This window comes from Mastacembelus armatus, chromosome 4, assembly GCF_900324485.2.
Source record: "Mastacembelus armatus chromosome 4, fMasArm1.2, whole genome shotgun sequence".
Classification (NCBI taxonomy): Eukaryota; Metazoa; Chordata; class Actinopteri; order Synbranchiformes; family Mastacembelidae; genus Mastacembelus; species Mastacembelus armatus.
Genome location: NC_046636.1, coordinates 23,025,847 through 23,152,676, shown reverse-complemented (window position 1 = coordinate 23,152,676; position 126,830 = coordinate 23,025,847). Strand labels below are relative to the sequence as shown.

The 126,830-nt window shown below is 39.0% G+C and overlaps 5 protein-coding genes across 7 annotated transcripts; 1 reads left to right on the top strand and 4 right to left on the bottom strand.

Annotated features, from left to right (window-relative positions):
• Positions 1–1,009: 1,009 nt before the first annotated feature.
• polrmt (polymerase (RNA) mitochondrial (DNA directed)) lies at positions 1,010–38,938 on the top strand. Its single transcript, XM_026305125.1, has 21 exons — positions 1,010–1,190; positions 1,430–1,528; positions 1,676–2,511; positions 3,647–3,780; positions 8,959–9,145; positions 11,693–11,842; positions 13,004–13,171; positions 13,631–13,801; positions 15,237–15,476; positions 16,936–17,721; positions 17,930–18,052; positions 19,979–20,101; positions 20,906–21,085; positions 22,173–22,259; positions 23,983–24,096; positions 29,552–29,604; positions 32,388–32,486; positions 32,693–32,765; positions 33,993–34,084; positions 35,759–35,832; positions 38,497–38,938. The coding sequence occupies exons 1-21, from the start codon at positions 1,049–1,051 to the stop codon at positions 38,544–38,546; spliced, it is 3,981 nt and encodes a 1,326-aa protein (XP_026160910.1). The 5' UTR covers positions 1,010–1,048; the 3' UTR covers positions 38,547–38,938.
• An 8,823-nt stretch (positions 38,939–47,761) lies between these two features.
• Positions 47,762–83,720, bottom strand: hcn2b (hyperpolarization activated cyclic nucleotide-gated potassium channel 2b). Its single transcript, XM_026305094.1, has 8 exons — positions 82,852–83,720; positions 80,932–81,355; positions 76,691–76,852; positions 67,350–67,568; positions 57,682–57,828; positions 56,555–56,795; positions 53,430–53,594; positions 47,762–49,113 (listed from the first exon to the last, which is right to left on the bottom strand). The coding sequence occupies exons 1-8, from the start codon at positions 83,718–83,720 to the stop codon at positions 48,140–48,142; spliced, it is 3,201 nt and encodes a 1,066-aa protein (XP_026160879.1). The 3' UTR covers positions 47,762–48,139.
• A 1,764-nt stretch (positions 83,721–85,484) lies between these two features.
• Positions 85,485–96,987, bottom strand: bsg (basigin). Of its 2 annotated transcripts, XM_026304937.2 has the most exons (9): positions 96,748–96,987; positions 92,521–92,871; positions 90,991–91,159; positions 90,220–90,308; positions 89,994–90,130; positions 89,523–89,799; positions 86,937–86,961; positions 86,766–86,838; positions 85,485–86,623 (listed from the first exon to the last, which is right to left on the bottom strand). In XM_026304937.2, exons 1-8 carry the CDS (start codon positions 96,809–96,811, stop codon positions 86,778–86,780), a joined length of 1,173 nt encoding a protein of 390 aa, XP_026160722.1. In that variant the 5' UTR covers positions 96,812–96,987; the 3' UTR covers positions 85,485–86,623; positions 86,766–86,777. The 2 variants fall into 2 exon arrangements, with proteins under 2 accessions (XP_026160722.1, XP_026160721.1); XM_026304936.2 differs by lacking the exon at positions 92,521–92,871 and having other exon boundaries at positions 85,522–86,623; positions 96,748–96,980.
• An 824-nt stretch (positions 96,988–97,811) lies between these two features.
• Positions 97,812–104,363, bottom strand: LOC113129491 (E3 ubiquitin-protein ligase RNF126). 2 transcript variants are annotated; one of them, XR_003295610.1, is made up of 10 exons: positions 104,257–104,363; positions 102,665–102,723; positions 102,166–102,226; positions 101,431–101,666; positions 101,194–101,262; positions 101,026–101,095; positions 100,770–100,863; positions 100,024–100,139; positions 99,396–99,889; positions 97,812–98,351 (listed from the first exon to the last, which is right to left on the bottom strand). XR_003295610.1 is itself a non-coding variant. In XM_026305514.1 (9 exons), the coding sequence occupies exons 1-9, from the start codon at positions 104,329–104,331 to the stop codon at positions 99,710–99,712; spliced, it is 960 nt and encodes a 319-aa protein (XP_026161299.1). In that variant the 5' UTR covers positions 104,332–104,363; the 3' UTR covers positions 98,759–99,709. The 2 variants fall into 2 exon arrangements, 1 of the variants encoding a protein (XP_026161299.1); XM_026305514.1 differs by lacking the exon at positions 97,812–98,351 and having other exon boundaries at positions 98,759–99,889.
• Positions 104,364–110,698: 6,335 nt separating this feature from the next.
• On the bottom strand, positions 110,699–115,260 carry fstl3 (follistatin-like 3 (secreted glycoprotein)). Its single transcript, XM_026305500.1, has 5 exons — positions 115,038–115,260; positions 114,472–114,657; positions 112,536–112,751; positions 112,191–112,418; positions 110,699–112,080 (listed from the first exon to the last, which is right to left on the bottom strand). The coding sequence occupies exons 1-5, from the start codon at positions 115,105–115,107 to the stop codon at positions 112,028–112,030; spliced, it is 753 nt and encodes a 250-aa protein (XP_026161285.1). The 5' UTR covers positions 115,108–115,260; the 3' UTR covers positions 110,699–112,027.
• Between the last annotated feature and the right edge of the window lie 11,570 nt (positions 115,261–126,830).

The window sequence follows — 126,830 nt, the reverse complement described above, 5'->3', positions numbered from 1 at the left end:
AATTTAGATCAAACAATAATTGCCAGAATTACTGCTGATTAAGTCCTGAGTCCTGACACAACATAGACACTATGTTGATATCTAGAATTTTGATCTATAGATTTTTAAGTTGTAGTTTCCATGCTCACAAAGAAGCTTGGAAAACTGCAATTTTCAATTTAAATTAATTTTATCATTTATGGTGAAGGTTTTGTCCAAAATTATTCCCAACCTCAGCTGCTGCATGTTCTTCATTTATGACTTTTCTTACCAAAACTATATAAAAGTGGTTTGTGAATGATATATTTATATAGATTTATATAGGTTGTAAACTAATATACATGTGTACATAATGCAAAAAATATGATGCCTAATGTAAGACAATCATTTTCAGTCTGGTCTTTTGGTCGACCTCTGGTTCTACTTTATTTGGATGTGTTAAGACTGCCATCTGTAGGCCAAACATAATAAACATACACTATCCGGATCAAACTCCTATATGAACATTTCACTTTAGTCACGAAAAAACAATCAAAACAAAACATTAACAAGTGAAGTTCTGCTTTTAAAATACTAAAAAGTAAAATAATGCATTGATGAATTGTAAAAGTAATTTGAGTTTTATCTAAAAATGTTCTATATAAATATTATAATATTTGTTGAATTGCTGGCATTTAAAATACTGGTACTTGCATTATGTCCTAAATCCAAATCAGAAAGTATCCTGCTGGGAGGATATGGGATTAAAATAAATAAAATGTCAATATAAATACAAATAATACAAATAACAAAGTCTGTAAGGTTATCATTGGTTATTCAAAAATAATAAGATATAATTCCTTGAGCTTTTAGTGATTGTTCACACTCCTGTTCAATTGGTGGCGGTAGTGCACCATTAGTTAGGCTGCAAGCTGCCGATTAAAAAATAAAAAGTCTCCATCGAGTTATCTGCGATCTCCTCATCACGCCTGACGCGATGATGGTATGTACTCGAAGCTCTGTCGATTAGCTCAGTCTGTTTTAAGATGGCAGCCTCGTGTTGAGAATAACGCGGTTGTTGCATGTCAACATGTCCCTTCTTAGAGTCTGCGCCTTTGCCAAGTGCGTGAATCGCCGCAGTTTGGTTGAAAAGTGTGTTGTCGGTGTGTCTTTTGCGGACTGTTGTCAGCTGTGCGCGTCGATGAGAAGCGGCGCGGTGAGGCGGATATCAGGTGAGCCGGTCTCAGATTGATATCACTGCTCCTGTGACGGACACTTGAGGGAAATATCAACGTGCTGATGTGTGTAAAATGTTTTTGTTACAGCCCGTTTAAGATTCAGTCTGCACTAGGCTGGGAGTCAGGATATTACTATTATTATTATTAAATTATTGTTGTTACTATTGTTATTATTATTGTGCAACATTTACTCTACGCTGTGAAGTTAAATCAGGTTGTTTTTGTTTTAACAGAGACACGTTTGCAGCTTCAACAGAGAAACGTTTCATTTATAGTCCCAAAGACAGAAGATGCAAAGAAACGCGTGCTGGAACAGTCTCAGCTGCTAGACGGTATGTTTGTCATGCTGCCACATTTCTAACCAGTGTTAAGTAGCAGATCATACATTTTTGCTATGTCCTGTGTGTTTGTACTGCCAGTCTGTAAGAAAACAGTTTTGTGTACTCACTTTAGATGCCTTTTTTGTTTCTCCCTCTCAGTACTTGAGGCCAGGATCCAGCAACTCCAGTCTGACATCTTTCTAGATGTCCAGCATGCAAAGGTGCAATTTGTTGAAGCTCCTTCGTCTGGAAGAGGGATTTCATCCAGTAGGGGTGCGAAAAGCACACCTCAGCAGAAAACAGACATTCTGAAATCAGGACAGATTCTTGCTAAAGGAGCTTCTAAATCCCAGCCTAGCCGCTGGATAGAGAAGTTAACTCAGGAGAAGAAAAACAAACAGCAGAAACAGCAGCACCTCCAGCAGACAATACAGAAGAATGTCAAGGAGAAATCGGTCGTCAAATCTAAAGGTAGCAAAGGCAGCACGATGCACCCAGGTACATCATATAAAACTATATTGACCACAACTGCAAAGACTGCATCATCACTCACAAAGAGCAGAGGGCGCATGAAATTATCTGATAAAATTCGTGCTGCAGTTTCTTCAGCATCTACTTCTGCAGCTGCCACAGCAGATAATGTCTCTAGAGGAACATTGAAGGACTTTAGACTTCAGCTTCTCAGAGAAGACGTCCAGATGGTTACTGATGCCGACGACAAGGTGGAGCAGCTGGAGAGGAGGTATAGTCAACATGTGAGCCACTGGACGTCTTCAAGCTCAGGGGTAAGCCCAGTAGATCTACAGGACAATGGTGAAGGAACTACGTGTAGGGACATCCAGCTCAGCATCCGCTCTTACCTGGAGGCATGTGTGTTTGCGAGAGACATTAACCGGGCACACCATTTCCTGCTTAGCCAGCACCGAGTTATGAGTCGCCGTAAACATTTGAAGACGGGCACCTACAACATCATGATGAGGGTTTGGGCTAAGAAAGTGAGTTCAACAATTAATATGCAATGTTTTTAAAACTGTGTTTGACTCATGTAATTGGGCGATCTAGGAGAATATTCTGCATTTGAGTGATTTTTTTTTTTTTTTTTCTTTTTTTTTAATTGGATGAAATTAGCACTTGTGTAACTCCAGCTTTTTTTAAGCAAGGTGTTTACAAAGTTTGTGTGATGTTTACACAATCAAAACATTTTAATATATCAAGAGTAAATATTATTACATCACATATTCTGAATTACAAACACATGAACATTCCCCTGGTTCGCAAGTTGTTGATAGTCTGTCTAGAATTGTTCTGAACAAGGTTTTTAATATTGAGTATCTGCTGATACCAAGTCCCAGTCTGATAGTTGTTTTCCTAGAGTCATCATGGCGACTACTTGCAACATTAGTTTCATTTGCATTTTAGCAAAAGACCCAAGTAAATTCAAATATGTCTTAAATAGCATAATTTCAATTAGTGCAGCATTGGAATAGTAAAACTAGACCACTCAAAATGAGCAATTGTGGAAATTTTGACAAACTTCAATATTCTAAGGAGAATCTGTAATGAACTGAGACGCAAATGTGTTTTAGGTATTTATTGTCTTTGCAAAGTGGTCACTGTCATGACAGAGGGATAAATCAGTCTGCCAGAGAGCGACAGAGAAACAGAGGGCACAATGAGTTTTATACAATATTATTAGGATGGATACAGAAGCTGCTAGAGCCAGGCTCTCTGGCAGGGAACACACAGGTTAAGTGAGTTGGGACGTTCTAGACAGAAATGCAGTGTTTATTTTTTAGGTGAATGTAGCTCTGTTCCTACCGCTTCATGAAATGCTCGCATTGCAGGCATTTTAGCTTCATTATGTTGTACGACAACATTGTGTTTATGACACCTGCATGACAGTAGGTGTCAAACAAAGGATCAGGCTTAGGTTTAGCTCAGTAAAGCTGATATTGATCAGGTAAAAAAACAAAACAAACCGACTTGTTTGGCCCTGATACCGAGCTAACCCTGAGCTAACTGAGCAATTGTCATTTGTTTTGTCGGAGAAAAAAAACATTTCTGGACTAAACATTGTTGAAGTTTACCTCAAGGCAAAGTTCAATGGCACTCCTGTGTCTGTGTTTATAGGGCACATTAAATCAGATTGGACGTATATTTATTCTGCTAGAAGAGGCTGGTCTGAAGCCAAATCTGGAGTCCTACTGTGCTGCTCTGGAGTCCATGGGCCGCAATCATAACTGCTCACCAAGAGTCATCGCAAGGTATGTGCGCACATACAAACTACTTGTGAAGAAGGATTATGAAGAGCTGCTTTAAGAATTCCTTATTAAATAACCTTAACTTAAACTTAACCTTAAAGTCAGCACCTTACAGTTCAGCGATTTTCATGGTGGGGACTAGGAAGGTACACACACATATTCAAATATACATTAAAGACGTGTATAATTTAGGTCATGGGATAGAAGCTTCAGTTTTTTAAAAAGTGGCAATGCAGCAATACTCAGCTTTACCAGCAGGTGTCAAGCTATTCTCAGGGCCTTTTTTGTAACCACTTTTGCAACATGCTGTTAGTTTTGGCTTACACTTTTCTAATAACTCCAGCTATTACTACCAATAATTTTATATACTTTTTAATCTTAAGAAAGTGTCAGTAAAGTATCAATCTTTCTTTAAGATAAGGCTATGGCTCTGCTAATTCCTAGTTAGCATGTTCAGCATCAACAGTATTTCTTTCGTCTTGTCATATACAGATATCAAGCTGCTATTTTGTGCTTTGTGTGTTCGTCATATATTTCTTTATTACTATTAAAAGCATTAGATTGAGTGTGATTGAATTTCTTCGACTATCATAATTACACTTGTCATTTGATTTCTTGAATTTAGTTGTGAAAATATTTTTTTGGTATGTCTGTTATTGTTCTGTTTACAGTGATCAGTGCCTATTTTTTATTAAACCTGTAGCTACTGTACCAGTTCTGATATTGTTTCCATGGCAACTCAGTGTGACATGATTATTTGCAAATTTTTTGTTGATTGTGGAAACCTACATTTTAATTCTTCTTGCTTTTACAAGTCCACTTAAAACAGTTTTGGCTGTGGTAGCAAGCTTACACTGTGAATCTGACTCTTTAAGTTGTTACAGTGCATCAGAACTGTACTGACATGAATTGTGATGCATTTAATCATTATTATTATTATTTTGCTCATACACCATAGCAGTTCCTTTGCATTTTTTCCATCAGTGACAGCCAGCTGGTAACCTAGTTGTGTGTCAGCAGCAATCAGGTCATCCAGACAAATCACTGTGTTATTAATTCCTTGTTATGTGTCAGGCTCACACTTAGATTTATTACATGTTTAGCACACAAAACACCACTGTGCACAGCTCACAGCCACAGCTGAAGACTACATGTGTCACAGTGTATGCGCCTGTTCGATGGCAGCCAGTACAGTCAGCTGGTCTGTTGCCCAGGCAGTGGCAGGGCTCATATTGAATTTTCTTTTTTTTTTTGAGTTTTAATTTTAGTCAGGACTTACAGCAGAAAAAAAAAACACCTGAACAGTGGTTGTTGGGTCCATTTGCACTTATACATATTGCTATAGATACAGTGCTGAACATGCACTTGATTAGGATGCGTGATCTCTTTGAAATAGCCTGTCCACACTCATCAGTATATATAAGCTGCGACAGATACATGGAAACTAAACATGTATTTCCTTAGCTAGCTTAGTTTCTGTATCTGAAAGGTAAATTGCAATACAAAAGTGACTTTGATATTTGTTTTGAGGTAATTTAGAAATAATGTCACCATTACATGTTTTGGTCATCAGTGATCACTGATCTATTGTACAATGTATTTCAGAATGTAATGTTTTTCTGTGAAACAACAAACTTCTAAGTGACCTCAAATGGACAGTCTCTCTACAAAAAAAGCCTTGTTTGGAATTTTTTTACCCTTTTCAAAGATGTACAAACATTTAGAAAGAATCTCAACAGATAGATTTTAATTTAATTGCCTGAAAAAATGCTGCTAATCGGGGAAAAAAATCACAACTCATGTCTTTTAAACATGATGGCATTAGTTACTATAAAAGTAATTGGTGGTTACCACTTCATTGATCATTTTAAAACCTGCTCTTGGTTGACTTTGTGCGAAATGCCTGAATTCACAGTTAGTTGTGGTCTGTCTAGAGGCGGCACAGGTTTTTCTCAAAACCTTTAGTCTTCAAGGTTTGACCTGTGAGTTTGGATGCAGCTAGTTTCTAATTACACCTATGGGCAAACTAGCCCATTTCTACAACACGATCTTGCTGTAAGAAGATATAGCAATGACCGTCATGACACTGCTGGCTTGATTATTTGTTTAAGAGCTTCATCAGACTCCATCACACTGATTACTGTACACAAAGAAGCCCACATACTTTCCTTCCAGACCTTGGGGACATCACCTTATTCTGTGTGGTCCAATAGCAAGACAGATGGCAGGGCAGTAGGGTTGCTGTTGGGTATCTGGTTGGTCCATCGATCACTGTAAGCTGATGCTTATATGACATTGTTGTTTTGCAGTGGTGCACCCCTGCTCAGTGTCTGGCCAAGCAGCCGTTCTTTTTTGTTACCTTCCTCACATCATTTTCTCTGTCCCTCAATTTATTTTTCGCTTTTCGCAGTTGTTTTCTTCCTCCTTATATTATGGCCTGACTGCTGTGCTCTTCTAATATCACTCTCACCTCTGAAGTGTCCCCTGCAGCATCTTTGCCCTCAGTGTACCAATCTGTTCCCCTCTCTCTGTCTCTTTCTCTCTCTCACACACATACACATACACACACACACTCATATCAACTCACTGACTTACACACACACTTATCCCTTAAAGTTTTCCCTTTGTAAGTGCCATGTCCTCTAGAGCTCTTTGCTCCCTAGGGTGCAGCAGAGCAGTCACCAGGCTCATTATGTGCTATCTTTCAACCTCTGTGCCTGCTTTGTTCCTCTGGACCACACTGCCAGCACCCAGACTAATCCTTTCTTTGTTCAGCCCTCTCTCATTTACTCAGACCAAAATTACACATTGCATCACAAGAGACTCCAAGGCATGAGTAAAAATATTCTCAATTTTGACCTCTTTGTCTTATTTTAGAAATATTTCCAAAGATACAGCTATGTCTTCTATTCCAGTAACTGTTTTCATGTATTTATTAATTCAGATGTACAACCCTGCTCATTTGTGAGTGGATTAAATCACACTGGAAGTTGCACAGTCAGGGTTTCCTTCAGGTGGTAATTGGTGTATGTTTTAATTGTGTTAAAGAAGAGCAGAGGTGTCTCATCATGTTTTCTCATCTTTCTCACTTCTGTTTTTTGGTTAAGCTATGCAGTTCTGCTGTTTACCACTAGGCGGCAGTACAGCCAAACAAAGTCTTCAGACTACTCAGAGGGTTGGACTACTAAGTGTGCATGATACTAACAAGGTTCCCTCTGTAGAATTACAGTATTTATAATTATGCACATAAAAAATGCATCGTGCACACTGTGGGTCATACTAAATAGAAAACAGTATTTGGGTGACCTTCAGTTGCCCACTTAAGCCAATTAACATGCATTGAAGCACTGTATGAAATACATCACTAATTGTATAGTTTCTACATAATTGTTTAATTTATAGTATGTGACCTTTCCATTTGTGATTTTCCTTAAAGTTCATGAAAATACATTAATTTACACAAACAAAATATTTCTAACTTTAGCTCTTGTGACCCACTAATACCAGAAGAAAAGATGAAATAAACATCCACCAGGCTGAAAATATTAATTCACTGCCCTTCTTATGTATAAATCTAATGAAGTTATGAAATAGTCATGGTATTACACCTCTCATTTGTATTCTATAGACCAGTTGCACATTGACATTATCTGCATTCTGCAGTCCTGTCATGGTGAGTGAGATTCTGTTTAAATAAACATTTCACTGTCATCAGTGCCCATCTGCCTCTAGATCAAACTCATACCTCGAGTCTGAAAGGCCTGTCAATGCAATGGACTACTGTAACTCACTCCTCACTGGCCTACCTCTCAAATCACTTCATAAACTACAACTTGTCCAGAACTCTGCTGCCCGAATCATCACCAGAACTCCATTCTCACATCATATTACCCCTGTCCTTAAACAACTTCACTGGCTCCCTGTGTCCTTCCGTATAAACTATAAAATCCTCCTCCTCACCTACAAAGCCCTCCACTCTATTGCCCCACCATACATCACTGATCTACTTCATATCTATTCTCCGCCTCGTACTCTCCGCTCCTCCAGTTCCACTCTCCTCTGCACCCCTACAGTGAAAGGCGCCATGAAATAAAATTTATTATTATTATTATTATTATTAAATACTTAAATAGATTTTTTTTAAAGTGTCGATCAGGGTAGATTAGACAAAGACAGGAGAGTTCCAAAATAAAATAATTAATCAAGGATCTAGCAAGCTGTATTATTATCTTAGTCCTGTTCCCACATCAACAGGCAGGTCAGAAGGTTGTGAACTTTGAACATGTGGTCAGATGGTACCGTGGTTTGTCTTTAGTTAGACACCAAAAAAATAGGCAAATGTGATAGCACACTAACACTTCTAATTTCATTTATTCAAATCACCTAAATATGGTGACTCTAAATTGCCCATAGGAGTGAGTGTAAGTGTGTGTGGTTGTTTGAGTCTGTGTGGCCCTGTGATGGACTGGTGACCTGTCCAGGGTGTACCCCTGCCTTTCACCCAAAGAGAGCTGGGATAGGCTCCAGCATATCCCTGTGATCCTAAATAGGAAAAAGCTGGTATAGATAATGGATGGAAACCATCTAAATATTCCTCTAGATCAGAGGTGAGCACTGAGGGCCACAGCCCTGCTTGTTTTCCAACTATCCCTACCTTAACAATGCTGATTACCTGGGTCAGGTGTGTTCTGCCTGACGCTGGAAGGTACCAATTCATTTTGTCTCCCCCCACTTCCACCTTCATCTGAGATGGTATGAACACACCTGATCCAGGTAATCAGCATTGGGTAGGGGATAGTTGGTAAACAAGCAGGGCAGTGGCCCTCAAGGAACATGGATTACCCACCTCTGCTCTAGATGTTTGTTAAAAACTGCCCATGAAAATAAATGTCATCCAACAATAGAGCTTTTCCCACTGAACACTGTGGGCAGGGCTTTAGTCAAAATGTGAATGAAGCAGCTGCAAAATTACTCACTACTCTGCAGAGTGACAGTGTGTCACAATATCTGTAACCATGGTAACTACATCCAACAAAAATGGTTGCATTTTTTTCATACTAAATAAACTTTAGTGGCATTTAAGAGGCAAATAACTGTTGAGTCATTAGATCTGTTGAGTAAACCTTGATTAAGGTCCAGCAAAGACTTGATGAACTGTACTATATGTCCCTGTATATCCAGGTGCCTGAGGCAAATGGAGGAGGACAACCTGTCTGTAGATGATCTGTTCAGCCAGTGTGTGTTTCGACAAGATGAGCGAGACATGGTGCTGAAGGCCGTGCGCATTGTCCAGCCAGAGTACCAGCCCAAAGTCACCCTGACTGCAAGCCAGTGCTCCACATCACTGATTCAGGACTTCTATACCCAGGTATAACAGGCTTTGGTGTAAGAAGACATACAGTGCTGTGCAATGACTTTCTTTTAAAAATAAATAAATAGTTATACACACATCACTTCTATAGGTGCTAGGCTATCCAAATGATCCATTCTGGATCTTTGTCAAGTCACAGTCGTACAAAATATTATAAAATCAAATGCCACATTAATATATTACTTACAGCCATATGGGCTGTGACACTTCAAAAAAAGAAATGACTTTCTTTTCAGATGTTTGCTGATTAAATTGTATTCACTGATATGTAAAATTAGACAAAACTCAATTTAAAATTATTTAAAAATGTTAAAACACCCCAGAAAGTATTCAGATGTCACCATGTTTTTGGACACTTTATCGTGTTGTAGGTTTGATTATAAATAAATATAACAGCTTTTTATGTCCATTAGTCTGCACTTTGTACCTAAAATTACAATGTGAAAAACATGGTTTTAGAATTTATTGCAAATTTATTAAGAATCAAAAACTGAACCCCCCCATTTACAAAAAGCATTCAGTATTTGTATAAGCTTTGTTGGCAGCAAACACAGCTTTATGTCTTCTTGGATATCGCTCAAAGTCTTCACACACCTGGATTTGGGCAGTTTGTCCCATTCTTCATGGTAGAGGCCCTTAAGCTCTGTCATATTGGATGGGAAACATCTGAACTGCCATGTTCAGGTATCTTCTCAGGTGTTCTGTGGATCTTAAGTCTGAACTTTGTCTACCCCACCTTTGGGCAGTCAGAGACTTGTACTGAAGCGACTCCACCAGCGTATGCTTTGGGTCACTGCTATGCTGGAAGGTGCCCAGCCTATAGACCTTGTGTTTGACAGCATTCATTGTTCCCTTAGTTCTGACCAGAGTTCATGTAGAACTATTTTCAGAGTGCTACAGCAGATGGTCTGACCCTCACAGAGTCCTGATTTTGGCAGTGTGGACTTAGTCTGGGAATACATGAACAGACTGGGTCACCCTGAATTTAAGAAGAACTGCAGCAGCTTCTCCAAGGTGCTTCAAAGTACCAGGAGAAACTGTGTGCAGGTCAAACTATAGAGAACTGCTGCTGGTTTAAGGGCAAAGGGCAGTGCTGCAAATACCGATTACATTTCAAGTTCCCTTCACTACACTTTGTATGAAGTTAATTGGTAAATGAAAAACTGTTTATGAAGCTTATATTAAAAGTTTCCTATGTATTTTTGGAGCCTAAAACTTTTGCACAGTACTGTATAACTCTAAATAAAGGTAAGAGTTATTTTAAGGCTGACACTACGTTATGCCTGTTGAAGAAGCAGAAACCCAGGGAAGCTGTCAGAAAACTCCAACGTGACTACAAAAGATTTAATTGTCACCCCTTCACAGCCAGACAGGCACCGACCTATTTATAGTGATCCAACCATGCTGTCTAATAGGTCCTCTGCTTTCCACGCCTCTACTCCTCTCACCTCTACTCCCTTTCCCATGTCCCTTCTACTCCTGATTCTCATATGATTCACTAACAGCTTTTTTTTTTTCACAATTGCAGTATTTGTAGCCTCAATATCGACAGCATATTCCTCTTATCTGTGTTTTGACTGATATATTTTGGGTTCTCTTAATTTTAATTTGTGATGGTAACAATCAGCAGGTCATGTATTTTTATCTTGTATGTGAAACTGTGCTGGTCAGTGGTTTGGGACACAGGTCAAATGTGACTGTTCCATTACAGTGTCCTCTGATTGCATTTATAAGGTTGACTAACTGGTTGCTTGGTTATCTGAGTATGACAGTGATGTTTTGGCAGGCTGCCTTAATGACTGAAAGGCTGTCCAAATAACTGGCCCACTAGATAAGAGAGTAGCAGACTCAGTTGCCTCTGGAGGATTTTGAATTGGTTTTAGCAGCAGACATGCCATCTAATTAGAATATTGTTTACTGGCAGCAGACAGAATTTTGATTAAGCTGTAGACTGCAAAATGCAGTTTGATCTAGTTTCAACTTCTCACCAGAGATTGCCTGGTATTCTCTCATTTGATTATTATTATTATTTCCACTGTTTCCCCATTTTATCAATATGCATTTATTATTGCTCACCGTACTAAATACAGGTTATTTCAGGGAGAGTGGAACTATTTAAATAAGTCCAACACAATAATTGAAATTGACTCTTTGGTGTCTTTGATTGCTGGATTTATTAGCCGTTTTGTTTTTAATATCTCAGGGCTTGATAATTTTTTCGTCTCTTCTCACTTGAGAATAATGAAATGTTTATTTGCTTTCTTGTAATCCTGAGACGGAAGCACAGATAAACACTCTCATGGCAGCTGACTCAGGTGGTTTTATGACCTGGCCTTTGCTGGGTGGCGTTGAAAGGCTTTCTTTACTTCTTGCCCTGAATTGATTCTGCCAGGCAAGCCTTATTCCCATGGCATGTCCCATAAATAAAGTGGTTACATAAAGTCTCTGTCTTGTGGTCCTAATATCTTGTGGTTGGGTTAAAAAAGTGCTTTGATATCATAGTTATTCCTCTGTGTGTGTGTGTTTCTCGTGTTTGTGTTTTAGAGGGCAGACCACCACTACCCTAAACTGGATTTTACTCAGGAGGAGCTCCAGGAGCGTTTCAAACGTCAGCTCAGCATGGAGCAGGCCTGCACTGTCACCATCGACTCTGTAGAGGCTGCCAAAACTGTCACTGAAAACATGGCCAAAATGGTAAACAGACCCAGCTGCTTTATAGTCTTCTGTCATCGTCAGTGCAGACTGCTAGAATTGTAGAATTGTAGATTAACAGGTCTGTGATAATGAAACTAATCAAATAACTCACACTAAAGTGTTGTATGTAATGGAGGTTTGTTAATAATAGATGTTGGGGTTTAGGCTTAAAATCTTTACCCATCCTTTTTGGTGAAGTATTTGTAACCATTAATATATTATTGTGATTTATATATACTTGTATTTATAATAGCATTCTTTCTGATGCAGTAGTTTGAAGAAAAAATAGAACAAATCGGATGTCTCCTATTAGAAAGAAAGATTACATTTCCAAGCATACATTATATCAAGACTGTATGTTAACAAATTGTTATTTACAAAGTGATGATTTCTTGACATTAAAATGATTTTTACATCTACGGGAATACATTCTCATATAAGCAGAGGTTCTCTTGTTTAAATGAAGTAATATGCATTTCAGTCTGATAGGCTAGAGGAAGAGTCCTCGTATTCCTGTGGTGTGCCTTCTTTCCAACTCTGCCATTTAGAGTCCAGCCTAGCTCATCTTTCTCTGCAGATGGGCAAAGTGGGAAACAAGCAGGCAGAGAGTCCCTGGTGGTCAGGAAGCATTTACAGACAGGCAGGGCAGAATAATAATGTATTGTAATGGAAGCCTCGAGAGACAACACAGTCACCTCTTTATCCACAATCCAAACTGCTTCTCGATCTTTGTCTGACAGAGTAAAAGTTTAAAAAAATGAACATTTACACACAATCCCAGGTTTGAATAGCACATACTTTTATCTTCTCTACAGTACGTCTGTATGTACACATGAGCCAACCCACTTAACTTCAAACTGGGGATGCACATTTTCCTGAAATCTGTTTTTATGTTAATGAAAACAAATAAACCCTTTAATAAATTTATGTATGTGCACTTGCAGGTAATGCATTTTCAAGCCAATACTACAGAAAGTATTCAGACCCCTTCACTTGTTGCATTTTATTTGGTCATAGATGTAATTTTAAATTGGTTCAAGTTTTTTAATCTTATCAATCAATACTGATTAACTGATGATGACAAAGAAAGAAGTGTTTCAAAATTGTTTGAAATGAAAATCTTCAAGGCATGGGTGACTTCCATTTGTGCTGTCGTTTCAGAGGGAGCTGCTCACAGAGCAACGTGCTCGCTGGCAGAAGATCCTCCTCCAGGCCCTGAGAGAGAGCAAGATGATCCTGGCTAAAACTAACACCAAGGACTACAGACTTAACCTTTATCCCTACCTCTGTCTGCTGGAGGATAGGGAGTATGTTGACATCATGCTACAGGTATAATGCTACCTTCCTATTCCAGCCTACAATTCAATGAAATGCCAGAAATGTGAGATTTAGACATTTGATTGACGTTAGCTTTATTTTAGTGCAACAAAAAAATGATGTGTTGTTATGTCACTGATATCTTTTTGTTTTCTTGAAGTTGCTATTGTGTGCCACCCAACCAATCTGGGAAACCATAGAAAACAAATCAAGTAGCTGACAGTAACAACAGCTGGAAAAGGCTTTATCTTTGGCAGCAAAGGAGAGCATGTGTTTGATCAGACACCTTTTGTAGACCAATTGCCAGGGTGTATTGTGATTTCTGAAAAGACAGTTTTCACTTTGATTATCACTCTAACTGAAAGATTGCTTTTTCATTGAACTAAGCCAGACCTAACAAAAGCCTCAGGCATCCTTTTGCTACTGTTTTCATCAGCTTAACCTGTCGGACTGTGTCTTGCTCTTATCCAGAGTGTTGCCAACCTGCCTCCCAGTGGAGAGTCACTGAAGATTTTAGCCAGAGATCTGGGCAACAGGGTCTACACCAAGTACTCTGTGCGACAGAAGTACCGTAATCAGATGGTGGAGAAGTTGACCAATATTTACAACACATATACAGAGCTGCTGGCCAACGATACCAAGGTACATGAAATGAAATCATATTTCATAATTCATTACACATTTTGTTTAAAATCAGCTGAGCAGTGCTGTTATTGTTGAGCTGAACTGATACCTTCTGTTTTTGTCAACAAATGTGGCTGTTTCTGTACAAGTGCTGCTTTTCTTTCTCGTCCTAGAAACCACAACGAATGACTCATTTGTGTTTACTCTGTCTTAGTCTCAGATATTGCCATGTTATGAAACCAAAAGTGGTGAATTTTAAATTTAAATAATTTGTTTTGTTTTTAAGATACTTAGATTCAGATTTTTATTTGGTCAGCAAATGTCACTGCAATTAAGAAGAGAGCTGACTCTATCGCTGCTGTGCGGAATAAACCACCTCTGCATATTAGACAGGAGCCTACACTCTTCATTTCTACATCTCTACTTAAAACTCATTTTTATTCCATGGGCTTTAACTTAGCATGAGACACTGATCTTGTTTGTTTTTATTCTATGATAGTTGGTCTCACTTCTGCTGCTACTGTAATTTTTGTTCTTTTTTTAGTGCCTTGTCTTATTCTTTTGTTACCTGTTATATGTCCTATGGCTTTTTATTATTTATTTATTTTAGTTATTTTTGGTGTAAAGCACTTTGTGTCAGCTGTGGCTGTTTTTAAAGGGCTTTATAAATAAAGTTGTATTGTAAGAGAGACCTAATAACAAATTGTATATTTACAAATTACACAGTGGATACTTTTCAGATGTGTTTATAATGTCTGTTTATACATTCTGTTGTAAGAGATGAACTGATGGTGCAGAGAATCACATGTAAAAAACGGTCGCTCAGTGTATGTTTTAGCAACCATTAATAACAATGTGATTGTGAATTACCGAATGGTGGCAGGGATCTTAGTTTCCTCAGTGGAATTTTACAGCCATAATCACTGACTCGGTCTTCCACCAGTGTTTTAATGGTCCTGGTGCACTGGGGAAATCACTAATGTCATCAAGACTATAATGAGAAAGAGCTCATTATACTACCGTAGCTTAGTTAGGATAGAAGTTAGTTAAGGTGTTTACTATATGTTAATTATTTCACATATAGCCTTTGTAGTTAAATTTATGCTTGTTATGGTGTTTTTTTTTTTTTTTGTTGATACCAAACATTGGTCTGAGTTCCCATTTTACATTTTCATGCCTCAATTTTAAAAGCTACACACCACACCACCACACAGTGTTGAGGTCATTCATCCCAATGGCAGTCAGACCATAATACATTAGCTACTCCATATATGTGTGTGTGTGTGTGTGTGTGTGTGTGTGTGTGTGTGTGTGTGTGTGTGTGTGTGTGTGTGTATATATATATATATATATATATATATGCGCATGTGTGTGTGTATGACTTGCTAAACCATAGTGAAATGTGATTTTACTGAGTGTTTGTTGAAGCCATCTTTTATTCTTCCCCCTCTAGCTGTGTGACCTACTTCCCAGAGAACAGTGGTGTAAGCTGGAGATGGAGCAGAGTTCAGGACCCACGCTTCAGGGTGGTGAAACAAGCTGGCCATACATAGTAACCCTGGAGTTGGGCACTTACTTGGTGGACATCATGGTGAAGAACCTTAAAATAAATAGTGACATCCTGAACCCAGCTTATGACAGGAAGCTCATCCCTGTCCTCTACCACATGTACACATTCCGTAGCACCCGACAGGTATGTTAAATGTGCAATTATCTTTTCCCCAGGATATCAAAGTTGTTGAGTTGTTGACTGCTGAGGAAATGGCTGCGATGCTACAGTGCTTTTGCCAAATAGACAGGGACATAGACATGATCCTTTCTGCTGTGTGACTGTTGTGCATAGAGTGTTTAAGGATTATAGTGAAAAAGGGTCTACTGGAAACTAACATTAAAAAAGTATTCAGAATAATTTAAAATAAGAAATGAAAATGTTCATTGTTGTTCCTAAAGCAGTCATGAAATTATTTGCATCTTGACTTTTAAAAAATTTCAAACAATTAATTTGATCAAAAGATGGATTAGATGGATCAATTAAAGTTTAGGTAGTGGTGGGTTTTATCAGTAAGGAAAGAACCATTGCGAAACAGAAACAAATAGAAAACACACACACACACAGAAGCCTTCATTTCAGAAGCACACGATTTCTGTCACTTTAATGCTGGCTACCTTGAACACTTGAGCACCCTCCTATCCAGCGTGAAGCTCCAAAAACTGTGAATTATAAAACCTTTTCCAGTTGAGTAAGATGAATGGGTTCCAGGCTAATCCCTTTTTTAGTGTTCTCTTAATTGGTTTGCTGATTTACTGCCATGGGACCCTGCAGGAGGGTGAAGCAGCCATGTCAGCAGAGAGAAGCAGAAAAGGGGGAGAGAGAGGATTGTGGATCTCTTGACCTAAATGCACTCTGACAAAGTGATATACCACGGAACAATTTTATTATTGTGCATTTCATATTCCTCCATTTCTCCCCTGTTTATCTAGTATTCTCCTTTTTTTCTGTCTTAGAGGTTAGCCCATCAGGGGAGCATCCTAATGATTTTACAGCACAGCGTGACAGTCTGACTCATGCAATCGATGTTGAGGTGTTTTTAATTTTTTGTCAGGCTACTGTATTTCTTCCTAATGACGGTCTTTTGTCCAGGCCTACATGCTGTAGGTGTGGTGAATTACAACTAGGACACAATAAGCAAAAGTTTATTTCAAGCAGTTAACCAACTGCTCCTCTGCCACAAACAAGTATTCTCCATAATTAAAAAAAAAAATTGAAAAAGATCTACCAGATGATAAGCTGTAGTGTGTAAATGACTTTCTGGTGAACACTTTCAATAAAATGAAGATGAGAAATATGGTTTACCCTGGTTGTTTTGGATATATACTGTGCAGCAGTTGTTCATTGTTCTTAGCAGCAGTGATTTAAACTGCTGTTAAACAGATGTCTGTATTTATAACTCATCTTCTGTTATGTATTTTATCAGAATTACACTCAAACTAAATTCTACTGTCATGATTAACACTGACCTGATTTGTTGCAGAACAGATCACTGTTATTTGATATTGTTTATATTATGTATTAACAGAATCAAAAGTTTGACAGAAGTCATCTGCCCATTTGTGGTTTCTAATTGGATTTTTCATGAAATTGTACCCATCAGGTCGGCTTTATCAAACCACACCCCATCCTGACTCAGATGCAGCAGGAAGCCATGGAGACCAAGCTGACCTTTGACTCCTATGTGATGCCAATGCTGTGCCCTCCTGTGCCATGGATTTCTGTAAAGTTTGGTACCTACTTGCTCACACCGACTAAGATGATGCGCACAGTGGATGGGGCCACGCAACATGACATCTTGTTGGAGAAATGCCAAAACCTCCAAGCAGTCATGGACTCTCTCAACCAGCTGGGCAACTGCGCCTGGAGAATTAACAAACCCTTGTTGGATATTATCATCTCAATTTTCAATGATCGGGGTAGTGATAAGCTAGACATCCCGCCTCCGTTGTCAGAGGCTCCCAAAATACCCCACTTCAACCCCCAAGATCCCACGTACACTGCTACTGAAAAGGCCCACATGAAAAGAGAGGTGATTAATGCAAAAAAGAAATGCAGTGAGATGCATAGTCTGCGTATGGATGCACTCTATAAACTCTCTATTGCCAACTACATGCGGGATGAGATTTTCTGGTTCCCTCACAACATGGACTTCCGTGGCCGTACTTATCCCTGTCCTCCATACTTTAATCACCTTGGAAGTGATGTTACTCGGGCTATCCTTGTGTTTGCAGAGGGGAAGCCCCTCGGTCCCAAAGGCCTGGACTGGCTAAAGATCCACTTAGTCAATCTGACAGGGTTAAAGAAGAGGAGCTCTCTACAAGGACGGTTGGAGTACGCCAACACAATAATGGAGGACATATTGGACTCTGCCGACAGCCCTCTAAACGTGAGTCTGTCTTTATTGAATTTTTTAGATCATTGATGGCTCAGTCCAAAAATACAAGCATTTCTTGTTTAGTCAGTGATAATATCTACACATCGTTATTTAGTATAAATACATATGAATAACAGTTAAAAAACAAAGTCAAAATTATTTTATGGCAGTGTTTAGATGTGCAGGATAATGTGCCATGTGCTTGTATTTGTTTTGTCAGGGGAAGAAGTGGTGGATGAACGCAGATGAACCTTGGCAGGCTCTGGCCTGCTGCATGGAGATAGCCAACGCTATCAGATCTCCAGATCCAACACAGTGCATCTCTCATTTTCCTGTTCATCAGGTACTATTAAGCACTTTCAGAATTATTTACTGTTTACAGAGTTGCACACATGTATTTCACACATCAATTCAATATTCAATATTTCAATCTCCTACTAGTGTGTTAAGACATTTTATTAAAAATGTAAAAAAATGTAAATAAATTTTTCACTCAGGTAAAACAGATGAAAATATAACTGATTACAGAATATTATTTGCCAACACTTCAGGTCAATTTCAGGAACAGTCCATAGCCTCCTAAAAATAGCATGCCACTCAGGTCAGGTTTTCTAGTGCTGGTGTAGAGGGCACATCAAAGTTAACAAGCCAGTACCTTCTGAGACAGCTTAGGCCTGTTTCATCCGTCATAAACTGGTCACGCTGATCTAACAGACCAGACCACAGCTTAAGCTGTCCTGTATTGAAATCTAGTCTTTAGACCACAGCTTTTACTAACACAAACCAAAACAAAGACATAGTGTCAGTGTTGCATGTATTTCTGCTCCATTAATAATCAGCCCATAAATTGTGCAGCCTTCTGTCAGGAATTCATTGATTTCTGCTTTTAAACACAATCTGTGGCTTTTATAATGTAATGCAGCATAGTCAGAACTGCAAACCCTTGTTAAAAGCCTTGATATAGCATAACTTTTATTTTGCACTTGAGACTTGAATTTCTCAGTGTTATTTTTACTAATACACATTTTGTATTCTGTAACTTTTTTGAATGATTAATGCTAATTAGATTAAAGTTATTAAAATTGTCAGGGCAAGTTCCATTAAGGAGCACCAATAAAATGATTGGATGTAATTTTCCTGACCCCAGGCATCAGGCACTTTCAAAAGAATAAAACAAAAGGATGGCTGCACAATGGTTTAGTGGTTAGGACTAGTGCCTCTCAGCAACACGTTTCAGGGCTGGAATCCAGTTCGGCCCTGGGGTCTTTCTGTGTGGAGCTTGCATGTTCCTCCCCGTGCCAGTGTGGTTTTCTCCAGATACTCCGGCTTCCTCCCACAGTCCAAAGACATGCAAGCTGGGGTCGAATTGACTCTATATGTCCGCAGGTTTGAGAGATTGTCTGTCTCTGTGTGTCAGCCCTGTTATAGACTGGTGATCTGTCCACAATGTACCTCACCTCTCTCCCAGTGTTAGCTGGGATTGGGTGTAGCCCCCACCGCTACCCTAAATTGGACTAAGCAGAAGAGGAAATGGATGAATAGATTAAGACCAAAATATCCTGTGGGGGCACAGAACAGTATTAGACGACTGTTAGATTTAGACAGAAATAAGTGTAATCGTTCTGGCTCAAATAAATTAGCACCAGCTGTTTTTAAAAGAATATTGCTGCAAGGGTTTCAGTCAGTGCCACATTGAACTGCAGGAACTTAAGATGAAAATTGTCCTCTAGGCTAAATCTGACACTGTTGCATCAAATTGATGTTCATTAATGTCAATTGTCTGGATATACAGATAAATACATATTATAAACTAAAGGGTCTGCTCAGTAGGAGCGAATTTGTATGGCCTTTAGTTGCAGCTCCAGCACTTAACTGTCACATAATCTCACCAGAGGACTAGAGAGAAAAATGATCGGGGCCATGGAAAAGCATTTAGAGCAAAATTCACTGTGTCGCTTTGGAATAATAGATATGGCTATATTTTATGAACAGCCATTGTCATATCTTTTTTTCTCATTAAGAAAAGAGAACTACTGCTTGTGTATTTAATCTTTTACCTTTCTTTTTGCTTTCTCGTTTTTTTGCACCACTTTCTTTGTTGTTCTCAGTCAGTTCAGGTGTCTTTAGATAATCTGATGCGGTCTCATCGATCCTTAACCCTTATTTTGCTGCCATCTTCCAATCTTATTTCTGTAATTCTTACGCTGTCGCAGTTCTGTCCTCCTCCACATCAGTGCTGTAATTTTACTTTTTTCTACCTGTCCTCCAGGATGGTTCCTGTAATGGTCTCCAGCACTACGCTGCTCTAGGCCGAGATGTTATCGGTGCGACATCAGTCAACCTTGTGCCCTGTGACATGCCCCAGGATGTGTACAGTGGAGTGGCACAGCAGGTATGGATTACTCAACTTTTGGTTGCAAATCACATTGCACCTGTGCACCTGTTAATATTCAGATTACTTACCGTATCCCATAGTGAGTGACAGACTTTAGCCTTCAGACTGTATTGTGAAGTTTCTCATTGTAGCTGTCATGTTTTATAGTACTTACTGTCACATGCCATACATCAAAGAGCAGTGAGGATAGACTGCCTGCTATATCCAAAGGCTCAGATTTTGTGTGGATGTACAGTAAAGCTATTGAAGGCCCTTGCTGTGAACCTGCATGTTTCTGGGGAGACAGTTTGGAGTTAATTGTAATGTACTGACTCTTCTCTACATGAAAAAAGTTGAAACCTTTCTAGAGAGGTGAGTGTAACTGCAAAGTTCATTATGTAATTGTCAAGGAGTAGGGTGCGGACTCACTAGTATTTCTACCTCTGAGGACTGCAGTTAATTTGAGATGATACTGTAGACAATATCATGCTTGTGAACTAGCAGGGTACCTGGCTAATTGAATCTTGTTTACTCACAGGCATAACCTGTACAATAAAGTGCACAACATCTGAGGCAGAGATTCTTCAATGTTTTAAGATATTTTAGGGACCAAATCTAAAAGAAAAATCAGAGGAAGAAAAGAAAATATTGAGCAGATTAATCAAGAGTTCTTATTAGTTACTGCGCAAGGGAACACACTTCTGCATGAGTTACAGTTTATATACAGTATGTGTGTTTGTGGATAAGCATTAAAATGTCTTCCAAAAAGCACATTTCAAACAGCAGTCGTATGCCTACTTGTCACATGTCCATGTGTTTTAGGTGGAGGAGTTTAGAGCTCGGGATGCAGAGAGTGGTCTCAAGATTGCCCAGGTCCTTGAAGGCTTTATCAGCAGAAAGGTGGTCAAACAGACTGTGATGACTGTGGTGTATGGGGTCACGCGCTATGGGGGACGCCTTCAGATAGAGAAGAGACTGAAGGAGATTGATGAATTCCCCAAGGTACGGTGGAGCAGGGTATTGGTAGTGGGGTTCCCTCACACAGTGTACTGCTTTATTTTTAGTGTGACATGACAGAGTGACCTCTTAGCACAGGATGTCCTCTATATAGAGCTCAAATAGACTCATAATGAAATTCAAGTCTTCTCTACTGTCAGTAGAGAAGACTTGAATAACATGAAATTTCTTCCACTTTCTGCACTTTCATGCATGTACATGAATGCCTTTATCACAGAACTGAACTTGACAGTGGCAGCATACAATATCAGCACATGTGAGCTGCATGGAACAAAAACAAGTTTACTGTAGTGAAGTTAATTTATTTAATATTGCAGTGAAATACAGTATTGCATGATTGTATCAGTGAGATCAAGACAGGAACATAATAATAGCCTATATTTGATATCCGGTACACAGCCACTCCCAATCTATTTTTAGTTAAGAACGACTGCACTTTGTTTGAGCTGGACATAAATGGTCCATTGATGAGCACACCCATTCTGATAAATAACATCAAGGCAGGAGAATGGATGCTTTTAATCTTCTTACATTACTGTATTGCTTATTATCTCCTAAAAGGTATATAGTTCTGTAGAATAGTTAGATTTAGAATTATATATTTATATATATAATATTATATATATATTTGCTGTTTCTTATTTTGATTTTTGCCGATGTACTTGTAACTTGTCTTTTATTTCTTTAAAGCACTTTGAATTACTCTGTGTATGAATTGTGGTGTATAAATAATCTTGCCTTGCCTATTATTGCCTGTGTAGATGGCATCTGTATGATCCTGCTGTATGTATGTCTGCCATCTGACAACCACAGCATTTAGCACAATGCTGTGGTTTTTCTTACACTATTACATAATGAACCTAATTTTTGAATGTGGAATTGGGGGGGTAGGTATAATTGCAACTGATTACAAAGGGATGGGTGGAGGAAGTGAGGAAGAGATTGTATTACTGCATATATGAGAAATTTACCTTTCATAGTGTGACAACCTTTAGCACTAACATTTGCTTTACATATTTGATCCATACAGATGAACTAAAATAAAAGGAAAAACTGTTTGTTGATTTTCCAGGAGCATGTATGGGATGCATCCCATTACCTAGTACGACTGGTTTTCAAAGGCTTAAAAGAGATGTTTACAGGGACGAGAGAGATCCAGGTGAGTTCATTACACCAGCATGAAATCTAACACAAATCTTATTCAACATATAACCGATATATGGTGTGTGTGTGTGTGTGTGAGGGTGTGTGTGTGTGTGTGTGTGTGTGTGTGTGTGTGTGTGTGTGTGTGTGTGTGTGTGTGTGTGTGTGTGCGTGTGTGTGTGTGTGTGTGTGTATATATATTGCACATTTATTTACTCCTTTTCTCTGTGTTCCCAGTGATACAGTATATCTTTACACACATTTGAAAAGCAGACATAATCATACATTATTTTAATTAAACAATTCCAATTCCAATTCATTGCAAGTATATCCTAGGATTTTTAGGATGTGACATTTGTCTTCAGGAAAACATACAATTCAACATATGTGAAGAATAAAGATTCCAATAATTAATAGTAGTTCTAACAAACTGCATATAATTTCATTGCACCTAAATAAACCTTCTATAAAAACTGAAACTGTTTCTTGTAAATAATAATATATTGTTCTTTCTGGGAAACCTTCTAGGTAATTAGTATGAAATAACTGACCTGTGGGGGAAAAAAACTTTGCCCCCATTTCTGACTACTGACCAAACTCCACATATAAGATGTGATTTATTTTTCTTGATGACTAGTTTACCACACTGTTACCCTGGCAACAGCACTCATTCATCACATAGATTTCATTTATAGATTTAGGATGTGCACCTGATAGGGGATTGTATATTATCTCCATGGGCAGAGAGTAGTCTGAGCAGCTAACAGAACCACAACACACTGTTGGTGTTTGTGTCCTTCTGGGGAATGTGCGGGGAGCCCAGTCTGAGATGAATGATTCCCCTCCCCACTATACCCTGGTGCTGACCTGATGCTCTTCGTGTGTGTGTGGTTATGTGTGCATCTGTTGCTTTTATATAGGTCACAGCCTCCTGCATTTGCAGTGATAAGTTGAATTATGAGAAAGAGGCAGTTGATCAATCCTCAGTGCTGTCATCCCAATCTCTCCTACATTCTTTGTACATTTCCCCTTTATTCTGTCATTCCCATCAAACCAATCTCCATTCACTCTTCATCATCCCTCTCTGTCTGCCACTTGTTAGTGAATCTCTCTCTTTGCTGACTTGCTATTCTTATTTCATTGTGCCTGTCCTTATATAGAGAAGTGGTGATGATGAATGGAGCAGTTTTAGGTCAGACTGCTACCTCGAACCACTAGGACACATTTATCTTGCCTAGAGCTCAGTATGCATGTGTCTGTGTGAGGAGGCACCTGTGGGACTTTAACAGGGCTTCCATTCTTGGAGACAAACTGTGCCAGACACTTATGCAAACAGAGCTGTTGCAAAAGCAATTTTTAGGGTAAGCAACAACTTCTCACCTGTTCCTCAGCAAGTTTTCAACAATTGTTTACAGCTCCATGAAGAGCAACTGACACAAATGTGTTGATCCTTTGGGAGGAAATTCCTATTTTTCAGTTTATTGTTCAAATATTGTTACTTTGTACTTATGTTTATATACTGCATAAAGCCTGATTTACTAAATTGTGACCCAGTCTGATCAGACTCACTGATATGAACATGATTACACTGCTCTCAATATAAGCATGCCCAAAACACAACAAATACGCAGATATTCACACTCTTGACTGGCTTCAATTTTTTTTTTTTTTTTTTTAATGAGTAGGTCCCTTAAACCAGTGTGTGCCCTCACTTTACCTCCGCTGGCCATTTGTTGCAGGATTGGCTGACAGAGAGCGCAAGGCTCATCTCCAAGTCTGGCCACACTGTGGAATGGGTGACACCCCTGGGTTTACCGATCATTCAGCCTTACCATCGTACACGCACCCAAGTGGTAAGTGTAAGCATGTGCAGAAGAGCATGGGGGATGCCTTAAAGTCGGTCATATTTGTTTTAATCTGTCAGTGTGTAGGATTGTGTGCTCACAGTTTCACTTGTCATGGTTTGACCAATTGGCAACCTTAGTATTTGAGCTACTTCTGTATTTTAAACTAGTGCAGCTGGCAAAAGAATAAATGTCAGTAGTGTTTACCTGTTATTTTGATGCTAAGTACCACATAAATACATTCTGGATATATACACTATAGTTACATACATTGTGTGATAGACAGCTTAGCCAATTGCACTCCTGTCTACAGACCTCTTTATTTTTATAAATTCACTAGTTGACCTTTCTGATATTTTCTTGTAGTTTTACCTATTTGTCTTCCTCTTCTCTTTGTCTCAAATTTCACAATATTATCAATATGATAAATACTGACCTTTTTATAGCACACACCTTGTCTAGTTTCTGACTCAGAAATCATTTTAATGAGACATTATATTGCTTTGAATCATCGCTTTCACTATAATCATCATTTCAGTGTAGTTGAATGTTATTTCCACTCATATTTCATTGGACTTTGATGGAATTTCTGATGAATCTGTAAATAAATTGGAGAGGCAGGTTCACCGTGGGCATACAGTAGGCCAGACCTCATGTGTACTGAATATTTACACATAAATTTAAGAGGACTAAGAACAGCCACTCTACTAATAGCTGTCAGCTTATAAAACGCTATAAATCTTTGTCATTCATTGCCTTTTTTTTTTTCACTGAGAGCAAGCTGTTGTCGTACCCCAACCAGCTCACAAATGTTGCTCCACTCATTGTGGTCTGGCAAGGCACAATTAGCATTTGCTTGAATAAGGTGTACTGCCAGTGTGCTTAGTCCAAATGACTGTGAATGCAATTTGATCTGTCTTTTTGTAGCTGATAGTGGCAACTGCTCTTCTTGACTTGAAAACGAACATGACTGGTTGCAGTTGCCATTCTGTGGTCAGTTCAGGGTTTGAATGCAGCTGTAGGATCTCTAACTGGGAAAAATAATGTAAGACTTTTCTAGGCATAGCCTAGACTGGCAGAATGCCTGACTGGCAACCTTTTCTCCAGACTAGTATCAAAGTAAAAATGAGCTTGTGAGTTCAGTTTGTTTACAATCTCATGCAACTTTTTTCAAATGAACTCCCAATTATTCACTTCTTATATTTGTGAATGCTCTTTAAGTTCACTCATATTTTTTTTTGTTACTTTCGCTACAGGTCCACAGGAAGCCCAGCCCCCTAAAATAATTATTGTCTAAACATCTGTGGGCGTTCTCATTCATCCAGGGCATTATATATATATATATGTACATCTTTCAGTTCTTCAGAACTGAAGAGTCTTCTGGATGAGCAAGTTCAGTTGTCTACTTTAGCGCTTTGGATATTTATTGTCTCAGCATTCTCATATACAGGACCCCCATGTTTAGAAGTGCATCAATGAAGGTGTATTGTGATTACTGTGAGTGGCCCAACTTTCAGTTCAGCCAGTTGTCTGTCACTATACAGATCCTGACAGGTAATATTATGTTCTATATTCTATCTGTGCATAGAGAGAAAAGGCTTGTATGTGTTTAATTATATAAAACCGTGACCTCTATTTTTCTTAAGCTCATTAACTAAGTGAAAGGAGGAGACACATATATAGGTATGCCAAGCACAGGCTGACAGCTAGCTCATGGGCTGGCCCAGCAGGCTACCTGGTCTTTTAGTATGTCATCAAGAAGAAGGTTGGCTTAGGAGGAGAGTGACACCTCATAAGCAGGTGCAAGAGAGCAAGGGTGACAGATGGTGTGTGCCCCGATGGTGCATCTCTCTCTCTGTAGTGTAGTGGGGTTCGTTCCCTTGATTGATCTGTTTTTTTAACATCCTGCGGGGACAAGGTGGCTGATTAGTCTGTGCCTTTTTCAAGGCCTGAAGTTGAATAAATGAATAAATGAAAAGATGGTTTCGTAGATGAATGAGGTTTTAGCTTCAGGTTCATAGCTTTTATTCATTCCCTGGAATAATTCTCTAATCCAGTTGCATCATTGATGTAACAAAAATGAAACTAGCTTGCAGAAAGGTCACCTTTTCTCTGCTTAGCTGGATTAAATTCAATCTTCCTCTCTGCCTCTTAAATCCAAGGCCATGGTGTGTCTGAGGATTGTTAGTAATTAGACTCTAGCTAAAATGGGAAGATGGAACATGATGCACATGTAATAAGTGGGGAGAAAATATCTACAGTAGAGTGATATCAGACTGGACTGTGTGTAGATTTGTGTGCAGCTTTGGTTTTTTGCTTGTAGATGTGCATATCCCAACCTGTGCAGTTGAGTATTTTGCATGGCTGATAGCAGGTGAGGAAATCAGACTGGGCAGGAGTATGTGAATGGAATATAAAAAAAAGGATGATGCTGAACCAGATTTGGAAATACAAACTGTATCAGAGGTCACTCTGGCTCTGATTCCTTGTTTATTTTTCATTCCCCCTACCAGTCACGGTTACAATGAAATCTCCATCTCAGTGGGTGGTGACACAAGAGAATTGTCAGCTGGATTTGACTGGATTTGTGATTTCAGAGCGTGACTAAAAGCTTGTGATTTAGTGTCCTCTATGTGGAAAGAGTCAGTAAGGGTACTTCAGGTTTTGGTGGTAATTAGTGATTTCCCAGGACAGTTGAAGCTTATGTCATTTCTGATTAGTCCAGAACAAAAGACTAAAGTACAGTAATTGCTAGTGGCGATGCAAAAACAGTGCACAGTCAACATTAATAAATAGTTTAACCTGCTTGTTTTGCACCTCTCCATGGTAATATTGTATCCCTTGCTAGCATTTAGCATGTCTTCTTGGTGGTCCTGTCTGGTTGTCTCGATGGGTGTTTTATTTCTCCTTGGAATCATTCAGCATTTCTTTCATTTCATTTTGAATCTCTTGAAAGCCAGGTTGTGTTTCTGTCTAGTGTCTGTGGTTGTTTTGCTTCTCTACTTAGATAATTCTGCTACAGTTTTTGATCATCATGCTCATCTGACAGTTTTGCTCCTGTCTGGTTGTTTTGTCTCTCCTAACCTCCTGGGTAATTGGTTCTGTACTTTCAAATTTAGATCAGTAATCCATCCATGTTACTAATAACAAACCCATGTCCAAAGTTTGAAGACTTCTGTTTCTATTTTACATTTTGATGGGACTACATTTTTTAACAGATACCATGCCCTATCCGCCTTACTGTTCCTTTGTAAAGGAAAAGTTGAAGAACATCTGGGGCCTGTACAGTCAGAACAAGCCTGCTTTTCATTCTAATTCTGAGGAACTACATATCTCTAAATGTCGATGTGATGCCCTCCATGCCTCCTTTTCACTTGGAACTGAAGCAAGCTGTTCCCAGGAGTAGCATGATGTTTCGTTGATCTTGCAGAATCTTGTGGCATTTTGGGGTGAAATAATGAATGCAGTTTGAGTTTCATTGAGGCCCCTGAGTAAAGTAAAAAAAAAAATTGAAGGTCTGGTCAGAAGGAGATCTGGAAAAGGTCAATGAAAGTGTGGCAAGACTATGGGCTTTGTGGAATGTCTTAGTCTGTCTTTAGGGGAGAAGACATGGTCGAAGAGCAGGTGACTAAGAACAGCACAGAAAAGTGGTGTGTAAAATGTAATGTAAAGTTGTTTTTGCTTGAACAGACGAGATATGTGTTTTAAGCAGTATGTGTTGAATTGGGATTTGGAGTCAGGTCGTGTACAGACATCATACAAGTACAGTATGTGTTACAATAAACAGGAGTGCAGCGTATGTTGGTGACCTCGTTTATACCGTGGCAGTTCATTACTCACATCAAAGGTAAGCTTAGTGTCTCTCTCTCTCCCTCCAAGCCCCTTTTTCTTTTCTTTTTTTTTTATATCTACAGCTCATCAGGTAAGGTAGAGGGGGCACCCACCTTGACGCTCAGATGAATGAGACCTTGGGCAAAATGGATCAATTTAAATTAAGTTAAATGCCTAACACAAGTGTGAAAAATGTATAAGGGTCTTGATACTTTCTAAAGCCGCTGTAGTTTAGTTGAAATTGCAAAACATGGATCAAAGCTCCTACACATCAGCGAAAAAACAAAAAGAAAATGTGTTTAGGCAGAGTAAGAGATGTGGAGCCACTTAGACACAGTAATGTAGGCTGAATGCAAGTGAAATTATGCACTTGTGCACACTTATGCAATGTACTCACTTTAGGACAAGTCATAAGCCAGTCATATCTCTTTCCTGATAGCAGCTCATTGTTACGCCTGGGTGGTAACACTGGGAAAGGGTTCTTTCCCTGAACCCTGGGAGAAGAATGTCCTTCCACAGACGCCTTTGGTCTGGATAACTATATGAAACTCTTTGAGTTATGGGAGATTACATTAAGAACATTTTCCATTAAGTCCCACTGTCAGTGAAGGCTTGGAGGTGGGTCTTAGAGTGGCACCTAATTTTAATGAGCTGAAATTTTATGACATGCTCTTTGTATGGTTTTTTTTTTTAATGTGTCACTATGAACTAAATCTGTTTTGATACACAACAGTGAGAACATAAAGAAAAAACATAGAAACTGATAATACAATTATAAACAGTGGCATATAATAGGAAGAACATGGGTAAAAACAAGTGCAATGACCTACTACTGCACACTGAATTGAGTTTGTAAGAGGAGAGTGGAATGAAGCTAAGCTTAAAGATCATCTGCAGCACAAAACTGAAAAGAGGAGCGACCAAAGGAGGTACGGGCTTTAGGTGTGAAGAGATGGATGAAGCTACTAGAACACAGACTGTAATTTGTGATGTGAATATTAGGAATTGCCTGTAGATATGACACATTTTTCCCCAATGAGAGCTTTGTAAATGAACAGAATCCAATGAGTGTGTATTGTGAGAATGGAGTGAAAGCTAATTCAATGAAGAATACAGGTTGCAGTGGTGAGTGTTAAATGAACCATTAAAGAGTAACTGGTTTCCAGGCAACAGTGAAATAAAGTCCCCATTTTGTGTAATTGTAGAATATAGAAACCAGTAAAGTGATCAGAATGTGCTGGGCATCATGAGGTGTGCACTGTGGAGTGCTCACTCACCCAGAAGTTTAACCTACACAACAAAATGTTAACCCAAGAATAATTACCATGTGTGATGAACTCTTACAGTACTGTACCTCATTTTGGCCGTACACATCAGCTCTATATCCTGGTTTGGGTTGCATGCCATGTTTTATATGGACATAATTTAATTTTTGCTATTTTGATAACCTTTGCGATGTTGACTAGAATCTGAGACTAGTGGGATAGTGGTGGTAAGTGATATGAGCTGTTTTAATCTTTTTATTTTGATAGGATTGATTTATGTCTGCAGTTATGTCTGGTCCTCAAGTTACTACCATCATCATCCTGATGCAAGTGAAATCAACAACTTTTTTGTTGTTTTATCTCTCTAGCTGAAGAGTACCATGCAACATATCAACCTCCAAATCAGCCATGACACCAAAGAGTAAGTCCTTCTGCAGCTGACTTATTTTTCTTTCACTCTCGTGTTAACTGACCCACAGCAGACATAATGTTACCACTTAATTCTCGACACTCATTGACATTTCATGCTGAAATGCCACAAGTTAGTCTGATATGACTGATTTCAAAAAAGGACAAGGGATAGCCGGTGAGATAAATTGTGCTTACAGCAGATCTTACATTTTGTTTGAGTTTGAGCAGGCACAAGTTTTAAAATGTAGCTTCAGACGCCTCGCCAACTTTCTATTCAGCTTTTAAAGGTGGATGAAAGTACAAAGTAGAGCTCTCGAGGCAATTAGCTTACATTTTCATGTACTGTCTCCAAAAGCGCTGTCTCCAGTGGTTATTTTGACTAATTGTCTACTCAGACTCAGACGTAGCTCTGCATTTGTCAGAAAGTAGGAAATGCCATCAGAAGTTTGTGGAGACTGAAAGCACAGTTTTAACCTACCAATTTTATTGTAATAAGTTTAACTGAGCCCTTTCTAATTAAAATATTTCAAAAATGTAATTAGTGCTGCTTTGTCAGGAGCCATCATGTAGGAATGCATTAAAAAATGAAGAAATGGGATCATGTTCAGAAATGTCTGAGGATCATGACAACAAATGCAGCAATAAATGTGAAAAATAGTGAACAATGAATTCCATTTTTAGAAGTACTTATATTGTAATTCAGCTTAATTCAGATCAATAGTGAAAACACTACTTAACATAATCATCTAAAGTAGGATTTCCACCTTGTATAAATGACTTATAGACCTCAATATGCAATATGCATTTACTCATAGAGAAGTTATAGCCTGTAGTGCCAATAGTCTGTCAGAGTAGGTGGAGATTCAAGGTGAATGAAGGCAAAACATTTCATCTATCATTGTTGTATTGCACCTCCCTTTGCACCCATGTTTGGCAGAAAAGGAATTTGTCTGCCCTTTTAGGGTAAATGAAGGCCATGCTTTGCAGCTGAATTAGAACATTTTTCAGTGTGTCAAAAAAGAAAAATATTTAGATGGTTCAAGAAAAGCAGACAGAAGAAACATGCTGGCAAAAACAGAAGAAAGTGGAGTGAGAATGTTGCATACAGTGATGTCAAAGACTGACAGCCATCCTCATCAGTCTGATATCAGCAGTATGTCATAGACCTACCATGAATATTGATACATCAGCCAAACCTGAGGGATGGATGGAGGAATGTAAAGAGGGCAAGGTGGCCCTTAGAAAGGCTGACTTCTCCAAAACTTGAAATTTGCTGTCAAAGAAAGCACTATCAGGCATTCTGAGCAAAACTTGACACAATTGCTACAACTTTTCCTTCCACAGAGCCACACATGCCCTGAAATAAGATCACCCACAATTGCACTTAGTGTAATTAAAGATCCTAAAATACTTATCCAACATTAAAGTATGTAAATAACGGCACAGATGGCACAGGAACTGCCTTCAATTTCCTTGCTTTTTTCTCTGTCCATGTCACACTGATTAGCCAAGCCATTAAAAACTGCAGAAGAAAAAATAAATGCAAAGGTCTTTGCTAACTTTTAGTGTCACTTGTGATATGAAGGGAACCCCCTATAAGGAGAGCAGTCATGCTGTAGCTTGCAGTGGTTGCTAACCCTTAGAGTCCTGACTGTGCACCCTTCCAGCCTGTCAGGCCTGGTGGACTCAAAGGTGACATTTTTATTTTGTGTGTGCATGTAGGTGTGAGACAAAGGAAGAGGAAAAAGAAAAACACCTTGTTGTTCTAAACGCTGCTAGCCGAGTATGCAAAACATTTTCCAGGAATCTTGTTTTTGTTCAGCTCAAGTCCTGATAAAAGTCTAACATTTCCAGGCCAAAAATAAAACAGACAGAAGGAAAACAAGAATGACAGGCGTGGTGTAAGTGTGTGTGTGTGTTTGTGTTTGTGTGTTAGCTTTGGGTTCAGCCCAGGCTCTCTCCACTCTGCCTGCATTTCCATTAGAAGAGCGTTCTGGTCTGTGGCAGAGGATTTGAATGGCACAGGCTCAGGGGTAATGGGAACATGGGGATGCAGATTGGCAGGATTTTTTTTTTTTCTTCACTGCCAGGTCCATCATCATTAGTGGCAACATTGCTTTTATATTACCTTGTGCCATTTCTTTTACATGAGTTCTATATTTGTACACTCGCATTTTAAACATTGTTTGTATGGCGCGGACCCCGGGAGTCCCCTGAGGTTATATAGAGAATAAAACCAGTGAAATCCATGACACAGGCCTTCAAAGCAGACATTTTGACTTGTCGAAGCAGGAAAAACACAGGCGTTATATTAATGATGCAGCCTTTAGTTATATTTTAATGGCACTGAGGCTTTCCCTTTGCATGTAATATTTTGGTGGCTATATTTTTGGCAAATGCCCATGCATGTTGATGCTTAGTAAGAGTTTTGCTGTAGTGTAAAATACAGTTTGAGCAAATTGCAGTTTGTTGCAATTATTTCTCAAATTATATATTGTTACATGCAACAACACAGTTGCATTGTGTGTAGTGTATTTACTGCATGTTACCAGGCTGAAAAACATGAGATAACTAAACTCCTTTCCAAGTAGTGCACAGACACAAAAGAAATCAAAGCATAAAACAGCTGATGGTTTCCCTGGGAATTATCAGCACGGTTCATAATGAGGCCACTTCAGACTTGTGAGACAGCTTGGCTGAAACATCTTGTTGTGTTAGAGAACACCCAGGTACAGCAAAGATAAGAACGTACAGGACTACTTTTATGCATCTGTACTTTCTGTCTCTTTTCAGGAGGCCAGACACGGTTAAACAGAAGAATGCCTTCCCACCGAATTTCATCCACTCTCTGGACTCCACACACATGATGCTGACTGCTCTCCACTGCTACAGGTACAGAAAGTTTATTGAGCAAGTAACCTTTCATCCGAATCCAGTTGTCACCTCTGATAGGCATTATACGATATGCTTTATAAGCCAATTTCACAGAATTGGCATCTTGACAGGTGTGACAGCAAGAATCACCTCTGAAATACATTTCTTTTATCTTTTTCCTCTGGTTTTAATTCCTGCACATGGACTCGCTCCTCTCCTTTCAGTGCTGGTCTGACATTCGTCTCGGTTCACGACTGTTTCTGGACTCATGCCCTCACTGTGGACACTATGAACAAGGTATTACATTACAGCAGTCTTTTTTACTGCCTCCTGTCCAGATTCTTCCAACATTTCTTGTCCTTGTCATCCTTTCACAGCTGTTTCCATCCTGTCTGATCAGATATCATTGGGGTTTTGTATTCTACTCTTTTTGCTGATTAATTGAAGCTAAGGGTGGAATTGCACGGAGGGGCTGGCTCATATGACCCGTGCATCAGTTTATTTCAGAACAGAAGAATGATAGTATGTTTTTGAGAGGGCTAAGCTTCTACTTGTACATTGGACGCTGCCAACAAAAACAGTTTGTGTAGGATTGCTCCTGCAGCTGTTAATGTAGAAGCATCAGCTTTGCAATGCCTGTGAAACAAACATTATACCTTTGCTGCTTCATACATTGTTAATCTGCTGGGGGCAGGCAGCACCGTCTGACACAGCCTGTTGTGCTAATAACTGTCTGTCCCTGTCTGCTGAAACCAACTTGTCAAGCTCAGACTGAGACAGTGTAGAATAAAATGGACCATATTACCATAAAGCCCCAGTTTTCTGTAGATATAGCTTCAGAGTGCAGCCAGTTTTGTGTTCACCCAATCTCAGAGGAACCAATGAAGCAATTCCCTCTCAGTCCATTTATTCTCTCTCATATTCTCTTGATGTGTCAGTGTATGCCTTCCTCATTATATAGGTAACTGAACAGACAGCAGGGAGGAGATATTCAATATCTTAGGCACATGAAGTAGGGTCTTATTTCAATGGTAATAGATTCTGTCTTCATTTTTCATCCACCCATTTTCTGAACTACCCATCGTTTGGTTTTACTTTCTGTTTCTAAATCTCCATAATGGCCATACAAGCTATCCTTCCATTATAGCAGTGTGTTTTCCAAGCCCTTGCTTATTGCGTAGCTTTGAATATTTGTGAATCTGAAACCCATCTGTGTCATAGGGATGATCCTGATAACTGATAACACTAGACACTAAAATTCAGTTTTTCCCATCAGATTTGACACAAACTATTTTTGAAGCAGGATATGCAGACAAGGCACTGTTGTTAAACTGCAGGGTCCATTTGCTGCATTGGGGATGGACTAGTGCTGCTTCTTTCTCTTCTCTTTCTGTCCTCTTCAATTCTTCTCCATCATGTCTCCATCCATCTTTTAGCTGGTCAACAAGCAGTGCAGTCTGGGTAACTTGTCAGTCAAGTGTAACTCAGAGAACACTTCTCTCTGCCTCTTCTTTCCCCTTCCAGATCTGTCGGGAACAGTTTGTCGCCCTGCACAGCCAACCAATCCTTAAAGAGCTGTCCAACTTCCTGCAACACAAATACTGCACCGGGCTCAAGTGAGTTTACAGACCTGCATGCAGGAAGACATTATGGCACAGACATACACAGGTCTCAGGAGCAGCTCTGGTTGTTCATCAAGCAGCAATAAGTATCGCCTCCATGCTTTAATGGCATGTTTCATTTAGGGCCAAATACTTAATGTCATACACTGTTTACATTTGAGACCCACATTCCAATCGGCAAGAGCGGGGTGGTCGGGACCTGGGTCGGGAATTGCGGAAGTGAAACGGGAATAGGACGGAAGTTAAGCGGCAACAGGTCGAGAGTGAGTCAGGAGAGAAAATGTCACTGCCGCTTTCTCTCGATCATTGTTTGACTCACGATCTATTCCCGTTTACGTCAGTACAACGTGCCCCGTGAGGTGGTCGCCGGCAGCGCATCTTGTATGATGCCAACGTGACTACAGCGTCAGTGATCGGCTAAAAACGGGGCCTAGACGTGAATTGAACGGCAACTGACTCGGGGTTTAACCGTGTATGTTTTGTAAGTTAAGCATTTTGGTCGTAGGTGGAACGTGATTGAAGCGTAAGTAATGCGTAAATGGTTTATCCATGAAATGTCTCCCGACTGCGTCCGACCTGAGTCTGGAGAGAACCGCGAGGAGCGTGAACAGGTCCTGAGTCTGCGGGTCGTATCGAGATATTTTGCGACAGTGATATATTCATTCATTCTTTTACACTTTGTTTGCGACAGTGATATATTCATTCATTCTTTTGCACTTTGTTAGCGCCATCAACAATCTGTCTGTCTGTTAGTACGATTGGTTTTTGTCTGGTTGACGTTATGGTACAGCCAAACACTAATATACACTAAACATGTCACGTTACATACAGTGTGAAACAGTCCAAACACAAAGAGCACACACACACACACATATATATATATAGGACGTCATAACACTGTGCAAGTTTTATTAGTGTGCTGAAGTTTTTACTTGTATGTGGCATCAGCTCTAAATTGAAAATTTTTTTCTGCCTCTCTCTCTCGGTGTATCTGTTTTCCTGTCCTCCGGCTGAGTTATGCTCATCATCTAACTGTGTTTTTCTGTTTTTTGGATAATTGGACACCTTTACAGCCTTTACTCCACAGCAGCCCTCACCTTCTTTGTATTTCTTTCACATTTCTATTCCCTAAAACTCACAAATACATAATTCAGTCTAGCAAACACCAGAGAGAAGGACATGAGGGACCCCAAAGACACGTTGGGCTGCTTCACTTGTCGCAATATATAACTGAATAGATTTTTCCTTTGGTGGCATTTTTCCAAAAGTCCCTTCTTGAGTGAAAAATGTGTTTTACTTATTGTTCTTCACTTGGACATTTAACCTTCACTGTGTTGAATGATGGAAGTGCAACACTTGAAGGCTGTTTCTGTCTCACTTTAGGATGTGCACTGACTAGCAGAGTTTTGTGACATCACAACTAGTTTGCAAAGCAGTTGTGGGCCTTACACAAGCATGATGTCACTGACTTGTTTTTAGTATAAACTTGGAAAATAAAACAAATGCATGATCAAAGATTAGATTTTGGAATGAGGCAGAAACATTTGTGCTTTTGGGGCTAAAATTCTTTGAAAGTCTAGTTCCCTTTGACTTTGACTGCTCTAGACACACATGGTCTTATGCAACTTACTGAAGTTTTAACTGTTTATTCTTCCCATTCTGTGGCAGACCTGAGGCCAAGAACAAGAAGTACCAGGAGTACAGGAGGCTGATGCTGCTGCTGGCCAAAGTGCCCCAGACAGGTCAGTTTGGATGCAGCTCACTGGCTTCCAAGCACTTGGCTTTTCTGAGGCTATCGTTTGTGTGCGTGTGTGTGTGTGTGTGTGTGTACATGTCTTTCTATGGTTGTGTGGACACGTCCTACTCTACCACCTTTGTGAGGACATTTGACTCGTCCTCACAACTTCAAATGGTTCTTTGAAGGTTAAGACATTGTTTTAGGGTTAGGGATAGAATTAGGTATAGGTTGGGGTTAGGGTTTAAAGTATACGAGTGTCTAACTAATTACAGTGAGACATGACTGTGTGTGTGTGTCTGTGCCGACATGCATGGTGCTGTTTTTCTTAATTGGGTAGTAGAAGACTAGTATGTCCTGAAGCAACTGGCCACTGATAGGAATGTTCTTAAATTGGGTTCTTGCACAATCATGCACTTTGTATCCTGTTTTCTAAATGACTAATGTGTTTTGTGATTCTGGCACAGGAGACAGTAGCACAACCACAGACATGGTTTGGAAATTGTTGTCCTTTGTTTTTTGTACATTTATCCTTTTATCTTGTTGTTTAGGGGCCTGTGTTACCAGACATTGTATTCTGCTTGCTGATTCTGAGACGAAAAGCCATTGAGTTTGGCCAAAATCCAATGTTCAGCTTATGTCATGAGTGGTGTATTCATGTCTGCCTGCATGGCCACTAGCACACCCAGAATCCCCTGCTTCCCTTTGACACCACTGCAAGTGTCTGTCTATTGTTGTCCACTCTGGAGGTGTCATACAGAGGAGCATCTCTGTCAGTCAGGTGGATGGAGACTTTGCTGTTATGTAAGGTCTCACTCCATCTCCATCTGTACACTTACTGTCTGCTTGGCACAGACAGCTGGGTTGCATAAATTGATTACTGTTAATTGCGTCCCTCCTCTACATAATCAGCTTATGTGCCTGAGACTAGTCAGGTGCACTCCTGAACGGTGTGCATGTAGGTACATGTGTGTTCCTGAATGTCCACTGTGTATTCATTGTTCAATATGATACACCTACAATCCATTATAATCATTATAATCTTCACTATGACTGTGTGTAATCCAGCAAGAGTTGGAATGAATAAAGTGCATTTATGACCACAGACCTGATGGAAAAAGGCTGGAAAGAACACAGAATAACATAGATGTTGTAGTTTGACTTTGCACTAGCTATTTGTGAGGGACAGTAAATTGTGTAAGTTATTTGCTGTACTTGTGACCTTCTTCCATTCAGGTTTAAATAGAGATGTTTTATTTTCATTTGGTACTACAGAGGCTGCACAGTTGGTAGGGCTCAAAGCAGTCATCAATGTGGTCAAGAAACATGTCTTTTCTTTAGTACATTATCTGCCATCAGTGTTCAGGACATCATGTCACGGTACCACCTGTCTGTTGTGATTACATATTATTCTTTCACAAAAAACTTATGGAAAATACATAGTAGTAAACTACAATAACAGAATTTGTGGAGTAGATTGAAGCTTGAAGCTGCTTGCACTGAGGATTAGCATTTTAATGAGCCACAACTGTTTTATGGCAGATTTTCATATAATATCACTCACAAACACAAAAACATACATGATAGTTAGTTTAGTTAGTTAATTTATCAGTTTAAGCACTGATGGCAACATTTAACTACAACTTTTTGCATTTTTTGCTTTTTATATCTGTGCCTCAATAATTCATAGCAGCTCCTGCTGGTGTTCGCAGCTGTCTGAGAGGGAAGTCACACAAGCCAAAGCACAGAGGACAGGACAGGACCTCATCCAGAGCTAAAATTAGTATTGAAGTAGTATAATAAAGTTCATAGAAAATGTACTAGTTGTATCTGATTTAAAAAATTTAAGTTCATGAGGTTGACCTACTTAAAAAGAGAGAAAAAAAAAACCTTTTTCTTCAACTCTGTCCATGAAGTGAACTCACTTAGAACAAACTGTGTCCTACCTGACCTGAAAATTCTGAGCAATGTCCTTAATTGATCATGCACTGCATTATGGAAAAATTATTTTATTTTTATTGTGCAATAATTGTTCAATTGTTCAGGAAAAATAAATCCTTTGAGATTTACCATCTAATTTTCAAGGAGTCCCATAATTTATAAGCTTGAGTATACATTGCTAGGTAGTGCAAAACCAAAAAAACGCTATTATATCGTTTATTACATATTACCTATACAGTGAGTCTGCATATATAGACACTTTAACCAGCAAATATTTGTCATTTTTGGCTTTTCCTCTAGGGCCACCAGCACTTAAAGCACCCTTCCTAAGTACAGCTCCATAGAGCTGCTAGCGTGATGTATTCTTGACCATACTGTGATTCCATTAAGTCATTACACTGATTTATTATTGAACATCTGACATCACAATCTACTTTAAAAATACTTCCAAGTCTAGTTTGTGTAGTGTGAGTTTAAAGGTAAGGCATGTAAGGAAATGTTTCCTCACATTTATTTATATTATAGAAGAGTCTCAGTCCCTTCTGTTTTTACAGTCCTTTTGTTAATGCTTTGCCAGCTGGTTTTTGCAGCTGGCAAAGCATTAACAAAATCTATCTTGCACTTGTACATATTAATTTGAAGTTCTGTTTATAAGATGCACTGTATGTGATTTATTTTGTGTAACTACTGTCTGAAGACCTAAACTTTCCCTGACACTTTGCCTCTCCAGGTGATTTTGATCTCCAGCAGGTGAAAGAATCCACTTATTTCTTCAGCTGAGAGGCTCGTCAGGCTGAGCCAGTGGAGGAAGATGAATGGATTTGACAGAGAGCAGCAGGGAGGCTGCAGCCCCCAGCGTCTCGTCCGGCTTTGTCCCCCTCAGACATCAGCGTATTGATTCAGCCGCGCCCTGCCTGCCTCCTGATCTACAGGCTGGCTGGATTTGCCGGAGCTGCCGAAGGCTTCATGCGTAGTGAACCTGCCTGATTGACTGGCTAGTCGGCTGATGAAAGGGGGGGGGATCAGCACCGGATAGGAATGTCAAGACTTCAATCAGTGTAAAATACTTCTTATAATGGATGCAGTGAGTGAGTGAGTGAGTGAGTGAGTGAGTGAGTGAGTGAGTGAGTGAGTGAGTGAGTGAGTGAGTGAGTGAGGAGTGAGTGAGTGAGTGAGTGAGTGAGTGAGTGAGTGAGTGAGTGAGTGAGTGAGTGAGTGAGTGAGTGAGTGAGTGAGGGAGGGAGGGAGGGAGGGAGGGAGGGGGAGGGAGGGAGGGAGGGAGGGACCAATGAAGCGAGTGAATAAGCGAGTGTATGTTCATGAGCCTCACAGACTGAATGGTGAATTATGCCAATATCTTCACCACTCAGCAACACTTCTGATGCTCGATAAGACTAAGGAAGACAATACTTACAAACAGTGATTGGTGGTGTGATTGGTTGTGTGTGTGTGTGTGTGTGTGTGTTGTGTGTGTGTACTTCTTCATGCTGTGAAGACCTCCACAGAGCACGGACCCTCTGGTACTGTTCTACCTAATCATCCATCCCATCACCTACTGGATGGAAGGATGTCGTCTGATCTGATGTTCTGACACTTCAACTTTTTCTGAAGACATTTGAAAAAGAAACAACAGATGTACTTTAATAAAAGAGAGATTCAGGACTGTCACAGAAATCTACATTGTACTCTTTTCATTCTTACCTTCTTGGAGTGACTAAGCACTTGACAGTTGTTCTAAAATAAATGTGTTTCTTAAAATGTCTGTTTATTCATGAAATTGTTCAAAGGAACAGCTGGTGTTCTTACTATGCTTAAACGGGATGAATGAGATAGCCTGATATTTACTTATAGCTCCATAGTTCAATCACATTGTGTATCATGAGATGAAGGCCTCCTTTTACATTCACAACAAAGCGTTTGCAGGCTTAAGTAATCAACTCGGATCTTATTTTTCTGGGCCAGTGCTGCATCTAGAAGTAAAAATAGCAGAAGTGTTATCTGATCATTGCTGGAGATGTTACAGCAATTTCAGACAAAAAGTGCCGTTGATGTTCAAAGGCAGATGTAGACTCAGCCAAACAAAGCTGGTTGACTGGCAATACAATGAAATGAGGGGCATAAATAGTGCCGTGATTAGACAGTAGGTTTTCTGATGATTTACATGGCAACATACACATTGAGATGTTTTTTCATATTTAATGACATGCTTGAGACATTTAGCAAAGGTGATCAGTTGTCCTATTAATTAAAATTAGCAATCACCTAATGACATGATTTAAAGTGAAATCTCATATATATATATAGATATGTATATACATATACATACATGTGGTATGTCAGCCATTTCCTGGTGGTGTGAGTAGACTTGCTGTGAGTAGACTAGTTCACTCACACTGGTATGTTTTCCATGACATTTATTATCCCACTTGGGTGGTATCTGACTTATTGTGCTGATCCAATTGGACAGCTAGGCACAATATTTTGTCCCAGTCCAGTCCTGAGAGTGACTATAGTCACATGTGTTTTATGGAATTTAACAATAGTTTGCCATTAAAGGAACATATTTAGTTGCTGTATCTTGTCAACACACACTCCGGATTCAGTGAGCAGGGCCTTTGAAGGACAGTAAGGTCTGCAGCAGGTCCCCTCCCCACAGTGTTACCCAGTCTGCATACAGTGCAGCAGACCTTCACTGCGATTGGTTAGGTCTGAGTTACAAAAGCAGAAGTCTCCTAACAGACTTTGGCCCAGCATGTCTCTGACCTCTCCTTTTATTTCTGTGAAGCCAGTGGTCAAGAACAGAGGTCACTCCTGTGAAGTGCTATCAGGATCACACATACTTAACACTTATCACAGTTTTCACATAAGGCTGCCTGAAAAACATGTGCTCTACATGACCTGAACTCAACACCACAGAGTGGACTTTTGTGGATCAGTGGAAAAATTGTTGGATGCTCAGGATATAAGTGACCCAATCAATACCTGTGTTTCATTCCAGAGAGGGAGTTGGGAGGTTATTGGTGGTGTTGCAGGACTAAAAATGACAAAAAAAGTAGCTGGGTTAGTGTATAGAGGCAGGGCAATACGCACATACACTTAACATCCATTTAGTTGGGATGAAAACTCCTGTAAACTACAGCTGACAATGACTAAGAGAATAAACAGGATATTGAAGATGTCCTTGCAGCAAATTGCAGTTGCTGTGAAGCTTGATGGGCCTGTCTCAATTTCTCTGGGGTGATTCCAGCGATGTCTGTTTGTAGATCACAGTGCTGCACCAGTCAGGCCTGCAGTAATGGAACACAGCTTGTAGCAGGAAGTAGTCAGATAGCTTCCATTATAGGTCCTCTCCAGGGATTAACCCATCTTGTTGTTGATGGTTTGGTATTAGGAAAACAGACAGTGCAAAGGTTAGGATGGGGATGGTGTAGAGGAAAACTTGCATTTGGCAACCCATCACTTTTGTACATCTCTTGAGAGAAAGAAAAGCTATTTTTTTCCACTTAAAGTCCACACAGCCATAAGCAGATCAGTCTACCTCAAAAACCAAGCAAGTGTCCTTCATTTACAGTTATTTTAAAATGCATGACATATCTCACACCTTAAGTCCTTACATCCTTTGCAATGCAATTTAAAGTCTCTGGGAAGTAATGTCAGTTCTGCCTTTCATAATGTTTAAGGCAGTCAGGCTCAAACAGGGCATTTATTTATTATTTTTCGATATATTGTAATGCTACTATTGCTGATTATGTTCTTAGGTTATCTGTCTGAAGACATTTAATGTTTTAAATTTTCAATGACTTTTGGGCTGTGATCAAAACATCAACTAAAGTCACCCCACAGCTCAGTGGACGAGAATTCAAAGCAGCCATGAAAAGCCTGTTCAGGTTTCTAAGCTTCAGTAAACATCTGACATCAGTGTAGAGAGCTCAACATAGAGGATAATGGAGGACTTTCAGCACTGTGCTGGTTAACACATTGAAAGAGGTGATGGCCTACATGCTGTTAAACTTACTTAATTAATGATATATTTTTCTTTAGTGCTGCTCTGTCCTGGGTAATATCTAACCATTTTGATATTACGTGACTAGACATGCATTAAGTGTGAATGTGATGGTCTATTTGTGGTACAGTGAAGGCCTGCTGGGGATGTATTCTTTTTTCACACCTCAAGAATGCAGGGATAAACACCAGCCCACTCTAACCAGAAACAGAAATAAAGATAAAAATAATGAAATTTTTTTTCCATTGGAAACACTATAGAAGACCTTGAATTAGATGTTTGCTGTTATGATAATATGTGAACATACTCTGTCACTGAATGACACCACACCTGCACAACTTGGTGTATCACATTTAGCACAAGCAGTAGTGTGGGACTTTTACTGAGCTTTTTCTTCCAGCCACAAGTTCATCAGAAAGTGGACGCTGAAGAGGTGTTGGTTGCTATGTGCCAGGCATGCCAGAGCTGGAAACCACTCTTTGATAGCTGGACCACTCGATCCCACTGAGTGCCCTTTGATTTCCATGCCAGGATCCTGGGCTCTCCCAGCCTATCTCCTGTCCAGTGGCGCCGTGAGTGGGCCGGCACTCAGCAGCACTAGCAGGGGACTGGAGTGTACAGACAGACGTGCAGGAAGATAATGGGGCCTAAGTTCCTTGTCAGCAGGGAGGAGTAAGCGGGTGGTTGCACAGCGAGGAGGGAGCAGTGATATTTGGGAGACAGAGACGGGTGGTGCTGTCTTGGCAGGTGTGTCTTCGCATTAGGTATGTCAGCGTGAGTTTCCTTGGTCAGACCTTTACTTTGACTGACATACACATCTGTTGCTTGATGCAGTAACGTTTCACATTGAACCTGCTTAGAAGTTGTCAGTGAGAAACTATCTCTTTCAAATATGCATTAAAAACAAAATCTGCAAACCAGTTTCTTAACAACAAAGTGGTATTCTCTAAAAAACCCTTATCAGGAGCCATTAGCAAGGTTTCTGAAGCCTACTTTTCAAATTTGTTCCCATGTATCACCGGACTACTTCTGAGTGTTTCCCATAATCATAACATGTAAAAGTTGAAAACTCTTAGTACAAAATTACATTTTGATCATTTTTAGTGTTAATGTTAGCATGGTGCCTGAGAGTACACCATTAGCCAAGAAGAAGGCAAGCAGCTCATGAGTTACAAAATGCCCAAAGTTAATAAGGATGGAGGTACTGGAACCAGACTCTGACTGTTGGCTCATTTTTAAGTCAACAGTTATTACAGATTAACATATAAAATAAATATTTTTTTATTTCTGAATGAAATTCATATAAATTGCAGTAAACTCAAAAATCAAATCAGCATTTGATATGACAACTGTTTGACTTTAAAAAGTTACCACATATCCTCAGTACATTTGTAAACAGTTTTTCACTTCATTTGACAGGTGAGTTGTTCCACTTATCTTGAAGAATTTGCCACAGTTGTGTGGATTTAAACTGTGTCAGTCTTGTGTCACTTAATTTGGTCTCAGACCGATGCCATGATGTTGATATTAGGGCACTGTGGGGGCTAGACCATCTGTTGCTGGACTCCTTCTTCCTGTCTGTGAAGTAGGGCTGCACAATTTTGAGAAAAACATTTGTAAATTTAGAAATTATGTTTTTTTTTTCTTTCTGACAGATCAATGAACTTTTCTATTTATTACTAATTCAAATATGGCAGAGTTTTTATGTGAGAATAAGATTGCAAAGGGGTCTGAATCAATACCAGTATCAAAAAATTATTAATTATGCAGCCCTACTCTGAATCCTTATGACTTATGACTCTGGCTGGGTGTTGGAGGTTGTTGTCATGCTACAGAATAAATCAGAGAGAGATCCAAAGGTATTCTGTGGTGGATAAGACATCTAAATGACATATATGTGTGTTTTAAAAGATAGATGAACTTATTAGTGAAGGTTGTGACCCCCACCCGGCAAACTGGCCTCATGTCGCTGAATATGTCCTGGAAAATAAGAACACATTTCTTTAGGAATCCAGGTTCTTGTAAGGTCATGGTAAACTAAAAAAGTGATCGCTAAACTTGAAATTACTGTATATAAGAGACAACCAGTTGCATTTCGGTATTAGTAGTAGTATTAGTAGTAGTATTTTGCATTAATAGTTATTATTTGTGGCCATACAGTAAGTAAGCTGTCACATTTTAAATTGAAAGCATACAGATATTTAATATATCAAAGCAGTGTCCTTTAAATGAAGTGATATTTTACCAAGTTTAAAAAGAATATTTTCTTATGATAGCAAGGTTGACATGAAATGATATTCAGTTAGTAATAATGTAAACAGTCTGTTACAGAGATTCAGATGCCACTGACAAATGAAAGACAACATGACTAACAGAAGGCAGAGGCAGTCACCATTAGTACATGCCTTTATTGCATTAAGTTCTGCTTCTATGAACATTAATGAACCTTTTTGTGCTTTTTCAGCATGCTTACCCCAAATTATTATGCAAACATGAAGCAGTAGAATCGCACTGTAATCAAATACAATTTATTATTTTCATTTGTACATGTATTGCATTATAACTGACAATGATGTTTGCAGTGCAAGGAGCTAGCTTTTTTTTTATAGCCACACACACATACACACATACAAAGAATATAGCCTAGTACATGTATGTGGAGAGTACAATATATACTAGGCACTAGGTATGCACAGTACATGTACATGTATGTGACAAGTAGCCTATAGAGTGTCCCAAGAAAAGAAAATGAGGTCCCTGACAGGAACATTAGTACTGTACTGTTAGTGTCTGATGCCACAGACAGTGAGTGCCTGAGATCGTCTGTTTGCTTAACGGGAGTTCATGGTTATTAGTGAAGATCTCAGTGCACACATGCTAGCCTATATTTATCTGTAGTGTATTAAGGTATTAATTTGTACTGACCTTGTAATTAGTTACTTATTATTAATGAATGCTATAACTCACACTAACAGATCTAGGATTGGGAATGAGAGCAAAAAGAATTAAACCAATAAAAATCAGGCATTTCAAAGGAAAAAAAAAATAGAGTCACTGAGTGCTGGGTATATTATATAGGCTATTTCTCAGTGTTGCTGTCATTGTTATTGGTCAGTAAGATGAAAAAAAAATCATTAGTATAAATGTACATTTGTGGCAAAGTTAAGAGACACAAAGTAATATCCTTGCTTAATTCAAATGAACAGCCCTTGTAGGTAAACATTTTATACAGTCTGAATCTCCATGCTTTACTGCCACTAATAAATGCAAAGACACATTTTAATAAAAAATGGAGAATAGTTTTAGCTCTGGAGAAACTGTAGTATTACAGATACAAAAAATTAAGAAAAAAAAGCTTTTGAGAACACCGTTTTGAAAGCACATAATTTGGCAAATACAGATGCTTCTGTTGCTGCTGCTGTGTGTGTGTGTAGGAGGTGAGGGTTTAGCACTGATGCCATCTTTACCAAAGCCTGGAGGGTGAAATGAAAGTGATGACAGCTGAGTTGTTGCAACATTTACATAAAACTAAACATGTCCAAAAGGATGAGAAAGTGCATTTCCAGTCTTCTGCGTAGCATGCTAACTAAATAGTAGAGGCAATGCCAAAGAAAGGGGGAAAATGTAAAAGCAGCACTGGTCAGAGTTTCTGTGTTGTGAGACTATACAAATTAATAAACAAATAAAACATACTCGAGATAAACCATGCAGGCCTCACAGCAACTGGCACAGGATTATATACAAACTGTGGGTGGTACTGTGAGGGACTGTAGAAAAAGAAGTGATACATCTTTTGTGATGCAAATTGTTTTGTTCTGCTTTAACTATTATGTTCCATTAATATCTGTTTATATCCAGATGATAATATGCATTTGGTCATAGATTAAAAAGATATTCTATATCCAGATATTTTCATCTTTAATATATCTACAGTTACAGTAAACTAGGCTAAATAAATAAGTGATCTGGTTTACATGATGCATCCTATGTTTACACATTTAAATAACAACCACGTCAACTTAATTTTAAAATCTGAATATCAGTTCAAGTTCTTTCAATAACAGACATTAAACAAATTCTCAGTAAAGTCTAGGAAATGAATCTAAAATATGACATATTGCATCTCCATTAAGATCTCAAGGATCCAGCAGAACATCATCTGCAAAAAAGTGACCTTCCACACTTTTTCAGTCAGTTATTGCTTTGCATGCCATACTTCACTTTCCTTGGCTCCTTGGCACAGTGCCTCCAGAACATGATGTGAAGTTCAGGAAAACACTACCCTCATAACAAGCCTTTACATTAATTATTTTTGAGCCTCTAAATAGGTTCCACAGGGCATAATTTACACATGAAACAAAAACATAACCACAATGTAAAATTACTTAAATCCTTCAACTTTGTCCCATTCATCTGCTGAAGATGATTAACAGTGCAGAAATTGAAACTAAACAAAATGAAAATGCTAAATGGTTATAGGAGAGGAACTCATCATTGGCACTGTATAATGAAACCCAATCGAAGGAGAATAACAACAATCCCATACCAACCTGAGGGATTCCAATTTCCACTCTCATTACCCAGTAATGGTTCAGGCATTAGTGAAATGAGGTGAATAGAATGTAGGGTCCAGGAGAAGAGGTTCCCTTCCAAATGCTTTTGGACACAAATCATTGGCATCTGATGAATTCTTATTGAGGCGTTACTGACAGAGGCACCCTGCAATATACATCCTGCAAAGAATGTGCACTGTCCTTGGCTGTTGATCAGAACTGTAGTGTTATAGTAAAGTTGAGCTTTGCAGGAGTCTGATTATCTGTATGAATTGACTTTGGTATAGTGACATTGCTCAAACTGCTACTGCAAGAAATGTGAGATTTAAGGTTAAAAAAGAATGAATTTACATTTTCATTATGTGAGTCTGAATTTACATTTTGACTTGTATAAAATTCCTTGTAATTAACTGGCAGTGATTTATAATTCATAAAATACAATTGAATACTTTCACAGTGTGAGATATGACTACTCACATGACAGTCCCTAAACCAATTACTTGATAAAAACAAATATGCTGATAGTAGGGAAGATTTTTAGTCAGATATATTTTTATTATATTTATTATATTTATTATATTTAAAGTTGCATTAATCAATTTTTTACCACTTTGGGGCAGAACTACCAAACAACAAACGTAATCATTTTTATAGTTATCATGGTTGCTATGCTATGGTTAGCAACCAGCAGACTTTCTTCCCCTGCTAACTTCTAACTTTGCTGTTGTTGATGTGAAGTTCATGCATATTTTGTCTTTATTGAAAAAAAAAAGCATTTTCAGAATAAAGTATTGATCTGAGCTGTACTATATAAATCTGTATGTATCTGTATAAACTCCATAGAGATGCAGAATTGGGAGATCAGCTGCACTCTCAATGTTAAAATAAATAACTGATTAATACAGCTTTAAGTTAAATATGTAGACATTTTCTGTAGAACAGGATGGTTTGTCTGGAACAAGACAGTTTGGCCCACGGGTCTAAACTCAGAATGAAAAATATTCATTCTCAAAAGATCCTTGGGCCTCACATATCTATCTGTGGGGAACATCACACACATGGAGCTCTTACAAGAGAGACAATCTCAGTTTGATTTTTAATAATACTTATTCACCCTCTCATATAAATAGTATGTGCAAATCTCATTACATATTGGAATAATAGCTAGTACTAAAATGAAAGTGCTTATGTTTCTCGTTGAATATTATCTCATTGAATATGATCAAATTTCATGTTCATTTTAACAATGATACTCCACTTAAAAAACAAGAAAAACTCACTATTTCTTGTTCAAACTTTTCATGACATTCACTACAATTATTATGTCTTTCTAAGGAAATTGTCTTTTGTCTTTTACAACCAGCCTAATGACAAAATGTGGCAGATACTGTCGGATAACTCTATCAAAGTGCCAACATTTGATATCTGAAGCAGGTCCCTGATTTTCTATTAGTCTTATCAAACTTTGCATTAAATGAGCTGAACGAAAGGGGAAGAAAAGCATATATGGCCATACATTATAAAACACAGAAAATAAAGGAGGCAGAGATGGGAAGATGCTATTTTACCACTGCTGTTCTGTGCATCTGTGAGTAGAAACATCTCAATGCTGAGGATTTAGAAGTTGCCATACAGACTTTTACATTGCAAGTCTCCTCTTGGATGTCCCCTGCTGCTACTCACTCAACATTCATACATTCAGATAGTCCCTGGAGTGGGGAGAGAGAAGAGAAACTGTTGGAGGGGAAACAGAAATCCCTCTCTGTTCCTATAGTAAAGTCCCTTATTGTTCATTACCCAAAAAAGTTTAATTAAGATCACAAGTTTGAGGATAGCCTGGATCTGACTTTAATGTGGTCTGTCTCAGGAAGGCTCACTATAGAGTCCTTCTTAGGTAGTCCCGAGTCAGTCCCAAAACCTGTTCCCACACCCCCTACTGCCAGCCCTGCAGCAGCCCCAAAACCCTGCACAGAACCAGGCAGGGATGCTACAGGGAAGGCCCCCACAGACATCTGGTGAGGCAATACCACTCTGTGTGGTATAGCGCTTCGGACACCTGTGTGACCCGATGAGGTCTGAGGGGGTCCAATGGAAGTGGAGGAGACTCTAGTAGATTGGGGTGGACTAAGGGCACCTGGATGAACTCCTTCATGAGGCAATGAGGGTTGTGAGGCTGACAGTGCTCTGGCATCTTGGCTCAGACTGCCCATTTGCAAAGAATGGGTACTCTTATGTGTGCTGGGCCGGTGTGCAGGGCTGGCTCTATGCTGCTGGGCTAGAGGAAGCTGGGAGCCTGAGATGGGACCAGTCAGAGCATTGAATCCATACTGGAATGATCGTCCTCCAACTGCCAATGGGCTCTGGACAGGGGGGCTGGACAGACCCGGAGTAAAGGCACCAGAAACAAGGAGTTGAGACTGCAGGGGAGAGACTGAGACAGGGCTGGATACACTTTGCATCACCTGGAATCTCCTCACCATCCTGGGGGACTGCAAGTTCCCCGCTCCCACTGTATTCCCTTGCATGGGGGGACAAAAATTCATGGCAACAGCCTGCTGTAGAGTGGCAATTGCTGAATTCTGGGGTTGGGTGGAGGAACCTGGTGGGGTAAAGATCCCACCATGTAGTGGAGGTGTCATGGACATGGCTCGTGGTCTTGGTACATCCACCTGTTGAACCATCTCTCGGTCATATTTGACTATCTCCTGGATCATCTCATTCTCACGGTTGTTGAAGACACCCGAGTTTAGGTCATGCTGAACTTTGTGCATCAGAATTGAATTCTTCTTGCCTGCAATCACATGGTACCAGAAAGTAGCATTGTTATGTAATTAAATGCTAATAGTACAAATAAAACTATAAAATAAAAAATAAAATAAAATAAATAAAAATTTTTGGATCTCTTGCATTCTCCTCTCATTTTCAGTCTACTTTTACTAAACCTAGAAAAAAACTACACTAATTTAGAAATGTCCAGGAAAACTACTACCAAGCTTGTTATTGATACACCTACCAACATCTGACAGTAATGGAGCCTGTAGAAGTAGTTTATTAACACTAGAACCATGTTCATTCCAATACCCACTAGAACCACCAAAGGGTCATATTTACCCCCTGCTACAAAATTATCAGTAATCACAAAAAATGTCATTTTGTGAAGAAGTAAATTTTTTAAAATAATAAATAAAGCTTGACAAAATAACTTGTATAATTTGTAAAAGTCTGTTTTATTTTTACAAGTACATAGCATTCACTGATTGAAAATGTCTTATGCAATTTCTCATCTTTAGGCTGCAAGTTACCATGAACTAACAACAGATCATCTAACGCGTTATCACGTTTCACGTCATGTGTCGTGTTGTATCATGTTACATCATGTCACGCACAAACTTTTGAACTATAATTATTGAATGTTGTGACGTGTCATGTCATGATGCCATTTTAGGAAAATTCATAAACTAAGATATGTATGGCTTTTATTTTTACAGTTTGGAAAACAGGAGGGGGGTAAAAATGACCCCTTGCTGGTTCTAGTGTTAAACACCTATTGAACAAGCAGAACACCATTTTGCAGAAATGTGGCATCTTCAGCAGGTCAGTTGGTTTATCCATATTTTAACTGTAATTGTCTAGTTTTGCAAAACTGCAGTGTTCATTTTTGCCTGTAAGAGGCACATTGAAAAAAATTACTTATTGTGTTAAAGCATGAAAATTGACCGATTGACCGATTTACGAGAATTCTCTTCAAATCAAGACTCAGTAATTCATGCCATCCTCACATCCCTTGCCAGACATACTCACACTAAGTCATACTTTAATTCAAGTGACTCTGACTCACATGAAGATCGCCTCACCATAACAACTCACGTCAAGCTGTGAATGACTTGTGAAGATTTAAATCACCGTTGGCTTCTCACAAGTAATTAAACTGATGGAGCCTCTCAGATAAGCACAGCTTCAGCAAGCCTAAAACAGTTAATTCCAGTTTAACTGTAACTTTATAAGAAAGAAGAAGGTTTTTTTTTTTTTTAAATGTTTCTCAATGGAAATTACTGGTGACAGTTGCAACTTGCCCCTTAGCCCTATGGGAGCAGGCTGCACAACTATAACCAGGTGGAGTAATGCCCTAAAAGCAGAGAGTTTAGGTCCACCCAGAGTCACACTACTGCTGCAGGCAGGATAACAGATGCCTTACTGTCACATCTTCAGAAACATTTCTCACAGTTGTATGTTTGAGACACCTGGGAGGATGCGAGAGAATAGTCACATCTGTCTAGCACTGCACTGTATACCAGTACTCTTCTGTAAAAAACGGTAGTGTACTTGTTTTATAAGTGTCTGTATTTGAATGACAGTTTTATTAAGAGCCACATATTTGAAGTTAGATTGTTATGTGACAGCAGCTGCAGAGTTCTGCTTCCACCTAAGGCAGAGTGGGCATTTACGCTGTAAGGCTGGCTACACCCTAGACAATCTTGTGTCTGATTTTATTCCTATATCCCTGAGTTAGGTGTGGGGTCTCCCAGTCTGGTCACTTTGTTCTCAAGTTTAATTAAAAAGTTCCTACTCCAATGTAATGATCAGAAAAGGGTGATGGAGAAATTAGCTTTTCCTTGATAAACAGACAAAGAAAGCCTATTTAGGGACTTCCTCATTTTAAGCAATGAGTCAATGGCTTTGACGTGAAGAGAGGCAATTAATGTCTAATTGAGGGAGACAAAGCCTCATTAGCCTCATGCAGTTTGTTCTATTATGCAGTTTTCATCCAGTTTTACTGGACTTACTGTAGGAAAAATCGGGTTAGCACTAACTTTACCCAAGCCTGCACCCAGCTCAGGTAATGCTAGAATAACAGACAAACAGTAAGTGATGATGATGATGATGCTCATCAGTCACAGGGCCACTTCTCAACAGATGCTGCTAAGGAAGAAGAGTGAGACCAATGATAAGATTTTCACTGCTTCCAGATTATCCAACATCTGTTGTACCTTCTGGGTTAACAGGGACTCACAGGAAGAACTGCTTATAGTGCTCCTGCACTACTGGAAGTCATTTTAGTTCCCTACTGCAGCAGGTGGTCACTGAATCTCATGCAGTTTGGCAGTCTAGGCTTGGTAATGAGTTTCACTTCTCTCTTTGTGTTTGGAAGGAGGAGGCAGTGGAATCCCCATTTGGTGTGTTAAATCCTGGAAAAGCCCAGGTATAATGTTCAGAGAGTTTCTCCTTAAAGGGTGGAGTGTTCTTGTTAAAGTTGCTTTGTGGAGCCTAGAATCAAAACAGAGCAGGACTGCTGGCCTAGGCCTGCATAACGTCCATTCGTGGAACTCATGGATAAACACGGTGATGGTAGGTACATTTTGCTACATGTACCAGTGTATAAACTCCTTGGGGGTTATAAATTCTTCTAGAGGTCAGAAACCCTAACAAATAGAATCAGCTGGTAAGCTGAAGCTGCCATTTTTGGAGAACTTGCACAGGCACCCACAGATATGACACATCCATTGTACTGCTGCCTTCAAAACAATGCCTATTCATTACCAGGTAACACCTCCATCCCACTTAAATTACTGCCATACAGATTTTGCTACTGCTCATATGTGACACTGTTTACAAGCATCAGCTTGTATAGAAGAATGACCAAAGTACATTTACCCACCATGCTCTTCTTTTTAACAGTCTAGCCAATGCAATTGGATTTGTTACAGGTATGAAAACAACTGACAGGGGATCAGCCCATGACTGGGTGTGAATAATAGCTCACAGATCAGAGATGGGTTTTTTTTTCATGAAAATGTATGGATGGCTGAAGAAGCAAGCCTGGATTCATCCTTAACGTGTGTAATTACTGTCTCTCAGGCTGAACCGATCCGAAAAAAGCACAGCTGATCATAGATAGAGAAAAAAAGGTTTTTTTTTTAAAAAAAGAAGCCCTGGAATGAATTTTGAAATCACTTTTACATTTAAAATGAACAAATGTAAGTCATTTGACTGAACAATTATAATTTCAACATGGCTCTTGGTAGCCCTGTGTATGTTTGGTCCAGATGGGTTTTCTGACAAAGGCAAAGCCAGATAAACATTATTAGTGATTAATGTGCATGGAGTGCACACACAGCCTAGTGGGAATATTACAGCAGACAGATTAGTTTCCCAACAAATATGTGAACTGACTGGTTGAATGCTGGTCATGTGTGGAGTCTGGCTGCCATGGCAACAACTGGCAGGTGGTGGATACAGAACTTTTGTAGACATGGATCATGTGACAAGGGGATGTGACATCAGCAGCACTGTTGACCTTGGGGGCATGATGGGAGGGGAAAACTGTATTCATTGTGGAGACAAATAACATGTTTCCGTTTGCTCACTAAAAAGAAGTTTCCAAAGCATCACCAAGATAAAGAGGTCTGTGCATGTTTGTTTCTGTATTCAAAACAAGGACGTTCAGAGAGTCACTGCTGGGCAATCAATCAATCAAATATGTAAATTGAGAGCATACTGAAATAAAACAAACAAAAAAAACAAAACATAAAAATAAAAAGATCTTTTAAGCAGTGTCTTTCATTTATATAGTATATGATTGTTTGCCAGTGTCAAATATCTACAGGTTGTATTCATTTTCTATGAAACATGTACATTCAAAAAACAACATAATAAATGATTCAGAGCTATGAATACATTTTCAATCCTGCACACCATCCCTGTTAGGACCATTCATTTAGAACATCACAACTGTCAGTGCAGTGTATGAGGTATGACGTTAATGAATGAATACATTTGTGTGCTTCATTTCATCTCATGAATGACTCATGAGCTTATGGATAACCTGTGGCTTTTCGTCAGGCTTAATGCCAATTATTCAAGAGTAAATCTCTAAGACACACGAGGGGCCCTCTGCCTGTCTACCGTGGATCATTTCTGAAATTTTATTGTTACCATTAGTATGTTTAAAAAACCAAAGCAGGATCAAACTAAGGTCAACTGAACTGAGGATTTTGCACAGTCCCACAAAGCTTTGATATGACACACCTTTATGCACAAAGCACAAAATTCTGTACCGACATCAAATCAAAGCAACTGGTGGAGTCAAAAACTAGGTGGCAGTCTTACCTATCCTGTCCAATCTGTCAATGGCAACAGTCTCAAAGGCTCTCCTCATCATGGGGTATTCCTCCAGTACCTCATTGAAATTGTCTACAGAGAGAGAGTACAGGCGACAGTAGGTGTCAGCTCGCACACTGGCCGTCCGTCTACCACGGGTCAGCAGACAGATCTCTGTGGGTGAGGGGAAAGAAACCAGAGGTGGTCCAATCAAAACATGGCAGACTGACAGATATCAGACAGTGACAGAGAAAACAACAGAGATACTATTAATAAGATTTGTTGACCAGCCTAACACTACATATCATATCAAATAAATAAATCCTAGATGTAAAGATTTGTCTTGGTTGTACAAAACTGTACGCCTTAACCAAATGCATGATCAGAACAAAAGTGGTTTTGGCTGCGTGTAGTCAGTATGACCCACTGACAGTAACACTGAGTATTTTCTCCGGCACTGGCACAGCACTGACAGCTTTGTGATGGAAGCACTCTATATTTGGACATGTGTAGCTAAGCTTCATTACATTCAGTTGTTACCCTTCCCGTCCCCGAGTATCTTCTTCTCTCTAGCTTTCTTCTTCTATAGGCTAAGGCTGACAGTTGTCTTGACAACCATATGCCTGCCTTTTATCCCTGCCTGAAAGGTTGACCTCCTCTGACTGTCTGTGGGAAAAGGAGAGAAATAACTAAACGTGAGGAGACTTCATTAAGAACATGCATAGGGGAGCTACACTATAATTGATTGTAAATGTTCATGATTGTGATGTCTCCAGTTATAGAGTGCTTAAAGTACAATTTGCAAATACACAAACCCAAATCTTACTGACAAACACAAAAATGTATTAGACAGTATTAGAGGAACAATTTGACATTTTAGGGAACATGTTTTTTTTTTTTTTCAAAGAGTCAAAATGATTGATACTACTATGTTCAGTATGAAGGGACTGCCAGATTAAACCAAAGACTGAAAAGGGGGTAATAGCTGGTTATCTGGTTCTTTCCACAGGTAAAAAAAAAAGAGTTGCCCACCAGTAGTTATAAAAGTCACTGAAACCAGTGCAAAAACAACAAGCTTTGTTTTAAGGTTGACTATGTGCTGGCCTATTTTGCTTTAGTAGGTTATGTGTTTTCCCCAGTTTCTAGTCTGTATGTTCAGCTAAGCTAACTGGCTACTGGCTGCAGTTTTAAAAGAGTGTGTAGATGAAGGAGATGTGGAAGATGGGTGATTGAAAGCCTAGACACATAGATGCCTCACTTTACTTTAAACTATACTGTTCATGGTCAGCTGCTGTAATTGAAGTAAAAGCTGTATTATAAACTGTACACAGCCCTTTAGACAGATCTGTGACATACTGCATCAGACTGTCTATTGACGAACAATCTGGTATGTTAACATATATATGAAATCCTTTAATGTAGCTGAAATGTAAGTGGAAATGCATTTGCACTTTCTGAGTTTTCATGAAGTTGAATGTCATGGTTGTAAAATGAAGGTTAACATCATAAATGCCTCGGTTTTGTAATGAAAAACACACACACACAAAATTCCACAGACTTCCTTTGATAAACTGTCTCTGGAGATATTCTACATTATACATGGCCATAATCATTAGTATCATCACTGTGCAGTGGGAAGTGCTGGGTGAGGATAATAATACTCATGAAACCACAAAAGTTTTTCAAACCACCGGTTAATCACTTGTAGTTTGTGGATAAGGCAACTGTACTCAAACATGATGAAAAATCCAGGATGGATAAAGGGAATTTTCGTAGGGATTTGAATATTCTTGGCATTATTTGGGATCAAGATGGCCTTACATTTGCCTTTAGCCTGGACAGCACCATTTTCACTTCTAGCTAGTTTATTATATGATATCTAATGCTCTTTTTCAGGGTCATTGCCTAATTTGATCACAGAGAAAGTCCTTTTACTGTTGCTGGTACCCACATAAATGTTCTTTCCCATACTCACATCTTTTAAATTCTGAAGAATTGTGCCAATCCACTGAGAATCACTTAATGGGGAACTCCAGCAGTTTTACATATAAAGAGGATTTACTGATTGGGAATACTACGCTGGTTATTAAAACAGTTGCATAGTGTCTGTGGCTTTGGAGAAGCTTTGCCAAGTCTGACAAAATAACCTTGGTAGTGTTATCAGAGGAAGTTTATCAGACATAATAGAAATGCTGCATTAATGACTGGGAACAGAATATTTGAAGGAGGTGGTCACCTGCTAGCCACAAAGGGTCTAAAATGCTATTGAATTGAATCATGATATCTATTTACTGTTACTGTTAATTTAGAGATTTTATCACAAATGCACACTAAGTTAAACCATGCTCTTCCTCCAATCCAAGCCCACTACTAGTTTTGTGTATGAATGAGAGATCTGTGATTTTTCTTCCTGCCGTTATAGATAGCTATGAACAGTCTATGCTTGACATTACTAATGGCCCCATCATCACCGCTCTGCTGTGCTAATTAGCTGTTATTAATTGGATGTGTGTACGTGGGATGTGTGTGTACGTGTGTGTCGTGCAGCTGTGCCACTCCAACTGTGCCCTAGGCTGCTGGCACATGAGCATTACAGCCAGTGAACTCTGCTGCAGAGGGCATCGTATGTTAAAAAATGCAGCGCAAACCATCAACCCACGAGACTTAAAAAAAAAGTGTGTGTGGGTGTGTGTTTGTGCACGCCTGTGTGGGTCTAAGAGTGGCGATAGTGGCAAAGACACCACATGCTTCTAAATAGCCACAGAGGAACAACAGCCTGGAAAAGTGGGACAGAAGTGGCTGTAAGGCACAACTGCACAAGAAGTCCAAGTAAAATGTCAGGGTGCTGTTTTTTCTTTATGCGCTTGTTGCTACAATTTTTTATTTAAATAGCAGACACACAACTTTACTATTACCCTGGACAAAAGTTCAACAGATACAGTACAACAGGGCACAACACAATAGAGTAGAATAACAGAATAGAATATAGCACAACAGAGGCAGCAATAGAACAGAACAGAATGTATTCTGCTTCATTCATCATTGTTCTATTCTATTCTCTTGTATGTTCTACACTACAGAGAACACAATATAATTGATCAGTAATTAATGAGCTGATGAGCACAGGGACAAACCTCCAAAGTAGGAGCCATCCATTAGTTTCATGCCGATGTTTCCTTTGGTGAGGACGCTGACCACTCCGTGCTGGATGAAGTACATCTTCTTGCCGATGGTGCCCTCTCTGATGATGTAGTCTCCAGGTTGGAAGACTTCAAATCTCAGTTTTGTCAGCATGGCTGTCACAAAGTTGGGGTCAGCATTTGCAAACAGGGGCATGGAGGCCACCAGTTTACGGCAGTTGAAGTTGACGATTTCCTATATAATGACAGGAAACTGCATTTGGTTTGTCTTGGTTGAAACAGTATATGTATCATGGCTAGGGTTCCAAAAAATAGTGAAACTCCAGTAATACAAACACTATTTTCAGACCAGACACATTGTTTTATTACTATGGGGCCCAGACACAGCTTATTAGAGTATGCTCCCTGTTTTGTCTGTACTTTCTGTTTCTTGAAGTGTAGTTAAGCTGCAAGAGGACATTGTTTACCATGAACCGAAGTAAACAGCAGAGTTTCCTTAGTTTAATCGGTCAGGGAGGGAGGACCTGCTGGTGGGGGACAACAGTAATGTCAAACAGAAACTGCTTATACATCTAAATATGTCATGTAAATATCTCATAGTCATCTAAATACATCATGTCTAAAAAGCGTCCAAAAAATGATTTAACTAATTTATTTATTTTCACCAGTCTCCTCTTTTCTCTGTGTGAGGAGCATGCATAGGGACACAAGAGAAAATAATAGTGAAATGCATATAGGACGTGTCTGCTTTGTGCCTTTCTCTGTGGGGCTTCAGGAATTTGGGCAGCCCACTCTGCCAAATGACGGGTAGGAGAACCACTTAACAGGGTCCACTGGCAGAAGGAAAAATAGCATTTAGGTATATGAGAACATATGAAAATGTCTTCAAAACTATCTCTCCCTTTCTTTTAAATTGCACTTGTTTATCTGTGAAAACTAGTAAAACTTTCAGGCAACTACAGTACCTGGAAAAAGACATAAATTATCATTTTAACAAGTGAGACTGGAATTACTGTTCACATTTGACTATGTTTTTTTTTGTTCAGAGGAAGCAACAATGGCTGAGTATTATAATGAATTCCTTTTTGTGTATTACAGTGGATGCTTGAGTGTTTTCATACCTCGCGCAGAGGCTCATTAAGCTCCTCAAGGATGCTCTCTTCATCAAACATCTTGCCCTGGTATCGGTGCTCGTAGTAGTCATGGATTTTCTGCCTGAAGTCGGCCGGCAGTTTGTGAAATGACATGTACTGCTCCACTTGTTTGTACTAAAAGATGGAGAAAGGCGTGGGAAATAGTAGTGGGGAGAAACAGAAGCATAAGATATTAGAACAGGATTCAGAAACTCCATCTTATGATGGTGATGTATTAGTAGCAGCAATTTCACAGCAGTTTCACAGCAGTGTGGCTTCACTTCACAAACTGAGACACTTAAACCACATGACTGCTGAAGCAAAATCACCACATGCATCACTGGGTCTATTTTACCTACATTTAATGTTGTGCAGCCATTGAGCTACAGCGATCCATTTATAGATTGTACCTATGGGAGGACAACTGTGATAAAGCTGTTAAGGAAACATGGCAGGTCTGTAAAGCCCATGAGGATTCATCACGTTCTGCTGTGTTTAGAGAAGATGTTCCTTCTTAACCACAGTCAGCCTCTCTGTCTGTCTCTGGTTGTCTTGGTTTATTCTGTTCTTTATTTGTAAGGGACAGATCTGCAGAAAATATTATTTTCCACAATGAAAACATTTGTACTATACAGAGTGCTTTCATGGGAACTATATATGAAAGAGTGCTTCCATGATCTGTGTACCATAAAGAAAAACAAGACAGGTAAATAATTAAATGGAACCAGTGGGCATCTGTGTACTCAAGTTACTATTCTGAGATGGGAGAATGTCTGTTATTTATGTTGGAATTGATAAATATGTAACTATGTGGCTATAAAACAGCGGAGGACAGGGCTTGGCTGTAGCACATCATGTTTGTTCACTGGAGGGTCAAATTGAACCCAAGTGATTCACACCATCACATACAGTATTCACCACTATTATGCTTATCTATATCAAATGCAGGCTGAGTGTCCACTTCTCCCAAGTTATTATGATTCTCCATAACACATTTCATGCCTGGATTCCCTGTGAAAATAGCCATTATGTCTACCTCTATGTCCTATAAGATAGAACTGCATGGTAGTGTTTCAGCTGGGGAATAAATCTGAGTATTGTTACCTATTCAACATATACAGATAGCTTTTGGGTTTGCTTTATGTACACATGGGGCATTCTATGTTGTTTCACGCATCACCACTTGCTGATATGAGGGTGAGAAGTGGCCACGTTTCACGTTCCAGAAAATAGCCCAAAAAGATCATCTTGAACACTGTTCACTTCCTGTTATATCATATAAGAAATAAATACACACAACAACTTCCTGACACAAGAAATACATAATAAATGGGTAAAAAAATGATTAGAACAGTAACCATACTGAATGAATGATTTTTGTAGACACAGAAAGAAACATTGCTGCTGCTGTACAAAAACTGCAATAAATATGTGTCTTGTCTTATGTTGTTAAATAAGGTCTTTGTTTCTTTCCCAAATGTTTCTGTTTAGCAATGTGCATCAAGAAACTGTCAGTTGGATGAGTTAGTAGATTACCAGCTAAGGGTCAAGGGAAAACTTTCCTTGGTCATCACCCCATTATAAAATTCAACCAGATGGAGATGGTGGAAAATCTCAGTTCAGAAATGCTGGTGAGGCATTGCTCATTTGTACTCAGACTGTGGGTAATAAGCAGCTTAAAGGTTGGTGGTATAAATGGTATAAATTGATACCATCCTGTCAAACACAGCTGTCATTCTTTATAGCCTACCTGAGGCTTTGTAAAATAAACAATAATCCTTCAACCTCATAGCTGCAGTAGCTGTAATTTCCCAGAGCAAAATGAGAAATGTGCTTTTACATAATAGTAGCCAATTTTAAGCTGGATAAACTCAAAAACTGCGGTCAGGCTAAAAACAACATTATTTTTTAGCTGACTTTTCAGCATCATTTCGATGAATCTGGTGTACAGATTAAAGAGGAAATTAAAAAATACCTGAATAAAATTGCTGCAGAAACAAGGAATGCTGACCTCTCCATACAGGGCACAGGGCTCAGTGAATGGTTGACTGAGTATGTCACTGATGTAAATCATTAGCAGCAGCTCTGACTAGGCAGTATGAATTAATTCCCCTATCACCTACTGTATATCTCAACTTATATTGCGGTATCAATATATTGTGTGACACACTGCCTTTGATATAGCTAAAGGATTTACAGTCACTAGATTTCAATATATCAATTCCATACACAACCTGTAGTTTCAAATAATTTGTTGTTTTCCAAAGGTTAGGTGCTTCAGTATTTCTTAATAGTGTACTGACTTCCTAGAAGTGACAGCATTACACACTGGCTTTATCAATATCCTTAATAAAAGAGAAAGCAGTTAAACCCAAGTGAAAGGGAACCACATTACTGGAAAAGAGTGACATTTGTCCCTTTTTTCAAAAAGACATAATATATTTTATGTTAAGATTTTAAATACACTGCATCTCTCACAATCCTTCTCTCTGCATCTCTTGTATTTATAATCGATTAAAAAACTCCCCCCTCTCTGTGTATTTCCCTTACTAATTTACTTTCCCTAGCTGCTATTTTTCTATTGGCAGTATCAGCTGTTTATTGTGTCACTTATTTTAATGAACAGCATAATGAAATTACATCACCAAAAACAATTTACTGTATCTTTTACTTTCTTACATAAACCAATTATAATCTCAATTATGTTCAGTCTTAATGAATTGTTCTGGTTTGTGTTTCAATTCAACTGAAAACCTTACAGGATTTTTCATCAGCCATCTTTTCTCATTTCTAACATATCCCAGACAATGACTGAGAAATTTCTTTCCAGATTATGAAAATGTTAAGACATAAAAGGAAATGACCCAAATATATTTGAAAAACACAGTAAAACAAAAAAGGACTAAAGCACACTCAATTAAACCTGACTAATTCCTCCTCATTTGTAAACAATACAGATGCAGTCGACTTTCAGACTATCCAGCTCATTCAGTCAAGAGTGGGGATAAACTGGGAGACTCCTATTAAGTGTTTCCTGCCTCAGGAGTCAGCGTGTGACAGTCTCAATTAACCTAAACTTCATCTTTCTCTCTCTCTGTCCTTCACTCCTTTAAAAGTGGCTTTTGAAAGAACTGACTTTTATTGACTTTCTCTTAGTCTCAGCATTAGACATAAATTAGTGACCATGTCACTCAAAGTCAGTAGGATGGGAGTGAGACTCAGATGGCCTTATCTACAGTGGCCCTGAGAGCTCAACGCACTGCAACTTAAGAAAACACTTGCAAATAAACAAACGGTGCAGCATTCTGAAAAAGAAAAAAACACAACACAACCAAATACAGAAACACCCTCAAATAGCAGGTTAACAAAAGTAACTTCATTTCAATGTCCGTCACTTTTTAGTGATACTAACTTAAGTTAATAGCAGATATCTAGTACCGGCATCAGCTAACCATTGTGGGTTGAAAAAATGAAATACATATGATTATTTATTTTAATTTTCCATTCCTGATATCTGCTCTTTTTTCAGTACATTTCTATATTTAGTTGTTTCTCCTTTTTGCAGCATACTTACTTACTTATGGCATCAAGATAAAATGATATATACCATTAAACCTGAAGAATATTGACTTGAATATTCAAGATAGTAAGTTTAAAAAGAGTTAACTTCCATATAGTTCCAGAAGTCTGTATATTTTGTTTTCAATTCTCCATTCAGGCAAATACATCAATGTCAGGTAGAGCTGCACTAATAATGCAGCAGTGTCTGAGATGCAGTTCAGGCTGGACTAAGATGCCTGTGCATCCGTTGCGTAAAAGTAACAAACCTATTACATTTACAAAATCCAATTGGTTCCTCTGTGACTGAGGACCAAGTTAACTGGGGGCTGACGCAGCACAGAGGATTTTTTTTACGAGACAAGGCTTCTGGGTATAATGCATGGCTCTCTCTGTAAGATGGCACAGAGGGAAGGGAGAAATTGATTTGGCTCTCCTATTAAAGGCCATGTCAATGAGGATCAGAGCTCATGATGCAGGAAGACAAAACATCTGTGTGCTTGTGTATATGATATATGATTGTAGGCTATAGCTCAGGTCATAGAGTGCAGACAGAGAGAAACACATGTACAAAACACAAATGCTGTATGTGCTCGCAAACTAAGTGTAGACTTTTAAAGTTGAATATCAAATAAGGCAAGAACATGTCAATATTTTCAGTTTAAATGGACACATTTTACTCTTCACATTTAACCTGCCTCAGGAAATGGTACTCATCTGAAAACAGTTAATAATAAGATAATGCCTATTGTCTCTGGAAGACCTTTCCAAAGTCTGAAAAATAACCATGATTGTGGTTGCTCTGTTTGTCTGGCCACAAACTTTACATTTGAACAACTTTGAAAGACCTAATCATTTAGCAGGCGGGGAGGGTTTCGTAAATTTTGCTAACCAGTTACGTCTTTTTGGTTAAATACTAGAAAGACTTAAAGATCGAAGCATCAGACTTTAGATCAGGCTTCAACGATTGTCCGGGTTTTAGGTGAGCAGTTCCTTAAGTCGCTATTTGACATGTCAATGCCCAGGGGATCAGTGCTCATCATCAGAAGCCCCAGAGGTCATTTCCCTCTCCTCTCACATCAGTTTGGACATGCTGCACTATTGCTCTTGAGAGGGAGGAGGTGATGGGAGAGGAGAATTAGGTGCGTAGTTACATAATGGCTAGTGCCCTGTGTCCATGTGCAGTGTCTGCTGGCAGATAGTGTATTGCCCAACAGCCAAGGGCATATGGACAGATGAAATGGGAGGCCTGGAGATGGGAAGTGTTGTGGAGAAACACTGGATGATGGCACCAGCCAACACCAATAAAAAAGGGGGATGACAATGGAACGTATAGCTGCTGCCACTGCCTTATTTTTACTGCTGAACTGTTTATAAAGATTGTGTGGACACCCACAGTCACTGTCGTCTACACCTCCACAAGTCAGCCCCTCTCAAACTGTGGCCCAACATGCCCATTTTTAAAGGTGCAGGGCCTTTAAAAATGGGCATGTTGGGCAAAAAAGTCTATATCATATATACAATTTTTTTTTTATATACTAAATATCCAAATGGAATTACTAACTGGTGTGATGCTGATAGGCTGACTGCACAGCACCACAGTTAGCTAAAAGTAGTGCTAAAAAATTTAAACAGCTAAGAGAGGATAAAATAGCAGATCAACAGTTTAAACAGTCAGCTAAAAGTTACAGGCAAATGTCATAATAGCTCAAAGTAATAACATAACATAATTAGTTAAAATAATTTGCTGAAAGTAATGGATAGGAAATAATTATCTAAATAGAATGAATAAACTGATATCTAGCCAAAAATATATGAATAGGAAAAAAAAGAAAACATAATGGATACAACTGAAATAATTAACAGTTGTAAATTGTAGCGTAAAGTAACAAGCCATCATTCATTAGAGCAGCTAAAGGTAACTGACATCTGACATAGCTAAAAGTACTTATGTATGATTGAAACAGTGGCACTGTAGCAGTGGGGATCATTGACATTTTAGCTGTATGAAAAATATTATAACCACATCCACTTTTGTGGTGTCAATTAAAATCTTTTCAAAAATCAACTGTAATGAGCACTTGGTACATGAAAGGTGATGTTGATGAAGGGGTGCTTGCATTAATCTGACAGGGATGTGGAGGTACAACATTACTGTTCTATGGTGCTTTGCATTAACATGCAACATCCCTCTCTTATCTCATTTATTATTCGTGTCTCTATTTATGCCTGTGAGACCTGCTAAACACACCACTAACCAAATAACATGTGTCACTTATGATAAAGCAGAAAAATACCAGAACCCTTTGTGTATCTCTTGAATAGTAAACAGCTAGACTCCACCTCTCTTCCTGGTCAGTGGGATCTTGCATGCTCTCCATAGGGAAGATACTTAGCGGCAGAGCTATTATGACATTTCTGTCTCAACAGTGAGCACAATGCTAACAGTTTACACTGGGTTATGTCAATAGAGTTCATGCTGTCTCTAGCATTTAAATTAGCTTATACAAAGAATCTGTTTTGTCAGAGAGGAAAGTTCCATCCCATAGCTCTGTATCCAGTCTGTTATCAGATGGCAGGACTTATTGCAGACTATAGTGCAGAACGGTTCAGTTCATTGTTAATGATGAACAAACAGTCATGGGGGAATGGAAGGTTGGATGTGTTGTCTTATTCCAGCAGGATATCACCAGTCTGCTTATTATTTCACTGTTGTGCATAACAGGAGAAGAGAAGAACGAGAGTGACAGCAGGAACTGGTTGTTAGATTACAGCTACATGTAACTGATACAAAGCAGCTCATATGCCCTTTCTCTCAATTTCCAGTGTCAGCTGCAAAACATTGTTGAGTTCGGAGCTCTTCATTGTTTCGATTGTGTAAAATACATCTGGTAACTTTTTCAGGTTCATCCTAATAAGCTACGATGGAGGAACGTTTCAAAAACAATGGCACAATTTTAGCTCAAAGTGGGAATGACCTTTACTAATCAATTGATTTGATTGAAATTAGTACTCTTTGACAGCTTAAGATTCTGTAGTAGAATGTAAAGTATTTTAGAAAAAAAAAAAACAATAATAAACACTTAAAAGACCTAGTAGTGTGTAGGCATGAATGTTTTGAATATGTGGTTAATTCTGTAAGAAATTAATGAGTGGTTATGTCTTTGATGTGTCTGGTGTGTCAATTGATAAATGTTCCATAAAGATATGCTGTAATAACAAGTTTTTCCATTGTGGTATGATTATGTTGGTCCTAGATTTCCAGTTTATGAGGATAGTTTTCTCGGTGACGGTTAGGGCCAAACTACAGGGAGTAGTTTCTTGTTAATTTGTTGGTCTGAGTCGATTGCTGAGGTGTCACCTAGTAAACAAAGTGTTGCTGATAGTGGGATGTGCAGCCCAGGAAAGTAGAGAGGGATCCTGAAACCTTTTTCGAGTTCTGCCCCACCGTCCAGCTGCCGTAGCCGGCCTGTGAGCACGTTCGCCGGGCATCTCTCTGTTACCACATGGTGGCGCTATGTCACTCTGTTATGTTTCACATATGTATATCATCATAGTCATTCTCAGTAATTAGAGAATAATGATTATAATTCAAACACTATTTCATCATATTTCAACATATAAAAAAAATGCTAACTACATGCCAACCATAAAATTACTGACATAAGGGGGCGCCATGGAGTCCCTAGGCCACAACCATGGCTTAGACTTTTTGTCGGTGCAGTAAATTTTGTGAATTTTGCATGTGTGAACCAGTTCAAAAATGGTCGGCAGCGGAAGACAAATAACAATATCAACAACAACAACAATAATTTTAATAATCCTTACAGAAACAACAGGGCTTCGCACCTCTGGTGCTCAGGCACTGAACACAACTCTTCATCAGACAAAGATCATTGAAGGCAAGCATTAAAACATAACTTAAATAATAACAGATAACTTCATGAGGAAAACACAATGAAGGTATAAAAATAGAACAGATCAAAAGGAAAGTAACTGCAAGATAAAATTAGATTTAAAAATGCATTGGGAAACAAGCACAAGGTTAAAAGTGGGCGAGATCAAAAGCAATTACATAAAAGCAAGTGTATGAAAGTGTAGTTTGCAAAGTGGACTTAAAAGATGTTGAATTAGCAAGGCTGGGTTGTTTGGGCAGGGCAGTCTGTTTGTGATGCTCATAAATCACACACAACTAAACAGTGACATCATTACAGCTTAAAGACCAGCAGAGCCCCTCCTAGGATTTGGTCTGCTCTAAACTCAACATCGTCAGGGACACTAATTGATATCATGACCTAGATAATAAAGCAAGATCACTATCTCTCCAACATGATGCACAACCAAGCCACAAAAGCCAAAAATTAAACACGATAAAGCTGTTGTTGTTGATTATGACTTAAAAAGGGAGAAGAAACCCTGACCACCTTTTACCAGAGGCTTCAACTAAACAAAGCTAGACCAATCACTCTGGTGTCTAGGTTGTGTGTCTGCATGCATGTATACAAATGACAGCACAAGATATGCCTACATCACTCAGGATCTGAGAAAGCTAATAAGATACAGAGCACCAGTGATACAGTGGCCTTATAAAGCAAAGCTTGCTCCCGTCCCTGGACTGCAGACACCCTAAGCTTTGATCTGCTGCTGTACGGGGAGACAGACGGGCTGAGGCCCAGCAAGCTGCAGCCACAAATATCGAACTAATAGAACAGATGCTGTTCCCTTTTCTGTTCATAACATGCGTAATATCCTTATTACATTACTGTAGAGAACAAGGGCTGTAGGCTAAATCACCTTCCCTTATATCATTTTGCTAGGTGCTATCTAGGTATGGGTCAGGTGGTCCTGTAGCTAACCCTGTAGTTTATATCACCAGTGATCTAAAGAAAGACTGCAGTGAAACCATTTGTCCACTGTTTTTTTTTTTTGTTTGTTTGTTTTATTTTGTTTTTTTTCTACTACTACTTATGGTACTAGGAAGCTGTACTATTTACTTAGTTTGAGTTTAAAGCGTTCACCCAAATTAATAAAAAACTTAATTTTTTTAATGGTGTTTAGCCATCCAAATAGGCATTTTGTCCATCTTTGAAAGTGTGTTTGTGTTGCTGTCATTTCTGAAAAATTAAATTCAATGCCAAAAAAGGTTCAGGTTTACCAAAGAATATTCTGATATTGAGAAATACACACTATAGGTTGTCACAGGTGATTTTTGTTACAGAGTCAGACGAGATGTGTCCCTTATTTCCACTCTCTATGCCAAGTGTCATACTCAATGCACAACTTGGAGTGGTATGGATCTTCTCATCTCACATCAACAAGAAAGCATTTTAGCATATTTCCTAAAAATGCAGAAATATTAAATGAACCCAAATGAAAATTATCAAGGCATCAACAGGGCTTTTATTTATCACGGGTTCATTGTGTAGCCCATTGTGCAATAGGCCCATAAAGAATTCAGTGGAGTTCATGAAGAACTATTTTCAGAGGCAAAAGAAACCAGGAGTCCTGCAGCGGTTGGTCTGACTCCCACAGAGCCCTGATCTCAGCAGTGTGAGGTCGATCTGGGATCATATGAAGAGACAGAAACACTGGGACAGACTGAATCTACAGAAGTACTGCAGCAGCTTCTCCAAGGTGCTGCAAAGTACCAGGAGTAACTGTGTGCAGGTCAAACCAGAGAGAACTGCTGCTGGTTTAAAGGCAAAGGGCAGTGCTGCAAATACTGATTAGATTTAGGTTTTGTTCCCTTTGCTGTGTTTTATATTGGTAAACTATTTATTTTATTTTATATTAAAAGCATCACCCAGGGTAATTTTGGTGCCTAAAACTTTTGACAGCGCTATGTATCAGGTGAGGCTGCTGAGGTTTCAGATGTACACCGATCCCAAATACTGGACAAATGAAACCCCAGGTATAGTGCATGCTCCTCTAGGGGTAAGAGAAATGTGTGTTTTGTGTTTTTTCATTTGATAATTTGGTTTAATAGATCATTAGTCTTCTGTCTTTTTCATAACTTAGTGTCAAAAATAACAGCTTCATTTCAAGGGGTAAACACCAGTGAGACAAGGAAGTGCAACAAAAATGAGCCTCAGTCTTACTTTTTCTTGGTACTGCCGTCTGGATGAGTCAAGAGACTGGATGAGTGCAGTTGCGTGGCCGATGAACATGGCATAACAGGTGGCTCCCACTATCATACTGAGCATGGTCAGCCAGATGTCCGACATGCTTTCTGGGGCTTGTCTTCCATATCCGATGCACAGCATATGGCTCATAGCCTTAAAGAGGGCAAAGGAGTAGAGCTCGCTCCACGAGTCATTCTGTAGGAAGAAAGATGGAGGGATGTTAAAGATTTAGACAGAATAAAGGAGGAAAATACAAAATATACTTAAGAGTATAAAAATGGAAATGAAGGTGCAGGGAGAAGGAGAAGGGTTATGCTGTCTGCTTGAATAGCTTCTTCGTGATTTCTGTTTTCATGCTACAGTGATTTTGACCCAATGACCTGAGCCTGATCTCGCTGTGCCATAAATGTCTGGCTCTGTTTTAAAAGGTAGACAGTTTGTGAAATTTTACACAAGTTAAAGTGTGACAGGGGAATAAGATGGCTAAAGAGTAAGACATTGCTGTTAAAGTATATGACTCTGTGTCTGGTGATTGTTTCAGGTTCGGTGGAGAGCCTAATCATTATCGCTGAGCAGTCTCGCCTTGTCTTTGACGAGCAGAAGGAGAAACAGAGAAGGCGAGTGTTAATGAGCAGCCCGTACATCTGCCTGCTCCAGTCTGCCTTTGATTGGTGCTCACACACTCAGTCAGCCCTAATTCTCCAATGTTAGACTCATTAAAAAGCCCTCCACAGGCACCGCTGAACCTCACATCCTCCCATGAAACAGCTGTGGTTCACACACTGTCCAGAGTTTACCACTAAATATGAGCATGGGTGTTTTTCTCTAAAACTCCTTCTGGGACAAGGAGTGTCCTCAGTCACTGATTGACTGGTTGGATTCTTGTCTGATTTGAATTTCATTTGACATTCAGATTTGGCTGATTTTGGAGGAGGTGGAAGAGGGCTGACTGGCATGGAGTTCTTAGTGTTTATATACATGATTAGAAGAACAAAACAGACAGAAGGTCAGATTTTAAGGACACTTAAGCCCATTAGAATAGGAAATATTTCCCACAAACCCTAGCAGAACATTTGAACACTCCTGCCTCATTTGGAGCCTCATCGCCATTGCCCTTGGTGGTGAACAGAGCTGAATCCCTGCTGTCAGCCATCAACACTCTGGCTACATTGCTAGAAGATAAACAGCACAAACCTGAGCACAAAAGTAAACACCTTTTTAAAAATGGCAACCTCTCCAAAAAAATCACATACATAAGACCCAAAGACAGAATGCCTCAGAATATCTAATGTCCTGTACAAAATGGGATATAAAATACTAATAATTTAAAAATGAGTACTAATTAATACAAGCGCTCCTGGGTTTGACCAGCAGACCATGCCCTCTACAAAATTAAGAAATACCCCTTAGCTTGTCTGTGATCCATATAACAACTCCTGCTGACTCACTACTGTCAAGTGCTATTGTAGCATCTATGAGCCATCATTACTATAGATCTGTGTCATTCCTTAGACCTATAACTTCTATAGGTCAGTGATAGATTACTCAGCTTGTATTTGACTTTTATTCGGACTGTGTGACTGTGAGTGTGGAGAGGCCCACAGATATAAATAAGCTCATGCTCTCCTGTTTTCCTAGAAATGTTTTTGGTCACGTCAAGGCCTACTTTGCATGTGAGGCTCCTGTTTCTGCTCTGATTTCCAAACATATTTATTCAGTGGGCAGGTACACCTAGTTAAAACTAATGCACATCTAAAAAGCAAAAACAAAGAGCAGTGTGCATTATGCAAACAACCTGATTTATTGTCATTAAAGCATTTAATAATAGTGTTAGTTAAAATGGATATACTATGCTATACTATACTATATACTATACTATGGATATACTAACTACATACAAAATGCAACACACTTTAAAGATGCTTGACATTGAGGGAATACACTTGTTTGCTTTTTTTTGCTCAAAGTGAGCTGAGGAGACTGGCATTGCCAATAGTAAGCTAAAGCTTGTTAGCTTATGTTAGCTTACGGAAACAGGCCAGGCCAGGCTCTTTCAAATGATAAGAAAAAGTGCCAACCAGCACCTCTCACTAATTATCATTACAGGCTCCACAGGTTGCTTGGCAACCCCTCTGTGATGACAGACTTCCAGGAAACAAACAAACAAGATGTAATGTGTTAGTGAGTTTCCAATTGGCTCTATGGAGTCTTTTTACTTTCAGACATAAGCTAGCTGTTCCCCCTGTTTCTTTTATTTAGGCTAAGCTACGCTAACCAGCAGCTGGCTGTAGATGATATTTAATGGGTGCTGAGTCTTGTATCACACTTCTTATTTACTGTAACTCTTAAAAAACAGTTTCTAAAAGCTTGAAGAATTTCTTTACATGCAACCATGAAAAAAGCTTAAAAACAGAGGCAACATATCAGCTGTAAGCAGTCAGTATGTGTTTGAGATAACAGCTGATTAAAATGGACCAAGTGTACAGCTGTCTCTTACTATTGAAAATTATAACCGTCAGAGTAACACAATAAAATAATTCTACACAGACCCCACCCTTTAGTGAGAGGGGAAAAAGAAAGAAAATTAGCTCTTGTGTTCATTTTGTTTGCCATCAGTCTTCACTGAGCAGCATGGATGATAGCTAATTGTACATAATACATTTAGGGAGGAACACGAAGGGAGTATGGGACATCTATGATGCATGATGGCGTAATTATAGAATAGTGAGTGTACGTGCATGCTGGCACACCCATCTGGGTTTACATGCTCTTCAACTCTCAGCTTGTATTAGAGAGAGAGAGAGAGAGTGTGTGTGTGTGTGTGTGTGTGTGTGTGTGTGTGTGTGTACGCGCCTTTCTGTGTTTGTGTGAACACGTTTTACCCTGATACCATTCTTGTGAGGACATTTTGTCCAGTCCTCACAACTTCAAATGTTTTTTTTGAAGGTTAAACATTCGTTTTAGGGTTAGGCATTCAGTTGTGATGATTAGGGTTAAGCATTCAGTTGTGATGATTAGGGTTAAGCATTCAGTTGTGATGATTAGGGTTAAGCATTCAGTTGTGATGATTAGGGTTAAGCATTCAGTTGTGATGATTAGGGTTGGGGTTAGGGCCTAGGGAATGTGGCTGTCCTCAAAACTAGACATATGACTGTATGTGTGTGGGTGTGTGTGTGTGTGTGTGTGCGTGTGTGTGTGCGCGTGTGTGTGTCCTAGCTCATGCCATTCATGCCGCCGAGCATGTGACAGGGTGCAGTCCCTCTCCGACAGTCTTAAACTGACATAAGGTTTGGTTTGTTTGAGAGGACTGACATTTAGATGACGTGCAGAATTTTAAAATGTAAACTGCCATAAAACAGTTTATTAGCAATGTTAAGATTCATTATTTAGAGTGAGTTCATTTGTGTATTTATTATTTAAAGCTAAATGGGTACAGAAAGTTGCAAGATGCTGACGGAATTACTTAATAAGGAATGTTGATAAATAGAATAGATTACAGAAAAGTAGATTTCTTTAGAATAGTATCTATGCCTCAACCTAATCTGGAGTGTGTGCTACATCTGAATAACAAACTAATGTTACTTTACATGTTTGAATCCGCAAATGAAATTTCCTCTTCTTCTCTTTCTCTAAGGCATTATTAGTATTATTATCTAATATTACTATTAGCTTTTAGTCAAAATTGTCAACTACTTTCTCTGAGTATAAATGGCAGCTTATTAAAAGGTTTTGGTTGAGCAAATACAGCACTTTTCTATTTGCTGAGGGATGGAGCTCATGTATAGCTGTAGCCACAGGATGCAGCTATAATTATAGTTTGTTTGGAGAGAAGTCATGCTACAAACAACATGAAATACAGTAATTACACAGAAAAATATTTGGTCCAGTGAGAAACAGAGGTGTTGGAAAATCAAAATACAATATACTATACTTAGACACAGCATTTAGCTTCAGCACGCTAATATGCTCACAATGACAGTGTTAACATGGTGAAATTTAGCAGGTGTAAATGTTTATAGTGTCCACCTTTTGATAATTATCAATGAACCACAAATATACACTGAGACCAGTAGGAATGTCATCAGTAATGAACAAAGTTTTGAACTGATTTTAGAAATACTGCAGGTGAAAATACTCTGATTAAAATACAAGCAGGAGCTCTTGTGTTGTAAATTAATAATTGAAGTGCTTTGTTTTAAGGCAGACTAGGTCTGCTAATTCCTGCGTAGCTATCTCTAATTAACTTCATCAGACATGGAATGGATACTTACAAATTATGTGACAGGATTTTAATTGATTTGTGAGACGGATTTGACACACAGATCACAGATTGCTGCTTAATAAGCTGTCATTATTGGGTCTGAGAACACTGGCTTTAATTGATATTTCTACTGTGACAGGTATCAAGAGGAAGAAATAGAACAGATTAGATGAAATTATCTGTTGGACCTACTAAAAACATTCCCGTCTCCTGTTGGAAGAAGATCTCCAACATTTACATTATTCATCCATCAATGAACTGTTACACAGAAAAGTAACAGCAGCAGCTCTCTGCAAATTTGTCATTTCAGTCCTCCCTCCTATACTTTGTTGTATTTATTGCATTTAAAAGTTAACTTCTTCCCTCTGTCAGAGGAAATCTCAAGGATCCAGTGACATTTGTTACCATTCAGTTCACTCTGCAATGTTATTCCTTACTATGTAAACAACTGAAAAGCTTCATCTCTTTTTGAGCTGACTACATTTTGCCTGCATGTTACCTGTGCTTTTAAGAGCTTTTTTGCACATTAAGCTCAAAGGTTTTCAACATTGGAAGCACTATACTGGAAAACACCACAGCTGTCATCTTTTTGCTCTCAGCAAAATTGAAAATTCAGTCATGCAGGGCAATTTTTTGCAGACAAGGTGTGCTTAGTAGTAACAACAACAGGCGCACTATTTTAATTAGGAATCATTTGAGTTTACTGGGAATTACCCATTTGCAGAGAAAGAACATGTTAAGTCTGACCTTCACGTCCACTAAGGGCTACACGTTCATGGACTTTGTCCTTCGAGGGATCCAGCCTCTGAACTGAGACAAAGCTGCTGATTTCAGACTGCTGTTAATGTGCAAACATACATCTGTACAATATGTCTTGGTGATGATGCTGTGGCCCTGTGACTCAAGCCCAAAGCATCGATTCTGCTATAATTATGGGAAGAATGAGGCAGGCCGTTGCTTGTAGTTATAATAATGAAGAAAACAATCTCTATTGCTTTTAAACTTTATCATTATGTGGTACATGAAAGGGTCTAGAAATTGTTTCCTGCATCAGGAGTCAAAAAATACACTAAGAGCGAATGTGGGTTGCTTCAAGATCTAAAGCCTGGTTGCAGAAAACTACATTCACTATATATCACTGCATAGATAAATGTGGTGAGAGAACCTTTCTTCTTAAAATGGGGTTGGTTTCACAAGGGCAAGTTGCCCCACAAATACTGCAGCTTTAACCGCTGTGAAACTATTTTCTTAGCTAGCGGCCACATGGTTTGACCTAGCAAAAGCTCAGATTGGAGGAACATGTTTAATGTTTTATGTTTAAAGTTAAAACATAAAACCAGATTAAGATTGGGTGGGCAGCACAAAAAAATTCATTCTCTGTGTCTCTCATAAAAGCAACAACTATACTGAGAAAACCTGAATATATTAAAGAGTCATTTGTTCCATAGCAGTCACTTAGTACTTATGCTCCAAGTCACATACAGTACTGCACCACCCACTTCATGTATTTAAGAAATGGATTTTGTGGTACTAAGTTTAATTTTTCCGATGTGTGTCAATTTAGTATTTAAAGCAGCTGTTTGGTCATAAGTGACAGCTATTACTCTCACACATACCAAACATCTCCATACACATATCACGCTCTGTAACTGTCTATTATTCTTATGCCTGAAAGTTATTCAGTGAATGAATGAATGGACTTAAACAGGACTGTTTCCTGTGTGTATGAATGCATACAGTGCACATGCTTAGATAATAAAACTGTACTAATTGGTGTACTGTACTGTTGTAGCAACTCTGTCTTCTGTGTAAAAAAACTTCTTCCAAGACCATAACTATTCAGAAGCAGAGAAAAGGTGAGAGGAAATGAGAGGCTTCATTCTTATGTCATTGATCTAACTGCCAATCAGGCTGAGGTAGATGGAACAAAGCCACCTGTCATCCATGTAACAGGGTCATTTATGTATGGATGATGATCTGATCTCTTGTGATCACTATGTTGCAGGAGCCTGTTTAGAGGCAGAGCTGAATACATTACAGGAATGAAAAGAATTTTAAGGAGGATTTTGATTGTTAGATATGTGTCTTTTGCATAGTTTCAAAAACAGACTCATATATACATATGAAAGCAGGTAGAGAAGTGCACACGAGGCTGAATGAATCGTGCTATTTCTATACAAAGTCATCTGGCTGTATTTCAATAGCCTGTGTGCATGGGTAATGCAAAAAGGAAAGTATGGTGGAGTCCAGTAAATGTCCAATGCAGGCAGACAGCCAGTCAGCCTGAAGTAGAGGATGAGGATCATTTAACACTATGATTCTCATTCAAAGCCACTCTGAGAAATATCCCTGACCTTGATTACCCTGGGATGGCAGCAGCACAGCGAACCAGGAGGCCAGTCCACATGAGCGTTCACTGGCATTGTGGCATCGAGCTTAAAATGGAACGGGCATAAAAACAATTTACTCTGAGGCACCAAAGAGAAAACATGGAGAGGAGGAAACAGGAGAAAATGAATAAAGCTAAAAAAGGGGGAGATCCATGAATAAAAGAGATTTTTTTTATGAGCATTATAGGAAATAATGCAACTGTACAATATAACTTTGCTGTTTGCTGGAATTGGAAAACATCAAGCCAAATTATTGCTTTGAATAGGAGTTGAATTCTAGTAGGAATCCCTCTGAACTGACAGAACCTCTCCAGATGTCAAAGGAGGAAGCATATTTGAACTACCAAGACTATGATACAGTATCTCCCGTGTCCTGCATCTAAGTCTGCAGTGACATATAGAGTTGGTGCACAGTGCTGGGCTTCTTGAAAGCCTCTACAGTGATAAGAAAGACATGCATGTGTGCAGAGAAAAGGGGAGTGAGAAAAAAAATGGCCAGAGATGAAATGAGACATGGAATGACAGAGAAGGAACAGTGATGTCCCCTAGGGTCAGTGGGTGTGAGATCCATCTGTTCCTGGGGATCACACATACACACTCACCAGTGTGTCATAGCACACGGTGTTATCACACAAGTGTTTTTAAGGCCTGGATGTCACAAATCCATGTGCCAAAATTAGAAGGTTGATTCTGGGCATATGAAACATTTCTTAGACATCGCAGCGTCAGACGGCTCAGGAAACAGCCTGCATCAGATAAAAGGACGAAGGAATTATCCAGTCTGCTGAACATCATTAGACGCAGCATAGACATGATGTTCCCTCCAAGAAATAGTTTAAGCTATTTCACAAGCAAGTTTAAATCATTTGCATCTTTTGATTTCTACAGTAGCAAGTAGCAGTCAACCAAAAATGTCAGCTGGTGGACAAATTTAAAAGGCGTATAAAGTCAGTCTGGAAACTGCATCACTCCCCACATCACTCCCCACTCACACTTTCTGTGTGTTTGGAGAAGGAAAGTAGCAGCCTTTGGTAAAAAGAACACCTTGCCAACCTGCATGCTCCAAAGCATGTGGGTGGAATGATGGTTTGGTATTCTGGCAGCCAGGAAATATTTCATGGATACAAGAGAAGAATAGTTTCCACTAAAACAAATTCTGAATCCAAGTCAGTGGAGAAACCGAAAGTGAAAAGAATCTGGCTTCTACAGCCGAACAAAAATCCAGAGCAGAATCTTTTGTAACAGCCCTCACAGGCCCCTGACTTGAACATCACTAAAAATCTGTGGAAAGATGTGCTGTGAGTGCAAGACAGTCTAAAAATATCTCAGAACCTGAAGTGATCTGCAAGAAGGAGTGGGTGAAAATTCATCAGTCGAGAATAGTAAGGCTCTTAGCTGGCTGCGAAAAGTGTTTACAAGCTGTGACACACGGCAAAGGGGGGTTACTAAGCATCTCTATCCACCTGCTCATGTCTGGCTTTTTATTTGATCGTTTTTATTACTTTAAACATATGCCACTACTTTACAGTTACTGAATTATTCTTCGTGTTATTTTTATAACACACACATTACAACTATTATTATATGTGACAAGTACCCACATATACTATTTAACTTTAATGATGTTTTCACTCAGACTTTGACATTGCATCTTTTTGCCCATCTAATTTTCATCTGTAATTATTTTGTGATTGTCATGTTGTGTGTACAGTGTGTGTCTATGTAACTGTCTTAACTACAAGCTCTGATGAAGCTTTTAGTTGGTTTAAACCCACCAAACATATTTTTTAATTCAGGTTACAAAGGTTTCCAATGATACCAAAACATGTCAGACTGAGTTTTGGGTGAATTTATCTAAAAAGGTGTTTAGATCTTCATCTGATGCAACAGTACGCCCATAATTACATATTGATTTTATCTTTTAATAACAAGGGATTGTAATAAATTATTCTATTTTTTTTTCTTGAGGCATTAGACTTCAGGAGGTTAGGTGCTGTACCTATTAAACAAAATACTGCTTGGTTAAAGATTACTGTTTAAAATGAACATCCTTTTAATAATGATTAGTCATTAATTAAATGTAGTGAGATAATCATATTTAATGCAGTTTGACTGTTGCACCCCTTGCACCCAGAGAGTTTTCCTTTCATGACAGAAATAATTTTGGAGAAACCCTCTCTTAACGGCCTGTTTATCAGCAGAAGGCCAGGAGCCAACTGTACGTGCCAGCTAGGAGGACGGACATCTGAGAGAAGAAATAATGTGAAAGATGTAAAGAAAATGGCTGAAGAACAAAGCAAATGAAGCTCAAAGAATAGTGAAAGCAAGCTCTTTTTTCATTCCTCATTCCTGCTTCCTATACAGTGGCAATGTCTGCTGGGTTTGCCTAGGGAGGGTTTAATTGGGGCCGATCCTGCACACCAGCTTGTGTGTGTGTCTGCCGGTCTGGCTGTCCATGCATGTGTGCAGACTCAGCTTTAAATAAATCCTATTTCCCCATCTGTCTGCAAATAGCACACCTTTGGGTTCCATGGGGAATATGGTTTGTGCTCTGCTTCTACAGTAATTGTTCTGCTGAACACCTTTGCATACTGATGTTCATGTGATTGTGTGACTTCAGAATACATTCGATCCCCCTGTGCAAACTCGCCAAGTATTTTGCTTACCACCATCTTGTTGAGGGACACCCAGCAGTCAGACGGAAAGTCCTGCAGCATGGGAACCAGAAACTGGAGACAGCCATCCCAGTGACACAGCAGCAGCATCATACCAATCAGGTTGAATATTCGCATCACAGCACTGGCCAGGTCATAGGTCATGTGGAAGATCTGTCAGGAGGAGAAGGGACGGGCAGAGAGATGGTTACAGATGCAGAGAGGAGGAAAATGCAGAAATAAATACGTGAGGAGAATGAGAAATCTGTGGCGTTATTACAGATAGAGTCCAAATCAAATGAAATGTTAAACACCGCTGACTGCTCACACAATCCCATACCCAGCATATTGTTATACAGAGGACAGCACTAGAAACACAGTTTGCTTAAGGGTGTTTTGTAAGAAGTTTATGTTTCATTCCAAAACAATTATCCTGAAAAATGTTAAAATCCTATGAAACATTAAGAACTGCAAAGCTATATCTACATTGTGTATATGACACACTACTACCTTCACTTTGGCCCAGAGTGAAGAGGCTTGTACTGTATATGTAAAGTCAGTTACCTAAGTTAACGTGTTATGTCAGTATGTCAGTTATGTCAGTTAAGTCAGTTAGTTTTTGGTAAAAGCATCACTTCACCCAAATTACAAAGAAAACCACATTTCACTACTGTTCTAACTGAGCAACCTCTTTCACGACACAATAGATTAGTGCAGGTTTTGGGATCGATATGTCTAAAAATTCAATCAAACTAATTTACAGTGGTGGTGAAAAACTACCTACATTTCCCACTGATGTACATGCATTTCAAATGGTTAATGTTGCAGAGCATATCATTTAAGATAATGTCCTGAAACATGGTACAATGATGTCAGTAAAAAAACTGGGGTTTTCTGAGATGTGATGTCATTCCTCAGACTTAGTGGAATAATGGTTTAGGCTGAAGTTCTACATTATAACCAGGCACAGTCTGTGGTCTGTGCTCTGTCATGAAAAAACATCATCAGGCACTGATGGAGGTTTGATCAGCAGCCAAGGCCACGCTCTCTCTGCTGTTTCTTAGCTTTACTTGCCTCAGGTAAGAAGACTCATTTGTGTGGAGCTGGTATTGTGGTCATAGCCCTGTAAACACCACTCGCTGTGGCTTTGCTGGCTATTGGTTAGGAGTTACAGCCATGTGTGTGTCTATGTGTGTAAGGCACTGTGTTATGGGCCAAATTGATGCTTTCTTATAACAAAAACAAGAACTTATTTTTCACTTAATACAAGAAAACCATCCTACATGTGAATAATGCCACATGCTGTGTGTGTGGGTTTTGTGTGTGTGTCTGTCTGGGGACGTGAAAGAACCGTCTCTGTTGTGAATTTACAGTTTGGGAATAGCCATGTTAGGATGTGCTCTGACTCATCCTGCCCTCAACTCACAGCTCACTTGAATAACAAGACCCACCCCTCGACTAAACCCCAGGGTGTAAATGTCTCTTGTTACATTGCTAACACAAGAAGATCAAACAGTGTAACATCTTCCTCCACCTAAAGCACACCGGGCATGGTGGTTCCTGCCTAAATAGCTCTGTGCATCTTCTCCTGGTCTGTGTTAAGCTGAACACTGATATATATTTGCCAATTCCCATGAATTTCTTTAAGAAAACGACTTCATCACTCTTATTTTTTATTAATGGAACAATTCTGCCTGGTCCACTTCAGCATCTGTAGCGAGCATACTCTGTCTGCATTCTATATTTAGTATCTATATGTTGCTTCTATATGGCAAAATGTATGAACATTTGTTAAATGTACTTTTAGTTTTATCTTTAGTCTCAACTCTTCTGCACATTTTGGTAAAAAAAAAATAATAATTTGATGATGCTACATTCATTATCTATATCTTCAATGGTTAATGGCCGCAGCTAATTTGAAGAATGAGAAAGGGAAACACATTGTGAGGCCCTGCCCTGTCATTAGGATACACTCCCATCATGATTAATGATGCTCCAGGACTAATGTTCCTTGTGACACCTGGCCATGTGTCACTGTCACATCCGCAATCTGGGTCAAGGCATGTTACTGTGACCACAACACGCAGCCTGAAAAACGCAGATAAACCACATTCTGCTCCTCTCTGCTGCACATGATCAAATACACAGAAATGTTTCATCCAGATGTTTCAATTGACAACATTTAGAGAAACTTAGTGAATTTTACCTCCACCTGTCCCCATCGTCATGTGTACACATCTACCCATTCATCATTATTGTCTACCTTATAAAAAAAAAGTATCGTCTGTGCATGCCAGAAACTGAAGAGCCTTGAAACAAGCTTCCTGTCATAGAAAATTCCCCTGGTTAATCCCAGTAATGTTTATCTCTGCCTCTGCACAACACACACACACACACACCAATCTATTTTAAAATCAAGTCAAAAATGCACATTGATAACACATTTTAATTTTTGAACCAGGTTCTTGTCCACTCATTTCTACTCAGCTAAACTGTAACATCACCACAACACTAAGCTGATCTTTTAGGAAACCCTGCTGCAGCGAGCTGAGCTAAGCTGAGACGAGCTGAGCTGGGCAGAGGGGAAACACAGCCGGCCACATTTGGAATGAGCTGAGTTGAGCAGAGCTCAGCTGTACTAAGCGGATAGGGGCAGGGCTCAGTCAAAGCAAAACAGCATTTGGTTGTGTGCATTTAAGTCAGTAATTAGAGTTCTCATCTAGTTCAAACTACCAAGAAGGGCAGTAGTTATTTTCACAGTGAGGGAACACACATTTGAGTTATCACTGCTTGGTTGAATAGGACAAAGAAGCACAGAAACATAATGGAGCAGGGTTATCTGTGTTTATATAGCAGCATATGACAGATGGTAAATCATCTATATATAGACAGACATTATTTCTGGATGTGTAGTGACTGTGTGTCCTTGCATTAGCCACTCTGTTAGAATTCATTTACAACTGTTTGATGCCTGGAAAAGACACAATAAAACAAACAGAGAGATGTGGAAAGGTAGTCCTGATAAAGAGAGACACTACAGACAATTAGCAGCCCCGGAGGTTGTGTTCACTCCTTGGAAAACCCCTTTTCTTTTTCCCACTGATCAGCACTAATTAATTTTTCATGAATTCTTAAGAGCATCAGTACGCTGGCTTGTGATGAGCTATCAGGCTTGTGATTATACTACACAGTAAAACCAATTTTTGTGTGTCAGAAGGTAATTGTACAGAGGAGGATGGTTTTGACAGAATCACAGAAATAACCAAATGACTTGTATACTGACATAAACCACTGTGCTCAGAGAAATATTGTATTATTAATCATAGCACTGGCATAATATCCAAACTGGAGCTTCCTTCCAGTCTACAACATCAGTGACAATCAATGCTGCTCTGACTGCTTTAATCTGTAATCAGAAGTGATACTGATGAGCCCTTTTCTTAGAGCCTAAAAATCATCAATAGAATTCATAATAAACACACATTTCCGTAAAGGGTCTCCACATTCCTTTAAACGTAATGGTGATCTTGCATCACCACATGCTGTCTGTCTGCAAGGTAGCTTAGGACATCTCACGGTGCAAAAATAAATGTTGAAGAAATGACAGGAATACTGTCAGTACAGAGCAGAGTTCAGTGATAACGATATATTGGAGTGAGCGTATTTTTAAACGTAAACAACAAAAAACTACTTTTCAGTGTCTTCCAGTGGATAACGGTAACTATGTTTCTAAATTACCTCATATCCACTCTGGCTTTTTTGTACTGCAATTTCTTGTTAGTTACTGGCCAACATGTACTATGCTCCAATATTCTGCAGTTAGCTAATATCGCCAATTTATCGGCCTGCCCATTTTGTCTGTCTTCTTCTAGTATCGTATAACCAATAAAGAAAAGTAAGATACAAAAAGTTTGGCTTCTGATTCAATATTATTAATTCTAATTATTATTTAGGTTATTGTTAGACTAAATAGACCTGTCTAAATGGACCTTAACTAATAAAAAGGAGAAATATGTAATTGGAGACATGTTTCATGTTACAAATATCAACAGCTGTACAGAAATTTCTGTGACAACTAAAACTGCACTGAACTGTTTTTGTCTTTCAAGCTCATATGTTTCTTTTTAAAACCAAATGTAGATGTAATCATAGAGATTTATTCACTGCTAACTCATTCCTTTGGTAGTGAAAGCAACTCTCAAACTCTCTCTCTTTCCATGGAATCAGATCACAAATGCTGGAACTTAACCCACCTCCTCCCACTGATGAATGTAACGGATGAGTCTGGACAGCCTGAGCAGGCGCAGCAGACTGAGGATCTTAGTGAAGCGGACAATGCGGAGTGCCCGGGCCGTCTTGTACACCTCTGAGTCGATCCCCTTTTCCACGATGAGGAAGATATAATCCACAGGTATGGAAGAGACAAAGTCCACGACAAACCAGCTCCTCAGGTACTTCTTCTTAATCTTCTTAGGGTCGAGGATGATCTCGGTGTTGTCCTCAAACACGATTCCTGTCCTGAAGTTGAGCACCAGGTCAATAAGGAAGAAGGTGTCAGACACCACATTGAAGATGATCCAGGGGGTGGTGGTCTCATCCTTAAAGAAGGTGATGCCCACAGGAATGATGATCAGGTTGCCCACCATGAACATCAGCATGGTGAAGTCCCAGTAGAACCTGACAGGGTGGAGCAGTGTGGAGAAGATGGTCAGAGACGGAGTGGATGCCCAGTCAGAGTCTCACAAACAAGAACAAATTGTACAGACAGCGTCATTCATTTCACTGAGTATACTGTATCTGCTGCTGGTGAGATAAACCATATCATCTGACTTAGGATGGGGTCACACCAAGGGCGAAATTGCTGAATACATTCTGAATTAGGGACAAAGACAGAGGCACCCAAAGCACTACAGCCACTTCACCACTAACTGTAGCAGACAGCTACAGTTAGTGGTGACGTTTACTTGGCCAGATCACTACTTGCATAACAGTTACACCACAAAATGGACCTGTAGTACTTTAAGCACTGAATAAAAAAGTGACACCACATATTTTGTAACTAAAACGGTGAGCTGATTGGCAGAAATTTAATATGCAACTATTTTGATATGTAAACAATTGTTAAGCAAATTTTCCAGACAAAGAAAAAATATTCTGCTCCCCTTTACCTTAAGAGTAATGAGATAATAAATTATAATAGATTTTAAATCTTAGCTCAGATCAAATAATATATTTGACATTTTATAGCCCAAACAACTTTCTGAGAAAATAAATGGTAGAATAATTGATAATAGGCATATATGCTTTGTTTACTGTTGTTAAGTTACACTGTCTGAGCAGCTGAATGTAAGTGAGAGAGGGAGGAACTGACTGCTGAGTCATGAACGTCCTAATGTCCTAATACTCCCAGTGCGAGCTGCATCCTGGGCAGTCATTGGGTTTATCTCCAGTGCGTTTAATTAGAGGCGCTGTCCGTGGTGCTGAAACTCTTCATCCAGCGCATTTCGGTTCGACGCACTTTTTTAAAAAATTAAACTTTAAGTTAAACTTTAAGTTGTGAAAAATGAAAGTCATTACTCTGAATGAAGCCTTTCTGACGACACCTGCTTGTTACTGACACATGGCATATTGCCGTTCCCGCAATTTTTGCCAATGTATGCAAGAAAATTCAGGAAAATTTCTCAAATGCACTAGTTTAGCCAGAAGGCGTTTCATTGTCATTATTATTATTATTTTGTAGGAAAAAAATTAGTCCCTAAATAAAATCTTCCTGAACGCAGCTCTGTCCTTTCCAGGCGCTGTTGGGAGTATTTGCTCATTTGGTCGTTGGAGGTTTAACCTATTTGGCATCATCTCTCAGTCTTCATGAAGAATCACGTTTCCCCGTGAAGTCATTTTCCCGCTGACATTTTATGCGCATTTAAAAAATTTATATAAAAAAGATATATGTGCTTACACTTTGAACTTATACTAAACTCATTTTAGTTTAGGCTGCATAATGTTTTTTTTTTTTTTTTGGAAATTGTTCATCCATTATATTTTAGTATTTTCCCTTATAAAGTTGTTTGATATGGAAGCGGTGCGTCAGAGAACCAAACAGAGGCCATGTGCTTTTTATCGTTGGTGCAGACAAACACTTTTTTTATGAACCTAGAACTTAATTTGACTCATACCTGAAGTCGCTGTATGGGTGGATGATCCAATTACCCGCTGACTTTACGCGCTCTTGCTCTTTCTCCACCGCCTTCTGGCTTCCAAACATGCGCAGGGAGAATTTGTTAACTCCAGGCTGAAGCATTGAACTAAACTGCCGCTGCATGTATGTCTGATTCCCCCTGGACTCTCCATCATCCGGCACTATCTGAGAGCCGTCCTCAGCTTTGCTGAATGTGACAGAATTTCTCGACTGCTGACTCGGAGTCTGTCCCCCTTTACTGGTTGGAGCATTGGAGAAAGAAACTCTGGAGTCCTTCTTCTCCATCGCTGCCGCTGTCTTGACCTCGGCCCCCGGCCCCTGTGTCAGGGACCCCGCTGAAGTGACAGAGCCGTCCATGCCTGCAGCCTGTCCCTTGCCGTCTGCTGATGCTGCTGTTGCTACATCTGCCTGCTTCTCCTGCCTTGAGATGAGAGAGGAGAGGCTCCCTGAACTGGTCGGGTCCCTTCTACAATCTCCGTTTTTGTTGCATATCATACCGCTGGCTTCGTCTGCTATCACGCCTCCCTCTGAGACCGTGTCCCCTCCGCTTCTGTGGTCCGACTCTGAGCCGCCTCGACTTCCAAGAGCATCCCTGTGGCGTACCAGAGCAGAGGCTGCGCTGCAACTCTCACTGAAAGGTGCGGCGTCTTCGTCTTGCAAGAGCCAGAGCTCGTTGTTGTTGGAGTTTTTGCGCGCAATGGACGCGGCTCCGCCTCCTGGCGTAAATTTCTTCATCTTGGTTCCTCCACCGCTCCCATGATCCTCGCATCCGGACAGGCAGGATACTTGGGGTAGTAGAGGCTTCTGGAATTTGGGCTCCTCCTCGCCGTCCTCCGCCTCGTCCATCACAGGCAGGCGGACAAAAACGCACGGCCACTCCCGTACCTTGGACCTGCGAGACTGGGCGGAGTACGGAGGAAGGAGTGTAGAGTTCAAAGCAGCAGCAGCCTTCTGCTTTCCATTCACACCGCCTTAGGACAACAGCATAGCGGTGGCGTTGCTATGGCTGCAACCTGGCTGCTGTTGCTGTGTGTGTGCCTGTGCGTAAATGCGAGCGTAAGAGCTGCAACCACCTACAGGTAGCTCAATAACACTGAAGAAAACCTGAAAGCAGTTTACCTTTGTTACACAAACTCATCTGATACGAACAACACAAACCTAACAAATAAAAGTCATGACGTTTGGCATCTACTAGTGAATCCATGTAACTACACATCATCAGCCAGTGGTAGGTGAAATGCTGCCATGGTCAGGTGAACAATAAAAAGTGTAACACTGCCATGTTTAGGCTTTTTTAAAACTAAACCCAGAGGCTACTTCCCGCGCCTGCCTGTTGCAGGGTGTTTGTACTCTGCCACAGTGATGCTGGCTCCTGGTCGAAAGGCTCCACCTTGTGGAAAAACAACTCTACAACCTGCACACTCGAGCTTCCTGCTGTTCTAGTAGGACACGGAGCACAGGGTAACGAATGTACAGTTTACATAGACTGCTGCTTTTGTGGCATCACCAGTAGCTTACTGGGCTCTGGTTACATATCAGCTACTCAAAAGGCACTTCACTGCCTTCAGGTGCAGTATTGATTATTGTTTACCAGTTTATTATCTACTGAGATTTTTGTAAGAAACCCAATGTTCTGCAGCAGCTCCAGGTTTGACTTCACCACACTCGAGTGGGGCAACCATTTCAGCTTTTACAAACCAAGATAAATCTCCTTTGCAAACTGAGCAAGCACACTAGACAGAGATATCCATAGTCACAAAGCATGCCTTCTGTTTGGTTTTGTTGAATATCTGCTTTAGCCTGAAACAGGATAAATATCAGCAAGACACATTCATTAAAACCTAACCACATACACAAACCTGGCAAATTTGGATAAATGCTTCATGTTGCGTTTTAATTAAATGTGAACTGTACGTTTTTAATTATACAGTGGGCTACAGTTGTCCCATTAGACAGTTTAAATCCAAGTATCTGCAGAAGAGCTCAAGTGATTTGATCACTCACCAGTGGTTCTGCATGTTTCAAGAATACATGTCATATTTTTGAATACTTGAAAAATGCCCAAGCCAGATTTTTGCTGGCTGTTCATAGTTATCAAGAGCTCAATTCCTAAAACTCTTCCACTGGAAGTGATGGGGACAGTCTACAGCTGTTCTGTGTTAGGAAACACTTAAGTTTATCTGAGCCTCCAGCAGTTAGCAATGAAACGATTATCTTACAGTCCACTTCCAGCTTTCCATTTGCGTAACCATCTCATCACAACACAGCCTGAAAAACGTTATTTTGTACTAAACAGACTACCTATGGGAGATACACATTTGATATTTCTAACTCAGATTACTGAAACGTCATATGCATGTTAGCTACAGATTGAAATGCATTTCTGCACAGACAAAAGGACTAATTCTTCATATAGGCACCTTGTTTTAAGACTTCAAAAACTGAATAACAATGGTAAATATTTCAATAAGGTATGGGTTGAGAAACACTGAGCAACTCCTTTAACTGCAGAACCTTTCCTGTCAGCCACTATGTACTTTTGTAAAGGCAAACTCAAATTTTACATTCAACAATTTACTGCACAGCCATTTGGGCCTCACCACACGCAACTTCATCTTTTAAGTCAGACTTTTATTTGAGTAACAGAAACATAAAATCAAATACCTTTATTCCATTTTTGCAAATTGTACAACAAATGGTATTCAATGTATTTGGAAGGTACAACATTTTACACAGTTCTGGCTAGGTCTATTTGTGTACTTCTAAAATGGTAACATCCAATCACAACACTACTCATGTTAAATGGAACATATGGCTTCTCAATCATCTACACAGTGAGGGAACAGAGACAACGGTCCAACAGTTACATACCTTTTAACTCTTACCAGATTAATTGGAAAAAAAAGAAAAACATAATTGCAGTTTTAGACATCAGTGCGTCATATTAAAAATTGCATTCAACAGAAACAAAACAGATGTGACATGTCTTGCACTTGGTCCTCAAATTTTTGTTGCCAATGTGACATTGGAAACAAAAACATTGATAGCTAAAACTTCAGCTTAAACTACGTGAATATTAAAAGTAAAATAAAACCACAATTTAAAGGATCCAAGTGTTCCTACTGAAAACTGGTTTCTTACAGTAACAAAATCCTAGCTTTACCATTAATCATTTCTGGATTCATTTGTGTCTTGCAACAGGTAACTAAAATGAACCAAAGACTAAAGAAACACTTGTTAAGGCAAAGTCTAAAACTCTGCTCAGGGATGTTTGTGGTGGTGTAGGGCAGACCGAATAGGAATTCAAACACACTCCAACCATTGCTGGAAGAATGGCAGTGACGTTATCAGGATCAGAAATGTTACAGGTCCTCTTGTGGACCTGTACACACTAACAACTTAGGATTGGAGAATATAAAAAGCAAAAACTCACAACAGTGAGTTCAGTGTAGTAAGCATCAGCATGAACAGAAAATAGAAACTAAGTATTCTTCATGTGGACATTCTAATGATCTTACAACACACTCTTTGCTAGAACAGCATTTAAACTCATGCAATAGTTGCCCCACAGTCTTAAGCAGAAATTGTTTCTCACTGTGTTCTCTGGGTGCACAATGTGGAGAAGGATACAGAAGAAGAAACCAGTCAATTTCTTAAAACATGAACTCCCAAGCACGAAAAGGTACTTAAAATTGCAGGTTGCACAGTATAATATCCCACACAACAGCTGAATCAGACAGCATGTCCATCTAAGGAAAAAAGGAGCATGAGTGAAGTACAATATTTCTGACTTGACAGAAGTTATGGTATAATTTTCAGATACAGAATCTAGTCTAATTGTTTTGACATTTTGAGCTTTCCCAGGAAAATTCTTTCCTCTTATATACACACCTCTTCCATCTTCTAATTAGAATTCCTTTGTCTCACATTCTTGTCTTTGTGGTTTGCATTAGAATTGCTCTTCCTGGAGAGAGGAAAAAAAAACAGAACAAACACGAGTTTTATAACGAAAGACAAAACCCAAAGTGACAATCGAAGTACCAATTTGAGGACAGTACTTACAGAGGAGCAGATCCTGAGTCATCATCTGGACAGCAGTAAAATGATCAGCAAACAAAAGGGAAACAAAAACAAGAGTCAGCTGACAGCATGTCACAGGTGTGTGACTGGTGTGAGTAATACATGCCCACTCCCCACAAATGATGGTAGCAAATGTAACATCGTCTGCATGATTCCAATGAGGTTATGATCAAATCAACACGAGCCGAAGCATGCCCACCCATTTCCTATTCTTATTTCTGACAATGAATGATACCAGAAAATCCCTGGAAGATTTTTTATGAAGGAAACATCCACACACAACCAAGGTTGTCTATAAAAGATATTACAAAATATCACTTAGACTATGTAGCTGTAGTAAATATGTAATAAAATAGGAAATTGCCATTCATTTGTACATTGTCCAGAGCCACCCCTTAGCATCACAGAGGCTCATGCAATATAAGCAAAAGACAGCAAAGAAAACTGCATTGACCGTATAATGATAAAAATAGTAAACACCTTTAAATTGGCAGCGCTATCACACATCCCGCATGTACAGTGGCAGTATTAACACCAGAGCAACAGTATGTATTATCAAGGTAAGGCAAAGACCGGCCCATCTCCGTGGTCAAACGGTGAATGAGACAAATGGTAAATGGTGTACTGATACTGAGAAGGGGGTAGCCTTTTATTTATCATGCATAAAGTACACAATGCAGAAGGCATGCAGACAGAATGCTGAAACCTCTCATTTCAACCTATTCATTTACATGTCAAACCATTACACCAGTTTGAGTGTTTGACTCTTTCATTGGCTCAAATGTGTGATTTCAAAAGGGGAAAAAAAAGAGCAAGAAATGAAAAGGAAAAATATTTGAAGCTTGCACCGTTTGCAGATTGCAGGGCCAGTGAAAGAGTGGCCAAATTTTCGAGCACATTCCTTTCAGAAGTGGTGACTATGAAAGTTCATTCAAGCTCCCATAGCTTTTTTTCCCCCACCAAGTAATCTCAGCCCAACCACTTCAGTCGAACATGCAGTTCACTTACCAAAATGCAAAATCAGCAGCGAACAGAGAAGTAAAAATGTAAATAACAAAAATAGTTTCTATCACTGATTGTTTACACAAAGATGAAAGCTAATTCCTGTTTTTTTTTTTTTTTTAAATGTAAATTATGACAAAACCAAAGACAATAATGGTTCATACTGCATGCAACTACATTCCAATATATCTCAAAAGAAAAAGCAGTGCTTTGCAAATATTACTGGAGGGCAGCTGATCTTCTGATCTCATGGTTCAATAAAGTAGGTCTACAACTTTAATTAGTGTCACACTAGTTGCATTTGAATGACTTAAATAAGGCTTCTTTATATTCTTTCAGCCACCCTTCACATCAGTGAACAAGGCTTGCCCACAAACATTTGAGTGTCATACCTACCCAAATAATTTATGTGTTTACTTTCTGTACTTTCACAGCCACTGTGCAATTAATAATTTCTAAAGTTCAACAACAATTGCTGACAAGGTTTTAAGCTCTGAGTGGCCGTTCAGACCAAATCACAGCACCAGAAGTGATATTAATAAAAATTAAAAAAAGACAAAACACAGCATTAGCGTGGTATGTCGCTATAGTATCATTAAGAAGCTTCAACACAACTTAACAGTGAAAGAATGAGCTGCATTTCACTATACAATAAGATTGTTCATCTGGATTGGAAGAAAGTCAATAGTATATCACAGTATTTTGTTCTTATTGTTTAATGTAATACACACACCACACAGTATCACTGTAGATGCTGCTTGTAGTAGACTACAAGGTTACACCGATCGTGTCAGGGTGAGGAACAGTCTCTGTAAACGTGATTGTTTACGATACACTCTGCAGGGTATTTTTTAATTTAAACTTCACATGGTATTTTCAGTTCAGGATTTAATCCTACATAATCACACGGCTTGTTGCAGCTCTAAGTCATTCAAACGTCATCTCTAAGCCGCTTTTCCACCTTTCCTGGTAAACAGTACATTCAGTAGTACTGAATTAATTCATCTTTGTTAATGGCCTTACATGTATATAACATATCGATCTATATGAAAAAAATATATATTTTTGATCATATCTCACAGCTTTGTCTGGCTATGGACTCCCGAATAACGTGATCTTGCAGATGAGTGTTGACCCAAATGCAGAGCGGTTATATTTATCAAAGTCATCCTAGTGTAGTAATTTGGTTTTGGAGTAATTGTTGATGACATTCTATCACCCAGCTCTAGCGGTCTTCACTTCAACTTCTGTTGTGCTGTTCCCAAGAAATAACAGCCACAGGACAATGAAGTTGCAAAGTATAGTAAATAAAATAAATAAATAAAGATTTTGCTTGTGTGTGAATGGCAAATGCACCATCCTGCTCTATGATGCTCAACTTATTTGTGAGTAACCAGGTGCCCTTTTTGTTTAAACTCAACACTCTGACTTCCTCACTGTGCCAATGTGGTGGTCGCACTGAAATGAATGAGAAGGCAGCTTTAACCACGCAATGCTGATGTTGGTCTCAACATGGCCAAAATGTTGATGCAAAATATAACCGTGTAGGCAGTTTATCATACGTACCGTCATTGACCTCATCGGGCTTTCTCCTCTTCTCATAGATGAAGATGATGGTCACCAGGATGATGACCTCAGCCACAATGCCAAGGAAGGGCCAGAGAGCAGCCAAACGACTGCGGACACGCAGGTGGATCTTGTCGATGCTGGTGCCAAGTTCACTGGTTCCAGCGCAGATGTAATCTCCAATGTCATCCTGGATGCTCAGGTCAATAATGGTCAGAATGGTCTTGTTAGGGGTGCTCTTGATCTCAAATTTATCACCAGTGCCATTGATGATAGGCTGAAGGTCATGTTAAAAGAATGACACAAAAATACAGTAAGTATTTTTACAATTGGAGTACTAGAAATATCACTTGCAACTGCTGAACCCCTATAATGTTAACGAAGATCGAAATGTTTAGGTTCAGGTTTTCTGGCTTAGACAACATTATACATTTCAGGATGATGACAATTTCAAGCATAAGTGAGACATACTTTTGGGATGCCATCTTCCTCTTTGGCCCATGTCCAGTCAGTGGGCAGCGGATAACCATGGCCCACACAGGTCATCACAGCTTTGTCATTCTCATTGCCATGTTCAGAATGCTTGTAGGCCCCAACATGGGGGGGTGCTTGAGGACGACGAGAAACACGTATTGGAATTAAAATGTGACCGGATTTGAATTAAATTCATGAGAGCTGCAATATTCATCCTACTTACTTTTGACTTCAATTGTCTTTTTCACCTCTGGATCAGTGTGAAAGACACATTCATACTTTCCACCAGAGCTGTAGGTGATCTTGTCCAAACTACACACACAAAAAAAAAAAAAAAAAAAAAAAAGTTGAAAGCAAACACAACACTCATTAATAATTAGAATGCAGGTACTGACTCGTCTCCAATTCTGCTGAAATCACCTTAATGACAGTGATTAGTTTTCCACTTAGCTAAGTAGAAAATGCACAACAGAAGCTTGTTTATGCTCAAGAGCTTAGAGTAAAAATAAAGCTGCTTGTCCATGCAACAAATATTTCAAATTTTCCCAGTAATCACAATCCAACTTTTGTTTGGTGCCTATGTCCCACATATTTCTGCCTGCTCTAACTAATGGGGAATTAAGGTCAGGGCAAGTGAGCACATCGTTAGCAGCGCTTATCTATGCTGCCAAGACACGCCTGCACGGTCCATCTCCCTGCTAATCAAGAGCAGTGAATGCCTGAAAGGTTTCCCTAGCTCTGCTGCTAATGGAAGCAGCTAGGAAAATGAGAGGGGGGGAGATGAAAGATAAGCAAAAGGAAAACTGTAAGGCAGACATCAGGCTCAAAAAAGATATCATGTAATAGAGTAAATAAAGAAGGGGGGGGGGGTCTCTGCTTTACCAGCAATCAGGAAAAATGACATTTATATTGCCATTAGAGGACAAGCGCTTACACTGAACCATGTCAAATCTGCCCATATGGCAGGCACACTTCAAAGGGTTCTGCTACTTACTGGAGGACGGTGTTTGGGCTGGCTACAGAAGACTTGGAATTTTCGAGGATTTTGCCATTGAAGGTCCAATGGGAACCCTTGATGGGAAGGCTGGGGTCGGTCAAGTTGCAGCTGAGCACAGCCGAGGTCTGGTTACTAACCTCGGCAGGATTGGTAATGATGTCTGGGGCTTAAGATAAAGCAGAGAAGGAAGGAGTCTCAATGACCATTTTAAAAAATGTAAAATGTCTGCTTAAGTACATTTTGACAGGCTTAGACATGAATGGTTCATATGTACCACTGTCATGTTTCATATCATGACACTCAACAGTTGTCCTTGATCATGATGTACTATAGGATTATCATATACAGGACACCTATGCCCTATGTTCATATACCAAGGAACAAAAAGTAGGCAATTTGGAAAGGTCAATTATGAAATCGCTCTTTCATGCCTCTTCAAAGGTCTTTTTTGTGGCACCAAGGTGTAAGAATAGTTTGGGATACAAGGATTTTTTTTTCCCCAGTTAAATCAACTGTTGAGTGTTGAATGTTTAATTGCACATTCCTTCTACTTGCCAAGTTCGAGGAGGAAAACAAATTCGTTCTCAAAAATTAAACAACAGTGAGACATATACAAGTTCAGTAAAAATGCACAGAACTTTCTAAGAAAGGTGGCAAGAGCTCCCCAAAGGAAGGAGCTCTGTCCCACCTATTGCAAAACAGGGAAATATAGGATTTGTACTGGAAAGCTAATACATGCAGTGCTCTACAAAAGGTCATGGGAAAAGGAGCTTTTAATAAAAATATGCAGAAGAAGCAACAAGAGGAGGAATGAAAAATAATTCAGTTTCACAGCCAATCGTGATAAAATGAAATAATGAAGTCTTTGATTTTTGCTTCAGGTAGTTGTAGACACTGACCAATTCTTTAAAAACAGCAAAAATAATACTGGACCACAAGGCAGAAAGATGCCCCATGGCTGAGTCTGTCTTAATTAGTTGCCATCTTCTGTACCTACAGTTTGCTATGCTAAATCACAGCAATGGTCTAGAAGCATAAAAAAGGGGCATAGCCAATGTTAGTATTAATCAAGGAGAGTGCTAGAAAAATAAGTATCTACAAAGAAGCAATCTGACACCCCTTTTTTTTTCCTTTTAAAAATTAAATGTTAAGTTAATTATTTTCCTGTAGGAGCCATTTGCAAATTTCCAACCTTATGACCAGTATTATATGCAAAGAAACCTAGAATAATGGTACCTAGGGACTGGAACAAGGAAAAAAAGGCATCAGATTTAAGATATATTCAGTGTAAGGTAATACAGGATTGGGGAGGGTCCCAGCCACATTTTATGACAAGATTCTACTACAGATTAACCTTGGAGAAGAGAGGGACAGTGTATACTGGGTGAAGCGGGATGGACAGAGTACTGGACCAGGAAGCATGGGAGTCAAAAGTAACAGCAGCTGAATTTCCAAGCCTTCACTAATGAGAAGAGAACAGCCAATCTACTTTGACCAGTGTCTCCTCATACTTCCTCTACCACTCACTTTCAATTACAATAATGTTTGCCTGCGAGCGGATCCACTTGATTTTTGGCGTCTTCTTCAGTTCATTGCGGTCAGGGTTGTTGGAAGCACGGCACTCATATGTGCCTGAGTCCTCGAGGGTGAGGCTAGTGAGGTGAATGGTGCTAGTAGCATGTGTTATATATGTGGCATTTATTTGCACACGGTCATCCCGTGCCCCGTCAAAGAGCTGGGTGAAGGTCTCGTTGGGCTCTTCATTCTCTACAAACCACCACTGCACCTCAGGGATAGGGTTCCCTATAACCTCGCAATGTAGCTCTGCACTGTCATTGAGTAGCTTCATATGAGACAGGGGAGACTTAATAAAACCCGCTGAGCACCATTTTACAGTGAGCCCAGCGGAGACATTTTTTTTTTTTTTTAAAGAAATTTGATTGTAATAGATTTAGAGCAAGCAAGATGATTTGATGGATTGGTTGTAAAAGGCAGTGATGAAAGAAAGAAAAAAAAATAGGAAAGAGAAAGAAAAATAGTTAAATACACAAATGAAATGAAAACAGGCAAATAAGCAGACAGAAAAGGAAAATGCCAGAGCAAAATTTCAACTCAATTACTTAGCAGAATGTTCAGAGCATTACACAGACACATTAAGATGAAAATAAGAAATACAACAAGACAATTAGAGATGACCGAAGCCAATCGTACAGTGCAGCATCAAGGCATACATTCAGTATACAGTTTATTAGTGGAGCCAGCTAAAGCTGTTTTACTGTAACATCACTATTAAATTCTGCCGTGATGAATGTTAGAATGCTTAGTTTAGTGCAGAAGTTACTAATATGTCCACCCCATTCATACTCTGCCCTTGCAGGGATGTTTGTTTCTTGTAAATGCTTTCAACCCAGCTAGAATTTCCTAGTATTAGAAAAGAATTAGCTTAATTTAGTCATCCCTAAAGGAATTTAAAAAATAAAATAAATGAATGTAAAAGAACATGAAAGGTAGATGCTGTTGAACAAAAACACTTCATGAAATAAAATAACAAATGAAGTATTTAGATTGGGCTAATATTTTTTTTTTCTGCTGAAAGTAATGTCACCCAACAGCAGACAGTGTGGACTGTGTTTTGCAGGACATGCTGCCAATTATTCACAGAGGCTAGGCACATATGGAAGTCACATGGTCTTCACTGAGCAGAAAATGCAAATACTCAGCATAAGTGGTCAATGTATTCGGATTGAAATGCAATAAAATCCTCTGTATGAAACAATTTTTTTTTTTTTAATGAAAGAAAAGTTAGATATTTTTACACTCTTTAATTAAACGATTCTCTGAAGTGCTGCTGATTTTGATTAGGTTGTCCAATCCTGCTTGAGTGTGTACAGGTCTCTGCCTACACTTTGATGACCACAAACCAATAACTTTTCAATTATTTTTCTTTAGAGGTTTGTATTCCCATCACTGCTGTTCTCTGGGTTTGGTCACTTCACAACGAACAGGATTTTTCACTTAGGTGGGTCTAGCAAAGAATAATACACTACAGGTCAAAACACAGCAAGAGTTTCTCTGCCAGAGACATTCCATACCAACACAAACAAAACAAAACCTTGGCAGGACACAGGGCACCTAGCACCATTAGAAGAACAACAGCACAATAAAAAAATTCACCCTTGAGATAAATTCACATTCTTCATTTATGCACACTTTTCTTCTACATTCCCATTATTTCCAAAACACATTTAAAAAAATTGTCAGCACATATCAAAGAAAAACAAAAAAATAAAACAGACGTATATCAAGTAACATTAGGAGCTTTAAGAGGAGTGGCTTCCCCACCATTAACAAAAGGTCACCTTCAGAGCATACACTGCATGAAAGTTCAAAATTAAATATAGTCTAGACCCCAGTCCCTACAGTGAGGAGATGTAAACCACATGAATCTTGACAGTGTTATTTACCATCTATGGCTTGAGAATAAACTCTACGTGCTTTGATTCTTTTCAAATAACAAAGGTCACAGGTCAGTATTCTACATTCACATTTGGTAAACAGTAAGCTAAACAGCCTGTACATTGCACCTACGGGCCTGGAAATCAATTGTTTACCATTAAAAGAAAAGTTTAAATATCATGTGGTTCAGATACAGTATGAGTTTTTTTTTTTTTTTTTTTAAATAAAAGTCCAGGCAAATGAACCTAGACTGTGAATACATGCTTTATCTTCTTCAAGTAATGTTTGTATTTTTTATTTTAAAAAGTAAGGTAGGAATTTACTCAGCCTTTTGAAAAGACAAAGGGCATACAAACATAAGCCTCAGTCCACTTTCAACACCCACACAACTAAATATATTGAATTTTTCATGTCAAACAAGATGGAGGCCAATGATTCTATTACAAAAGGAATGCCACACTGTCCACCATTTTGAGCCTTTACTTCAGCCCTGTATTTTTTGGTCAAGGTCAATGTTTGGAAATAACTTCAGGTGAGGAGTTATATACTATTAGTCAGTGTAAATATCTTGGATGCGCCTTGACAAAGTACTCCACATCATCCAATGTAATCACTGAGCTGTGTACCAACACTAATTTGTCCCTATTATTATAAGGAAGTCAACTCCCACACCCAAAAAACAAAAACATCACTGTCAGCACTACTGCTTTGACTACAGGCTTTATTGTAGTAAGATCATTTAAGTGAGAGGAGGTTAAACAGCTGCAGTCTCAAACTGGGGGTAAATAAAATGTGTGTCTTTACAAGCATTTACCAAATTACTGGGTCTAAACTGCTCATTTTCACACAAAGTATCTTAACCTACCTGGTGACTGCTCCACGACCTACTTTGAATGCCATTGTTAAGCTTGAGGAGAAGCTGAAACACTAGGGAAATCTAATTTTACTCATGATCTACTGCAGGAAAGATCGAGCAGCACCAGGACTCGTGGCATGTGTTTAACATCATCATGCACATAATATTCATAAAACCTGGCTGTTGCGCCAAATGCAAATAAAAACATGTACGCTGTTTTACTTATGATTTTGGAGACCAAGCATGATATGACTAGTGTCAGTGTCAGCACACATACTTGCCTCTTTCTCTTAAGTGGTTTGGGTGATGAAACACTGAAGGGAAAAATTACTGTGTATTTTTTTCATGAGTCACTATAAAACAGAGTAACCCTCAGTGTTAAAACTCAAAGGTAAATGAAGGAAATTAACAATTGCATGTTAAATGTCTCATATAGATTAATGTCATAAGAACACAAAAGTCTTTTAAATCATATAGAGTGACAATGGAATCAAAACTAGAAGTAAATTTTATATAACGTGAAATATTTTCAGACTTACATTTGGGTCCACATTATTAGACAGAAAATAACTGCCAGGTGGCTACATAAAGAAATAACCTGCATTGGTAAAATAAGCAAAATATCAACACTACTCCACCAAAGCCCTGGCGGCTTCTCAGTTGCTACCACAAAATGTTCTTTATCAGTTATTGGGAGATACAGCGGTCACTGCCATGTTGGACACATTATCGCAGCCAACAGAGAATTGATTACACCCTGTTGCCAAGCGAGAGCTACATATGAACAAAATGTAGTTATTTGTCGAGTAACGCCAGTCACTGTCGACCCAGAGCGACAAAACCCCCTAAGAGACAAATGGTGTAGTAACACGAGCAGGTCATTTGACAACGTACTACAACAATACACGCCAGGGAGCTCAACACACTGTGAACACTAATACTCATCACGTTGTTTGGACCTACTGGTTTGTTTGATCAGAGACCAACGGTGGACACCAACTAGCAGTTAACGCTAGCCAACCAACTAGCGCCAAGTACTAGAAACTGTTCGAGGACTAGCAAGCCAAAATAAGTCTATTCTGGTTAAATTTAAGCTACTAACATTTGGCAAGTTACTACCAAAACACAAAACGGCTTTGTATGGTCACACTCAACGTTAAAGCGCAGTCACGAAAAGGCCCAAGGGATTTTGCAACCGCAAATTAGCATAATGTGTCATTAGCGTTAGCATTAACGCCTAACACAGCTAGCCTCACTGTTTAACACCCGGTAGGAGATTTTAAAGTGTCGGATTAGCAGCGGGTGTGAAACAACGATATTCGACATCGAAAAAGTCACCGTTGCAACGTTACACAGCGCAAAAGTCGAAATAAACAGCGTTAATGTTCGCAGTGAGGGCAAAGTCTACATCTTTGACCAATATGGCTGACAAAAAATCTTACCTGTGGAGGCACTGGCTCGCCAACAGCCCAACAGAAGGGCACTGACAGCCCACAGCAACTTCATCGCTGATAATTTAATAATTTACTAAATCGTCGAACAAACACCGTCTCAACAGCGGCGGATTAAATCTTCTTCCCTCTTCTTGTAAACTTCTAGCTGGATGTGGGAACTGAATGTAACACTGGAGCCGCTGTAGCTGATCGTCCTCTAGTTGCACCACACGCCCTGATCAGCACGTACATGTGACGTATGTTCATAGGGGCGTGGTCACGTCAAATGACGTTCCTCTTCGCCTGAAAAAAACAACTTTTTCGTGTTCATATTCCTATGTACTGTGCCAAAACATAGACGGGGTTTAATATATTTAATGTATTCATTCAAGCCAACATCCAACGAAGAATTAAAAGCTACCTTTATCCCCGCTGCTAACAGACTCCACAACCACAACTAACTTAAGTCACTGTTTGACTATGTGTTAATTACAAACTGACACTATCTGACACTGACTCGCCTTACTTTATTCTCACCTGTACATTTTTAACCATCATCATTGCTATTATTACAGCTAGAACACCTGAATTTTCCTACTAGGATCAATAATGTTATCTATCTATCTATCTATCTATCTATCTATCAGCACAACAATAAATTGGTAAACCAAAACTGGATAGATATTCACCATTCACTAGGATACTACAGAAACACATTTATATTGCACATTCACAGACCTAACATGCCAGCCATTTTCAGCAATAATGCTGAAGGGTTAGTTGTCACTAAAATGAAGCCTTATAGAAGTAACAGAAAAAAAAAAAAAAAAAAAAAATTCCAGACAATCTATTTTAGAGTCAAAGTCTGTCAGGGTCAAATGTTGCTGAAATTCATTTCAGATTACTACACATAGACACCCTAGCAAATCAAACAAGCTAAATACTTTAGAAAATACAAATGTGGCATGCTGATAAATGCTACAGGAGAGAACAAGAGATCAGCTAACCTAGTTAAAATATATTGTATACTTTTGTACTTTCAGCCACTTACAAAATATTTCGTGTAAAGTCTCAAAAGCTAAAACTATTTAAATTCAAGCTGTGACACTGAATCTGGAGTAACTACAAAACAGTTGGCTGTTTTTCAAGGTACATAGTTAAAAGGGCACAAATACTGTATTGAGTGTTAGCAATAAACAATGAATATGAGTCATTTTCACATTGCAAAGTCAAACTCATAGGCACACTTCAAGTGCCTTCATTTGTCCTCCAGGTAAGACCAATGTTCTGTCCAAAGGAACAATCCCCTCAGCTTAAAGGCCTTTGAACCTAAATCCCAGCGGACGAAAAAAAAGATACAATGTGGAGGAAATACACCCATATGGCTTCACAATAATAGGAAGCTGAATTTTTTAGCTTATTGATAACATTAAACAGGCAAGGACCTCATTGGAGGATCTGATGTAGAATCTGTTTACTCTCTGCATTCCTTTGGAAAAGGCCTTTGAAAGTACAAAATGATCTCAAGGAGGTATTATGCATTGAAATCACTTCAAGACGTGTTCACTAATGGTGCTATTGTTCCTCACTTGATGCTTGGTTATTCTGAGTTCCTGCAAGACATCATCAAAGGAACAAATAATTTATACTGGGAAACACAGAACAGCACAGTTTATAAATTGTGTATTTTCCAAAATGTTCACCATACCATTATGCTGCTTATTTTATATTAGGACAAACAGATCACTTAAAAAAAATATTTTAGCATCTCTGTATTACCAGTAGAAAATTCCCTTCCTGTTTTAATTGCTACACTCTGGTGTCTGAGCACCACACCATCAGTGCAGCAAAGAGAAAACACTGCCTCTGGTTGTTTCTACAAAACACATTTGTTTGAGATTAGACTCAGTTCTAGAAACATGAATTTAATTTAACTTGGAATGTCATAAGGTCTAGGTTAAGGCTGATGCTCATTATTGGATGAAATAATATTTAACATATAAACACACTGAGAATCACATTAATTATTTTTAAGTGGTAGCACCCATACATCTTTATTTTCATATTAATTCTTTGTATTGTTTGGTTTTGCTTTGTCTTTTTTGTACACGATCATACTGAAAATCAATAGTTTTTCAAGTGGCAACTTTATAAAAGCTTTTGTTTATGTTCAAGTTAAAACACGCTGAAATGTTTCAAGGTATATCACATGAAGTGCTGATTCACATTTTAGCCTTACAGATAAAATTTTAAAAATCCTTGTGTGTAATTTAGTAATTCTTATTCACACCATTACCCAAACAGCACAAAATTACTGCAATTTTACATGTCATTTTAAGTGCAAACAATGGTACCTGTGTAATGCCAGGTAATCTTAAAACTGCAAGAGGATCTTGACTATAAAATTATTCTATAAATTATTATTTTCTTTTAAGAACCAAAGGAATCAAATCTAACATCCACCAAAACCATAAATTTAAGTGCATGCTTAAACATTGCACTTTTGGTCATTTTCTGTATGAGATATTAACTACTACTTATAAAAAGAAATAACTGTACATTTCTTTTTGTTTCATCAGCAAAATGGGTAATTTGAAATCATATATATCTGAAAAAAAGAAAGAACAGCAACTGTTTTGTTGTCCCGAGTTTTGTACCTTTGGGTTCCTTTGTTTTCTCTTCCCTGTAGGAGGTGACTTTGCATGTTTCTCCACATCCTGCCTGGCAGAAGATGCACTCCAGGCCTCTGCCTTTCAATTGTTCAGATTCCCAATGAAGGTGGGAGCAACACGACAGGCAGAAATACATGGACCTCATGTATTACTTACCCCTGAATTAGGCTTGAGTGCTCCTGGCAGGATGCACTCAGGTCTCTACCCTATGGCAGGGTAGAGAGTGGAGGTCACCGCTCTGAAATACAGCAGCCTTGGAGCTATAAACAGCTCAGAGGGTAATAACGACAAATGTTTCTCTAGGAGTTATCAGTGGAGTTCTCGTTGCTGGTCGAACTCGAGGACTGAGGGGTGGAGGAGGATGAAGAGGATGAAGAAGATGAAGAGGAGGAGGTAAAGTTCATCCCTGATAGTTCTGGAGGGTTTGTGGCTGTGTTCTGTCCACTCAAGCTTTTCCTGCACACTGGACAAGTGTCATGCTGGAAAAATAAGACAAGCCGTTTTTGTTTCATTGCTAATATCTTCCCATTACCCAATAGTTTCAGAGAGGAACTCAATATTGCTGAATATTTATTGTAAAAGTAGAGAGCATTACATGGATGATGACTAATACCTGTTCCAGCCAGGGTACTATGCAATCATTGTGGAACATGTGATTGCACGGGAGCTGCCTCACATTTTCTCCCACACTATAATCTTCTTTACACACTGGGCATTCCAGTCCTGAGGCTGAAAGATAAAACATAAAAATGTAACATTTTAAAAGTGATTTGTGGTTGAGGACAAAAAGTCTAAATAATGAATAATAGTAATGTTATATTATGAACTTTCAATGGTATTGAGCATCACAGTCTGATCATCTGCAATTTTTTTTTTTAAAGCTAAGCAGTAAAACCCTGACAGGTCTCCAAAGTATAAAATGAACTGTAAAGTCAAAATGGTTGTTATGACTAGATTATAATGAATTATTTTCTCCAAGCGCAATCAGCATATCTACATAGTTATTAGGTGCAATATGCTCCTGTAGTAACCTGCAAAGTCTGTCAATGTTAAATCTGACTCTCCTAAGGTACAAAAAGTCCCTGTGATGGGTGTGTTAACTAAGTATGGATGATTATAAAATCATCCATGAGACATTTTGAATGCTTTTTACCAATTGCCAGATGATGATTTCACTAAGACTATAGATATACCCTGTGGTTGATTAAAGAATAAGTATACTGTAGATGAAGTTACTTTTTCACATTATATTATACTACTGTATAATGAAAGTATACAACCATCTATATTGAAAAACAACATTACCACAAGCTCGCATAAAAAGATCATTAAAGCAATAAATACTCTATTCTAGCTTACCAACATGCTCTTCTGTAATTTGAACTGTAGGAAGACTTCTTATTTTATCCCTGTCAGCAGGTGGCGGTCCCGTGTTCTCAAACTGGTTTAATAACTAATAAAGATGAGAGGAAATAATAGAAATTTTACATCATATGTACTACATATGCACAATATTTAAAATCCATAAGTCAAATTTAAAGTAAAAACAATTATAATAAACAAATAAATAAAATACAAACCTGTTTCTTGCACAATAACCCATTCTTGAAATTACCTGTGTTATAATTGCATCTAGTCCATTAGCACCCCAGGCATAATCCATAGGATTTGAGTGAAGAACACCCCTTAAAAAAATAATGAAACATAAGATCAACTAGATAAAATTATATTCCACTGAGCAATTACTTTCTGATTTGTTACAGCTCTTTTTTTAGAGACTCACCAGGGTCCAACGCCAATATTTGGCATAGCAGTAGGTGCAATTATTCCATTCACTAGTTGCTGAATGATCCTAGAAAATACACAGGTAAAACAAAGCTACAGTGAATGAAAAATGAAAGTAGTCTCTAAATATTAAGATTTACAGCAATGAAGGAAGAGACAACGCTCAGAGAAATGGTGACAAAAGACATATGTCATAACATAAGGACAAGCAGGGATTCAGTCCCACATTTCTTACCCTTCTAAAGTGGGAACACCATCATGCCTTCCTGCTTGTCGTCTTGAACCGTGACGACTTCTTGGTTGCCTGGCACCATATCGTTGCCTTGAAGCTGTTTCCCTTTCCCGCCTATTTTCAGCATCTCGATTGTCCTCTGTTCCAAGTCCAGCCGCGAAGTCAAAACTATCGTCAAAGACACCCAGGGCAAACTGACCATATCCTGAAGGGAATGTAAACAAGTGCTGGTCCGCACTCTGAAAGATAGAAAGATAAAAAATACTGTAATCTTAATAATAAAAATTACTACACTTAACTGGTTTCTTCTACCATACATCCTCAAGCTATATTTATGCTTGATTTATGGTCACTATAACACACCTACAGCATCGACTGTCAGGCTGAACTTTACCTTAATGGAAAGATCACAAAATGCTTTCTGACATACAGTATTTTCTTATTTAATGAGATCATCTTTTTATCACAACCCTTGAACTTTGTGGCAAAATACATCTTCATACTACTTACATGACCTATATATCAAGATAAAAAAGGTGCTCAACTTTCACTGGGCAACATTAGTAATTCAATATAATATGTCTGTGAAATGCTAGACTGCAATTGCAAAAGCAGAAGTGTAAACTCTAAAATTGCTTCCTTCATGGCCACTGTTATTCCAGCAGAAATTACAGGAATACTGACTATTAGCAGCAGTGAGGGAAAGTAAGTAAAGATTACAATATGCAAGTTACAAACCTCAAATGGTTGCTGGTTCTGGGACTCGCTGGAGATGGAGGACACAGAGCCATTGTCGGCACTGACAGTGGACAGAGATTTGACAAAGTTATATTTGGATTTAGTAATGCTAATTAATATGATTTTCTTCAGTTGTCACATGGAAATTAGGTTTTCAAATTAATTATGTGATGACTGACTGTGCTGGTAAAAAAAAGATCTGAATGGAGGCAGAGACAGTGTCATGTTGACTAAATGTGTTGCAGAAAGCAGTTTCAAAGCCTGTGTTGCTAGACTTTAACAGTACTGTTATAAAGCCCAGGAAGTTACAGATGTTTTCCAAGGCTTCTCAGTTGCAAATCTCGGTTAGTGTAACACTGATGTATAAAATAAGTGTATCATAATTGTTCGGAAGGCCTTACACCATCTGCAAAGAACATGTCAGATCCAGATCCAGTATTAGTCACAGATTGTTTTTTAAAAATGCTACTATTGAAGTAAAATGTATTTGATAACACACCTTCTCTCCTCTAGCAGCTCCTCAATAAACCCAAGCTCACATCTTGGGCATGTATACTCCTGTTAACAAAAACACAAAAACAATGGTAGTACAAACCAGATATGTCAAACTCAAATGTACTGATGACCTAACTAGGCTGTGGGGGTAAAGAAGACAGACAAGTATAATCCTTTCCTTTGTGTACACTCAGCTTTTACCCAGAAAAACGGCAGGAAAAGGAACCAGTCTGTGGCTAAATACCAATTATCTCCAGTTGGCACGTCTGGATTTGTCTAAGTAACACACAAATGCCAAATCCAAGCAAACCATGAGAAACAAAGAATGCCCAAATATCCCACTTATTGAGACACTGCAATAACTTATACTGGTGCACATCTGCTGATGATCTTTCCTGGTCACACACCATAACCATTTTGTACAACGGGGCACTGCCATGAAGGACCTTAACTCCGCCAAACTAACCACCATCTATTTATCTGAATGGTTGTCCTGAGCAGTTGTTTTACTGCTGTTTTGCTTGTCTTACTGGTATAGAGGAGGGGTAAACTGTATAGCTATAATCTAGATGATCAAATACTAAAAGCAACTCAGAAAATTAACTGAGGTCTATGTTTTCAAGAATCAAAAACCATCTAAGGTGCTAAAGAACTCTTCCAACACTTGCACAGATTAGTTGATCTTATGCCATGATCACCCCAATACAACTAGAATGAGCAGCTGCTTCTTCCACAAGGCTGTTAGATCGCTGATCACCTTAAAGCAACCCAGAATTTAACATATTCCTAAATTAATATTAGTACAGACACAGATACGCGAATACAGCAATGTCTTTATTTTGTTGGTTTCGAATCCACTGTTTGTTTACATATGACATTTTGTTTTGTTTCCCTGACCCAGGGCAAACAATATATCATTAACCTCTATTTGTATTGACTGAAATAACAACATAAAGTGGAACTAATGCACAGGTTGTTTTGTTTCTAACCAGTAAAAGAGCAGTTGTACAGTGGAGTGAGATGATCTCTTACATTGTGAAGGGCACAGTTCAGTAAAGGATCATTCTAGCCCATGACACACATGCCACCTGAATAGCAAAACAAGAAAAGGACACGGTGGCTTTGTTGCCACTGAATAGTTCACACAAGCGAGTAACAATCGCATGCTCAAAGTCTTAAGACAAGCTAGTGTTAACAGCATTTCGGTAGTACAAAATGTGATTAAAACACTGCTCTGAAACACTGTTACAGCTAGTCATGCTAACGGTTGAGCCAATATGCCTCGTAAACGCATCAACAAATGATCCCTCAAAACGCTGCTACAAACGATGCTAGTGAGATATGATATATCTGTGTCTAATAACTAAGCTGTTTGTGCTTAATTACTGACAGATTGAGTCTTGAAGTCCTGATATAACAAGCCAGGTCTGGTTAACAATGAGTAACGTTTGCGTTAGCAATCAAGCTGCTAATAATGTTAGCGTGCTAACAATTGGCCCCGCTGCTTCAACAATTCCCGCTAAAGAAACAACACCATTACGGTGTTTCCTATTTTGCCAAGGGGCTAGGTCTTTATATTCAGCCTGTGGTACTCACGGGAAGCCGAGGACTAATTTCTGCCGAGCATCTGTGACAGAAGAACCGGCTAGGCCATGGAGGAGCCTCCGCCATCTTTAGCCACTGAACAGCTAGAGATGAGGAAAACTACGGGACCCCGTAAAGGACAATGTTAGCCTCACACGATGAGGACAATGTATCCACCACGTGACGCAGCGTTAAATGACATTATTGCGACATAAGTACAGCATTTGATTAAAGTAATAAGAATATACAAATATTAATAACAAAGGGAAGTATTACTGTACGAACAATACCTAGAGTAAGATAGAATTATTGACTCAGATTAATGTCAAATATTGATCAGATCATATATATAAAAATACGTCATTTTTTTTTAGAAATTGTGTGAATACGAACAATACCAAAAACAAATCCAATTTTAATAAATATTTCAATTATTGGTCTATTTTTATTTGATAGCACTTAACAATCTGTTACCTGTCTCCTTAAATATTGCCACAAGGTGGTGCTTTTGTGCAGCAAGTGTTAGAGAATGTTCCTGTATTCTTGTAGCCAGTAGCTGAAGATGTAATACAGCCTTGGTAAGTGAGGTTATCATATGATGAAAAAAACTGGATAAGGTGTCACACTCACATGTAAAAGTCACAGGGAAACGTGGAACTCAAGACTGGATACAAGTATCTGTATAATGTATCACCACACTGTGTCTCCACTGTACTCAGGTCTTTTCCCGGCAGGTTCATGCCCCCCTTGCTCACCCTGTTCACATGAAAACCAGAAATGTGTTTTTGCGATCTGGCAACAAACTAGATTTATTTTGACACGTTACTTTTCCATTGGATTCTCGTCAACCACCTCTTGAGCCCAACAGGCATACTTTAAGTGTTTAACAGTTATTTATTTAGCATCTGTTTTTGAGCACTCATCTAGACAAAGGTGGATTTGTATTTTGTCCATGTTTATTTGACAGCAATTGTTGGAACCATTTTATCAAATGTCAAATCTGAGACATAAAACAGTAAATAAATAGCCTTTCACATGGGAAAGACATTGTCTCATTTTATGTGGACACAACCAAATTGTCGTTGGCGGCCTTCTGGCGCCCCTGAGGTAGCAGTGAAGGTCTCTGAGATCACTATAGTTACATTAAATCTGGAGGGGAAAATGACTGATTTCATTTTGTTTTCTGGTCTGTTTTTATTTTCAAAGTTGTAAATTAAATTGTTGTCAGTATTTTTTTTACAGATACCCCTAATGTTATTACCACAGCTTCAGATTGACAGCCATAAATATGTCACACAATTCTGGAGTATATCTAGTGCTTGGCACATGTTGAGAGTAAGTAGGAGTTCCCATCCCATTGACCAATCACATCTCTCAAACAGTCCTGCCTGATTGTTATTTTCAAATGTCCAGTTTCATATGCATGAGGACTATAGCCCTGGATTTATGATTGTAAGATTACACTGTTTGACTGAAAAACATATGAGTATAGCCATACATCCACCCACTGCTGTGAATCAGTATTAAGCAGGAAAAAATCTTTCTGTTACAGTTTCTTATGCCCTAACAGAAAAATAACTCCAAAAGTTCAGACAAACAGTTACAATATTTTCCAAACTGGAATGCATAGATAATTAGTTATAGTAAGATGGATGTTTCCACACAGCAGGGCTCACAGGGTAACCTACTTAGGTCCTAATGTCCTCTCTAGACTGGTGTTGTGTCTGGTTTGGCCATGTGGGAGCAGGGAAGACATGGTGGTCCCATGGGCTGAGATTAGAGAAGGTCTGATAGCACCGAGGTTTGCTATGTCTGCCTGGCTGAGGTAAGCCATTGTCTCTCTGCACCCAGTGCGTCACCACCATCTGAATCCAGTGCTCATTGTAGCAATGCAATCTGGGGAGTGAGTGACTGTGGGTCAGAGACAGGTCATGTGTGCAGCAGAAAACAATTCTGCCAAATTGACTGACCTTGCATATTAGATAGTTTTAAGTCACTTTTGAACTGGAAAAAATATATAATATTCTGCAGTGAACTGCACTGCCTATAAGGAAGTGAGGTCTATATTAAAGGTATTCTTACTGTGATGTGTATTACCAAGTAAACGCATGCTGTAAAAGACTGCAAGTAGTGGAAGTAACTATTTGTACTGCTTTCTGCCACTGTAATAAAGTCACTGTAATCTGAATGTCGGTGTATGTACACATACACACATGTACTGTGACTTCCACAATCGACTGATTGTTGTTTTCTAGGCCAACTTTTTACAGTTTAATTTCTATTACGCTCTAAGAAGCAATGAAGTGTTGCAGCCAAGGCACCAGACAGATATGCAGGCAAGGGACACTGCTGCTTTTGTCACCCCATAGAGTTTTTCCAGACACTCCAGTTGGGATTGCCCCACACAGTCCCTCTGGGCCCCCGAATTACACTCACATACGCGCATAAACACACACATAGAGACACACTCTAATAACAGTCGCCTGCTGGAACTTCCTGGGCCTCTTAGTCATGCGTCACTTGTTTTCAGTCCCACCCATCGAAGACTCTGTCTCCCTCCAGACCCTCTCTGAGAACATGTGCATCAAACAGACACAAGAACACAAATACACATATACACACACTGTACGATCCTTGGACAAACAATAAGGAGGCGAAGATCAACATTTGTGATGTCTTAAAAAAATAAACCTAACATATTTGTGAACATGTATATACTCATATCTGAATCACAGCAGGTATCCCCTTCTGTGCAATGTTTTTCCACTCTGCTTGTTTTCCAAAACAAAGTCGCTGAGCACTACATTGGTACATAAGTGTTTGGGATTACATCACTGAGCAGCTAACAAAATATAGATGCAGCTAAAGGAGCATATGTGCACAATTAGTAACCTATCTTACACATTGATTTTTACATGCATTGTATATTTGTATATGTGTTAATGTGTGCCTGCTTTTGTAAGAGCATGGATGTATGTATCTGTGAAGCCTCTGAATGGGTTTATCAGGTGAGATTTTAACTGCATGCATTTTACCTCTATATTTTCTCACAGTGTCGTAGAATCCACTCTTTAAACCAAACAATACTCGAGCTACTGAGGTTGTGCATGAGTGCAGTTGTTCCTCTAATCAAAACCTGACCATCAGTCACAAGATGGGCAACTCTGAGGTCTAGAGAAACAGATTCCACATGGTTGACACCCAGGGTAAGTTAAATGACAACTCTGCTAAAGCAACTTTCCCACTCTCCTCTTTGCAGCATACCATTAAGCAGCAGATTAAATACTCCACTAACTTTCCATGATAAACAAGCAGGTATGTAGGCCAAGTCTTATAAAAAAGATCATTTTGTCTTGTTTCTATGTGAGAGGCACCTGAAAATTTGATGTGAAATTATGGTCAAGGACTGGTAAGGTTCCAAGCCTCAAATTACACAAGTGGACCTAATTTAAGTCAAGTCTGGGATGTAAGTGTAGCCCAATTATTACACTTCATACTTTTTCAGGTATGTGGCTTGATATTCCAACTCAAACCAGTTAATTCCATGCCCTTGTCTGTGCCAAGGCCAGGAGGCAACAATCTCATATACTAAGACACACATGTTCCCAAACACCTTAAAATCCTCAGACCAAATGTAAATGTTCCTTGAATACCTTAACCCTGTGAATTAATCTGAGGTAGTTATACAATCACAGGCATTTTGAAAACATTTTACAAACCCTTAAAGTTTATATTGTTGTATCTCCAGTACATTTTCCTCTTGTTAGACTTCATGTGGGCGAGACCACACATGAAGAGAAGTTGTGCCAGAGGTCATGATAAGGAAGTGAAGCAAGTCACCAAGAATAATTGGGGACAATTAGCATGTAGAACTTCCTAACTTTGCTGATGATCTGGTCCTGGCCAAATCACTGACAAGCACTACTCATATGCAGTTAAGCTTCCTGGATTTTGTTGCTTAAAGTGGAATGAGATAAACCTATTTGTCAACTTAATGGTTAGTCACCAGTTTTATTGTCAGGTACAGCAAACTTTAAACATTAAACTTTTAAATGTGTTTTTCCCCTTTAAAAGACACCCTCATCCCTTTTTGATACAAAAACTATCACAACTATTAATCTGTGATGACTGAATCATAGTGTACTCAATATAATATCTATTACCTCACACAAGAAAAAATTAAAGGCAAAAAGTATTAATGAGAAATCTATAAAACATCATGTGTAGAAGGATAAACTGTGTGTGTGGGCAGCTGTGTCAGTATAATGACCAGTTGTCAGAAGTTAAATATCATGCACATAGAAAATTAAAAGACTTGCCATGTAACAAAGAAAATCTGGTAAATAATGGCTGAGCAGATATATTCTGATGGAGTGATGGATCTGATATCTATTAGTTTCAGATGTGAGATGGAGCTGTTTACAATCCTGTGGTGCGATCCAGAGAGTGGGTGGTCTCAGAAACACTCTACAGCGCCTGGTTTCATCACAACATCATTTCAGACCTAAATGTTGGCTGCTAACTTACTGGAAGTAGCAAAGCAATGTGGCGGAAATGATACCATGTGGACATAGTTGAGAAAGAAGTTTGACATATCAGAACAGGATGATTACACATCCCTGAATTGCAAGTGTGGGCGTCATATTATAGCCCCATGTGTTTGTAGGGATATAAACAACTTAGCCAAAGGTTGTGATGTCATGTGTGTAACTGATCCCATGCTTAACAGGTGAATTCTAGCAGGAAAGAAGCACCAATAATCACATCCAAACACACACACACACACACACACACACACACACACACACACACACACACACAAAGCCACATTCCAGTGGAAGTGAGGCTGACACCTCATTGGCTATGCCACAAACCATGACATGTAGGAAAAAGCAGATGAAATATGGAGCAATGTGGGCAGAGAATTCCTGAGGTTTCAAGTTAAATGTGATCAAAATAGCTTTGACATGGCTCATAGGTTTACTCTGTGGTCATGTCATTACTACCACTGGTGTGACAGAGGCACATCACATCAGTCAGATGGCTGTGTGGTAATGATATACAGGTTACTCCTGGTGAAGGTATTACACAGTCATAATGATAAAAGCAAATGGGTTTTTATTTATCTTGAACAAATTGCATCTATTGGGATGGTTTGTCCAGATAAATGTACCAAAAGTGCTGTCTCAACTGATTTTTTACTAGGAAGGCCACAGCCATTTTATAACTTATGTCCTGAAAAATGTGACAAATGCAAATTCCTGTGGGGCCACCACTTTTAAAACATGCTGAAAAACACTGGTTTGCTGAGTTTATTGTGTGGGTCACAGAAAACTTTTTAGATGGCTCATACTTGTAAAAATACAGAAGAATTTTGTTCAGCATACCTCTAATGAAGTATATATAAGGAGTTAAAGGTTAAACATTTTCCGTATATTAATTGAAATATTAAATACTAAACTGCCATGAGGGCCTTATTGCACAGACATTTTTCTCTGCCCAGACAACTCCAGCGGGCCACACTGAGGTCATGTCTCCATGCCTGATTACAAAATCTGCCCAACAGATATGTGTTACAGTGCTGGCGTCAACATTTCTTAAGAAATACTTTTGGATCAATGGATAATGTATGATTTTATGTACAATGTAAGAAGAAAAGACAAAGATAATTTGCTGGTCACATCAACAGCCTCTCAGTGGCATTGTTATTTGCCCCGTTCGAAGTAACAAAACATCTAATTCCATTCCCAGTGTAATAAAAGGGTACTTGGACAGGAATATAAACATCTCCCTAAAGTTGAACCAGATGCTGCTGCATGACGGAGCACAGGATTCGAACGGAGAGAAAGACAGAAAAACAAGGGAGGTACACAGGAAAGTGAGTCAGTACCCAGTCCTCAGCACTTCGAAACATTCAATCCCCAACTCCGTCGCCTTCCATCCCACTAACCTCTCCCACCTAATCAAGAGCAGGGGGATATCCCTCAGGAGACAGGGGAGAAAAGCTGTCCAGCCTGGATTTGATTCGCTTTTGCCTCAGACAAGAGGCCTCAAGAGGCCTGTGAGAGAAGTAACTTAGCCACCGCACGCACAGAAGAGGAGCTCTCACCATTGTGAGGATAAACTAAGGTCCTTGCTGGCTTCTGAACACTGACCCCCCTCCCTAAACCCCAGTATAAGAAGAATGCTGTCCAGTTTCCTTTAGGGTGCAGTTATGAGCTCATTTGGCTAAGAGTGGCTATGAGTAAGACTGTGATACAGTTGAGAAAAATCCAAATATTATTAAATGCACATCAGTTTTGCAGTTAAGTATTATGTGTATTTTTAATGTACTCTATTGTGTTTGCATGGATACAACAATACACAGCGGTGAACTAAGATATAATAGGAAAAACAAATCATATTCCCCGGTGTGTTACTCTTCTAAAAACTTAAAAAAAAGATTGACAACACATTGTGACAAATATGACATTTTATGTTGTTTTGAAGTGGCAGTACAAAAATACAAAAATATGTTGATGCATTTATCCTTTAAACTTCACAGTAGGTACATGAACAGGTACACATAAGATTTATATTTACAGAAGAGTCATTAAAATGTTCCATAATACACTGTAAGGAATATTTAAAATATCCAGACATCTGCTTTGAGTTTAAATTGGATCACTTGACCATTTTTATAGGTATCTTACCAATTTTACCAGTGTGAATACTGAACAGCTCTACTCATCTCTAATGTTAGTATAATCATGCATGTTCAGTTGGCCAGTTGTCCATTCCCAGACAAATTTCATTTTCTTTTCAATCAGACCATACTAATAACATTTGTCTGTCCAGTAAGTTCTTGAAAAAAAAAATCCAAGTCAAAGCAGCAAAACAGCATCAGAATGAACTAGCATGACCTACAAAAATGCATTTACAAAACAAAGCCAAGCATTCAACAGAGGAGGTATTGTAGAGGGTTTGGGGTTGTACCAACAGTCTGCTGAGACTCCAACAAACACAAGCAAACTGTTAATTTTAGTGATCAGCGGGTGGCTGAGAGTTTGGATCAGCATCCAGAGTAAACGTGTGTGGGGAGAGAGGGCGCAAGACTATTCAGGTTTGTTTAGACTGAACCCCTTCCTCACCTCCCAAACAAAAGCTAGAGTACATACAGTACAACTATAGTTGTCCTGTTCTTGGTTGTGGTGTATTGAAACCAGATTGTCAGGCTATATAGTGGTATCAACTTTCCACACAAATTAGTATTGCTTTCCATCAACTTATGAGGGAAAACTGTTTATTTGTGGGGAATGGCGCCTGTAAAAACCTGTAAAATGCCATTGGCAGTGACTGCTATTGTACATACACAATGAACAAAAAACAATAAATACTATTTTTGGATCACCTTTCCCAAGGATATATGGATTTGTTACTAGGATAAAACATAAATAGAGTTTGATACCTTCTCCAATAAATAATAGTGGTATTCTATTTACAATATGCACACATCTCCCAAAAAGCTCATGAGATATTTGTATCTTGAGACACGTGTTTATCTCCCTCTACCTTCCAAATGTACACAAGGTCAACACAAATTGCTGAACTTTTTTGTAGCTCTTGTTGAGGCCATCTTCCAACATGGGTCTTCTATGTTAAATGTATCATCGTTCTGTGTACAAGGAGGAGAGTGAGTGATTGTCAGAAAAAAGAGGTCATCATGGGAAGCTAGTGGCATGACACTTGGAAATTTTGTTGACCAACTCATCTTTTGTAGAAAGCTGTGTCAGGAATTGTCCATCTAAACTGCATTTTCCTCACTGGCTTCAAAATCTGAAGCTTTCCGAGGGGGACCTGTACAAACAGACAGACAGAATCAAAATTAACCTGCATCATCATTATTACTTAAATTATTATAAATAAAGACACCTGAAAAAAGAGGTGGCTGTTCTGTGTAATCTTACTGTTGCAGTGGCCATAGTGGCGGACTCCTATGGAGCGGCCGAGGAAGCAGGTGGCGCGACGGAGGTGGCAGGCACTGGGGTAAGTGATGTTGTCATTGCCACAGATAGGGTGCTCAGACGGCATGGGTATTGGGCAAGGTGTAGTGCGGCACATGACACAGTGAGCACTGTTAGTCTGGTCAGTCACACAGGTGTGAGTTCCTGGACACACCACATTGGAACATGACTCTATGGAAGACATGGAGAAAGTAAAGTCATTAGGAAATGATTGATTCTCTTCCTTCTATGAAGAGCAAACTGGCATTAAAATTTGAGAGACCAGATAAATCCATAAATGTTGCTTACTTTTGCATTCTCCTTGGTACATGACCTCTAGCTCTTGGTGTCCCATGCAGCGGGCCATCAGCAGTGCACAGTCATCTATATATGTCTTCCCATCGCTGCCACACACAGCATGCTTCCGGGAAATGTGAGAGCAGTCTGGAGAGCACACACACTGAGGTCTGCCCATCTTCATCTTGCAAACTTTCCCGGGACTGCATTTGACTCCTTCACAAGACTCTACAAAAGCACAGTGAGTGGTTTCATATGTGCATGAACACACCACAATGTCAGTATAATGTTACTGTATTAACAAGTCTGCAGACATCAGTTGATCTGCAGGCATTTTCATACAAAACAAGTTTGAAATCTGGGGTTTTCCCAGACCATAACACAATTTTCACCTTGCACAATATTTACAATAATCACATTTCTTTATTGACCGTTACACACAGGGGTGTCTCGCCTGGTGGAATGTGAGGCTGGTGTGTTTTCATAACAGATCTATGTGTACGGCTGCACACAGATTGGGCTAAGCTCCTGCAGAGAGACAGAGGGGTTCTGAAGCAGATGGAGTTCAAATAGCTGTCAGATAAGTTTACAGACTGAGAAGAGAGGAAGCCCCAGGCTCTTCTGACACGCCATAATGTCAGAGCTCAGGAGGAACTGTAATACTACACAGTGCAGAATAAACATCAGAGAATGGCTACATGTCTCTTCCCAGGACCTTTCTGAGCCCTTAGAGGTGATGCCTGATCAGGAGCTGGTTTCCTGTCACTACCAGAACATCAATATCTCCTTTTATATTGACCTTTGTATGGACTCTCTTGGTCTAGCTTGTGCTTTCTATCAGTCTCTTTTTCTCTATCTCTGTGTATACAGTTTTATCTCTTTCTCTAGCAATAAAAGGACATCTGAAAACAAACTATTCTTATGATAATTTTCCTGCCTTTCTCTGAACCGATAAACTTTTATTCGTGTGATATTCATGATACTGACAGAATTCCAAATGATCAAGACAGTCTTGCACATTATGAGTCCCTGACATCTGTGCATGTGGCAGACATTTGCTCTTGCTGGGATATTCTATTCTGGTTTGGGAAAAGTTAACACAGTTTTGATTTTACCAATTTTGTTCATTTTCCATGTGATGCAGCTGCTTACATTTATGAGTCATTTTTTTTATAAACCTGTAGGCTACCTTTGACTGTGGTCTCTTAGCTTAATTAAAGTTTATCCAAATACAACCCACATCTCTGCGTCTCTGTTTCTTTTAACCATGTGACAAGTCCAGGGCTGTGGGTGGGTGTGTGTTTTCCAAAAAATGCCAGTAGCTAGGTTTTTACTGGAACTTATCCACATGAAGAGACTCAAATTTCTGGCCATTAATCACATAGTGCAAGTATTGCTTATGAAAACAGAATTAATCAGCAAGTGAACCTGAATGAACCTTGCAAAGATTCCACAGGAGGAAGCTTCTCAGCACAGCTGGGTGGAGTTATGTGGAATGCCTCTCCTCGATCCACGTCTGCATTTTGTTAGAAAGCTGCATCGGGAACTCATTGTGTAAATATCTTGAGTCACAGATGACATGGTTCAAATTAACTTTCACTGACTCTCAGGGAGATACACAAGCTGTTTTGTGTAATGGAACAGCCAATTTATCAGTGATGACCCTGAGATCTCCTGTTTTAAGTATTCAAATGATATCTCAGCATTTTTTAAAACTCCCAGCAAATATTGCCAAAATACCACCTGTCGGTATCAACATAAGTCCAATCAAGTATTTATTATAGACAGTCAGTGTTACAGTACACCATTCAATGTTTAGGTCAGATGCAATGACTAATACTATGCCACACAGTGGTAAGTCAAAGCAATACATTAGTAAACAATTCTTTAAAATTGAGGTACTTAGATGACTCAGCTAATCTGTTTTTTTAAAAGTTTGTTTGTTTACCTTTGCATGGTTTACAGGAGACAATTCCTAGGAAGCCCAGCAGGCTGACCTCATTCATGGGCAGACTGGTGTTGGACCATGCTGTGTCCAGGCGGCCCCCAGAGCAGCATTCCTCTTTGGTCACCCCTCTCATCAGCACCATGTCACACCGTTGGTTCTGACTTTGCTGCAGCCAGCACATCCCAGCTTGACACAGTGGAAAAACATACATATAACAAATTCAGTTACCCTAATACAAATAAATCATCGCAGAAATATACAATCAAATTTCAGTCAGGTTAACAAAAAATGTCTCATAAAATTGTAGTATAGCTTTGTTTATTATAAAATGCTAATATATAGCACCTATCTGTGAAGTTTCTAAAGTTATTAATTACATATGTATATTCTAATAAGTATATATTTAAAGACGTGTTATTGAAAAGATTTGTTTAAAACATAAGCAGTTTTGTCATAAGTCTGGGGTAAAGACAGTATCTCAATTCTGGAAACAAGGACCTCAATATGAAAACTGCAAGAAAATTCAATACTCAAGTATGTGATCAAAGTTTTTTCAGTCAACTCACCACTGGCCGGATTCCTCCCAACCTGATGCAAAGTGAGAATCACCTCAAAAACAAACATCAAAAGTCTCATCGTGCACTCTGTTTAGTATAAAGGCTTGTTGTGAAAGCTTGTCTGTGCAAATATCAGCAAGAAGAAGTGATGTTCCTCTGGCAAACACAGCAGACCACTCTAACTCAGCTCTGGAAGTAGCTCTGCCTTATGTGAATGAATGTGTTGTGGATAAGTGATGTCGTTCCCCCTCTGTATAAATATTTAGCCCAGATGGAATTATGCTGCTGGGATGGGCGATCCTCTCAGCCAGTCATAAGCCAGGGCAGGACACGGTTTGACTCTGACTCAATTTCCAGAGTCGGGAAATGATCCAAGCCCTCCAGCTCCAGACGCTGGGCACTTATATGACCTCACAAAACATTTTCACACCATATTAGACTAATTAAAGGCTAATTCAATCTTAGAAAAGACTTAAAATAGGTTCTAGATTAACTTTTTGAATTTTTTTATTAAATTTTAAATTAAGTGGTTTTTCAACAGTCAGTAAGTTTTCTTCATTCAGCTTACTGAATAGATGAATAGACTAACTGGATTTATGTTAAGATAAGCTGTTTTGGGTAACTGGGAAAATACTTTATTGCATAATAATTTCCGACTACGGACTTACAAGAAGCAGTTCAAGTTATTTTTTTTTTGTCTGGTGAGTCTGGCATGTTTTCATCTGTATGGTCACATCTCTTTTTTAGGAAGAAGAGGCATAGCTTGAAGGTTTTTACTCTCCCCACAATTAATGTACTTTTTGATGGTACCTTCTCCCTATAAACTATTCTATCTGGTTTTGGAGGGAAAAGAAGCCTGTTGAAACTGCATATGGGTATTGTGTTTAAAAAATGTTCTTTAAAAGGTACACCACTGAGGTTTTAGGCAGCTTAGATGTTTCTTATCACACTACACCAACGGGTTTCTGATTCCAGGTTCATAGTACGGCACACTGTGCAGGACAACAAACACATGAAGTACACACTACAGTACATGAAGAATTATTTTCAGGGGCAAAAAGAACCAGGAGATAGTCTGACCCCCACAGAGCCCTGATCTGGGCAGTGTGGAGTCAGTCTGGGATCACATGAAGAGACAGAAACACTGGGACACCCTGAATCTACAGAAGAACTTCAGCAGCTTCTCCAAGGTGCTGCAAAGTACCAGGAGAAACTGTGTGCAGGCCAAACCAGAGAGAACTGCTGCTGGTTTAAGGGCTGGTTTGTAATTTATATTGAAAACAACTATTTATGAAATTTATATTAAAAGCATCCGTGATGTATTTCTAGTGCCTAAAACATGTGCACAGTACTGTATGTGATCACTAGTGACCCTAAATTGTAGGCTACTACTTTGTAGTGTAAATACAGAGAAAGTAAAAAGACCACTGCAATGAAGTGGTTAACGTCTAAGGTTATTGTCAAAAGGTTTCTGGCCATAATACCCTAAATTTAATTGATATCAGGTGCCTAATATATTCATGACTACAGTACTTGAATCAACAAAGTCATTTGCCTGTCCAACATTGTCATATCTCATTTTGACTATTTGGGTTTATCAATGAATGCTGATGTTTTGTTCTGCAGCTGCAGTTAGAATAACATTGGGTGATGAGGGGAGGAGTGGGAGTGAAGGTGGTCTGCCCTTGGGCAGTATATCAAGTTCAATCAACAAGACTGTGTTAGAGCTTATCAAGAACATTTATGTCTGTTCCCTCATTTTTGTCTATGATCAAACACACAGAGTCAGAGAGAACTTTGAAATGCTGTTGATGTATATACATAATATGTGTCAACAAAAAGAACAGGTTTGTTTGTTTAACATCATTCAGTCTTCAGAAACAACTCACTAAAGGTAACTAGAGGCTGCTAATCAGCAGACATGCATTATCATCATGTCTGATCAGAACATCTGCACTGTTCTTCTCTCTTGCACTCATTCACCCTCTAACGCTTAGAGACATACACTAATGCCAAAGTAATGTGCGTCTGCCCATCTGTCTGTCACAGTTTTTTTAATGGTCCCTTTTGATCGTTGCAGGGGAAATGAAGGTAGCATATGCTGCAGTATCTCAGTCTTTGTGAAAGATGTTCCCTTCTTTAGCAAAGATCCCCAGGGCAGCAAAGGAATGCTGACTGATCGAGGAGGGGAGGAAAGACAAAAAGACAGCAGTAAGCGATGGATGTGGGTGGCCTTCCTCTTCACTAGGTCTCTGCAGATCCACTCAGCCCCTCATATGGTTTGGATCATAACTGACGAGCCATACAAATGAATGCAGCATGGTGGGGACTTTGGAGCACCCACTTATGTATGATTTTTATTAAGGTTCCGCTTACTGTGTCCCATCTTACTGAAATATTGGTCTCTTTCAAGTGGTTGGGGTCTGTGGAGTAGCGTGAAATTGAAGAAGCCCCTGATGGACTGTGTCTAATGTGAAATAAAGAGGTAGAGTGCATTTCTGACAGGGCAGGTGTGGATCTCAGTCTGCCATGCTGTACGTTTGGCTGTAACAAAGAAGAAATGGCAAAAACACCACTGCCATCTAGTGGAGGAAGATGGAGCATGTATATCTAACCTTTGTAGATCATAATGCTGGGTTTGACTCCTATGAATTTAACTTACAAATGCAAGTGGTGTTTATTTGAGAATCTAGCCGGAGAAACATTATAAACTTTAAACAAAAATGTGGATACCGTCCACTAAATGTATGGCCAAGGGCATTAGACCATGGGATAATGGAAAAATGCAAATAATTTCAGGAAAGAAAATTTTCTACATTTTCAATATAAGTTAAGTAAACCAAGTATTTTTTTGTTTTAACTTAACAAGTTACCATTTCATCTACTCGCAGTTGTCTTTGGCTGGATCAATTAGAGTTAACCTATTTTTTTTTTCTTTTACCCTGTTTTCAAGTTAATTAACTAAATATGAAGCTGCAGCCAGTCACACTAACGCTACTTAACTCTAGCTAGCTAACCTTAGCTATTGGTTAGCATAACTAGATTAATCTAAACTAAGCTAACAGTCATTGTTACTAAATACTAAAAACTCAATTTCAATTGTTTTAACCTTTTAACTGCATTTTGGGTAATTTATAGCTAACCTTTTGTGATAATGTTGTTAGTCTCTCACTGTGGAATATCTGGATCTATTTTTAAATAGGGCTGCTGCATATTGCAATCAGGCTTTGCAGGTGCAATTTGCAAGAACGTCCAGATGAGGACAGTCCTCACCTGTCTCTGAATTTTCCATACTAGGATTATAACAGTGTTCATTTTATCACTGTGATCTCCTTAAATCACCATATGTCCTCACTTAATAAAAGATAATTAGACACTAATTTTGGATATCAAAGCCGTCCTAAATGTAATGTGTGCTTGTCTAGACGCATAAGCAATATCTATGATGTTGTGTGCCCTCAGGAATGACAGCTCACATTCTGATATCAGTAATGATTAGGTGCTTGACCTGTTCCAACATGACAATTAGACCTTGAGAATAAAACACATGTTTGTTCTTTAGATTCTTTCAGTCACACCAACATGTTGTGTTCATTTCTGGAAAAATACCCATTTATTTGTTTACCACTAGTAACTAACTAAGTAATTATTGTGTAGCTGTAGCCATTATGTGAACTGCACCCTTCATTTCACAGGTAGAAGAGACTGCACTCTTGACTGATTGAGAATATAAAGTTTTTGTCTTTCTACTGAGCTGTATTATTTTTTATTTTTACCACTGTATATGAAATCAGTTTAAAAGAAATAAATAAGTCCTGGTGTTGGTGTGTAGGTCCCTCTGCTAAACAGGGCTCAGCAGTGGTAATTGCTCTGTGTGCCCTAGACTGGCTGAAAGCAGCTGCATCATCTATCCACTCAATTTACCCCTAATGTGTGTTACTGATTGAACCGGAAATGAGGGCAGGAAAAGTGACGAGGCCGGATAGAATCACCCCCTCTGTATCACTTTCCTCCTTCTCTTCTTCCACCTCACCCTTACCCTCTCCTTCCCTGCTTCCTTCCTGTGTTTAGTGATGCCCACGTGAAGCCCCTCCAGCAGTTCATTAATGGAGAAGGTTAATGTCAACACACGCGCTGCTCATGCAAACAGCACCCCTTCCCTCTTCACCCATCTTCCTCCCTCTCTCCCAGCCATCCCCCTCTGCCTCCATGTCACCTTTTCCACTCTCCTGAGCCCTCTCTTTCCCCACTTACATTGCAACCAGAGCAGGGCACTAAAGCGGTCGTGACTAAGGGTCTCCCTTGGTAGAACAATTTACTGTCATTTAGCTCAGTCTGTGTGCTGCTCTGGACCTCTCTGCTCTCCCCAAGTGGGCTGGAATAACCCCCGATGTTCATCTCCTCTATAAACACCTCATGCTCCTGCATTCATGGAGGCTTGTAAAAGTGCTTAAGTGTTTTTATTCAACTTGAATAACAGGCTTTCATGACCCCGGTGTCACCAGACTTTACCATAGACCCTTTTGTTGGGAAGATTACTCATTTGAAAGTTAAGGCATAATGTGGAGTTATCCACTATTCAGTCAGTATATTAACATTCATATATACAACATATTGGACAACTAATATGTGTCTGTGGGGTGATGAAAGTATGCAATTTGCTTTTTTATGGCTGATAACTGGAACTGAGTTTGCTTCAATCAATATTTTGGTAGATTTTGCAATATGTTACTGGTAATTTCCTAAATTTAGTTTTACAGTGATGGATGAAAGAATTACCAGATATTTCTTCTGAGGAGAAAAAGGTGCCTGTGTATAGAGTCTCTTGTTGCTTAACTAGTTTGTTACTGAGTATCAATAACTGCCACTGTATTTTCATTATATGTGTGCTGCAAACAATAGAAGTGCTCAATTGAAAATACCATGTAGTATGTCTTTTTGTTAGTTATTGCTGCAAGTTGCTAAATTGTTAGGAGTACTTGCACGACAAGGGCAATCATAAACACATCAGACTGAAGAATCTGCTGCTGATCACAGATAGCTCAAATGTAAAACCTTGAAGCAGAGGCCTTTACTTACTTTAGGAGTAGGTAGATTGATATTGATCTCTTTTTTGGTGATTTGAGGCTTTCTCTTTTGAGTTATTGTGTTTTAGAGTCTTCACTTTTATTAATTGAACTGCATCAACAAAACTTAAGTCTGAGTTGTTATAGTATTTTCTGGGAGTTAGTGCCAGTTCTGCTGTCTATGATCTCAGACAAAATGTAATTAAAAATTTACAGAAGTTATTTTTTTCTTTGTAGTTTTATTTATTCCGCAATTTTATTTGAACAAATTTTAGGAAAAGTTAATTTTGACGATACAGATGGGAAATTCCAGCTGTGCCCTGATCACAGCTATACCACTATCCATATTGTTATACATACTATGTCTGCCTTGTGATCACAACTGATGTGCCAGCAACCATCTGCTGTCTTGACACTTCAAGTTGCCTTATGTTGCCTTGAGAACTCACTTACACAAACCGTGTTTGTCCTCATTTAAAGCTGTCACACTCTGTACTGCTAATTGGTATTCAACTTGATATGACTCACTGCAGGCAGGCAGCCACACTTTACTGTATTTGCTTTCTGCGTGAATCTTAGAATCTTAGCAAAATTATATAATCTGGCAAGGGAAAAAGTCTCAAAAGTCATGATGATGTATAACAAACAGAAGCTATATTAGAAAGAAGAACAGGGATCACAAATAAACTTTGGCTCTTTCTCACTACTGACTGGCTCAACATCAGCGCAAACTTATGTTTATGTTGTTTTGTCCCCTCCTTGTGAGGCATTATTCATAATCAAATATTTGAGATTGCAACAGAAGGTGAATTTTAGCTTTTTTAACAATAAATCATATGATTAGTGAAATGTATAGTAATATAATCCATCTACAGAGAAAAAGAAACAAAATGTAATTTTGTAAAAGTAATGAATGGAATATATTCACAGTAATTGCAGTCATGAAAGTAGTTTCTGCGATCTAGATATGAGTCACAGGTGTAAAAGTTAGCTCATCATGCAAAGTGTTTATTCTTACTTTTATTGCCTGAGTTTCCCCTTCCATATGCAGCATAAAAAACATAATAAGTGGTTAGTTTACAAAACTTATATAAAAGGTAATGTTATTCTTTACATAATATGCTTGTTGAAGACTGCTGCAAACCACGGCAGGATCATAAAATAGCCTATCATGCCATGGTCTACAGCAGTGTCTGAAAAGCGCACAGAACATGTTTGTTATTTGTGCTTAAATTACACTAAAAACAGCGTCTCTTTGCCGTTGCGCCAGGATTGAATATGACCCAGCAGAGAGGTAGCACAAGTAAGTAGTCATTTTCATTTGCGTTCAACTCATCATCATACAGGCCTGGGAGAAGGGATTCTATAGCACCTTTAGGATTGTTTTAGGGGGCAGGGTGGTAGTGGACATAATTAGTGGTATGTAAACAAGCTTTTATTTTGTCATTTGCATGAATCTTTTGTTTTTTGTGGCTTGTATTGTGATGACATGAGTCATATTTGTTTTAAGCCTTCCATCATCATCTCATCTGTGTGCCTTGTCTGTTTTGTTGAGCTGAATTCACTGGCAGCACAGTGTGAATTGCTGTCAGACCTGTCCTGGTTAAAGCTCATGTAGAGCTCAGACCCTGCAAAATGAAGCAGACTGAGCAGGATCCTACAGCTCAAAGGACGAAGTTGTTATTTTGTCTCAAAGAACACAGCATTTTTATGAAGCTCTCATTGAGTGTTTGCTTGCTAATTGAACACTAAGAATGCAGGGCAAAACAGATCTTGCATGCCTTTTTTGTGTGTGACTGTAGCAGAGGATCAGCTGTTTGACCAAACAAAGTGTAACTTTAAACCTTAGCTTATGCAGACTAGAAGAAAATATTCATATCATATTAGTTGTCAGCCTGGTCAGACCTCACCTGTGTACTGGCCATCCTCCTCTAACTTTAGAGGCTGCCTCTCTGCGATCTAGCCCTATAAAGGCTCTTGACTGCAGAAGAGCTGATGCTCATGCTGGCAGCAGTAGCCATGGCAACAAATGACTGAAGTGGATCTGTTGCCACTATTGTGTTAAAAGCTGTTAGAAACACATAAATAACATGAAACAGAGGAGGAAAAGTTTAGATTCTTTTTCAGAACTGAGCACAATGTGAAATCCCTGAAACCATGTGACTGATTCACTTCATTCAGGCTGAAAATGAATCAATCAGAAGTAAAAAACAGACACATTCATGTGTCAAGTGTGCATAGACCGATACTGCAGTTGGTTATTGTCACTGCCAGTGTGATTTTACAGTTCTTCTGGTGATATTTGCAACTGATTTTATTGTTGACATGCTGATTTACGAGTTTCCTATTACCGCCCTCTCTCTTGTCACCAACAGCAATGAATTATTCCGGAGAATGAAATCAATCTCTCTTCCATATAAGGTGAAGTAGCAGTTCCCTTACAGTGCCAGACAAAATGGGTGACAGGGGATGGGAATAAATGGTAACTGAAAAAAGACTGACTGCTGTATAAATATTTGAACAAGCAAAAGGGCAGATGGGTCTTTAGAATTAATTATCCCGCTCAGTGTAAATATGGACATTAGGGGCAACTTACAATGAATAGAGGCACCACGCAGGGGTTTATGCAGTATTAATGACCAGCAGAAAAAGGCTTCTCACCTCTTAAAGTGGAATATGTTCACCGGACTTCAGGGTTCACAGCTGCTGTTAGGAGGAATGCCATTTTAACTGACAGCAAGTGACGTAAGAATTTAAACATCAGTCTGTATGTAGGTTTGCTGGACAATTTTTCATACAGAGTTGCTTCATATTCAGACAGTATCTCATACAGGGTTGCAGAACATTTCTAAAAGTGATAGTATCTGGGCATTCATAAGTTATGGCACCAAACATAGCTGACACTGTGGAGGTCAATATGTTTGGTGTTGAGACAAAGTGTTAACAATAAAAATAGACTATCTGAAATAAGTGCTTTAAAATATGTACAGTACGTGTCTCTTTTAATTTAAACATGCCATTTTTATCATGATGATATTTTAATACAATAAAAGTAAATATTTTAAATTCAAGATAAAGCACATTTCTCCTTACAGAACACATCAGCTCCTTTTTTATTCTTAAATAACATAATCATTAAATCAATTTTGAGCACTGTCAATGCATGTGAAAACATAATGAACATAACATGGCCCAGAAAGGGTTAAGAAATCAACATTTATATAAACAAGATACTCAAAAGTAAAAGACCTTGGAATCCCAGGTACAATATAACATAAATTCAAAATCACTTAAATAAAACATTTTCTATTTATTTTTAACTTGCTGAAAGTCACAGAAAATTGCCCCATTTAATTTTTATATATATATTTATATATAACTGCAGTGTTGGAGGTGGCACAGTACATTGTTCTGTTAAACGTTGGAGAATGGGAGTGGGTAGAAGAGTTCTTATTTGCAGGCAATAGGAAGAAAAAGTTCTTTCTAGAAATAATGGATTGATGACTGTAAAAAGAAATAAAGCAGGGACAATAAACGACAAACAAACATGGACTGCACATGTGACAACAGCACAATGAGCACAATATTTCCCAGCATGTACAATTCTACCGACAGTAGTTGAAAGCACACATATGGACCTCCCACACATCACACACTCTTCACTACACTCACGCCTTCCACACTTGTGCCCACACATACACACATACTACTTTATGTAGTCAGGTTATAAAAACGCTATCTGCTCCACACACACACACACACACACACACACACACATATACACACTCAGTCACTCACACCTACCTACCCCATGCCCCTGTGGCTCAGCTGGCATCACTAATGATCTGTGAGCTGTTACAAAACAAAAGGTCTTCATCCCGCCATCTCCAAACATTACTCATTGCTCTCGCAGAGAGGATGTGCTCTGTTACATGTAGTGGGCTGCTCTATTCAATATTTCTAGCAATAGCTTAGACATGTGGGCCATTTTTGTCTCCTGAATGATATGTAATCTTAGCAGAAGGAAGCCACCTACCGAGGCCACATGGAGCATTATAGTGACAGTGGCTGAGATCATTTGCATTGTGATTTGGTGCTATACAAATAAAATTGAATTGAATTGAATTGAATTGACTACAGCTACTGTTAAATTGATGAAAAAGATTAAAAGTCCATCCTCTCTTGTCTTTTCTCCTGTTGGTTAAAACCACATTGAAAGCCAAGCTATTTCATTTTATTGCATAGTCTATTTCCATGTCACAGGATAGCTCAGGCACATTAGTGGTGAAACTCACATTTTCTTGTGTGTGGCATCTAAAGACATAGTGATGACATTATATATCAGCATTGAAAATTGTTGGAAAATGTGTCCATTTTGTGTATTCTAAAAGTATACAATGACGTTGCAGTTCCAACATTACATACTGATTTTAAAATGGATGATAACCTTAACATTCATTCTGGTGGGCAGGGGTGGGGGGGGTGGGATCTGAATGGGTACCAGCTGTTTCCACAGGCCCTAATTAAGACCAGAGAAGCTTCTGTATGTGAGTGTGTCATGAGTGGACTGACTGAAATGTGTGAAAGAGAAAGGATAGAAAGGGGATGTTCCATAATGAGCTGACTGTAGTCACGACCCCCCCCTTTTTTGTCCCATGTATGTCTAATCTAGATTTGTGAGCTTGTTTCTTAACAGCTAATGAGCTGTCAGAGGGTTGATGCATTGTCCTGGTCCCTGCTACCGAATTGTTGATTTAAAAAAAAAAATTACAGTGTCAGTGTAGCACTTTATTCTACAGAGAATTGAGAAATTTTTGTTGCAGAAATTATAACATATACCCAAACTTTAGATTAAATGAGTTATCAGACTAAGATTTTCTTGTTTCTTGTCTTGTGCATTGTGTTGCTTTGTTCTACATTGGCTAGAATATTTCAAACTTGTACAACATGTGTTCTGAGATACCATTTGGGAGCAATCCACAAAGAAATAGGATGTATTAAATATTAACAAAACATCAAGGGTGACTGTTACATAATATGACCTTATTTTTCCGAACGTTGTCTAGACCTGCTGTTTGTGCCAAACATTTTTCAGGGATAAATACAGCAAATTAAGTTCTTGCTTCTCTCCACCTTTATTCAACTCCCCCATTTGTATTTCACTCAACTGTCACGTACACAGCAAATATACCCCCTTGGCTCTACTCATTTACTTCAATTTTTTATTTGAGCCAGAACAGCCATATGCCTACAGAGGACAATGTATGTTGGATTCAGGAAATATTACTTATGGCATTTAAAAGGAACACCTTAAAATATGCACTTGGCCGTGGATTTACATGTGGTTCATAGGAAGAGATAAGAGCCAATAGTTACTGTAAATACTACACCGTTTAACACTGGCAGAACACAAATAATGCTACTGGCCAATTGTGCCATTTTACCACCATCAAATAAAATGTGTTTATTGTCAGATCACACACCTCTTAAAACAGTAGTTAAGGTCCAGATTATTTGCTGATGGGAAGCCAGTGAAAGATCATGTTTTTTGTGCTATAGGAAGTGATGGCTCAACCCACTAACCAAGAAAAAGAAATCCTGGCTCAATACACTGTTGATTTGTATGCATAGCTAAATTTCAGTTTTGCAAGTTCAACAGACATGATTCATATTGATAAATGTTACCAATCAAACAGTCTCCACTTTTTCTTCTTCACTTCTTATAGTTACTATCAAATGGCTACATCCTTTCATGCCCTAGGCAGTTTTGGTGAATTATTAGAAAATAAAGAAGTTCCTTCCCAGCATGCTTTTATATTGAACCATAGAGAAAGCACTTTGTAACATTTACTACATAATGTGGAACTTTAAGTATGACCTGCTTCAACATAGTGTATGATGCTGTTCAAGATAATATTCTAGTTGTGTCCACAGCTAGGGCCTGAAGAGCGATTTGCAGGCTGACTAACAGAAGGTGCTAGCAGCGCTCAATATGTCATTGTCTCTTGTTTGGCTAATTGCAGCATGGTGCCGGTGTCAGGCCTCTAGCAAGCCAACACACACACACACACACATTTGTTGTCATTCTATGGGGACCTAAGATTGAGTCATTTCCTCGAGACTTAGCCCAACCTTAACATAACCATTACTTACCTAAACCTAACACTAAGTCGTCACTCTAGTCACCACAAATACAGTCTTTAAGTCCCCAAAGTGCGGTACCAGGTGCACGCACACACACACACACACGCACACACACACAATGTAAAATATTGCATCATTCATTACTGAATACACAATTGCAACATTTGATCTCATATTAGTTTGTGTAGGGTAAAATGCAAACATTAATATTGAAATGTATTAATATCTTGAATACTTAAGTAAATATTCAGTTTGAGATTTAAATTTAATCAGGTGCTAATTGTCTTCAGGGAGTACAGTAGTTTCAGTAATCCCTACTTTACTGTAACGATTTACTGATATTTTATAGTGAAGGATTTTTTGGTTTCAGCACTTTTGTCTTTTGCCATTCTTATAAAGTAACTTTCTTCTTCACACTTTTATTGCGGTGACCTCTTGGTTACTCAAAGTGATAAAGGGCTTTGGTGTAATAGCCTCTTTTGAGCTGTTTATAATCAAACCTCCTCAATCACAGAGTGTCAGCTTTTCCCATGGCACACACTCAGAAGTTAAGAATAATCATTTTATGTTCTGTTATTACATGTTTGTCTCA

Excerpts from the sequence above, each read along its gene's own strand:
- bsg (XM_026304937.2), bottom strand. The coding sequence starts at position 96,811 with ATGAAGTTGCTGTGGGCTGTCAGTGCCCTTCTGTTGGGCTGTTGGCGA. Across the intron at positions 92,872-96,747 it reads GCGAGCCAGTGCCTCCACAG|CGGGTTTTATTAAGTCTCCC; the intron begins GTAAGATTTTTT and ends AATGGTGCTCAG. Across the intron at positions 89,800-89,993 it reads AGGAAGATGGCATCCCAAAA|CCTATCATCAATGGCACTGG; the intron begins GTATGTCTCACT and ends CATGACCTTCAG.
- LOC113129491 (XM_026305514.1), bottom strand. The coding sequence starts at position 104,331 with ATGGCGGAGGCTCCTCCATGGCCTAGCCGGTTCTTCTGTCACAGATGC. Across the intron at positions 101,263-101,430 it reads GGTGTTCCCACTTTAGAAGG|GATCATTCAGCAACTAGTGA; the intron begins GTAAGAAATGTG and ends TGTATTTTCTAG. Across the intron at positions 100,140-100,769 it reads AATTACAGAAGAGCATGTTG|CCTCAGGACTGGAATGCCCA; the intron begins GTAAGCTAGAAT and ends TTTATCTTTCAG.
- fstl3 (XM_026305500.1), bottom strand. The coding sequence starts at position 115,107 with ATGAGACTTTTGATGTTTGTTTTTGAGGTGATTCTCACTTTGCATCAG. Across the intron at positions 112,752-114,471 it reads CTCCTGTAAACCATGCAAAG|AGTCTTGTGAAGGAGTCAAA; the intron begins GTAAACAAACAA and ends GTGCTTTTGTAG. Across the intron at positions 112,081-112,190 it reads CCACTATGGCCACTGCAACA|GTCCCCCTCGGAAAGCTTCA; the intron begins GTAAGATTACAC and ends CTGTTTGTACAG.
- hcn2b (XM_026305094.1), bottom strand. The coding sequence starts at position 83,720 with ATGGACGAGGCGGAGGACGGCGAGGAGGAGCCCAAATTCCAGAAGCCT. Across the intron at positions 76,853-80,931 it reads ACATTCATCAGTGGGAGGAG|ATCTTCCACATGACCTATGA; the intron begins GTGGGTTAAGTT and ends TCCTCCTGACAG. Across the intron at positions 53,595-56,554 it reads GGATGGCTCCTACTTTGGAG|AGATCTGTCTGCTGACCCGT; the intron begins GTTTGTCCCTGT and ends CCTCACCCACAG.
- polrmt (XM_026305125.1), top strand. The coding sequence starts at position 1,049 with ATGTCCCTTCTTAGAGTCTGCGCCTTTGCCAAGTGCGTGAATCGCCGC. Across the intron at positions 2,512-3,646 it reads TGAGGGTTTGGGCTAAGAAA|GGCACATTAAATCAGATTGG; the intron begins GTGAGTTCAACA and ends CTGTGTTTATAG. Across the intron at positions 13,802-15,236 it reads TGCTGGCCAACGATACCAAG|CTGTGTGACCTACTTCCCAG; the intron begins GTACATGAAATG and ends TTCCCCCTCTAG.